Consider the following 144,179-nt stretch of genomic DNA (forward strand, 5'->3'; position numbering starts at 1 on the left):
ATTCTTCTTTGAACTTCTTTACTCCAATTCTCCAGGGGGCTTAGGAGAGGGAAGGTAAATAAATATTTGCATTTATTCAAAGGACCGGGGGGAAGGGAAGGTTTTACATACTACAGCTCACAAATATACACAACTGAGGGTGTAAGGCACAAATTTACATGTGGAAGAAAACAGGCTATTCACAGATGTATTCCCAAGAAAAACCCGTGTGATAAGACCATAATTTATGCATGGTAACAGCCGGCATATTAATTAGTTCACACTGTTTGTGGATTTTGTTTGCCGTCTCACATGCAAGGTGAAATGAGATGGCACATCACAAGCTGGTGCCTTCACAGAAAGTATTAACGACTGACAAAGCCATGTTGACAGCAATGGTGCACAAATGTGCAGTTTTTAAAGAGTTTCTTTTGCAGTTGCTTTAGGAGTTATAAATTCGGGGGATTTTGTTTGTTGCCTGTCATAGATCAGAGGCCCAGCAAGCAAATTAACTAACAGGTTTAAATAAATATTCCCCTTTTTTCAGCTAGAGATCAAACAGTCCAAACACAAAGTTCAGAATTCCAGCTCCAACTTATTTAACTCAGTGAATTTATTGGAAAAATAAAAGAGTTTTAATCACTCCAGTTAATGGGTTTCACGTTAAATAGGTATAATTTTCAATGTATTTCTGAAGAGCTGCTCATAGGATGATATGCAGAAGTCATTTCCTTAGGAAAAACAAAAGATGAACAATAAATAATAGGAGTTATTTGCGTTAACAGTCACATGTTATTCATTAAAAGAGAAGAGTAGCAGAAACCTATGACATAGTTTTGCCCAACGTGGCATTTATCTGCTATAACCAAACGGCTGTAACACTGATGGGCATTTCACAGTACCTGCACATAGTAAACTTCTGCCATTGTTAAGTCAGAGTTAGCTTTATCAATGAATTTTTTATTTTGTATTTATTTTTATTTTTTTTTAAGTTCTTTTATTTGCTTTGCTTTTCAGAGCATTCTTTCCCAGTTCAGGAATGCACTGTGCAATTGGGGGTGAAATGTCACAGTCATCATTCACCTGTGTGCTTTTGGCTCAACGTTTGTGATGTTAAGTTAGTGTTTTGAGTAAAGAACTGTCAGGTAGTGGGGGTGAGTCCTGCAGTTTGAAACCTTCACCATGGATCAGACGGCTCGGTTTAAAAAATATTCCACTTTTCCCAGAGAGCAGGATCAACACATCCTCCGCTTAACAACAGCCTTCTTGTCAATTGGAACTAGTGATGCAGTTGCAGAACACTGGCTTTGAAGGGCAAACTCTGTTTAATTGCTGTCTTCCCTCCCCCCCCCCCACTGTGATTATGTACACGCATCATTGGGCTTCATGGATGTTGAAAGTGGGGTAAAGGAAGGTTTGGGGGGTACATCCGGTTTTAGCGAAGGTGTACGTTTCAACCCGGACCTCGTCAGCGAGTTGTATGCAGAGAGACTAGGCTGCCTCGATACAGTCCCAGCTGGTGCTTGAGCAGCATGGACTTGTATAGAGTCCACTCTCTGGGGGGCAGGCGGAGGGTTGTCTCCCCTGCTGAAGCTCTGATTTCGAGAGAGGTGGGAGGAATTAGAGGAGTTAGTATTGTTTCTTTTGAGAGTTGATGTCTGATGATTTCTCGTGAGTGAGTTCGTAGGGTAGTTTCTCTTGTAGTCCACATTATAAGCAGAAGAATGCATTTCTAATCGCTTGCCCAGACCACTCTGAGCCAGAGAGGAGCCAGGAGGCCCCAACGAGGCTTCCCTCTGGGGTACTTTTGGTGGCATGCTATCCAGATTTTCCACCAGATTAACCCCATGGTTGGGACTTTTGCTGCTGAGATGCTCCTTTATGGTTTTGTACTCGAGTGTGGCATTCTGGTCCTCCATAGCCATCTGTGCCATGTCGCTCATTTTTGGCTGATCAACATACTCATGCTGATAGCCTTGCTGAGAGATTGGCAAGACTACAACGCTTGGGATGTGGCTGGGAGAAGCCCTGAGAGGCAAGTCAGTTGGAATCACAGGCGATGCCATTGGGGGGATATCTTTTGTGCAGGCGTTGATAAGGTTCTGGTTTCTTTCCCATTCCCTGCTGCCACGGCTGGGCTTCCTCTTTTGTTGCAGGGTTGGGGTGGACTCGGGGGTTGGCAGAGCAGCCAAGTCCAGATGGTGCTGGTCAGCTTTGATTAACATTTTGGCAGTGCTGCCCGGGGTAGTGAGTTTGCCATTGTGCATCAAAGGTGTGAGGATAGCTTCTGGTTTTGGCTCCTTGGACTGTGTGTCTCCAAAGAGACCGCTGAGCTTGGTAACACTACTCATGGAGCCGCGGCGGGAGTGGGCCAGCTCCTTCTCCTTCCTCTGGACAACGGCCACATCTCTGCGGCGATGGTCACAGATGCAGTAAACTATGATTCCCGAGAAGACAGCTCCCATGACAAAAGCAAGAATGACTGCAATGGCCAGGAGGGTGACCGGCACCAGCTGATCGTGGCCTTTGAGATAGCTCTCACGAATCACTCCTGCAACAAACATCATACAGTGGTAAGCAAAAATCTAACAGGAAAAGCTTCTTAACGTATCAAGTCCATTCAAAGGCATTAACTGTGGATTTTATTTATTCTCAGCTTTTCATTAACTATCCCAAGTTCACATCCATACTGTACCTGCTGGCTGGAACTCACTTTGAGCAAAGTTAAGCTCAAGATGTTGAATTAAGATCCAGGGGTGGGTGTTCAGGGTGTCAGTTCATTCTTTATAAAGACAGGGCCCATTTGCAGAATTTGGATCTGTCTCAGAGATCAGCTTTCAAAATACCCCGAAATTCCAGGGTATTTAGATCAGCAAGTGACATTCTGGCCCTACTGAAGTCAATTGCAAAATTCCCAGTGACCTGGAATTTCACCCAGGGTTTTTAGTTAGGACTGTCTCTCAGGCTGAGAAATAGCATGTATTTCTTCACCCATTCCTCAACTCCATCTCTCCTCCCGCCTAATGTTATCTCACATTTTATTTCTGTAAATCACGGACACTGAAAAAGCTGAGGAGTCAGAAGCTTTATGTATGTTACATAAATGAATCTCACATCCTTTCAAGCTTTCTCCCCTGCTATTTCTTTGTTGTCTCTGTCACAAAGTTTGGAAGCCAGTGTCATACGTTTGGGCTGCAGCAGGGATGTTATAGAGTATTTATATCCTGAGTAACTATGAGAGAGAGAGAGCGCCCAACACTGAAATACATTGAGACAGAACAGGTTTAAAAATACCCTCCAGATTTCAAGTGTCACTGCTAATTTTTAAAAAAGTTCTAGATAAGTAAATATGCTGGATTCTCTTTGCTGCTTCAGCTAAAAGCACACACAGTGAGAAGCCTATTTTGTGGCATTGCACTGTGCTTAGAGATGCTGCCAGGTCTTATTATTGCTCCTAAGGCTTGCTGTCATAGTAGGCTTCTTCAGTAGAGTTAATATTCTCAACTTAATAAAAGTGATGTGAAGGCACCAGTCAATAATCCTACAGAACATTAACCAAGATATTGCATATATAAAGAACATTGCTTTTCCTTTCCCTACTTAGTTGTGCACCAAGCCAGCACACGCTAATCAAATGCAAGTGTGGAGCCTGTTGGGCTCTTTTAATGCTAAGTGAGAAGGAATCGCAACTGTCGGATCATAAGTGCCTGACAAAGTAGTTAAAAAAACACAAGTCAAATACCCCATTCCCTTCTCTGGAGAGTGTGCAAATGCAAGTGCATTAAAAGCATACTCTGAGGAAATATAAACAATGTTCTTATTATGAGAGATAGTGAGAGAGAAAATGTACCTCGAAGGGCCTCACAAGACTTTGTGAAGATACCAATCTTTCATGTCATAAATCAGCGGTGTCAGGAATCCTGTCTTTTATGTATTTGGTGGGCAGATAGCTGTGGTCCAGAATTAGAACCAAGTGCTAAAAGTCCCAGCAAACGTTTCCAAAATAACATTGAAATACTGCTGTTGCCTCATGACAAGCATTGATAAGCATTCTGTCTAGATTCAGTTCTACTTCTGTAGCATACTTGTCCCCATTTTAATTACAGTGTGTAAGTGGACAAATCAGGAATTTTAAAAGCTGAACTGCTCTTGAAATCATAATATCCTGCTTGTGACATCACAGTTGGTTGCCATGGAAATTACTTGTGTTGTGACAGAGGATTGTGATTTCAAGTGCAGAACAAAATAGCAGGAGTAGCTGATCCCTTAAGAAACAAAGATGCTGAATTCATGTAAATGTCCTTAGTAATAAAAGAACAAGGGAAGTAAAATAACGCCCAAAGGGAAAACAATGTGTCACTAGAAACAATCTTCAAATTAAATGCTTTTCGGACTCTTCCAAGAAGCCCCAAAAGATTGTTAAGGGTCAGATTTTGCCACCCTTTTACCACAAGGAATACTTAATGTGAATATATATGGTAGAATCTGGCCGTATAGTTGAGCTTAGACCAACAATAGCATGAAAGTTCACAGTTTCAAAGTTTCAGCCAAAATGCAAATCCTTTTGTGCCTTACTGACAGGAAGCATGGTCTAGTGATTAAGGCATGGGATGTGAAATGAGGACACCTGGATTCTATTCCTTGCTCTGCTACACTCTTCCTGTTGTGACCCTGGAGAAGTCACTTAAACTCTCTGGGCCTCAGTTTCCTCAACTGTAAAACAGGGATATTTACTTACCCCAGAAGGATGTTTCAGACCAAACTCATGTATATTTGTAAAGTGCATTGACATCCTCAGAGGGAGGCTCAGAAATAGAAAGTATTTTATATGCAAAATATTACTTTGGTGTTGCAAGGATGCTCAGAAATGGGTTAGGTCATATCCACATATATACTGTTAGGCACAATTGGGTGAGCTAAGGCCAGCTTCAGCCCTCAGGATCCAGTTTCACAGGTGCCTCATGTAGATCAGACCATTGGAACTTACTGCACAAAGCAGCTACAGAACTGGGCCTATAATTTACATTTCCTTTTGTCAGCTAAAGTTAAAACTTTGATATTCTCAAAAAGAAAAGGAGTACTCGTGGCACCTTAGAGACTAACCAATTTATTTGAGCATAAGCTTTCGTGAGCTACAGCTCACTGCATCCGATGAAGTGAGCTGTAGCTCACGAAAGCTTATGCTCAAATAAATTGGTTAGTCTCTAAGGTGCCACAAGTCCTCCTTTTCTTTTTGCGAATACAGACTAACACGGCTGCTACTCTGAAACTTTGATATTGAGTTACTGGGCTTCTTATTTCACTTGAGTTTGCTCAAAAATATTTTTAAAAGAGGATAAGAAAATGGAATAAACAGATTAAATAAAAATGAAACAATTATGTTTCAAATTCTTCCACTGATCTAACAGTTTTGCTGCTGTTTGGATTGGTAGCACCTCTGGATACTGTGTGATATAGTGAGCCCTTGCTATTGTATCCAAAAACTGTATGAGACCCTGCTATCACTATCATATTACAAATGGATTCTGAAGCATTATAACTCGTGTTACAAAACCACCCCACAATTCGGAATGAGTGGCCATGTGAATTCCAGAGAGCTGTGTGGAATAATAATGGTGCTGGAGGTCAGTTTTTCTTCACTGGCAGAATTTCATGAGGAAGCTTGACTTGAGCCAGTGCCATTTGAGCCTCGCTTTCATGAGTTCTAAATTCTGCCCAAACCTTCATAAACTCTAAGAGAGCTTTGTCATAACAGACTCAAAGGTCAGTTTCTGTGGCTTTGCTCTAGGTGTAGCTGAGTAGCTCTTCACTGATTATACCTTTCTAAATATGAACATTAATTGCTTATTTTATTTGATATGGTTATAAGTGTATTAGAAGGGTTTTCTTTTGTTTTAAACTCAACCTTATCTTTACATAAACTTGAAAGATCTTCCTACAAACATGTTCATATTATTTCCAGATAGCATGTGCAGTTTGATCTCCATAAATGACAACAAACCATTCCCTGGACAGGTTTATGTTATTTACAGAATACATTCAAATAAATCATGAAAGCGAAGCATGTTGGATAACTGTGGTAGTAAACCTCAAAAGCGTCCGAGGTCATAGGCTTGAAGATATGAGTGCTCAGCACCTCTAGGAATCAGGCCCTACATGTAGTTAAGGATCTAATCATATTGATACTTAACAAAACCTCTTGGGGTCCTCGACCCAGCCTAGCACTCTCCCTCCCGAATACATCCCTTTTCCCATATAGGCTATGCTATCCTCTTGAGAGACCGAGGGACAGTTTAGTCATCTGATGCCCTCACTTTTTTGGTGGGTGTTCCTCTTCATGGAGACAGTAATCAACCTGATCTCTTCCTTTTGCTGTTCAAGGGAACCGCTTCCACTGAACCAATGCAATTGTGTCTGGTATTCATTTTCCTGGGCCTGTTGATCTTACCAATTTAAAATATGAAAATAATTCTGTGTGTCCTCAGAATTTATGCCCAGTACTTTCTGAGACTGTAAAATCCTGGAGCATGCAAGATCATCTCTTCCTACTTTTCCATCAAAGCTGCTCATCCAATGAAAGGGGAGTGATTTCACATCCTCTGGGATTTATCATTCTACTGTATATACAGTCATGCATAAATTGTGAGGAAACCCCAGAATGCCATTTAAATGTAAAGGGATGAGATTTAGAGGTCTAGAAGAAGGATAACTTGGTTCTGTCACTCCACACCATGATAGCAAGTTGCATTCAGGAGAGGAGACCCAGTGTTGGAGGACAGAAACAGGCATCATGGCCCATCTTCACCCCCCAAGAGAACATGCTATTAAGGTAGTGAGTGGGTGGTTGGTTTTTGATGGGGACCTAAGAAAAATGTTTCATAAACTTCAAAATGTTTCAGCTCTGACATGAGGGATGGACAAAGTTCAGATGAATTCTTATTTATCTGCACTGGTTCATTACTGGCCTGGTAATAATTATCCATAGGTTTAATGTCTTCAACACTAAAATGCAGTTGTACTGTGTGACCTTGGTCTCTGAAAACTGTCTTCTGAAGCCCAACTAACCATTCCTACATTATATAAAAGAACATATAAGTTACCTTAGCTAAGCTGTGTTTAAAGGGCTTGATCCCACCGAAGTCAACAGAAACACCTCTTAAGAAACAATCAATGTCATATATCAGACTGTTCAAGTATGATGTATTAAGAACCAAAGCAAAATACCAGAGAGGGAGAGGAATTATTTAAGCTCAGTACCAATGTGGACACAAGAACAAATGGATATAAACTGGTCATTGGGAAGTTTAGACTTGAAATTAGACAAAGGTTTCTAACCATCAGAGGAGTAAAGTTTTGGAATAGCCTTCCAAGGGAAGCAGTGGGGGCAAAAGACCTATCTGGCTTTAAGATTAAACTCGATAAGTTTCTGGAGGAGATGGTATGATGGGATAACATGATTTTGGTAATTAATTGATCTTTAAATATTCATGGTAAATAGGCCCAATGGTCTGTGATGGGATGTTAGATGGGGTGGGATCTGAGTTACTACAGAAAATTCTTTCCTGGGTATCTGGCTGGTGAATCTTGCCCATATGCTCAGGGTTTAGCTGATCGCCATATTTGGGGTCAGGAAGGAATTTTCCTTCAGGGCAGATTGGAAGAGGTCCTAGAGGTTTTTCGCCTTCCTCTGTAGCATGGGGCACGAGTCACTTGCTGGAGGATTCTCTGCTCCTTGAAGTCTTTAAACCACGATTTGAGGATTTCAATAGCTCAGACATAGGTGAGAGGTTTTTCGCAGGAGTGGGTGGGTGAGATTCTGTGGCCTGCATTTTGCAGGAGGTCAGACTACATGATCATAATGGTCCCTTCTGACCTTAGTATCTATGAAAATCATAACTTTGAACAAGGAAAGCCCAAGTCATAATATAAAATGTGGTGGTTCTTCCGTTTTTTTGTCTTCCTATCAGTTCACCAGCTTTCTTGTTTCTAGGCTGTTATGATATGATGGATGTGTCTGTCTCCATAGTGAAGTGATTAATAGGCATCTGTGGAGAGCAGACCCAGTGACCACAGATCCAACAAAAACTCTCTGTATTCTTTTTGTTACATGCAGTCAAAAAAAGTCTCCCATGTACAAGCCTGAGTTTGTTTGTCTTGTCTGTGATCACAGATAGAGATAGCAAAACATCAAGAAAAGCCCTAGAGTCAGAGTCCTCTGAAAATAGATTCTGGAGTTTGCTTTATGGTGAAGGCAAGTCTGATATTTCAGTGAACTCATCACAACTGCTTTGGTGAATGAAAACGAACTAGCTCAGTTTTCTGGTTTGAATAGCTTATTGAAAAGACATTCCAGAAATACAAGGGGCTGAATTCTGACCTCATCTCCTCACATACAACGCCACTGAAGTCAATGGAGGTCACACATGTAACTGAAAGCAGAATCTGCTCCCGTCACTAGAACACATGAATCAGCTAGCTACCTGTCACCACAAACAATGCATTTTCATTTCAGTACTGTTGTTAGCTGTAGTCTGTATTAAAAGACATCTCTATACTCTGAGCTGCACCCAGGACAAACAGGATGACCACACCAAAAGTGAAATGAGAGTGCTATGTGGTTATCTCAGCAAGAAGCTGTCGTCTTCTTGTTTTCCAGTATAATGTGAACCAGATGGTGAAGTACTAAACCTAACCGCTGGCAATGGCATACACGGAAATGGAACTTAGAGATGGTAAATGATATATGATATTTTGGCAGGGATAAAGGGAAACTACTAATTGGGTATAAAGTTTCAATGACTAAATACATCATGGCAAGGAGGCAGCCGAGGAGTTGTACACGTTGTAGCTATTTTGAGCTTCACATCTTGACATGATACAGTCAGTGGTTGAATGGGATTCAGGCCACTTCCATTCCCCCCCACCTTTTGAATCACTTAAGGTTTAATTGGGAGCTAGGCATACATGCACATTGGGCAAGGTGAGCCTGAATAAAGAGGAAGACCTGCTGTTCGCATTTTTTGTTTAGTACCAGCTTTTTGTTTGTTGTTTGTGTACCTCTCTCTCTGCATTAGACTTAATTAGCACGACAAAGGGTGGTGGTATTGGCTCAATATGAATGTTTGTGTTTATGGACTTTAAAATATAATTTCTGGATGCAAAAGAATGGGTTTTCAATATGTGTATTCAAGTGTTAGTGCTGTATTTACATACATTCACATACTGATAAAGTCTATTTCAGGTCTGGAAAGCCCCTCAAGGTATTTTTAAGCTTTTTTTCGCTTCCCTAAACACATGGGGGGAGGGATAGCTCAGTGGTTTGAGCATTGGCCTGCTAAACCCAGGGTTGGGAGTTCAATCCTTGAGGGGGCCATTTAGGGATCTGGGACAAAAATTGGGGATTGGTCCTGCTTTGACCAGGGGGTTGGACTAGATGACCTCCTGAGGTCCCTTCCAACCCTGATATTCTATGAGTCTATGTGTCACAAAATAATCAGCTGAAGTTAAACCACACATCCAGATCTGAGTTGACAGCAGGTATGGGAATACCCATGGTCTCCAATTTTTTTTTTTTTTTTTGCTTTTTGATATAATTACTTTGCTTGAAGGAACACTTTCAAGGTCAGGAAGCCCACAATCTCACCCACAACACCAATCATCTGGTATCTCCTACTCTGCTGGGAGCTCCTCATCATGGAGACAAGTAAGCAACCTGCTTCCCCCCTCCTTCTACTCCTTCTGTTCCACTGGCCCAGTGCAGTTTTACTCAGTATCCCTTCTGCTGGACCTGCCAATCTCACCATTTAAAAATATAAAAAGTACTATTTGCCAACAGTTAAACACTCCTGTTAAAACCGCTGGTAAAGGATAAATTTTTAATGGGGACCATTGCCCTGTTGTTTTCATACAGCTCTACAAATACAAGTTTCATGTGATTGATTGCATTTCTCTCGCTCTGAACAATCTATACCAGCAGCCCAGCATTTCTGAGGAAATTCTGCAATATCAAAACAGTGTGCACATATGCTAGAGGGAAGAATGAGGTTAGTTTGCAGTTGTAAAGTTTCATATATATTTCATAGCTTTGTAGATTTCAAGGCCAGAAGGGACTGCAAAACTATGAAAAAAATCCTGTGACTATGTGTCTTTAATAACATGCAGTGCAACCTGAAAAGCATTGGAGTTTCTCATCAAGCATAAAGGAGAGACAGTGATTACTGGTCCCTAATCTCAATAGTGGTCCCTCCAAGGAGGGCTTGTCTACTGGTTTTTTAAGGTATTTTTTCCCTTCTTCCAATTGATCCAAATTAAATTACCCCTGCCCCTCCTGATGAATGACTTTCAGCCTAACTCTCTCCATAAAAAAAAAAAAAAAGTGATTGTGTCCTACAAGAGGAGAAGATGTACATGCATGGCTTTGCTTATAATGAGAAGGAAAAAAAATCTAATGAATGATAGTCTTAAATGCAAGGGTCAAATGTAAAAAAATTCCTCTCCACCATGAGTGTTCTAAAGGTTCCAGGTCAAAGAGCTGGCATGGTGACCTAAAAAAACTTCTTTAGGAACGATGTACAGTCTTTAGTTCAATGGGAGGCAGGCAATCCATTTTTAGTGTGCATTATAGCAGCCACAGAAATCCTAATGCATGGGTTGGCTCTATTGACTGTACAATACTGAAGATCTAGCATTAAGGAGAAATATTTTTATAAATAATTTCTCTCTTAAAAAGCTTGTAATGTAGTTATGAATTAAAGGCCCAATGCTGAAATTCTTATTCAAGCAAACCTTCCACTGAAATCAAAGGGATGTGTGTCTGAGTAAAGATTGGAGGCCTGGCCTGTCTGATGTTTTTATAATCTGTTTTGTGAGTGGTACCTCCACAAATGAACTAATTTACTGAATTTTTAAAACATGACATTAGGTTCAAAGTACATATGCCACTGGATCTATTATTTATGAGAGAGAACTACAGCTCTGAAATCTGCACACTTTAATTTGTCCCAAAGGTTAGACATAAGGTAAGCCCTTACAGTTAAAATTGCCTGACACCATTTCCCCCAATGACTAATGGTATTCAATGGCTGTTCATTGTGAACTTTACTGATTTTAGTACTGTACGTACTTCTCCCCTTTCACCCTTCACAATGAGCAAAGGTAATTTTGGATGCGTGTGTGTGATAAAGCATAACAATTGTGTTTCCTATGGAAAAAAAAATATGGGCGCTTGCAAAAGATAAAACAAAATGTACAATAAAATCCAAATCCCCAGGAAAATTAATTCCTTTGTAGCTTTTTCTTTGAAGAGAGAAACTTTATGCTGCCTTGCATCTTAAAATTTCTTCTGATGTAAAAGAATCTCTGAGCACATTTTAGGATCTTTCTACAGTGCTTGGGATAAGCTTAAAGATATTTAGCTGATCTTTATTAGTTTACTTCAGGGGATCGTCTCACAGCTGTATTGAACTAGATTTACATATGCTCCTGTGAATATGTATGATTTCAGGGGTCCAGAGTAATTGTTGTAGCATGCAACATGCATCGCTCATCTTAGCTGTTCCCATTTCCCTGCATGTTAACTCCTCTCAGGGAACAGAACAAATTGAGCTTTTTTCCTATATGAAGGCAGCAGTAGGCATTATGTATTCAGGGCGGCCTTGTGTCGCTCCCAAGGCAGTTCTTATATGCAGTGTCAAGAAAAGAGAAGCCGTCATTGAGAAATTCTCTGGCACTGCTTCTCTTTCCACACAGCCGATTCTGATCTATGACCTCTCTGCCCAGGGGGAAAACTCAAGTTTGCTGAATGTCAGCATAAGCAGCTGTGCATAGCTCTATGAAACTGCAAGCTTCTCTGACTAGCAGACTTGAGGAAGAATTGGGGTTAATTTTTCATCATTATGTGTGTGACCCAAAATCATAAATTGGATTTCTCATCCACTCCAATCCTTTTTTCAAGACAAAACATGAAAGTAACATTTTTAAGGGAAGGTACTAGTCCAAATCAAGAGGGCACAGCTGAACTAATTAATGAAGTATCTATTGAGTACCCAGATGTATGTTTAATAAGATTGTGCCCTGTATATCATATCCTCTGAGGTCCATCAAGAGTGCTATTAAGCTGTCAAAAAACTAAAGGACTGATCCTGCAACCTTTTCTAGTGCAAGTGGTCCTTAGTTCATGGGGATGGTCCTTGTGCCTTCAACTGGACCGTGTCTGTGTGTAAGGGTTGCAGAATCACGCCTTAAGTTAGCTCTGCTCTTGCACAAAGAAAGGGCGAAAGGGAAAACTGTTTGAAAATCTGTGAGACTTCTGTGAATCCTTCATATAATTAAAATCACAATATTTATTGTGTATTTTGTGATAAAAAGCAAATATGGTTGTTGACATTTTAGTTGCTTCTACACTAATGGTAAAGGACCTGACCTCAAAGCTTTACTCTAACATCTTGAATGTGTGAATCAAAATATATTTTCCTATTTATTGTTCAGTAAAAGGAAAGATTGGATGACTGTGTCTTAGAAATAATCAGAGGACAGAAGCAAGCAGGTGGAGAGGAGAAAATAGTTGGTACATAGGTGATATCATGCTTGTTATTTTTCTCTCCTTATCGCACTCCCTATGACCTTGAATAAATTCAGTGAGTGTTCGATCATTTTGAATTTGAGGCAATGCCCACACTACAGAAACCCCTCTTTATATCTACACTTCCATTCCCACCTCAAAATAGAAGACCAGGAGCTGAATTCTACGCTTAGTTACACCAGTTCAAATCTGGAGTAACTCCAGACAATGGAGTAACAGAAATCATTACAGGTATGCTCTCTCTCGCACTTGAGTGGCACAGATACACTATTGAACATTTTCTCTGTTAGACATCCTGTCATGGTACTACTCCCATCTATCTCACACTTTGTTCTCCAACTGGGCTGGTGGTTCCATCTGCATACTGAAACCCTTCCACCTATAGAACTCCATTAAGTCAAATTCTTGGTCCTCTGCATTTTTCTACCTTCACCCTCTCATTCATATTATTGCTACCTTTAAAATTGTCCACCATATTTACCCTGATGATACTTGCTTATGCCTCTCTTTTAACACTTTCAGAGATCCTACACTCTCTACCCTGTCTTGATCAGGTAAGCTTTTGCCTTTGATCTCAAATACAGCAATATTTCTGTTGGGTAAGAGGCCCAAACAGAAGCACAACTTGATGGCCTTGATCTTATGCCATGATTCAGACTTGTTTTTTCCCTCTATTGCTTATAATGTTGATTCTTGACTCTATTTTCCTAGATCTCCCATGTCTGCAAATCTGTTTTCACCACTGTACGTCATGGCTTAACTGCTTTGTCTGTACCTCTAATGAAATTCTCATCTATGCCTTTCACTCCTCTCACCTTAACTCTTGCACTTCCCTTCTCTATGGCTTCCTGCCCAGTCCTAGGTCTCCAGACTCTATTATGTGCCGTATGCTCCCAACATTCATCCTCAAACAACTTCCCTGGCTTCCCATTCATTTCAGGATCCAGCTCAAATTTTCCTCTTTGGATTTGTTGTTGTTTTTGTAAAGTTTCTGTTTCTGTTCATTTTTTAAAATCAACATCTTCCTGTCCGGGAAGAAAACCTGGCAGTCTGCATGCCATGGAAGTCAATGAGAATTATGGTGTTATACCAAGGTACCTGATAGGATTCTTGCATATTTGTAGAATGTTCCTTAGGACAGGATGTTGTCTGATCTACTATAGAATTGTCCCCGGACAGGATTTTTTTTTGTCTTTGGAGCTTCAACAAGCTGCTTATTGGTCTCCTTCCATGCCATATAAAATTGCTGCAGATTCTGTTTAGGTCTTTTTAATGCCATGTAGGTGGAAGTATGGGGTGGACATGTAGGCAATACCTCACTTGGGGACAGGCATTCATTTTTATCAAGTTCTCTCAGCCAAACATAGATAATGCTAAGTTATTTCATCTTTAAAGGTCTTGATGTCAGATATTTACAAAGGGTTGCAGATTTAGCAATATTATCTTAGTTAAACTATAGATCTGTACCTTGTGGCATATGAATCCCTCAGAGGACCTCTGGCATGGAAAATTAATTAGTATCTTGTTGAATGGGTGCCTTAGTGCATCACCTTTGACTTGGCCATATTTAGCAAAAAATATACAGAGTGCTGCAGGCTTTCAAGCCTTATTTAAGGCACTGAATGGAGACTAGTGTTTTGTGATGATAAAGCAGGATGTCATCTGCAAAAACAGCTATGTTCTTTATTATGGATTCTGATTCCCTAAATCTCTGCAGAGCATCTGTAGTGCTTGCAAGCGGCTCAATGGTGAGAGCATACCAAATAAGTCACAGAGGCCACACTTGCTTTGTGCCCCTCTTGAGAGAGTCTGATTGGGTGCCAGTCATGAAGAACTGTAGAACATGATGGAGGCTGTAAAATGATGTTAGAAATTAGATTTCTCCAGTACTACAAACAGATGGGTTCTGTGGGACTATGTAATATTAGAGCATCTAATGTGACAAGGCCACTTTTGTTAGTTTAATGTGATGAATGATGTTTATTGTTTACCAAATATTATGATTTTTGGCCGTCCCTGGACTATAGTCAGATTGGTCAGTTTGAATTAATAGTGGTAGGACTAGACAGCGCCTTTAAAAAAAAAAGACTCTTTACCAGTACTTTATTATTAAATTAATTGATGGGAATGATAATATTCTGAATTTTTATCTTCTTCCTCCCACCCTTCCAGGAGTGCAATTATACTGGCTTCCAAACCGGAACTGGGTAAGATTCCCTGGTCTGGAGAGGGATAGACCAACTGTAGCATTTGACAGTTGACGCTCCAGAACGGACTTACAGAACTTGTCACTGAAGCTGTTGGACTTGGGACAGTTGCCATGTGTGAGGTCCCTTACACTTTCTTATGCACATTGATAGCACTACTTCAAATGATACCGCTTGCTCTTCAGTAATGGCAGGATTTTACGACATCTTTGTCTTTTTGTAGGAGTATATGGGAGAGAATAACATAGGATTGGGGGGGTAATAGAATTTTAAAAATGCGCCATTTGTTTTCTGCTGTCACAATTGTAAGTATCATAGACAAATCATTAGTGGGATGGCATATTTTTGGAAGCATTCAAGGGTCTTTACATTCAAAAAATGATTGTTGGGCATACAAAAGAATCGTCTGGGCCCTAGATGTGATAATGTTGTCAAGCTGCATTTCCAGTTGAGCTTTTGTTTCATGGAAAATACCAATCCTCAGTTGTCCTTAAAAGGAGTACAGTTTCTTATCCAGGCTTGACTGTTATGCTAAAATAGCTGTGCCGTATATGAAACAGTAATCCCACCAAGGTATGCTTTAAATACATCTCAAAATCTCATGAGGAGACTGCTGTCACCTGCCAATTATTTTAAAATATAGCTCCATATGACAATTTACACCAGCAGAGGATCTGCTCTGATATACTGGTGAAAAAATACTTTATTTTTTAAATATGTGTAAAGAGGAGTCTCCATTTGTATTTCTGGTCGTTGGGATCCTACGCTTCTAGAAAGGTATATATTGGTGTGTTAGTTGAGATGAGTATTACACTTATCTTAGAAGCTAAATACTTCATATTTATTTTAGATGAGGAATTGTGGTCTTTGGAATGGGAAGAAAAGTCTTTACAATTTGTGCTTAGCAGCCTGTAGACATTGCTAAGGTCTTCTTTAAGGCCTTTCCTAAGGATAATATTGAAGATTTTAGATTTTTTTTTTTGTTTATCTGGAAGTTGGGGAGGGATTTAACTTTAATACAGCATTAAAATCCTCAGCTGGTGTAAACTGCAATGTAAATCAGCTGAGGATCTGCCCCATTATGTTTAGAGACATTTTGATGTATAGCCTCAATTTAGAGTGCAGAGAACGTACTTACATTTTATTAGGTGGTTAATGCCTTTAATAGTCCAAATACAGAATTTTAGCAACTGCAGAAGAGTTGTGGTGGGAGGTTGTATTTTGTTTCATGGCTGTAGCAAAGGAATTCTTGTAATCGCCACTATGTACAATGTTGCTTCCATAGGTGAGCTAGCGGATGGTTAATCTATTGTAAACTTATTAAATTACATGTCTAAATTTAACAATATTCTTAAACATAATTACTATCATAGTGCATTTGCACAAGATGGCTGAATGAAACTGCACAGGATCCCCATCCCTCTGCATTTCAGTCAGGCTGCTGCTGCTTCTTTCTCCTCCATGGGAGGGATGGTGGGGGGAGGGGAAGGGGCATTGAGATCACAGGAGAGATTATCTCAGAAGTGCTATCCAGTGCCACAGCGCCTGATACCCACCAGGAGCAACTGCAGGGAAAATCCTGTTCAGGCCCTGCAGCCTGAAGTACTTTGCTGAATCAAGGACATTTGTAGGAGAGATTGCTTATCAGGTGCAATGCAATTGACTTACTGTGTTTAATATTAAATAAAATAAACCTTGACAAAATCTGAATTATGCTACTTAAACTTTCGTAATTAAGTGTGTTAGTTATTAATCAGTAAACTAAGCTACATCCTTGAGTGAAAGAAGACATCTCAATTTATCTCTTTTTTCATAATCCTAAGCAAGTGTAATGATCAATATATGCTCGGAATATCAGCAGAGAAAGGATATTGAAAATGGTCAGGGGAAGTTTATCGACATAAAAAGTGGTATTTCATATAGGATCATGCAATTAGTAAATCATCTGTAAGGCTACATGGAAAGTGTAGGCTGCTCTCAATCAACACTTGGGTTGTCACAAAATTATTACAGAAGATGTTCCCTATTAATTAATATAATCACTGAATCTAAGCACATACCATATAACTAATAAGAAAAATGAATTATTCAAATAGCTTTAATTTAACAGAGTATTGCCATTTTAATTATATGCTGGCATTAATTTAACACAAAAAGGTGCTTTAAGACTCTTTTTAGAGTTATGTTACTTGCTCTAAAGTGTCTTTGACTTTCAGAGGCTTTTCAGTTGGAAAGGCCAGATTCTCTCCTGGAGACCTGACCTCTTTATGCTGCCTGATAACCCTCCAATTAGCATAAAGCCACTATAATTATCATAGAGCTGGTGTAGCCAGCACTTACATCATTGCCTCCAACTGTTCTCTGGCTATTTTCTGATATTGTGATGACTGTGTGGGGCCAAAGCCTGGCTAATGTACTTTACAGCCGTTCCCCATCTGAAAATATTTCAGGATTAGTGTAGAACTGGCCCCAGAATCAGAAAGTCAAATCCTTTGTGCTTCACCATGCAGCTGCCCGGATAGGAGTGTGCAGCTGTGAACGTAGTCCTTGAGGAAATATATCTGATACCCTGATTCTTGCTGAATGGGATGCAGCATCTTTTGCTGCAAAGATGGAGAAAAGTCCTGTGGCAATTGCAGTTTTTCCCTGTTGGAGGGACATCTTTCTTTCTTGCTATCTGAAAGAGGGGAAAACTCTAATTCAAAGAGCTTTTTTTTGAATGGACCCCCCCCCCCGCCCAAGCTACTAGATCTACAAGTAAAAAGGCAAAACATTAAAAATAGAGCTTGTCAGTTGTCAAATGTGGCTATGATGGATTGCAGGCTTTTAAAGTTATGTAAGTGGATAATTACAGGTTGGGGGTGAACTCGTCTCCTGAAGCCACTTTTGACACCTGATGAGCTCCGTTTTTAATGTATTCCCTTTTTACTTGTAGATCCAGTAGTTTGGATGTTCTTTCAGATAAAAAGCTCTTTGGATCAGGGTTTTCTACGCTTCCAGGGAGACCCAGAAGTCATATGTTAAGTTGGCAGCTTCTGTTTTCAGTATCTTCATCTTTATCCTTGGAGTAGGCTGACAGGTTTCTGTTGCTATTTGAGTTGATTCATACATTGCTACTGATGGTTCCTCAGCTGTTAGCTAATTATGAAATCCATCTACCCTTCCAGCTAGTTGGTCTAAGAAAGATTGTAGAGCTGTTTTGATTTAAAATTAATTACTGTGGTCAAATGTAAGGCAATCCCGTGTGTGATCTTGGTTACCAGACTCAGCATTTTGCAGAAAGCATGGTTCTCTCCTCTCGACTGTCTTCCTGATCTTCTCCCATCTTTTAGTGCTGCGAGTTTTGCTTTCTTTCTTACAACTCCAAAAGGAGTCCACATATTGTTTAGAAAGCTTTGTGATTGTATCAGTTGGGGAGTCAATTATTTTGTGATTCAAATGAAGATCTAAAAGAGATTCAGCCAGGAGCTAATAGAGATGCTACTAAATTGTTATTCTGCATTACATGACCTCCTCTCTCTTTGTTTTAAAACTTATTCATGGACCTCCTATCTCTTATCTCCTCTGCTTGCCTTGCAGTAGTTGCTTCTCTTTCCCTTCACCATCTGTCAGCTACAGTCTTGAGAACGTTTCACTGAAATAAAGTCTTAAAACAGTCTATTGTCTGGAACAGCCTTTCTTCATCTCTCTCTTGCATCAGTTCCCATCTCATTTCCACTTTCAGCTGAAAATGTTTCTTTACCTCTCTCACCCATACCCCTTAATTTCTGTCTCTTGCTATTAATTATCACCTTTCTGTGACTACTGTTATTCTACCATGTTTTGGTCTAGAGTTGCGATGAAATATGCAATAGGCAAAAAAGTTGTATTGTATAGTTCTGGAGACACAGCAGAAGTGTCATCAGTAAAAGCCTCTTCGCAACGCTCTGCTAATGTGCCTAAATCTGAACTGCAGGGGCCACTTCTCAAGGTGTCAGAATAATTCTGCTTCCAACTCCATTTAGCTGTGAACCTTTCTGCTGAGGCTGCCAGTTATGATGGTAGCTTTTGCAATGAGGACACCTGTCCATTAGGAACTGCACTGAGATCACTAACTCCATTTCTATGGCGATGATATTGTTCGTACTGACCTGGTCTGCAATCAGACTGGAGTCCTAGAGTTGAAAAGCTCTGAATCCCATTGCCAAATCCCCAAGCCATCCAATTCCCCAAGAGAAGCCACTTATTAGGACTATTCCAGACAAGCATTTGATTATTTTAAAAGAAAATTTCTTACAGCTCCAGTGAAGACCCATTATGTGACAAACATGTAAACATCCATGTTATAAAAGGAACAGTATTCAACAATTTGATGATAATTCACCTAAGAACATTTTAAAGAAAAAAAAACCTATTGGGTTTTGTTAGGAATGGTTCATCTAAACAACCTCTACTTAAATTAATCTACATAGAGATACATAAAAGATTTAAACAGACTAAATCCTGTGCCGTCTCAAGTCACTTTACTGAAATCCCAGTATGAAATAGAATATTACTTGGATTATAACTAACTTCACTTCAAATCTGTCTCCACGAACTGCTGAGAGATGCTAGAGAAGCAATGGAGATACAGATAGTCAGGGTTGATTGTCCACTCTGTCACGTTTTTTATATCTCTGTTTTAATAGGATTGCCCTCTAGGAATAGAGTTCCACCAGCAGAGTAACAAATCAAAGGGGCAGCCCTGACTGTCTCCAGCATCTAGGTTCTGTTCTTAGTAGTTAGAAATGTTGTGAAACTGAAGTAGCTGACCATGCACTTCATACTGTATGGACAAGGGTTTGATTTTGATCAGGGATACTGAAAACAGGTATCTAGAGCAACAGGTGTAATTGTAGTGCTTACTTCAGTCATGTACATCTTGGGTACAAGTCTCCTTCCTGGCCTCCTAACAATGGAATTGATTGTGCATGCAGCTACTTCATTGATTAAAGTGACAATTTTTGGCAAGGGTCAGTCCCTTCTGATATCCCATAACTATGACTGGCTAAGGAATATTTGCTGACCTTGGAAATTGAAAAGATAACACTGAACTCAAAGGATGATCTGGACAAATTCTGTGCTACACAGAATCCGCTTCTGAGTTATTACAAAATGGCAGCAGGATAATAAGGAATTCCCCTACTGCTCTTCTGTAAACATGCTTGGAATCCTTCCATACCTTGAAAAAATCAAAATAAATTCATGTAAAAATAGAGCAAATTTAAATGTACTCTCTGGTCCAAATTCACCCATGCCGCAATTTATACAAAATGAAGCTGAGCCTCCATCTTTACTGTAGGTTCTTATTGTTTTCATTTCAGTTCAAGGTGAACAGGATTTCAGTAAATAACCATTAAAACTCCAGCTGAATTTCTACCTTCTCAATCCCCTCTATCATGATAGTACTGGAAATCTCACATAATTTTGGCTCTTTGGCTTTATTTTTGTGAATTCCCCATGCTAGGTATAGTGTTAACATTCAGCAAATCATTCAAATAGTAGTCGTAATAATAATAATAACAACACTACCTTATTCCTGCAAAAGGAAATGTTTTATTTTAGACAGACTCCTGAAATGTAAAATCTTTGCCCGCCCTGTGTCTATTAGTTGACTACTTCGTAATGGTGCACAGAAGATTGTGTGACAGAGACAGGTTTGCAAATATTGTTAAGAGAAGCTGAAAAAAGGAGGTTCCAACATATATAATATTTACATTTGCATCCATGACATTCTAATTAATGTACTGGCTACTCTTGTCATTTGTACACCTCACCTCTTATTTTGAATCAGCGTTGTACCATTATTGTGTTGTAGACACTGAACAAAAAGTTTGTTCAGAGAGAAAGGGTGTCAGGGTCACCTAACCATGCAAGAGACAAATATTAAAACTGCTAAAAATAACCCCTAGACTTTAATCCGTCAGTGGAATAAGCAGCCAACCTCTCTATTGCTTGAATTAGACAGAATAAAAACTGGCAAAACCAAGAAAGTGGAAGCCACGGCTGCTGCATCTAATTTATCAATGTGATTAAAGGGCAGGCTCCAGCCATCTAGCGAGTGAGAGAGAAAAGAGTGGTTGCTGTGTTTGTGTTAATGAATCTAGGACTTGAAAGATATTTCTAAAGAAAGGCAGCAAGGACAGAAGACAGCAGACAAGGGCCAGGAGGGTAATGAAGGGCAAGGTCAGTTATGGTTGAAGAAAATTACTTCATTTATACCCTCTAGTAGATTTATGTAGCTACTCCCCATTTTGTTAGTAGGACCATACATAGATACAACACTGTCATACTATTCAAAGTGTACAGGGTAAAGCCTTGGAATATCCCACACAAGGAGCTTGGTTTTATGACTTGAGGGAGGGAGACTAAGTACAATGGCAGCAGAAGGGAAGGTTAGACTGCAAGGTGAGGAGCTACTGTTTTGACAAAGGTGAGAAACACAAAGAATTAAATTAAAACACAGCAAGAAAAAACAAACAAAAGCACACTCTGGAAATGTGTTCTTTTTGGAGAGGGCTGGGAGAAGAAAAAATGGTGGCGTTTGCCAATCGCAATTAATTTTTCATTCTGCAATATCAATGACAGATTATTCAGTGGCCAAAATGAAAAGGCCAATGGAATGGCAACAAACAGCTCCTACTCTATGAAGTGCGCTACACATTTTCATTTTGGCAAGAAATGTGAGGTATCTCAGAAACAACAATTCCAGAGTATATTTAGCTACGGAAGCTGTGGCACACGAATGTCACATTCCCATGAGTCAACCCATTTACAGAAGCCCCTCTTTGCACCCCCGCAGATATTCCCCAAGATGCCTGTGCTGAATTAAAAGCTGAACATATGGATGTGACATCATCAAGGCACCAGTGTCAGAGAAAATAAAGTAGCAAGTGGTTTCAGTAGAATTAGAGTGAAGTCGTTTGTGAGTGCAGGAAAAGAAAGAAAACACCCTCCAAAGGAATAAACACAACCACTAAAGAACACCACACAGCACTTTGCAAAACAAAAGGAAAATGTTAAAAACATAAAAGAGATTTTGGTTTTTTGTAAACATGTGAAGGGAAAAAAATACACAGCGAAAGTGAAAACAAAAAACTTTATAAACGAATATTAAACATAACCTTGTTTGGTTTAATTTTGCATAACAACTCATTCCTTTGCCCTTTAAAATATTGGGTCAATAGTAATTTTGGCACCAACTGGGGTCTGAGTGGGCAAGGCAAGGAGTAACAGCACACAAGTACACGGTAATGGTAAACAACCATGCAGTCACCTCTGCCACCATTGTCTGTGTGTAGACTACTTCCAGCTTTGTCAATATTCATAATTAAGCCCCAACGAATGCATGATATTTAAATGACCCTGTCAAGTGCTAATAAGACTCTTTGGTAACTGTCACTCCCTGGGGAGGTAACTATACAGTGCAAGCTACCTCATCAGTCAGTGACTAGAAGCAAAAAGGCTTACAACCCAGCAGCTATACATTTATTAATATTTTCACTGTGTGCTCTTCTCAAAGCTGCTCCTGGCATTCAAGATGCTTTTAAGAAGTAGCCTTCTATCCATTAAGAGAACTGCTGTGCAATTAACAGTTGTGACGCATGGAACCACACATAACAAATGCCATTAAAATTCACATACACCTCTGCATTCTTCCCTGCCACATTAACGACCAGATTCTCCACTGGTGTAATTCATCATATCTCCATAGCTATCAATGGAGCTATACCAATGACTACCAGCTGAGGAGCTGGCTAGCCCCCAGGCGTTATCCTTTCCCCATTACAGATACAGACCTAGTTAAGGGTAAACACATCTGTCTAAGTGGATGGGAGGAGGCCAATGCCTCTATCTTGGGGATAGTGCAGTGGAGAAGGAACAGAAGCACTTGCTCAAAATGGTGTGTATTATCAAGAGAGATGAACAAAAACAAGCCAATTACTTATCTGCCATTTGCAGTGTAGCAGATTTATTGACCAGCGGAATTAAGGATTCCAGGTAAATCACGCATTATCATTTTGAGTCATTTTGTTTTGCTTTCTTTAAGTACATGACAGACAGAAAAGCAAACATTTCTGCAGCTGTTACCATAGTAAGAGCTAATTGCTTTTACAATAAAGGCCCACAAAGGCATGGTGGCTCAGCAGCAAAGTAGGAGAAACCTGAAGGCTCAAGAAGGATTACTACTGTCACTTGTCAAGGGTTTCACTTCAGAATAATCCCACATGCTGAAGTTCTGACTGATGTTTGCTACCATAATATTGGAGTGAGAAGAGATGGGCCAATCACAGAACTAAGACAAAGAAATGAATGTGAAGATGGGGTCTGCAGGAACCAGCAATTACTTATTGGAGGAAGCATGCTCTTATATTTAAGGCACAGGATGAGGAATCAGAAGTCCCAGAGTTATATTTCATTCTGCAGTCTTCTTGCATGATGGGCAAGTTCCTTAGGTTTAGATTTGTAAAGGTATTTAGGGGCCTAAAGATGCAGACAGGCCCTAGTGGGGTTTTAAAAAGCATTGCTTTCAGGGGGTATTAAGCACCAAGAGCTAGATTTACAAAGGGACTTATATATCTTACTGCCATTTTAGGTGCTAAAGTCAAACATTTAGCAGCCACTGAGATTATCAAAACCTCCACTCAGCTGCTGCCTAATCCTGCAGGTGCCTATGTTTCTGTCAGTAATGCTTCCTCAACACCTAAGTTCCCACTAGTTCATGAGCAAAATTGCCCAAGTCCTGATGCCAACTAGATGCCCGGTGCCCTTGCTCATGCCTGAGCCATGGTGGGATGCGCAAGTGAGGCATTCCCTATCTCTCTCAACTGCAGGGCATTCTCAGAGTATGCTTATCTGATCAGGCCTCATATAGAAGACAGCTGGGGATTACCCAATCAAGACTGTTTGGGGCAGGCTGGCTGGTGTGAGTGTTCTAGAATACCAAGGCACTCACCTGTGACTTAGAAGACTTGTTTTCAAATTCCCACTCTGCCTGATTTGAAAAAGGGACTTGGACTCAGGTCTTGGTGAGTGCTCTAATCACTGGGCTATTGGTATAAAGGTGTGGGGATCTTTCTCTCTGGTTTTTCATGAGAAAATGGCGAGCCTGGCTTAGGTTCCTAACTTCAAGAGAGGGTTTATCTGGAATCCCAAATGGAGATAGGTGCTTCTCTTTGGCCCAGCATTAGATGCCTAACTAACTTTGAGCGGCAGGGCCTAAATTGCACCCCCCTTCTCACCATTTCCTATTGGCTAGCATAGGCAGCTCTCCACTCAGCTTGCTGGCTTCTGAGAATATTTTAGGTGCCTAACGCTCCCTATGCATTGTATAAGAAGCCTGGGCACCTAACTCAGAACTGAGAATTCCACTAAGTAGCAAAGCACCTAATGCCTAAGTCCCTTTATGGATCTAGTTCTAGGTGATTTTGAAAATCTGACCAGGCACCTCTCTGCATCTTTTGGAGCATACATACATTTACAAACATGGCCACTAAAAAAAATCTCCACATGCCTCAGTTTCCCTATCTAATTTACAGGGAGATGAGGCTAAATTAATTACAGTATGCTGAGTCGTTTTCAAGCCTTCAATGGAAGGCACCAAAGACGTGTTAATGATAATATAAAGCAGTGGAAGTGGCTCATCATTAACTCATGAAGATCAAGCTTAAACAGGGTTAAATCCACACTTCTCCAGTCTCACTCATATTTGTTTTGTGTGGTTTCCTTAGTCAGTGAATATCAAGAACTAAGTCTAAAATTGGTTATTTTGTTTCTGCCTTTCCAATAAGCTTTTAATTACAGTGCAGGAGTTTGGTTACAGGCTACCATGATCCAGCTGGAAGCAGTTACACTGTAGTCACCCCTGCCCCCCCCCCCCCCCCCGATTCATTTCCAAGGCCTTACCCTTCTTGTCTTGGTGATTATGGGATGAGACTGCCGCATATGGATCTGTGTTTTCAGATGAGCCAACCGGATCCTTCCAATCCAGCATACGTCCCCTAGTATCATAACCCTCTTGAGCTGGAGAGTCAGAAGTGGTGGTGCTTGGAACTAGTGAACTGGAGTGGCCTGTGTTTACATTACAAATACAGTTAGGGAAGACACCACACATTAGTCACTCACCATGCTAGCTCACGCTCAGGAGCATAAAATAAGCATTGCTTTTTGTGAATGCTGGAAGGATTTCTTGAGACCAAGCAATGTTTCAAAAGCCTTTTACAACATTGCCCAAAGGAAATGTAGCATCTGAATCTTTTGGAGCTGTGAGAAAAACTACATTCTGAGTAGTCAGAGTGGGCATGTGTGCACCTGTGTCAGTGGGAGTCATGGGCCTTGGCTATAGGCAAAGCTTCACTGGTTTACCTAAAAGTTTTAGTTGACTGATTGAGTTGAACTGGTGCCAAACATGCTGTGGGTACTCTTTCTACTATTTCGGTCCAGTTAGCTTAATTCAGTAAGGTGTTGAGCTAAATCAATATGAGCCTGGTTTACACTGAATTAAGCGTGTCCACACTGTTTTGCACTGGTTTAAGTTAACTGATTTTGTAAACCAACTTAAAGTGAAACTGGTGAATCTTTACTATAGACAAGGCTGCTGTTCTTAAGGAGAATGACAGATTAATTGTGGCAGGGATAGGTCAGCTGATCCCTGCCTTGTGCTCTCAGGGGCAGGACAGAGTGTCCAGGGCCTGACCATCTTCTCACGATGGCATCAATTTTCTGAAAAGCCATAAACTCTGTGATTTGCTAACACTACTTTAATGCTCTGGAGTGGTCTCTGCCTGAATGGATACATTAGTGTGATCAAAAGGGGTCCCTGTAATGGGAGTAGGAGTGCTGGCAAAAAGAAGGATTATTAGGTCCTGGCTCCACTCATCTGATCTAGATCAGGAACACAAGTGTCAATACCCCCATCTCATGACCATGATCTACTGACTCTAGAGGCCCCTGCAGCAGTCTCCAGGTGAGATTTACCCACCAATCCCCTTAGGATAAATCACGATTTTAAAAAAATCAGTCCAGGCTCCTTCAAACCTTAATTTGTTCCTGCTTAAGAAAAGCTTTTTTCAGGCTATTTATTTGGCTCCAAACCACTTTGTGTTTTCTATGCAGGCTATTGCAATTTAATGCGCACTACAGGAGACATAATCTTAAAGCTTATAGTTCTGTTCCATGGAGTTTTATAATGATTCTGCGATTGTTATTGATGTTTTTAACTATACAGGTTGTGGCAATCAACTTTGACATGGTTCAGATTAACAAATGTTTTCATGAGACATGGCCAGCCAGGCACAAAGCAATTTTCACATGAAGTGGGATTTAGCTGGGATATGGTGGAGAACTGATCTGTGTGGGTTAAATAGTCCTTTAACCACCTCACAAGGTTGAGTTGTAAATGAATTCAGTGAAAAGGCAGCAGCTTCTATTAAGTTGCTGCTATGATTTAAAGGTGCTCTACTTAATATTAATTATTGCGGAGAGACAGAAAATGTCTCTGTGCCTATATTTTTGAGGAGGTCCTTTGAGTCATCACATAGGGTTACACACAGCAGCACTTTGAACAATATTTAACACAAGACATGCATGTAACTAACGCCTGTATTTAACTGATACAATTTGCAGGAAAGGAGGTCAGCTCCAGTGTTTTTACCATGGATCCAGTCTTGAGATGCTACAGCTAATCATTAACAAGATGAATTTAGCAGTGTTCCCCAGGCTGAAGGATGATACTGACAAGGGCACTGTATTATTCTTTAATCTATCATGACAGGAAGTCTGGTTCCACTATCAGTCTTTCTAAAATACTGCAAATTAGAGGCTTCATTTTGTTTAAATAGAGCGTTTTTTAATTTTGCTTAAATAAAAAAAGAGAAGCCAAGTGGTCATCCACTTCTAAAGATTTCTGTAAAGCCAAGAGCACTGCTGGAAATATTGGTAACAGTTACGTGGATGGATTCTGAACCAAATTTGCTGCCTTATCTCCAAGAATTCCAAACAGCTGCCTCTGTCCAAAGGGACTAGTACAGAGCCAGCTACTGAAAACTTGTGCCTTCTTAAACTAGGAATATGCTGGAACTGTAAGGCTTTTCTACCATACCATTTTATGCCTATAGCACTCATCCCAAAGAAATAACAGAAGCAACAGGACAGAAACAACCTAGAAAGTGGAAGTTATGAGATTCCATGCCTTCTTGTCTCTAAATACAAAACCATAGTGCCAGTATTCATGGGGTTCCAGGCCTCAAGTTGACACCCCATTCAACCACTGCAATACTGTACAATATTTGATCAGCCCTACAAATAATGCTGCACTCAACATAAGAAAACAGTTAGTCCTAGCTTGATAAGGAATTAGGAGAAAGCACTGCCAAATAGCAGTCATAATTTATACCTGTATTTGATATGCATTTTGTGCCCCCATCTCCATGCAGACACTTTCAATTTAGCTGTGTTCAAGGGGCAATTTTATGGTAATGCAATAAGTAGAGTTAAAGAAAAAACATTTCTTAATACGGTAATCTAGGGGAAAGATATGCCTAAGGGACACATTCTTTACAAAAAGTGTTCCTGAACCATATGCTACAAATACATGGAGAACTCCTTGGTAATGGAAAGCTATAGCTATATGATGATATTAATGTGTACCAGATGGCAGTTAGGTAGAGAAATGTTTCACACAAATGCAAGAAATCAGTCTACTCACTCTGTTACTAAAATGGTAGTATAGTACGCATTGAGAAATGATTTTCTACATGTAGCTGAGATACAGTTGCTTCCATCTGAGCGAGGGGCAGCAGCAGATTAGAATATAATAACTTTTCCAACTTGGGTTCAGACTGGATCCTGCAAACACTTACTGCTGGGCACAGAGGTTGCTCCCCTGAGTAGTGTCATTGTGCCCCGTGAGTGTTGACACAATCATTCCTTTGTGAAATTCAAATTTATGATGGCGCACTGCATAGGCGTATGTGTTACTTGAGCACTGAAAGTAAGGGTTAAAAGTGCTGCATAGGCTTAGTGCTGCCCCTCTGTGCAGAGGTGACTCACTCATAGTGATGACTGTTCCTCAGCAGTGACTGTCACATGTAATGTAATATGTCTTTTTCTCAAGTACACTAAGACTACTTTATACCACACTGCCTGCATAAAGTGGCCTTTAAGTTATATTTACACTCACTTTAAAGTCCTTTTTACACAACTACAGCAATGCAAAGTGGCTTTAGCATAAATGGGGACCAGGCCCAATAGCTCTATTTTAACATGGCTTACATTTAAAAAATGTCTACAGTTATTTCCTCATTAAGATTATGCTACTGTTTTAAACTACCCCCATCTGAACAACTGCAGATTTATGGTGCTCCTCAAGCACTGACTTCGAAAGCAGAAGTTTAAGGACACATACTCTTTGAAAAAAAGTGACTTTGTGATTAATTTGTAAAGCTTTTTGTTTGCAAGTATGTAATCACAATAATACAGCAAGAACAAGAAATCAGATGTAACTAGAGCAGTGCATATTGAGGAATTTGGAAGCTGTAACATGGTTAGTGTCTGTGAGCACTGATGATGCGTCAGAAGAACTGTATTTCTGTAACTACTACTCTAACCATGTTTTTATGAAACAAAGAGATGTGATAGTTTTTTTTAGCTTTAACACAAAGTCAGGGATGCAATATGGATGTGATAGTTGATCTAATATGCACAAGGTGATAAGACTCCAGAGATTAAGATGCTCCACACACTATCCTATTAACAACTATAGCAACCTAATTAGACAATTAGAGGGAAAGGCTAAATCAATACTACAGAGGGAGAAAGGAATGTGGCTAGGGGGTAAAATAAGGGCCCAATTCACTAAAAATTGATGTTTCCAAAAGTAATTAAGTTGCATACAATTTTGCACAGGGGAAAGCTTGCTTTAAGTGAAGAGTCTTAGCCTTTTGTCTAAATATGTGTTTTTTGTTCCATATGTATCTGACCTTCATTGAGTGGCCTTCTGCATGGGTGTGGAAAAATGAATGTGCATGAACAGTCATCGATGCGGGCTTTGCACTTCATCACTGGTTTATAGATGATCATGCGAGGCTGCCCTATCTGCCAAATACAGGAGGATGCTAATGCCAAGAATACAAAGATTAAGGGCTTGACTCTCTTCTCAATTACAGTGGCATAAACTAGGAGTAACTCCAGTAACGTCAGTGGAGTAACAGTGGTGTAAAACAAGTATCAGAAGAAGCAGCCGTAAGCCTTCTTGTGAATCTGGAGACAGATATATATCCTACAAGCTCCAAATGCATCCTGAGCATTCATTTGATTGGCATGCTGATATATACCAGCATTCTAAGGTTCTAGCCATAATGAAATGCCATTTAATTTTACATTTAATTATGTTCAATAACAGTAAAATGCACTGTTTATATAATTTTAGTTAAAGTAAGTATACTTTTCGTCTCATGCTAAAATGACTTCTTTGCATCAGTTAAAATACTAAACATTAGTGTGTCTATACAGTGAATTGTTAACATGAGGCTGTTTTTTACTGTATGTTGTGGAGAGATTGTGAGTTTTCTCTCTTCATGTACGAGATTTTTGTAACTCCCTTTTCTTTGGTAGGTTGTCTGAGCGCAAAGCAGGAGGGAAGGAGGACTGTCAACTGCATCATAATGTCACCTCTTGTATTTTAACTACGACAACAATAAAAGAAATTCACTGATCTAATGACTGCATATCCGAATTTGCCTCAGGCATGTCATTAGTATTAGATGACAGATAGGGTGTGATTAAGACTTAAAGTTAGCACTGGGTAGCATTTCTCCATAGTACCAGATAAATAAGATCCTTTTTTGAAATGTTAATGCAATAAATCAGTTTGGGAGAGGGAGATACAGACATTAGCGTGTTTTTTTTTTTTTTTATACACACACCCTTTGGGGCTGTGATGTTTCTCACTGAGGGCCATCTTCATGACTCTTTGGTCAGGTGAAAAAAGCAACCTCCACCGAAGTCCGTAACCAATAAGGTGTCTCTCCACAGCCCTGCTGTAAAGCTGTGTTTCATATGAGTGGGAGTACCAATGCACTTGGCAATCAAAACCTTTTTGAACATCAGTGCTATCTACAGGGCAATTTTCTTTTCTTCAGACTCAGAAACATTACTTTTAATCAATTACTGCTATATGCTTTGGAAGAATAACACTGAAAACACTCTACACTTGCAGATGTTGAGCATGTGCTAATTTTGTCCCAATTCTGATCTACTTTGTTAGTCCAGGGCTTGTTAGTCCCATGCTGCCTGACAGGAGTCTGATCACTAAGCCCCAACCCTGCCCCACTGAAGTCAATGGTAATATGCCATTGCCTTAACCAGGAGTAATACCATATGTCACGCATAGCCTATGGATATCGGCCATTGGAAGAAGATCTGTTGTGGAAGCAATGACTAACTCTTTGGCTCTGGAAGTTAGAACTTTCTGGTATGAAGCCCTTTGTTTTCAGATGGATTGCTGGGATCTGGCAACACCAGGAAGTTAGGGTGTTACATAGAGCATGGAAGCACCACCAGGAATAAGGCAGCCCAAAAGTTTGGAAGCAATTGAAACCTTCGTGTTTTAGGGCATGAGCCAACCTCTAACTAATGAGGCTTGCAAAAAAATTTTCCTTAGGGATAGGTTATTCCATAACTGCCTGAGGCAGGGTTTCTTGTTTCTTTCCCTACAGCATCTGGTACTGGCTGATGTCAGAGACAGGATACTTGGTTAGATGGACCTATTTTCCTACCTTCTTTTCCGCAGTGAAAAGACAAAATGTATTCATTGTACCATGTACACTTGCTAGATGCTCTGGTGAAGCATGCTTGGGTCAGCTTGGTTAAAAGTTCTGAATTTGGAGTGCCATTAAGACTGGCCATAAATTGTTTTAGCTCAATTAAGTAGTTTTGGTGCAAGATGGAAAACTGTATGTCAAAAAGGACAAATAATCCTAAGATTAGTGAATCAGGCCCCAATAAAACAAAACAAAAAAGACAATTTCTATTGGGGAATGGGATCTACCAGCTAACACAAGGACCTGGGGGAGAATTTTTAAAAATATCAATAAACTGACCATACACTGTGTTGTACGACATTTCATGAGCTGGTGAAGCAGTTGAAATGGCTATGAAAAAAATAAATTAGGAAAAACATTATAGAAAAATCAAAGCATTACAATATTTAAAAGGTTAGTAAGATGATCCCTCCAAAATTGAGCAGCACAGATAGGAAATGATGTGACTAAGAGCGTCCTTACCATTCAGTGCTACAAAGGAATCTGAAACAAAAACAAAAACGAGAGGTAAAATTCATTATTTCTCCCACAGTTCTAAGTTCTTGCTACTAACAAAACCTTTTATGCTTCTGTTGTTATTTAATTGTACTGTGAGTCAGTGCCCAAGTGCCCCAATCAAAATCGGCATGTCAATGTGCTAGATGCTACACAAACATAGAAGAAGACCACAGTGTCTGCCCCAAACAGCTTACAAGCTAAAGCCTCACTCCTTCAAAGACAACAGTGCAAGCAGATCCTAGCCACCACATAGCTCTCTTTGCAGGATCAAGTCCCAAGGAGTGAATTTCACCCAATGTGCACAGATTGATTCTGAATCATTTCTCACCCTTCTTTGATAGTTAAGTGATGTCAGATATCCCCCACTGCCATTCAACCTGGCCAACTGTTATTTGGCCAATTTCTTGTAACCATTGCAGCAGAAATGGGTCTTGAGGAGGGACAGTAAGAGGGCAGTTGCCTCACAGACCATTAGTTATCAGACATTTAAATAGTTAAAGCCTCAACTTATTCTTACATTCAAAATCTGCAAGTGCTGATTGTCTGATTGTGGTCAAGTCATTAAGTGTTTGCTTAAGGAGAAATTTGGAGAAATCCCCACACTAATTTTTCCACTGCTCAAGCTGAGTTGTGGCGGTATTTGGTATTATGGGGAGGACCAAATCTACAGCGAGATCATTCTTGGTGTCTCTGTGTATATGGCACTGGTATGCAGTGAAGGGTACCATGGAATTCTCTGCTTCAAATATGGAACTCTTTACAGAGTAAATATAAAAACAGGCTTTATCCTGCTGCCATTGTAGTTAATGACAAAAATCACATGGACTTTAAGAAAAGTGGGACTGAACTCATACAGAATAAGGGCCATTTAGATATTGTCCTGAGATAGGTGCCATGTCATCCCATGAGGAAGCACTGCAGGGACTGTGCATATATCTCTAAACAACCCAGAGTACAGGCTACCCTATCCTCCTAGCCCATGAAGCAGACTGACGTGGAAGTAGGAGGGGTGCATATGTAACCTACACATCTCCAGGGTGTGGTGTTCTGTCCCTTCTAGTGGCACTGAGACCACTTAGAGATTAATGAATCTGCTACAGCCCTTAGCTAAGGACCATGTGGCTTTTAGCTCATGCAGTAGAGGCTCATAGGCTAAGCTCCAGAAGTCCCAGGTTTGATTAGGTTCAGTCGGTGTTACACATACATAAGAACGGCCATATTGGGTCAGACCAAAGGTCCATCTAGCCCAGTATCCTGTCGTCTGACAGTGGCTGATACCAGGTGCTCCAGAAGAAATAAACAGAACAGGTAATCATCAAGTGATCCATCCCCTGTCGTCCATTCCTAGCTTCTGGCAAACGGAGGCTAGGGACACCATCCCTGCCCATCCTGGCTAACAGCCATTGATGGACCTATCCTCCATGAACTTATCTAGTTCTTTTCTGAACTCTGTTATAGTCTTGGCCTGTACAAGATCCTCTGACAAAGAGTTCCACAGGTTGGCTGGGCGAAGAAATACTTCCTTTTGTTTGTTTTAAACCTGCTGCCTATTAATTACATTTGGTGACCCCTAGTTCTTATGTTATGAGAAGAAGTAAATACTTTCTTATTTACTTTTTCCACACTAGTCATGATTTTATAGACCTCTATCACAGTCCCCCTAAATTGTCTTTATTCCAAGCTGAAAAGTCCCACTCTTTTTAATCTCTCCTCATATGGGAACTGTTCCATACCCCTAGTCACTTTTGTTGACCTTTTCCAATATATCTTTTTTGAGATGGGGAGACCACATCTGCATGCAGTATTCAAGATGTTGGCATACCATGGATTTATATAGGGGCAATATGAAATTTTCGGTCTTATTATCTATCCCTTTCTTAACGATTCCCAACATTCTGTTTGCTTTTTTGACTGCTGCTGCACATTGAGTGGATGTTTTCAGAGAACTAGCCACAATGACTCCAAGATCTCTTTCTTGAGTGGTAACAGCCAATTTAGACCCCATCATTTTATATGCATAGTTAGGATTATGTTTTCTAATGTGCATTACTTTGCATTTATCAACATTGAATTTCATCTGCCATTTTCTTGCCCACTCACCCAGTTTTGTGAGATCACTTTGTAGCTCTATCTTGAATAGTTTTGTACCATCTACAAATTTTTCCACCTCACTGTTTACCCCTTTTTCCAGATCATTTATGAATATGTTATATCGTACTCATTCCAGTACAGACTCCTTGGGGGACACTACTATTTACCTCTCTCCTTTCTGAAAACTGACCATTTATTCCTACCCTTGTTTCCTATCTTTTAACCAATTACCAATCCATGAGAGGCCCTACCCTCCTATGCCATGACAGCTTACATTGCTTAAGAGCCTTTGGTGAGGAACCTTGTCAACGGCTTTCTGAAAATCTAAGTACATCTGATACAAAAGATTAAATCCTTGAGCTCTCCCAAGCAGAGGGACTGCAATAAGAAATGGCTATGTCAGGAGTGGGAGGCTTCTGGCATTCTCCCCAGCAGTGCATCTGTGCAGGAGCCAGGCACACTCTGGCCTTCAGTCTACATGCTCCATTACTCTATATTCCATAAGTGTTGGCTCACTGTACATTAACTCCTCAGCTTCAGCGGTTTTATTGTGCCCACAGGCAGCGGAAATTGTTTTATGAAGAATTGGGTTCTTGGTTGCATGGGTTTAAAGTAATGTCCAGGTTCTGAATTAAACCGACATAGGCAAGAACATTAAGAACGATGGCTATCTTGAACGCAGCCCTAGGTATTTCTGGGGTCTCCAATCAGCACATAAGGTTTCACTGTATGCGACATGTGCTGCAGTCCCTTGGCACCAGGCACTGTAAAGACTGAGTGACAGCTTTCACTCTGAATTTCTGAGGTATAAAGAGGCATATTATCCAAAGTTTTATACAGGGATTAAGCTGCAGGATTCCACTGCTGGTAACGATGGGGTGAAATCGGCACTCTGCCGCACGAGAAATTTACCTTGTAAAGTTACATGTGGTATTTTGTATTAAATCTCTCTCCAATTAAAAATGCTGAGGCTCTTTAAGTATATTAAGGTACGTTAAAGTATGTCAAATGCAGCTCAACATAACCGTAAGCACTGCTGAACAAATTTTGACATAGATCTTTTGCGTAAAGCCATGCCATGGGAGTGATTATTAAAAGGATTTTTGGCATGTGTTTTCTAAATGCTTCCCATGGAGTTAGCACAGATAGGCAGCATTAAAGGGTCATTAAAAAAAACCAACAACTCTTCATATGTACAGCCCACAAGTTTGAAGGTTAAATGTTTGGCCATATAACGTGTGTCATTTCTTTCACCCCAAAGGCCATATTCTCCTAACCTTGTTCATCATGTTGTCTAGTACCTTATTTGACCAGAGTGCCCTGGACTTCAAAGTGAACACTCTAGGCCCTGCTCATGATAACTCAGATTATCAGAATTTGGTCCCAAGTGATTAGTCTGCATTCCAAACTCTTTGTCTACATTGTCCCAGTTAGTAAATGTACATAATTCAAGGAAATCAGAAAAAAATCCATAACATAAACAGCCCAATTCTGTAGGCAACAAGGATGAAATCCTGACACCATTACTGACAAGGGCAAAACTCCCACTGACTTATGTGGGGCCTGGATTTCACCCCCTAGGGTTTTGGATGCACAAAGAAATAAAAGATTAGGCTTATTATGCACACACTTGTATTTTTCCTAAAGTCTAAATTTAAATATGCTTAATCTGAAAGAGCTATATTTTGGCACACAACACAGTTCATAAAAGGGGTGATGGGTAGCTGCACTGCCTCAGGAGCATCCCAAGTCCGCAACTGCCTCTCAGGGAGTCACACTTCCCTCCATGCTGCCCCTTACTCCTGAGGGGTTACTGCTGGTCACACCAGTTGCAAATTACTACCTCCCACAACATGCTGGCACAGCTGTGCTGACCAGTGAGTAGGGAGTGGAGACAAGGCTATGCACACTCCTCATCCCTCAAGTCACTGCTGCCCATCTGTTCCAGAGAGGGACTAAGGGTAGCCTTGCTTACCCTTGCGGGCCGCGACTCAAGGTCTGAGTAAAGGGAACAGAGGGGCTCTCATGTACGGGTACATAGACCAAGTCACGATTTCACCCAATATTTGTAAAGCAACAAATGTTCATTTTGCACTGCGCAGCTGAGACCTTGCATGCAAGATCACACACATAATCCAACCCACCCAGTCACCCACCCTTGAGTTTACAATGGCAACGAAGATACAGTGTATACAGCTGCTATAATTAATATCCTTCAGAGCTGGATTTGTCCCACAACACAATTGCCATTAAAACAAGTGCCATTGTTTGTATAAACCAAAATTATATGTTTTCTTTAAACAGGCACACAAATGCTTTTCTTGTACTGGTTACTTAAAGTGTGGTTGCTGTTATTATGTTTTTCATTGCTAACAACAGAGCTCTGGGCAGGTAATGGTGATTCTGGGCAGTCAAAAAGTTTCTCTGACACAAGATAAACAGGGAGTAAAAGCTTTGCTTACTTTGGCAGTCACCCAGGCCATCTGTATTGCCATGCTCTATATCCTGCTCAAATGCCAGCCTAAATAACAAAAAGAAACATAATGGTGTAAGTAACAACATTCACAGACATCACCGGAAAGAAATCATACCATCTAAAAATGAAATAAACATACAGAGAGAAATTGGTCGTTTCTTTAATACACCACTGGGAAACTTGCAAAATGCAAACATAGACAAATTGAGTTATTTTCACCTCTTAATGGTTCTTTTGGAAGATGATGCTTTGACATATTTTTCTGCAAAATTTTTCTACTACGTCTTGTATTGTTAAATCAGGCAAACAGATACATATCTTTACGAAAAATGGGAGAACATCTGTGAATAAAGTGATAAGTCTAAAACAAACAATGAAGTTATCAGAAAGCAATTATGATTCTATCTGAACTTGCTTGTACTCTGCAGAAGGTGCATTGGTATTTTGACAAGAAAAATACATCAAACCAATATGTAGGTACTGAGCCTAGGAACTATGATAATAAACACTTCAGAAATGCTCATAGATGCAGAAATAGATGTCAATGCTATATGCTTTAATTCTCTTCTACCTCTACCAAATGGCCCATCTGAGGCACGGTCCACTTTGCTGTAATGAAGAGAATGCAACAGGGCACTTACAGTTAACAAAGATCTACAGTGAATCTTTAAAAAAAACATTCTAAAGTAACAGAGAGAATAAAATGGCTGATCTAGGAATAATAATGATAATGCAGCTGTTATATATTTATTGAGGACCTGTAAGGAAGCAGGGGGCTTCCTGTCAGCAGGAATACAGAGGTTATCTGATGTTAACAATACACCTGTACCAAGACTCGGAAGTACAGCCAAGGCGTAAAGTGAGTGAGCTTGGGCTGTGTCAGACCTGGCCAAAATATGAGACCTTTCAGGTGGATCTGTTGCCTGCAAGGAGGCATTTATAAATGCATTTAAAAAAAGCTTTCAGAGTCCTAAAATGTTGTTATGAAGTACTGATATTCCACTGTTAAGCAATTAGAGATCCAACAAATCTTTCGGTGTACTTTAGTGATCTGTGATTCATCTCAGTAATACACAGAGGGCTGGTTTTGTTTGTTTGTTTGTTTGTCAAACTGCTTCAGTAATCTAATTTGGATTCTATTGCCTCTTTTAATCTGCTTTCATGGCACCAGTGCCAGACTTGCTCATACAGTTCTCCCTCTTTGAGCAATGCATGGGACTTAATGTGTATCTATCTTCTTTTCTTTTTCCTAAGGGTAAATAATCAGTGGAGAGTTTGCATCAAATCATACTCTGGAATTCCAGAGAATGCAAATGAGATGAAAGCAAACATTTTGCACATTCTTTTCCCAAGAGCTCCTTCTGGGCTTTTTCAAACAGTTCTGTCCAAAATTATATCTGATTGGCATCACTGCTAAAGCCCCTAATTTTTTTACTCTGTCTATCCAGTACCAATGGTTACTTACTTTATACCAGGTAACAGCTGTGTGCATACCCCACCTTCCTTCACCCAGCCACAGTATGGGTCTCTGGAGGCTATGCAGGCCCTTAAGAAAGAAGAAGATCATAAAGCTTTCTGGAATTTTTTCTTCTTCAGTTCTCTAATGCTCAGTATGGCTTGCAAAAGGGTTTGTAAATGTGGAGAGAAACCGTGACACAAAACACCTACTTTTTGCACTTGCCATGACGCTCACATCGTCCCAGGGGAATCTTTATCACACAGGTAGAGAATGCTACGTATAGAGAACTGCTGTGTTTGTCAAGCTGCATTCCCATAATCCTCTTGTCTTCTACCCCATCATAGCTGCACCTGATTTGACAGAGCAGGATAATGTTATAAATGGGTGTTCTTGGCAAATTTAATTATAACATAATGATTTCTTAATCTGAGAGCATTCCAGAGAGGAGAAATTATCAAGCCAGGGGAAAAGAATACATGAGCTCCATTAAAATAATTGTTACTAAGGTATATGAACAACTGTTAAAAAAGATATATACAAGCGGGGAGCTGCCAGTAGGGAAGACTCCATGTGGCTCCTTGACTTTCAAATTCATTCCCCTCCTTAACCTTTATGGTATGCTGCAAAACTAATCTATTTACATTTGAGGAGGGTTGAAGGTCAGGAGGTCTTATCTTGGGGGTGGGTTTTTGAGGGGAATCAGTATTTTGAGGGTGGGGGAGTTCATTTTTGTGGGCAAGTTGTCGGTTAGCTACTGCTGTTTTTGTCTTTGTTGGATTGCATTGTCAGGGGTGCGTAAGAGCTGACTGTGATGGGCAATTGTCTATACGTGTTGAAATTAAAATACATAAAATAAAACGTAGAAACAGAGGGAAGCAAACACAAAAGAAACATTCAAAATTACTCTAAAACTCTGAATTCTGTGGCCATTCCCTTTTCATGGGACTACCTGCACCATGGAAATTCAGACGTGTCAATGCTGTCCCGTAAATGAGTACAAAGAACCAGATACGCACTTTTCGGGATTGTAAACATTCATCTCCTCCAGGAAAAGGCTATCATTTAGGAAACCGCTGTTTCCTGTCCGGGCCAAGAATTTCAATATGATTCCCTTCTCTGATCCCAGGAAAACCACCGTGTGATTCTGATGTGGTCCAGCAGCAGTGTCTACTGCAATTTTGGTCAGACGATATCTAGCATGACAACATCGCATTTGTCATTATTTGAGTTAGTCTATCATTTATTTTCTCACTTTTCAAATAATAGTTGATAGCTTTCTAGTAATCATATAAGAAACACAAGCTATTTCTTTCAGTTGAACTGACCGCATAAGTTCATACAGAGAGTAGTAGTTGGGCACCAAACTGATGCTGTTTTGTGTGTGCATATGTATGTTATACAGCTAGCAAAAGTGTTTGCAGCAGCAAAGCTCAAGCAGCCGGCTGAAGAGGTGCATAAGTGTCTGAAACCACTTAGCAATTACCCTTCTAATCAGAAGCAATGATGACTGATGACTTCTATGAGCAGGGAAAGCAAATGAGTGCGAGGAAATGTTTAAAATGTCATATTCTGTCATAGAAAGCAATAGTGATGGCATATCCGTATTCATCCTTTTGGTAGTAAAAGCTGTGTAAGCACAATACTGAAAAGCTAAAAGCTAAATCAGCTGAACTTATACTTCACCACATATGACCATAGTACTACCACCAAGATAGCTCAGGGATTGGACAACATCAGCTCATGATGAAGAACAGCTTTGTTGAAGCTGAACCTGAGCAAGACGAAGGTGATGCTAGTGGGCAGAAGAAAATATTAGATGAGTTTGCAGCCATGGTGTGGTCTCCTGTCATTGAAGGCACACACCCACAATAGTTCAATTTGGTTCATAGTTTAGGAGTGCGCCTTGATTCCTTGCTGATTCTAAGTTCTCACATAGCAGCTTTCTGTCTTCCCTGGTGGGCTGGGAAATGCCAATAACTCTAGTCCTTTGTTATTCCTTACACATACTTTCATCACCTTCATCTGGACAATAGCACTGGGCACGAAGCACCCGTCCCTTAGGAAACTCCACCTAAAACAACCATGTTGCAGCACATCTTCTCAACAACATGGGCTACCAAGAGAACCCATTTATAACATTAAATACATTACATCTGTCCTCCCCTCTCTACACTGGCTTCCAATAGAATACTGACTCAAGTTCCGGCTCTCGATCTTTATCTTCAAAGCTGTCAATGGCCTGGGCCCACGGTATCTAAAGACCACCTAAAGCTCCCACGGTTGACACTTCTGCTCCTCTAGCACAATGGAATTTTCTACAATAAGGATAAAGCTCATCTATGTGGGAGACAAAACTTTCTTGAGGCCAGTCTGAGACTGTGGAATGAACTTTCACAGACCACAACAAAACTCATCACTTCTCCAAGTGCTAGGTGCATTTGTTTGAGCTTGTCTTCTCCAACACAAACACATAAAACCTGTACATTAAAAAAAACCTCCAAAACAAAACGCAACCCAAACTAAACACTACACTGCACACACAATTCTCCCCCTGGGTAGAGAATGAGCGCAAGAGAATAAACTACATGAGGCAGATGTTAGTCACTTCGCTTAATGCGCTACTGGAGGGTGCTTAGATATTATCATGATGAAAGCAGCGTTAGAACCTTTACAGAATAGAATAAAAATGTGTTTCCCAATGTGTGGTGGTGACATTCTGAGGATTGTTGATTTATGTGTCTTTGTACAAATCTCTGTATTATTATTTCTTTTCTCATTGTCATAGACCAGATGGGGGTTATGTGATTATTTCTGTTTGTACACTTGTGCAAACACTGAAACAAACCAGCACATATCCTGACAGACATCTTTGTATCCTGTGAACATATCCTGACAGGCATCTTTATTTCCTGTGGACGTACCCCCTGGCTATCTGTAGAACTTTACCCAAAGTTTTCTACAGAGCTGTTTCAAATACTGACCCATAAGCTAATATGCAGGGCAATGTTCCCTGCTCCACATTCCCTCTGAAATCTGGTTTCAGTGCAGCATGGTTGGAAAAGACTGAAATCATTTCCAGTCTTGAAAGCTGCTCTGGGTGTTCTGTGGCCTCTACTCAGTACTGTCATAATTCATAGCTGGATTCATGCCCAGCACAGCAGAAATGGTTATTAGAATTTCAAAGTATTCTAAGCATAGTTCATTAACACATCCTGACAGCATGTTAAGAGGGTTAGGAAAGTTAGTTATTTACCTGACCATTGTCCTCAGGAACCAGGGCCTGCTGACAATTGAAGGAACAGCCTCATCCATGAGAGGATGTGTTTTGATGAAATTTAGAGTATCGTCTGGGAACTCATTGGAGGTTATGTACTTTTCTAATGACACAGAGCCAGCACAGCAACCTGGCCTAAATAAAAAAAGGGGGGAAAGTACTTATTTAGTGCCTGAGGGCAAATTTTCTAAGTGAATTGCTTTTCTAAGCATCTGGCACTAGGCAAGAATGTGCCAAAGATTCTGTGTTGAACAATTCAGAATGCCACCAAATGAAGTACTGTTAGATTTCCTTTGGGCCTGCTGAGACCTTAGTGGGAGTCCAGGACTCTGTTCTGCCTATCTTAGGAATACTTTGATTTATTGCCATCCAAAAAAGAAGATCATGAAGTTTTAAATAGATTCATAGATACTAAGGTCAGAAGGGACCATTAAGATCATCTAGTCTGACCTCCTGCACAACGTAAGCCACAGAATTTCACACGAGTCTGCAGTCCATCCACCCACATGGAGTCTAATAAATGTACAGACTTATTTGGCAAGATACTGTTCATGGATAAGGCACTCTCCCGGTTTTAACTGGCCCCAATACTGTGGCACTTCCTCATGGAATAAGTGCACTCTATTTAATTTACCAAGGGGATAGTTGGTTTTTTACAGTGTGAAATAAAATGTTCAAAATACAGCCCAGTGGGCGTGGGGGAACCCAGCATCAGTGTGAACACCTTACTGTGGTTTCACTTTGTTTCTGACAAGCATGAGAACTCCAGTGTGGCAGAATGACAGTATTCTGCAATATCCTAAACAAACCTCACTGAATAAAGATAAACTTTACTGAATTAAGTTAAACCTTTTCGAAGTAGATTTAATATCTTTGGGGTCCATTGTATTACAATTGCAACTGTTTACATGTTACTGTGGGATTGTATGTAACTTTTCTAGGGACTTGACTAATGTAAATGTTAGGAACTTCAAATAACTGTTTGGGAGAATATGTGTGAAGTTGCATCCGATGAAGTGAGCTGTAGCTCACGAAAGCTTATGCTCAAATAAATTGGTTAGTCTCTAAGGTGCCACAAGTACTCCTTTTCTTTTTGCGAATACAGACTAACACAGCTGTTACTCTGAAACATGTGTGAAGTGGGTTTCCTAATAGGTAGTTGGGAGAACATTGGCAGCTATGGAGAAAGACCCATTGTCTCCTAATTAGCTACTCCTGCAAACCCCAGATCAAAGACCTCTGTATAAAGGACTGACTAAACTTTTCATGACTATGCTTGTTCTGAGCTGAAGCTGTAATCAACTTAAGCATAAGAACGGCCGTACTGGGTCAGACCAAATGTCCATCTAGCCCAGCATCCTGTCTTCTGACCGGGACTAATGCCAGGTGCTTCAGAAACAATAAACAGAACAGGTAATCATCAAGTGATACATCCCCTGTCGTTCATTCCCAGCTTCTGGCAAACAGAGGCTAGGACACCATCCCTGCCCATCCTGGCTAATAGCCATTGATGGACCTATCCTCCATGAATTTATCTAGCTCTTTTTTGAACCCTGTTATAGTCTTGGCCTTTACAACATCTTCTGGCAAAGAGTTCCACAAACTGACTGTGCGTTGTGTGAAGAAATACTTCCTTTTGTTTGTTTTAAACCTGCTGCCTATTAATTACATTTGGTGACCTCTAGTTCTTGTGTTATGAGAAGGAGTAAATACTTCCTTATTTACTTTTTCCACACGAGCCATGATTTTATAGACCTCTATCATATCTCCCCTAAGTTGTCTCTTTTCCAAGCTGAAAAGTCCCAGTCTTATTAATCTCTCCTCATATGGAAGCCGTTCCATACCCCAGTCACTTTTGTTGCCCTTTTCTGAACCTTTTCCAAGGCCAATATATCTTTGTTGAGATGGGGCGACCACATCTGCAAGAAAACCTCAAGGAAACCTCTTGGGTGAAGATACGAAGGTTGGGGTGAACCATGGTAAGCTTACTAGCATGAGTCTAGATTCTTTTATGTTTTAACGTTTTCTCTGTAGTGCTTTTTCCTTACAAATAAAGTAAGCCTGCATAGGAAGTACTGGGTGATAACTGTTGGCAATTACATTGTGTGCTGTCTCCGAGAGGAGACACAAGCAGGCCTGTTTAGGCGGACTGTGTTTTGCTGGGAAAATCACAGTATAATCCTGGAACTGGGCAGCCTAGAAATACCCTGGTCAGGAGAGAGGGAGATACTTGGCTCCACCCAAGAGCGGTAACTTCTAGGGAGCTAGAAGCCTGAGACTGGGTGTCCTTGCTGTGCCATAGAGAGAAATACAGGTGTAGTTGCCCTGAACTGTGACACCCAGTACTGTAGGCATGAGTCAGGCTAAGATTTAGTCACGGGAATTTTTAATAAAAGTCATGGACAAGTCACGGTCATTAAACAAAAAATCCACACAAAAAAAGTCCACGACTTTTACTATATAAATACCCGACTAAAACTTAGCTCCTGGGGCTCTGGGCGCTGCTGCTCTGGGGGGATGGGGGGGGGCGCACAGGACACCGCTGCTGTTGGGGCCCGCCTGTGGCTAGCCCCTGCACTGGCCGCAGGGGCTGACTGCCCCCAGCCATCCCTGCTCCGAGATTCCAGGGGCCCTCCCGCTGCTCAGGGGTTCCCTGGGGCTGTCCCCAGGAGAGTAGACATAACATATACATGATGTTCCATGGGCATTTCAAAGTTCCTGTCCAGGGAACAACTTACAAATAAAGTTGAAGATAGATAACCTCAGGCCTAATGAAAGAATTGAACTGCTAGGTTCAGTAAGTCTCTAAAACATAATGGGCCAAATTCAGACTTGGTGTAACTGGGTGCAACCCCCATGGAAGTCTTTTGGACCAAATTAAATGATGGATTTGGAGCCAGATTCTACTAATGGTTACAGTGGTATAACTCTATTGACATAAATGGAATTATTCCAGATTTACACCAGTATACCATTAAGTGGAATCTGGCCCTGAGTGTGAGTGAGTCAACAAATGGATGTAGGTGGCAAGGTAGTGTAACTTGCACTGAACTGGTATTCAATGTGCATACAAAATGAGTGCAATGAACACGCCAAAAGGAGTGGAAAGGAAGTGGACTTAGGGGAAGCAAGTAATAGGTGGTATTAGATAAAGCAGATCCTCTTTTTTATCTTACTCCCTCTAGTTAGTTCCTTTTCCTTCTTCCCCCTTATTTCCTCCTACTTGGCACATCAGTTATATTTGTTATGTTACCCACTGAATGGCAAATTGGTGCCAGTCGTTTCCTGACAATGTGTAATTTATACCGTCTTAAGCAACCCCCGATTTCAATCTAATGGGTATGATCCTGATCTGACTTATCCTGTATTAAAGGTGATTTCAATGGACTACTCCTGATTTACACCACAACAACTTAGATTAGAATCAGGCTGAATTCTTATTTCAGTTAAAATATGGATTTCCCATTACATCTGTACCTCACATTGCTGCTCAAATTGTCAAACAGATTGTGTTGCGTACACGAAGACACAAACCATTACTACACAGCATATGAACGCATACCTGGGTTTGGGCACTCGCTCATCAGGAACTGGTGTCCATGTAGAATCTGGAGACTTTTGTTCTTTGAATCTCCCAGTAAATACATTGGCAATGTCAAGCATGTCATAGGCACAGACTGCAGAGCCAGGGATGCTGCAACGTGACATTTCCCAGAAATTGTTACTCATTATGCAGTTATGCATAACATTTTGACTGAAAAACATGCTGCATAGAAGTCTTCCTGTCACAGGCTACTCAGTCCTGAACTTTCTAACCTCCGGGTATTGACAGTAAAAGGCTGCCCCATGCAAAAGTTTGAAATGTACCAATGGGTAGTCAGTCCCTGTCAGCACAACTTTTTTCAAAAGTCCCTAAAGAAAGAACGAATTTCAGTAATCTTGCAGAGGGAAAAGAATCTGGAAAACTCTGCTTGCCACTGGTGATATATGAAGAGTAACAGGCGATTCATTTAGTGCCCAGTACTTGGAAATTCAATTTCCTGTAATTCATAATACACTCTCAGTACTGATTCTCACAGCCCCTGCTGTGCCCCAAAAATACAATCTAGAGATAATTCAGAAGTTGGAGCTGATGCATCTCTTTGCTGAAGGATCCCATTAAGACTAAGAGTTGAACAGTATCACACCAGCCTTTCAGGTTCAGATCTCCATCAGGTTTTCCCGTACATTTCTAACTGACTTCCGATACACAGTTAACTCAATCAACTGTAAAGAGTTTGCAGAAACAAACACAGTGTTGCTTACAGCCACTAAAAATTTCAATTAGGACGTTGATTATTTGCATGTAACCGGATAGTAACCATGTCTAAATATAATTACATTCTTATATAAACACTATTGGAAGGGCTTAGAGGTTTCCCTTGGTCCGTGACTTTAAGTTATGAATTATTCATTTATCTACCTTTATTGTTTACACATGAACTCTTGCATTTGTGTCTGACTTCCGCTGCTTGATTTTGATCAGAGCACCAGCTGGCCAAGATTTGTAATCAGGCTTTTGGCTAGTGGACTTTGGCCTTCGAAAGTGGGAACAAAACTATGGGAGGGATACAACAAGACTTAGAAGGGAACGTAAATTGTTATAAAATAGTTTTATAAATATTAATGAGAGTTTGTCATTTTAATTTCAAAATGCAACATCCAGAGGGCAAGCAAATGAAACAGAAACAGGGAAACCTCACTAGCCCTGTTTGAAACAAAGGGAGGTAGGTGGTTAGCTCTCCAAAGGGTGGGCTGTCTCCTGGAAGGAGATCTAGTGAAAGGTTGCTAATGTGAGTCTACGGTCTGAAATGTTTTAAAGAGAGAGAGAGAGCCAAGTTCATCTTGTTGTAGCTTTGATGTAGCTACACCAGGGTGAATCTGGTCCTGAGAGTCTAACTGAGGGTGTCCTGAGTATCTAGGGCTCAATCCTGAAAGATGAAGAGCAATTCCTGCATGTGCTGAGCATCTTCAAGTCCCAGTGAAGTCCCATTGGAGATGGAGGAATTCAGCACTTTAAAGGATTAAGCCCCTAATGAAGGGCCAAAAGCAATTTAACAGTGGGAGGTTTGGTATGGAGAACAAAAGCACGGGCAGAGTTCAACTCCACACTCCCGGCATACTGAAGAGATCCCTGTGGAGGCAGATATGGGCAGGCCAAAGGTCTGGCTATTGAGGATCGCAGCAGGTGCATCCACTTAGCCACCTACTAGCACAGTGGGGGAATAGCAAGCCATATCCAATATTCCCCATAACCCAGTAACAGCTGGACCCAGACCCATTCCCTACTTCTCGCAGGGAGTGAGGACTCCCTTCCTACTAGCCCCTTCTAGTTCCTGTGAACAAAGATATTTACAAGGCCCTGCTCACTGGATAAGAAATTAGCTTTAGCCACTCCATGCATCGACCTGATGTTGCAGTGTCTCCAGCTGCAATGTACATCCTCCCATCCCCTGCAAAAAAGACTTTGCCCACAGGAATAATACTTCACATATTATATGATGGTTTCCAAGTATTATACTCTCATAGATTATTTTCCAGAACCCACCAAACCTCCCCAACATGCTATAAAATCTCCAGGGCCCAGTGGAGGGGAGGGGCTTTGGACTCTGGCCTTCAGCTGCGGGGCTGGTGGGGAAGGGGCGTTTCAGGGCTTTTGCCCTGCAGCAGGGTAGTGGGGCTAGGGCAGAGGTGGACAAACTACGGCCCACAGGCCGTAGGGACCGTCCTGCCTGGCCCTGGAGCTCCTGGCTGGGGAGGCTAGCCCCCCGGCCCCTCCCCAACAGCTTCTGTGCAGCGGTGTGGCTGGCTCCGGCCAGGAGGTGGGGTTGTGAGCTCCTGCTGCTCTGAGCGACATGGTAAGGGGGCGGGGAGGGTTGGATAAGGGGCAGGAGGTCCCGGGGGGCAGTCAGGGGACAGGGAGCAGGGGGGGTTGATTAGGGGTGGGGGGTCCTGGGAGGGGGCAGTCAGGGAACAAGGAGCAGGAGGGGTTGGATGGGTCAGGGGATGGGGCAGGGCGGTCATGGGACAGGGAATGGGTGGGGGGGTTGGAGAGGCGTGGGAGTCCCAGGGGCCTGTTAGGGGGTTGATAGGGTTGGGGCAGTCAGGAGGCAGGGAGCAGGCGGAGGTTGGATGGGGGTGGGGTCCTGGGGGGCAGTTGGTGGGGGTCTCGGGAGGGGGCAGTCAGGGGACAAGGAGGAGCGGGGGTTGGATGGTTCTGAGGTTCTGAGGGCGGCAGTCGGGGTCGGGAAGTGCAAGGGGGTAGAAAGGGGGTGGGGGCCAGGGTGTTTGGGGAGGCACAACCTGACCTTCCATACAGTTTCACAACCCCGATGTGGCCCTCGGGCCAAAAAGTTTGCCTACTGGGCGAGGGGCGTCTGCTCTGCAGGGTGGCAGGGCTCTGTTCTTCAGCTGCGAGGAAGTGAGTTTCAGGGCTGACGGTTGCAGTAGTAGATACCTTAATGATTACTAACAGCACAACATGGAAAACACTGGAAAACTTTCAGTTTAGAGACAATTCTGATGATACAGCCCACTTACTGGTGCACGCTTTTGATTTTTTATTATTATTTTATTTAGGTGATTGGCATGGAAACAAAATCACCTGCTTCTGTTGCTTAGTTTTTATTTGAAGTCATGTCATTCCACAGCAGCTACTCTAATTTTGTTGTCAGAAGTAGTAATTATACACTGGAGGCCTGATCTTGCTCCCATTTGAAATCAGTGGGAGTTTTGTCATTGACCTAAGAGGGGTCACCCTTTTACTCTAGGTGGGAAATGTACGGCAAGAGCAGATAAACTCCAGCAATAAAGTTAATGTTGCAGCCCCAGTGTCTCTTGTCATATAGAACAGGGAAAAAGAAACAGATCCTCTGGGGCCCTGCAGGAATTTTTCTTTAATTAGAACATTTTTTAACTTTTCCTGAGACCTCAGTAATTAGATGCAGTTACATGTTTTAATAACTCACCGAGCAGCATGTTATAATATACGCTGGTAGCAAATTCTAAACAGATGCCATGGAAAGCCTTTATATGCTGAACTATAAAATGCAGGTGTTAGAACAACGGTCCCGTTATTATTTATTGTTTGTGTTGTGACAGTGCCATTACCAAGAACAGGCCTCTATTGTGCTAGGTTCTGTACAAACACACAGGAAGACATGTCTATGCACAGAGGCGATCCTGCACCCATGAAATGGGAGAGTTCCTCTCACTTGGCATACCCGGTGCTTTCCTCTCAGAATCCCCTTTAATGGAGCATCATGTGGTTACAGCTCCATTGGCTTAGAAGGGACAGGAAGGTGGCAAGCTGGATCTGGAGTTTTCCAGTTTCTCCCCTACAAACTCATGGTGAGAGCTACAGCAATTAACACAAGATGAGGCTCTGTTAACTTCCACTACTATCCTGTCCACACTTTGGAGCCCTTTTCTGTGAGTGTATGGACAGCCAGGTGGAGACCTTAAGAGAACAGCTGTTCCAGAAGACAGACTGCCAGGGGCTAGCAGGAGTTGGTGGGGTATGGTGGCAGGGTGGAGGCAAGGGACATCTATATGGATCTTGAAGAACCCAGGGCTTCTTCTAGGGATCTGGGAGGGGCAAACCATACTCTGCCAATAGAAGAACGAGTAGGAAACTCTGCTAGTTGGACATTGCAGAGTTTCCTGTCCCCTATGTAAAATTATTCCAGCATAAAGGACAATGAGCTTAATGTATGTGCCCATGTAGCACATGATTTAAAACTTATCTCAAGCATCATATAATGTAATAAACAGTACTAATGTATTTAAAATTGGAAAAATGAGTGCCCATATGTGCATGCTAAATAAAAATTATATTTTAATAGCTACTGCTTCTTGTAGTTTTAAAGTGTAAGTAGAAACTGCAATGAAAAGGCAAAACACATGGTACATATTAAGCACAAGCCAAAAGACTGCTGCATTGGGGTTACCTGTTATAAGGGGTGGAGAAGGTTGCCAAGACAATATTATGGCCATTGATATGGATAACATCCGTAACTGCCTGCAGTATGTTAAAGTAGAAGTGTGAATCGCCAGGAACTGAGCAGTTCAGGCGAGCCTTGAGAAAGGAAGTCCACTGTTTTTCCAGAACTCTCTGAGATCCTCCCATGTCATTCTTGCAAACCTGAGCCACTCTTGGGAAAACTACCTGCAGCAAAGGAAAGAAAATAGAGAAAATGAAATATTTCTTTGATCAGAGAAATTTTATTGGAAGTCTGCCTTAAAAAAAAAAAAATGACACAGCGAGGTGCTTAATTTAATCCCATGTTTCCATAATCTGTGATAAATAACAAACAGAGGAAAATTCAGCTTTGGAAGAGTGTGCTATAAAAGATAAGGCTGTGGCATTTAATACCCAGCCATAAATCCTCCAGGAGATCAGTTCTCAGCCCATATAACCTCATTTCCATACAGACTGCTTAGCTTTCTATTTCCCCAAACAAAAGCACTTTATATGCACAATCCCTGCAACCCACGCTGCCAGCCTCTGGGTTTTGTATCTTCAGTATTCAAAACTATGCAAACCTCGCTGGGCTTGTATTCATACCCCGCACCTTTGTGACCCTGGTCAGCTTTTCTATCTGCTTAGTAGGAAGTCTATTGTGGAAATATCAAAAAATGTTAATCAGAAAGTGTTCAATTGTTCTTTACAATAAGGCAAAGAACAAAATTTCTGCCTTGTTTACTTAGTGCTCCTGACTCTCATCTCCTAAGTACAGCTGCCTCTTTCAAGTAAAAATTTTAACTATTACCTGATACAATGAATTAAATGAATTTGTCATTTACTTTGCAGAGTTAGGAAAATAAAAGAGCTTCCAGTATATATTGCCACCATCACGTTGTCTATCCAGACAGTGCAATGTTTCACTGCAACCAACCTTTTGGCTCGAGCAGCAGGATCCTCTCAAAACAATGACCTTGTCATTGTGATTTATGGTTCTCATTTCAAGGTCATTCCTAACAGCACTGGTCCGAGAGCAGTTTTTTCTGAATATTACAAAAGAATCCAAGGCAATTCTCTTACCTTTCCCATACTGTTGTACTCCACTGCTATTTCCCGAAAGAAGAAGTAGATGTAGTCACCATAATCTACTGCCTGGACAAAGTATGGCTCTGTAAACAGACAACACATTCTGTCTATGTGTACACCATATATAAAATAAAAATTAATCAAAGGCCCAGATAAGAGCAAAACATATCATTGCATACCCAAAGAGACAAATTTTTTTGGAGGGGAGGGCGGAGCTTAATTTTCAGCCCTTTCACCCAGACCATGGCTTATCAGATGGGAAACAATGCATGTTGGATGGCTGCAGTGGCTGAAGGCAACGCTGTGGAGAACCAATGCAAGGAAATTACACACTTGCATGCATGCCACTGAAATGATCCCCACTGTGGATTTCTGCAGGAGAATTAGGAAAGGTGAAGATAGCGACACTTTCAAATATGGGCATTGGTAGCTGGTACAAGGGTAGATCCTTATGGCCAAAACCTCACGCATGGAGAGAATAGCAAACCATGCAATTTGCTGTTCCCTAGACTTAGTGGTGACAGTAGCATATATAGACTAGCTCCATGGGTACCTGGTATTAACACACACACACACACTGGGCTAATGGTTTCTTCCCTCAACCCCATTATGTTTCAGCATTTTTGCATACAAGCCAAGCCCTTATACCTGAGCTTGGCTCACTGTCTCACTGCCATTCATGATGCATTTGTGAGGGTAAGCAGTAACTTTCTTAACAACGCAGGTATTTAGAAATTGCCTAATTCAGCAGCAAAGCAATACAGCACCTACAAACTACAAATTGAAGGCTTTGTGTAATATCCCCAGAATTTTATTTATATTGATGAATCATAATGTTGCAGAACAAATTCTCTGTATCTCATAAAACCCTGATTGTTACCTACCACACTCCTAGGAAAGGAGTTGTTTCAGGCACAGCCCAAGAACATTTGTCTCCTATCCCAATCCTGAAAATTACATCTTTTTTACACAATAGAAAGATTCAGGCTTGGAAAGTTGGATGTAATGTATTTGACTGTGGTGGTACTTGAAGTTTCTTTCAGCATCCAGTAACGGGGAGTGGGAAGGAGGAGGGGAGGGAAGAAGGGGAAGGAAGGTAAGTAAATTAGTGTAGGTAAAAGATGTAATTTAGTTTCTTCTCTCTGACAGAAAGCATTGCTGAAATGAAACTGCAGCGAGGTCTGTCAGCAATCCAAGACTCTCATCAGAGATGCAGCTCCCTTTTTTTTCGTTTGTGTACTCACCTTTTAACCATTTTGAGTCATGTTTGACTGTCCGCAGGGTTGGGCTGTCTCCAAGGCTCCGGTAAATGACTGCGTCAATTGCAAGGAAGTCAGTCACTGTGGCAGAATACAGCTTTCCCTCTTGGGGAGTGGGAAAGAAAAAAATGGGAGGGAGGAGAAATAATGTAATTATTTTCCTTTATCAATCAAATGAGATGGGACAAATGAAATCATCTCAATCTCTTTGGAATGAAAATTCTGAGTAACTGGAGTCACAGGCAAACTGAAATGTTCCTCATTTTAAAAATGAAATGGCAATTTCAGACAGATGCACTGGAAAAAGGGCATTCCTAGAAAATGTCCTCTGTTTTACTATATTAGATAAATTGGGACTAGAATGCCCGGCTTCATTGTGGACACCACTACCACAACACCACAGGTAATCTAATGTGACTGGAACAATGGCTGGAAAAGATGGGGTTTTTATCCACAGAACCCAGCAAAATAAATGGATATGAGGGAGACCAATAGAACTGCTGGTTTTTAAACAAGTTTGTCAAACTATGTACTTCTGGAGAGCATTGTTCCTTGATTTTGTTGTGTTAGCTAATTGACACTTAGTATTTCTTCCTTTTTGGTCTTTAATGTGCAAAAAGCTCCCCTCCTTTAAGAGCTCTAGTACAAAAATCATCAGCATATGGGATGGCAAAGCAAATATATAACTGTGAAGAGACTGATGAAGGTTCCCTATCCTTTTGGATATCTGATCTATGCTTAGGCACCTTTACCTCTTAAAGAGCATTAGAGGAGGAAAGTTAAGAATGTGCTGTAAACAAGGCACAGCAAGGACAAGAGAGTGAGGCAAAACATCACAAGTTAAAGGAAAGCACTGACAAAGTTTAATTTGATAGCAATTGCAAAATCTGGTCATTGTACCATAGGGCTATTTTATGTTATAAGAAATGTCTTTCACCCATGATAATTCACAGTAACACAAACAATAGAACATTATGCAGATCCAGTAACTCAAATCTCAGTTGTGTCTAAATGAAGTGGGTATGGGCTGCAACCCCACCTCACTGGGAGCTATAATGGGTATTAGCTTGGAACTTATCAACGCTGGATATATGATAAAGTGGGTGCCCCCTTGTTCAGAGGTTTCTGAACCCTTTTGGCCTACACCTTTGCTTATTTTTAGCTAACAGCAGACAGCATTTCATTTCCCTTCAAGGTTTAAAAACCAGATCAAATCTTTTCATTACCAGGGCAGTAATCTTACTTCTGCACCACGCAACCCCTATCAGATTTTGGCTGTTTAAAAATAGGTCTACCTTCTTAGGCGAAAATAAGTAAGTGTTTTAAAAGAAGACAGTAAAACCAATAAAAAGGTTGAACTTTTCATCTGTGGGTGTCAGAGCTCAACATTAATATAATCACTCTCCTTCCTGCCACATCCCAGTAGGTCTTGTGACCAATCACACTTCACACACACTAACTACAATAGCTGCAAGAAGGGTCATATACACATAAGAGCATCCTACAGATCAAAGTCAGCTGGGCTAGCTCCCTAAACTGCTGGCTACTACAAAAGCTTTTCCCAGGGGATCAGACTTTATAACCTATCAAACACAGAATGCTTTTACTAAAGCTGGGCGAATTTACTTGATCCATTCTGTAACAATTTATTTGACAAACTCTACCTCTTATACTGAAAGGTAATAGTCCTGATACACAGAACCTCATTATTCAACTGACTAATTTGTGATAACTTGCACTGTATCTTGCTCCTAGGAACATATCTAAAATGAGTGTACTGTAAGAATGTGTGATATGTGCCTATGGCATGGGAATGGTGCCTAATATACAGCAGCTGCTTATATAATACACTTATATTAGTGGAGGCTGTTTCTTTGAAACCCTCTTCCTCTGGAAGCATTTAACTTATTTTGGATTAAAAAAGAGAAGTCAGTAAAAAGAAGGTCACTCCCCAACATCCAGAAAAATCTCTCTAGATTTGTCCTTACTATAAGTAATGAACAATTCATTGGTATTTTTAAATTAGATGGCACCATTAATTTATACTATGCTGAGTGAGGGCACGCTGCATCCTGCTAGAGAATCTCTCCTTTGTAAAAGACAGCATGTCTGTTCAGACACTGTAGGTGGTACTATGTCTTTTTGGTTACAGCAATGATCTCCACTTAATAGCGCTGATCTGTTTATGAACCTCTACATTCTCAAGTGAATTTCTAACATGTTTTCTAAGAAATAGCTAGTCATTATTTTCTATGTAATAGCAAGATACCTGCTCAAAAAACAGCAGTAATGTTATCCTAGATTGCCAACACACTTTACCATCTACGTTACAGCCAAACCTGAGATGTGGTCACCAGAATTCAAAGTAACAGAAGTGCAAAAATGAAACAATATAATTAGAAATCTATAAAAGGTACCAAAATATCATTTTATAACGAATGGCCCAAATTAAAACCATTAATATGCACTCACTTTTTAAATTACTGTGACAAACAATAGTTAACTGTATTCTGTTACATGCAGCATAAATCATCATTAAAACGAGATTTCTCTCCTTCCTCTGCCACAGCTGGGAATGATCTGTCAAGATGTTTCTAGTTAAAAAAAACAAAAACCCAGCACTTCTGCTTTTCTTGTTGATGCAGAGAGGAGTGCACTCACAGATATTTTTAAACATCTCTGAACTGACCTTCATTATGAAGGGTACCTTAGTTTTAACCAAATATAGGACCATAGCCTGCTCCCGCTAAAGTCATGAGTTTTGTCCTTGGCTTTCACAGAAGCAGAATAGGGTCAGTATTTCTGTCTCACACTGATTTGGCATTATATTATCTCCCTTCTTTTACCATGAACCCAGTAAACATGAATCAGGAAACTGAGGCTTTAGACAATGTTGATTACGGTACCGACGTTAATATAGCAGCTTGTGAAGTTTCCTGCACTAATGATTCCGTGTGGCCCCTATTTGAAGTCATTATTCACTTACTGTGCCACATTTTAAATGAGACCTGAAGAAGAGCTCTGTGTAAGCTCGAAAGATTCTCTCTCACTAATAGAGGTTTGTCCAATAAAAGATATTACCTCACCCATCTTGTCTCTCACATTCTAAAAGTGTCATTTTGTGTGGGAGGCAAGCAGGACCTGGAAAAAGGGAAGGAATGCGTTACTTCACTTTTCCTTATTTACCTGCGAACAGTGCAACATTGGCATGTTTTGCATCATAAGGGCACCTGGCCATGCCACTGAACTCATCTCCTAGGAACTCCAGCGTCTCCATCTGAAAAAAAAAACAATGGAATCTCTTCACAATAAAAAATGAAACTTATTACCCAGGACAAAACCTATGACACTATTCATTTCAGGGCAGGGAAGAAATTCCTTTTTATAGCAGTGGTTCGGGCTGTGAGTTAAGAACAGTGCAACATTATAGCATTACATAAAATCAATCTATGAAAGAGTATCCAGTAAGTCAGACATCCTTTAAAGCTTCTCGTTCTTATCCCCACTACATTTTACAAAAGTCTTCAGCTGATAATTTCTCTGTACATGTGTTTCCTGTTGAACTGTAATGGGCTATGTGGTCTGTGGTTCTGGAAAATATTCAAATGTTATCCTCAAAATGATGCAACAGAAGTGCTATTATCCAGAGCAATAGGCTGCAACCCATACAAGTGAGAAGAAAAGCAGAAGGTAATTTTATATGTGTGCATTTTTCCCCTTCTTAAACTGGTGCACAATCTGGGGTAGTCAAAACTGTGCTATTCTCTTTTCTGATTTGCATGTTGGAAGGACCACTCTCCAGGTGTTCCTGCATACATTGAGCCTGTGTCATATAGCAACCCTCTTACCATCAAGCAAGAATTAATCTGTGTGGTAGTTCTAAAATCTTAGGCTTAAGTGTAACGCCTGGGAAATTAATTCACCACCAGGTACAGGTAATTATACAAATAACCAGTTCAACCTTATGCAGAAGTTCAAGGGGTTTTAGTAAACTACAGGAAAAGGTGCAGATCCCACATGTTTAAGACTCATATATTACAGCTGATAAGATTACTCAGCAGTGTAGCCCACAGAGCTAGCTTAGCCTTTTATTCTACTTTTCAGTAATGCAAGGAACCTACAGGCCTGTATTCTGTAAGACATTGGCATAAGTAAGTTAGAATAAGTAAAATAGGCCTATGACCCTTAGCATACATAAAATGGCCTGATAGTTACCCTAGATTCTGGGGAATAGCTTGCTCAAGAGAGGGAGTTGGTACATAATACCAGGCAACTGCAGGAACACTGAACTGATACTGGACCTGGATATTTTAGGATACAATTGTTGGCAGATGTCTAACCAACAACTTGCTTGAGCAATAGGTGATGTATATGATAAAGAGGTAAATGGCATTAATACGTTAACCTATAGGATAAATGCACCCCAGTATTATGAGGATGAGGAAGTTAGATTTGGACATGGAAGGCTGAGCATCAGAGTAAATACCTGTGTCGTACCCAGGTCCTATAACAGGCTAAGCCACCATGTAGTGGGGACTAGATTTCCATCCTTTAGCTCTTCATTGTTATCTACCACTGACCTTTGGGTGTTGAGGTTCTGGACCATCAGACTCAATTGGCATGCCAAGGACAGGGCTAGTCCTTTGTCTCTCACCCCCAGAACCCCAAGGAAGGGTTGAGTAAAGAATGTGAGCATATGCAGGGAATGACACCAAAGATATCCCTAATACTGTATTACAGCTATTTGTTTATGTGGTTTGGAGCTTTTTTGTCTTTACTGATTGTTTTAATAAAGCTAGCTAAGGCTTTGCTTTATCCTCAGTGTGTGTCTTTGCCATTCACCCTGAGGTTCCCTACAAGATATTGAACTTGTCAGTTTTAATTCTGTGGAGCCTGATTCTGGGACGTGAACACTATTACCTCCCCCCGCCAGCGCATTCATTAGTATTAATTGGCAATCAATACAATTATTATTAACCATTAAAAAGGATCAGGTTATATCAATAACTTGTATGTAGGGGTAAAATCCTTCTAACATGTTTAAATCACTTCAACAGTACATACTGTATAAATCAAATGCAGAGTTCTGAATCACAGACCATGAAAAATAATCCATCTAGCACCATCAGGCTACCCCAATCAACTTTAAGCTCATATGTTATGAAACCTAACTCATTCAGTGGATGATTTGTCATCATTTGTTTTCTGTCATGTATCTTTTCTGTTAAGACCTTCTGAAGGGAATCAGTTGTGTTTACTCTAGGATGGGAAAGCATTTAAAGTAATGGTGAAAGGAAATGAGCTATGCTCCAGAACTCCTTCCCTCTGCAAGGAGCACAACATTCCAGGGTCATCTGTATTTTCACTTTACAGTGCTGTGGGATGGCCTTATCTTCCACTTTGCATGTCTCAAGTGCCCTGGTGCCATCTGTAATCCCTGAAATACAGTCAGGGAAAGTCAGTGCAGGTGTCAGAGTGACCTTCTGTAGGCCCCAAGAGACATCACCATGCAGGCTCTCAGAGCATAGCAACAGCTGAGGGAATCAGCATGGGCCATATATCATGGGGAATGAAACATCTGCAGAAAGGATCCTCACATTAGGATGCCAAGAAAATCTGTATTAAAATATAGCTTTCCAGCAAAGGGACTCCTAAGAATTTGTTAGCAACATTAATTGTACTGAGCACTAAGCAATGACAAACAGAAAACTAAACTCAGGACTGGAAACAGGAAACCTGGCTATATGATGTGGATGGGAGGTTAGGGATAAGGGAAGGGAAAAAAAGAAACTATTTTTTTACTAGACCCATTGTTCTAATTTCAGTACTCCTTATATCAGGTAACTGCACTATATAATTAACTGGAAATGAGCTTGTCTCTGAAGGAGAAATTTCTTTCACAGAGCTATAGAGAAGACTGTGCTGTTGCTCTGCACCATGTGTTGATGTACCTTCCAGGCTAAAGCCACTGAAGGTGCTAAACCAGCATGACAGAGGAAGGATGGTGAGAAGTAGGGTAATATTGTGTATCACTGCTGTAGTTGCTTTCCTGACAGTTGAGATCTTCAGTTTGTTTTCAGGACACTTCTTACAATAATTCTGGACCTGATCCTGTACCTTGAAGTAATGGGAGGTTTGCCATTGACTACTAAATGAGCAAGGCTTTTTATCAGTAGTAACTGAATCCTCTTCCTCTCCAAAGAAAGGTTAGAGATGCACCTTGTGACAAAGGCAGATTCTAAAAGAGTGCACTGCTCTTAGGCTGAATACTAAGGCCCTGATCTAACTCCCATTAAAGAAATTGGAAAAACTCCTATTGATTTCAGTAGGGTCTGGATCAGGGCCTAAAACCTCCTCAGACAGTGGACAAAGGTTGAATAAATGGCTTTGCATGCATGCAGAAACACTGGCACAGAATTGGGCTGAGGGAAGGAATCTTCAGCTCCAACATGTGTTTTATTAGCAGGCTGATGGGTAGCTATTTAGTGCAGCCTGCTCCTAATCTCTATATGATGTTTTGACCTTGTAAATGCCCCATGTCAATCCAGGCAAATCACAGAAACCCAATCAAGATTCCACATGTAAAATGCTGAAGAAGTCAAACAAGTGAAGATAAACTCTGTAATGCTGAATGATACATTTTGTGCTGCCAACTACACAGTCAAAATAAATTGCTAAATTTCTCAGAGCACAGCTGCAATCTCCTAAACACAACACCTACCTTATAATTCCTGCAAGAAGGGTTGAAGGCATTTGTTCCACAGATAAATAAGGTATCATCATTTCGTTTCAGGAGGACTTTAATAAAATTATGACACTCATCCTGAAGAAAAATAATAAAAAGTATTTTACCCAATATATTACAAATGTTTGGCTTTATTCTTGTGCCATGATCTTTCATTGTCAGGGCTCAAATGAAGCTGGCTAGTAGCCACTGTGACATTCTGGGCTTTAGTTTCACAATTTTTTGACTGATAGTGAACAAGACAATGACTTTTCATTCTATTTGTTTCATCATAGTTGCTAGGAACTGAGGACATTTTATTTACATTACAGTTCAGATTTCATTATTGTTCATGAATTTTGTTTGAATTTTGTTGCTTTAATCAAGACTGAGGACCTTTCCGATATATTGCTGTAAGACAACAGTAACATTAATTAATTCAGTGCAGTGCACTAAAGTAAAACTGATGGAAATCAGGTCCAGAAACTCTGGGCCTGATTGTGAGCTGACTAATGTTAGTCAGTGTTTGCACTAGTGTAAAATTGGGGTGAGATCAGGATCAGTTCTTCTGCATCTACAAACACACACTTTGTATTATGGCTTTTTATGAGCTCTTCAGTAAATTCCCAGTGGAGAATGGACAACAGCGTTTAGCTATAGGAGGCCGCATTAAGCAATGTCAGTACACCTAGCACTGTGTCCATAATTCCCACTGCTTCTAAGTATTTCATGATGTTACTGCAGCTGCTGTCGTAATGTTTCATCACATTAAAAGTAAACTATTTTTGCAAATTAAAGACTTCAGTAAGTTGATGGAAAAAGCAATTACTAGCAAAGAAGTGAATGGCATGATCCATTCCACATCACAGAGAGCAGTCTGAGATAATAGTTAAGAAACTAAACTAAAGTGGCAGCTGCAGGAGAAATGAAAATTGCCTACCTTATGTTTTCCCTTCATTCTGCATGTGTCTACATCAGCCTGTCTAGATTTCCATGTCAGTTTCTGCAAGGATCAAGAAAGAAATCAATTAGAGCCCAGAGGTTGTTGCATTTGATTTCAGAAGTAAGAGTTCCCTAGGGGAGACTACCTGCTGAACATATATTTATTGAAAACTTTCGGCACCCTTTCTCCATGATTAATTCACCAGAACAATGAAAGATCAGTGATGTGGAACATTCACTTAATTTTCTGTTGCTATCTATTCATTAAACAAGAAACCCATCTCACCTTCTAAAGCCTGCAAAAATGTGAATTTAGCAATCTGCCAACTTTTTAAAATATATGCACTTTAAGAAAAGACTTTTCTTTTCTCATTATTTCTTTTAATTTGATGTTGTTTTGCAAAGCAAATTGTTGCAAATGGACTATAAACTCATTAGTTATCAAGCCAAATAATATGCATTGGCACAGTCCAGTTCAGATGAGCAAAGAAATCTAATTCAGGTTATTCTTCTTACTTCATATTAGCTAATAAGTTCAGAGATCCTCTAGCTATCAAAGCACTAAAGGTTTTATTTTCTAACATTGTTTCCCTGGAATGGTTATAGGTAAATCCCACATTGGATTTTCGTTCCTCTATGAATGGGAATCTAGATACACCACGTTACGAAGTTAGCAAATGTTAAACTTTCTAAGCAGCTGAGTTATAGAGTCATAGAGTTTAAGGCCAGAAGGGACCACCAAATCATTTAATCTGACTACCTGTATATCACAGGCCACCAATACCACCCAGCACCTGCACACTAACCCAACAACTGAAATTAAAGCAAAGTATTACAGCCCACAGGAGACTAGACTATTATGTGCCAGAGGCAGAGAATGGGGGATATGGGAGGTGCACCAATGCCTTAGGCCCCATGCCAGGGCAGGGAATTAAGTGTGATACACCTGGGTGATCTCTGCAGGTGACCCACACCTTACACTGCAGAGGAAGACAAAAAAACCCAAAGATCATGGACAAGCTGACCTGGGGTAAAATTTCTTCCCGACCCCACATACGGCCACCAGTTAGACCAGAGGTGGGCAAACTATGGCCCGTGGGCCACATCCAGCCCGTGGGACCGTCCTGCCCGGCCCCTGAGCTCCTGGCAAGGGAGGCTAGTCCCCGGCCCTCCCCTGCTGTTCCCCCTCCCACGCAGGCTTACCTTGCCACGCCGCCAGCGCAATGCTCTGGGCAGCGTGGCTGCAGAGCCCAGCCTGACCCGGTGCTCTGTGCTGCACGGTGTGGCTGCCTGTCCTGGTGCAGCCGCGCTGCCAGCCACCGGTGCTCCAGGCAGCACAGTAAGGGGGTAGGGAGCAGGGGAGTTCATGAGGGGGATGGTCAGGGGCAGGGGGTGTGGATAGGGGTCAGGGTGGTCAGAGGGTGGGGAACAAAGGGGTTAAATGGGGGCAGAGGTTCAAGGGGGGCAGTCAGGAAGGAGAGGACGGGTTGGATGGGGTGGCGGGGGGCAGTCAGGGGTGAGGGTTCTGGGGGAAGTCAGGGGACAGGGAGCCAGGGGGGTGGATGGGGCAGGGGTCCCGCGGGAGGGGGGCAGTCAGGAAGGAGGGGGGTTGCATGGGGCAGTGGGGGGAAGTTAGGGTTGGGGGGCAGTTAGGGGCAGAGGGTCCAGGGGCAGTCAGGGAGAAGAAGTGGTTGGATGGGTCAGGGGTCCCGGGGGGGGGGGCATTCAGGAAGGAGAGGTGGGGGCTGGATGGGGCGGCAGGGGTCCCCAAGGGGCTGCCAGGGAACAGGGGGCATTGGATGGTGCAGAAGTCTGGGGAGGGGCGTCAGGGGGCAAGAAGCAGTGGGGGGAGTCGGATACGGGGTGGGGGCCAGGTCACGTCTGGCTGTTTGGGGAGGCACAACCTCCCCTAACCGGCCCTCCATACAATTTCAGAAACCCGATGCGGCCCTCAGGCCAAAAAGTTTGCCCGCCCCGAGTTAGGCCTTGGACTGAGTGTATTAGATTTGAATAATTATAGTAAAATGTCATTAAAAAGTCCCTAGCTTAAAATACTAACACCCTTATAACAATAATAATGGCTTCAAGCCAACAACTCCATTTAATGAATTGAGTTAGTGCTCATTTATTAAACAGTCCTTCGCTAAAACATTTTTCATGGATGTAAGCATGAGCAGCGGGTATAATGGCTGGGGAAGGCTGTGCTTCCTGAAACAGCCCCACGTGGCCTTGTCCATGCTCCACCCTGAGGTTCCCTCCTTCTTGCCCTTCCCTCTTGGCCCCAGCCCAGCCCAAGGCTGGAGGCACTCAGGCGGCTCGGGCTTGGTAGGGGAGGCTGGTGGCCGCTGGCAGGAGCTCTGGGCTTCAGCAGGGGAAGGAGGGAGGGAGAGGTGGGGCCTCAGGCAGAAGGGGTGGGCCGGATCAGGGGCTAACATCCCGAGCCCGTGGTTCATCTACTGCCCATGGATGTAACACTAGTTTTTCTTTCCTTTGCTGCTCTGTGACCTCATTTTAGTGTGAGTATCATATCATAAGCTCATCTATGGCATCATTCATGGATTTAACATGCCCATTTTTCCTTTCCTGGGGTGAAATTCACCCCGGTGAACTATGAATACTATATATTGCATATAGGGTATGCCATGTGCCAATCAGTATGACGAAACTGGTGGGAGGTCATGTCTAGAAACATTCACACAATACAGAGGAGAGCAATTCAAGAAAAACTATTTCCTTTTTGGATATAATTTCCCATAAATGTAATGTGGTTTTTCTTACAACACTTTATAGCATGATGTTATAATAAGATTTTATTTACTGCATACTTGCTTGACTGACGAAATATTATGTACATGAAAATATATAAGTAGACTTTTCCTTTTATGATGAGAGTTTTACTATTCTTAATTGGTATAGTATAGCAATTATAAAAAGCTACATAATATCAATGAATAGATGTTTGATGGATTCCAGGGAGCTCAGTATATTTCGGTACTAGCTGCTTATCAAGCTAGCTAAATCGCTCATAAGAAATTCACAGAGGTCATGACTGCTATTCCAGCTTTCCCTATATATGACTAGCAATTCCACCTTACTTGATTAGTACAATTTTTACAGCAATGCTGGAAAGCTGTTTGAAACAATGCCCATTTCCTATTTATTCTCTGTTCTTCCTAGTTTCTTTAGTTTCAAGATGATAAAAAGCAACTTACTTTGCTAAAATAAATTTCTTCTGTATGTGATGTGTCCATATCAACAGTATAAATATGGTCCCTGTAAACAAAGGTAAATCAATGCAAAGTCAAAAGCACTAGTCAGTTTATTTTATATAATAAAAAAAAAAAGAACAGACACTATACAAGAGAACACTACTGATTGCTTGGTCTGCTTCTACTGAGAATGCACCACTGTACATAAACTGCTTTGCTTTTCAATAAGAAAGAAGAGAAATTCTAAAAACTAACTCAAGTTTCTTTCCAGTAACAGCTTATTTGTATGAATGAGATTTAAGAAAGGGGGCTAGTTCCACATCCTCTAGGGGCTGGTGGGCAGATGTTTTTGTGCATCTTTATATCAGCTGCAATCCTATTTAGGCAACCGTTACCAGCTTCCTGGGATGGTTTTCAGTATGCCATTCTTAGTCAGCCAGGGTTAAAAAAAGGTTAATGCGTTTTTTTTTTTTTAAATTATACATCCAACCTCAGCTGTAATGATTTGATTGACAATCTGGAAAGGAAAAAATTGACAGCAACAAAATTGTTTCCAGAAATTATTCTTCTCTTCACACACTGATGGCCAAATTAAACTCTAAAATTCACCCTCAAAAAAAGTTTACATCTCGCCTGTGCTCACCTTCCTATTTTGCTGAGAACCTGGTTTTCTCTACAATTAGCTACCAATCTTCCCTGCGCAAGGGGAAACAGACTCAGAAAGTCAGGTGGGGGGACATTTTTAAGCAGTCCCCTTCTGTGTGAGTGACGCACAGAGACATTATTGACTGGGGCACAGAATTAAAAAAGAAAACAAAACACCTGAAAGAGCCACACCAAATTGTGCAGGAGGGGTGAAAAACACCCAACATCTCATTTTTCCTTGAAATAACAATGACTTTTTCAAAAATGTGGGAAGTTTTGTGGCTAGAAAACGATTCATAGCTTTAAAAGGGGGCTATATAGGAGTCTGTTGAAAGTAGGATACAGACTGTTTCCATTTTAGAAGCCTCTGCTGTCAAGACTAGCTCCATTTTATCGAGTTTGAGGGAAACAATATTAGCTTCTAACTAAAGCAGACAGAAAACAGTCTTTGCTGTAAAATAAAATAAGAAACACTTCTCTCACATGGAGAAAAGGGGCAGCATTGTTAATAGAAACTGGCTTTAAAAAAAAATTTGTCTGCCACTGCAGTTGAGGCAGTTTGCTTTGTAAGATGCCAAACTGAGGAGGTTTTTTTTCTCCCTCAGTCTTCAATACAAACCAGAACTGTCATTTATTTTCAAGACGGGTTTAATGCCTTATTATTTGCTTGTCTTTACTGGCGGAGCTATGGTCAGGGTCAGTGGCAGAATAAAATTACATATTAGCATATCAGCTTTATAGACAGTGATGTTACTTCCTTTTTTATATATACATATTCAAAGTTTCAGTTGGTGAAAACCAAGAATCTGAATTGTAAATTGACTGATTATTATGCACTGGCAACACCTGAAAAAGTGTTCTGATTGGCCCCCTTCTGGCACAGCTCTTTACATTAATTATCATTTTAGTGTTGAGGATTTCTTTTTAAAAAGACAAACTAGCAACAACAAAAACCCAGTAAAAGTAAATGGGTGAAATTCAGAGAGAGGCTTGTGTCACTTAGCATCACTCACATCATGGCTCTTCTGAGCGACTTAAGTGACTAAGCAACTTACTTTCTGGCTTGCCAAAGTGTCCTAGGAGAATTCAGACACCAAGTTGTGGAATTATGTCAATGAAACCTGATTTCAGGATAACTAAAACCATTTCCACATGCTGTATCTAATGCACAGTTGCCCAGTGTTGGCAAAAATTAAAAGAACTGTCTATAGATACTATAGATACTAATGGACTGTTTTGCCCTCTCTTCCCCAATACTGCCTACTGGCTGTGGTATGTGTATAGTTCTCTGCTAATTAAATTATTCTAACACAAACTGACTTAATCCTACTGCTTCCGTTTTCCCACCTCCAGTCAGCAGAACTGAATTTTGTTGCCATGGTATAATCTTGTGGAGGAAGGGAATTTAAATAATGCTGCTGGCTGTGCATGACCCTTGGCCATGTCAGTGCAATGTCTGGAAATGTGTAAATGCACTCTGGTACTGCTGGGGCTCAATGAACCATTCTGTGCATACATATGGGAGGTGACAGATCATGGGAACAAAAGCAACCACCAAACAAGTCAGCAGGAAGAGATGACACAGTGAACTCCAGGAAAGGTGTGTGCAAACCTGTACCCTCTGAGGAAAGAAGAAAATGCTGCTATTCTGTTACATATCCAGAGGGACAGCTCAGGGGCAACATTTCAGAAAAACTCAGCTGGGGGTAAGAGATGGGAAAAGTTGTGACAGCATAGAACATAATTTATGATTGTATTGTACTCTGCAAAGTTGGGGGAGGGGCAAAAAGTGGAAGATATTCTGGAGCATATAGGCCTAGGAAAAGTCTGAGGGGAGCAAACTAAGGTCTGGATGGGCAACTGCCCCGCTTGTCCCATAGCAAATGATGCCCCTGGGACAGATGCTCAGCTGATGTAAATTGGTGTACTACTCTAGTCTCATTAACTTCAGTGAAGCTATGCTAATTTACATCAGCTGAATATCCAGCTCATAATTTGCACTGAAATCTTTCCAAACCCATAAAAAGTGTTTAATAATAGTTAGTACAAAATTCTTATATACATCCCCATATCTTATTTGACAAAATAGGCAACTGACAAACAGATTTTGTTCTATGCCAGACATGCAGTAATGAATTGTTAGCTGTCGCTGAAATCAGTTTGTCCTTTTTTCCAAGGAAATTAACTGCAAAACTAACAGTGAGCACTGGATTTTCTCAAAAACCTCAGTGTTTAATCATGTGTTTTGATTGCTTTTCAGATAATTGGGTACAAATGTAAACTTAGTATCACTATATTTAGACACCTACAAAACAACTTAAAAGAAGCATCTGATATGGTACTAAGGGATTTATGCTAAATACAGTTTCAATTAATCCTGTTATGAAGCTCTTTGATAAACACTTTTGACTGTGTTCACATTTGCTTCAGTCTCTCAGTTTATTGCCCCCATTAGTGTTACAGATATAAACTTTCACTCACACTAATTATGGAAAGATTACTCATTTTTGAAAGTTTCTCACTTGAAGATAAAAATGACCTTGTGAATTTTAACTTTTATCACATAGGCTTCTCAACCTAGCAGGGATTTTTTTCCAGTAATATTCTGAGGAGGAAAATAATCTACGTAACAGTTTTTCAGTTACTGGAGCAAAGAAAAGTTTAAGAAGATTTTTTGTGCTCGTGTAAGTAAAAATGGATTACATCTTTCTGTTCTTTTTGCAGGTCATTTGTCCCCAATAATGTCAAAGCATTTCTCTATTTGAATATAATATAATATTTTATCTATACACATTCACATACACTCAAACACAAATATGGTATATATTACACATACACAGATTAAGGAGCTAATTCATTTTTTAAAATGAGCTGTGATTTGTGAATGGTAATTTGCCATCATGAAAAGTTCAAATTCTTTTTCAAACTGTAGCATCAGAGTGCAGCGGAGGCATGTAGCTTGCTGATTACAAGTTAATATTTTCATCAACATTTTAGTTTGTGAATAATGTTTGGATATTTTAATCCACCAAGCAGATTTGCCTTAGTGCTTGTCAGTTCTAATTGTCACACTGCAAATAACCTGCCAATTTAAAAAAGAAAACAAACACACACAAAAAGAAAAAAAAATAAGGGAATTCCCCCATGAAAAATTACATTAAGGAGTAAATCCTGCCATCCCTCTGGCTCCCCCACATGCACATAACCACACAGGTACTATGTTTTCATGGGAAGGTGAAGAGTGGAGCATTCTCCCTGAGAGACTCTGCACAGTCTCTGTGTCATCGAGCCAAGTTCCACACTTCTCTGAAGAATAATCGAAGGTGAAGTTGTACGGTGGGAGGCATGGCCAGTGGGTGCATGGATAACATGGATCCTGTTGCCCAAAATACTACATAGGCAGCATAAAGCACATCCATTGCACCCACTGCAAAACATAGAGTAGAAACTGTCCCCTGTTTGGGCAGTGTACGAGGTGCTATAGCAATGCTATAGAGGCTGACGCTGAGGATTCTAGCCCTCTGCCTGGGCTGTACTACCATCTATTTATTTGGGCTGGGCACTCTTTCCCCGGATTTGTCCTCTAATGACAATTAAAGGCTGGCCTGGCTATCTAGTCCTTTATTGAGTGCAACAGGCTGTTATGCAGAATATCTGAGTTTGAGACTTAGTAATCTTTTAATGCCTTGTGGACAGGAATTTGGAATGTTACAGAAGCATGGCGTGCAATACTTCATAATAGGCTGGAGCACGCACGAGGAACAGCACAATGATGTATGGGAAGGGTCTGAGGAAAGGGTAAGGGGGAAAAAAGACAAAATGGTCTTGTTTTGAAAATATATGCTCTTAACTTAAAACACTACTTCCCATTTTGTCACAGCTCTAAGATTGTGCATCCTTTTCTAGGGACAGCTGGCCTTGGAGAGTACTTGCTGTGAAAAGGAAAGGAAAGAGCATAGGAAACCAGCAGAGAATTGGGGACTCAAAATCTCCAGGACATGTGAGAAATGCAAGCCTATATATGAAGAGTTTGTCAGAAACCGAGCTTTGCAATGAAATCTTAAGATTCCTCCAATGTCTAGGCATAATGAGAAGTGACTTGAAAGTGCAGTTATGGTGTAAAATGGCACCTCCTTACTTAACAATTCTGTTCCTTGGCATATCAATCGATCCATCAATCAATAACTCTAACCCATCTGCTCCCTGAATATATTCTTTCTGATGTGCCAATCAGCATGGTATTTAGGTAGCATTCTGTGACACTTATGTAATAATAATAAGTTTTGACCTCCTGTTAGCATTGGAAAGCCAAAAACTTATGGGAGAATGAGTATTTACTTATAATATGCACCAGATCTGCAGCTGTTAAAAATCAATGTAGTTCCACTGAAACTGCCAGAGCTATGCCAATTTACACCTACTAAGGAGCTGGCCTTATAAGCCTTCTCATATAAATGCATGTGTTTGTGTATATAAAAATATATCTGCAAAAAGATGCAGAAAAGACATTCAATTAACCTCATGGAATACATCAAAAGAAAAGCAGTAAACATATTTCTTCTGCTTTTTGTTGTTGTTTTACTATAAAATATGCCTAGAACAGCAACGTTAAAGTTTAATTACTCTTATTCAAATATGTACTTATGCACCCAGTGGCTCATTTGTGTTTGTTCTCCAAAATACGTAATTAATTGTGTGCGCAAACAAAATCACAAACTCCTTTAAGGAAATTATTATTCTGTCTCTATCCTCCAACTTCCATTGGCTTTAATGGGGGGCTGCAGATGCCCAGCACCCCCAGAAGTTGCTCAGCACCTTGACGGATTGAGCCCAAGATGACAAACTAATGTGGCTTTTAAGATGTATCACAGACAGACTATAAAGACCAATGTGTGTGATAAAATCCTAAAATAAATGTCTGGCAGAGATAAACTCAGAATATCAATTTTTTCTAGGAATAGCAAGAAGGGAATTAGGAAAACACTACAGACCTAGCAGCAATGTAGAGGGTTCTGTTCATTATCATGATCAGCTGGATGTCCAGCCTGTGCCTTTGTGTGGCGTTCCGTCCTGGCTTGTGCCCCACAAACACCGGATACTGTTTTGTATCTGTGAGAAGGGAAAAGGATTGGGAGAAAGAAAGCAAAAAGACAGAGAGACACTCACATTATGAAGTCATATTAACATGGAATATCCCATCACCAAACCCACTGCCAGTATCTATAGTTCCTGCTCTTGCTGTCTCTCCCCACAACACAGCCTGGGGTACTGAAGTAATAGCACAGTGGATTGCATAGCTCATCATGGTTATAATCTTTGTTTGCAATTGTCAAGGAGAAAGCCATTATGTTTTTAGAAATGAAGAACTGTGATTTCTGAGAGCAGAACTGGTATAAAACTGCTCTGAGAGCTCTTGGTATAAAGGTACTTAGCGCTTCCACACAGTTTTCCTTTCATCCCCTGCAGCGTTTTAAATGCTGTATGCTGCCTGCCAAAGTTTATCTTTCAGGACAAAGCTATTTTATGGTATAGTATGCAATTGTTTTCAATCTGTGGTCCCTGGACATCTGGAGGCCCGCAGACTATGTCTAAGGGGTCTGTGAAAGGTTGTCATTACCATAGTACAGTGGTTTCCAACATGTGATCCATGGACCCTGGGGGTCCGCAGACTATGTCTAAGATTTCCAAAGGGGGCGGCATCTCCATTTGAAATTTTTTAGGGGTCCGCAAATAAAAGAAGGTCAATTCCCCTATTTTATAGTAACCCATCTGTCACTGCAATGGCTATGCTGGCTAGTGGTTAGAGCAAAGGACTTGGCACTACTAGGTACAAAATTGCCAGCTTCACAGGTTTCCTACAGGATTGGGCTGCCAGTGCAGGGCAGCTGTATTTTTTGTACAAACTGTGGGTAGCCATTAATTGACCTTCATTTATTTATTTAACGTGACTGGTTTTGGTTGTATTTATTTATTTTTGGCAACCTGTCTGATACATCAGTTTTCCTGGCAGCCAGATGATAATGCTGATTGGAAGTCTGTACTGGTAGCCACTCAGCCTTTTCCCCAACTCTGACAGTCAGTGAGAACACTTATTCATTATATTCCAGAGCTCTTGTTGCTGGGAAGTCAACATGCACTGATGGGATCTACATACAATCTGTATGTAGATCCTATAATAGACACCCAGAAAACATTTCTGACAGAGTTTCTGTCTGTCTGATGCATTTGCAATGCATGTCTCTAGACGTAAGAGCCAGTCAACTAGCCAGCTCCCAGGAAGGCAATCAGAAAGACGCCCAGAAGACAGAAAGAAAAGGAGACTATGAGTAGGAGCAGCATCAGAAGGGAGAATTCCTGCACATTCACATAATGCAGTTAACTGGCATCCAATCAAGCATTAAGCCCTTTCTCCCCAAATCTGTTTGCTCCAAACAAACAGCGCTACCTTGGGGGGCTATTAGTGTAGATATTCTGCTTAATTTTCTCTGTGAACTCTCTCTAGGAGGATCTTCAGTGCTAATCTTGGTTGAGCTACTGACTCACTGTGCAGGCTTGGGCAAATCACTTTGTGTCGTCGTCAGCCCAGCTGTAAACTTGGGTACAAACAGGAACTTCCCTGCAAACCAGATGCTGCATCTGAGCGGAGCACTACTGGGTAAATAAATTAACCAAACTCACAGAGGATTGAAGTTCAGAAGGTTAATCTTCCTGACCAAGATTTACTTGAGAAGTACTAATTTTTAACATTCCAGCTTTCCTCTGTCCAACACTGGTTCCTTTGTAACTGATTGCCCTTGTGTGAATTGGGGCCTGTATGTTTGCAGCCATTTGACATTCATAACATAGAAATAGAAGTTTCCCATGTTTTCCTCTGCAGAGGGGTTAAGATTGCTGACTTGCCATTCCTTTCCACACTTTTACAAATGCAGGTGCCAATCCTGACAAGTGCTGAACACCAGGGCTAGAGTCACAAGGGGGATTTAGTTGTTGCAGTGTCTAACTTCGAGGTGCCCTGCCACCTCGTAGAATTCACAACCCCAAGTGAGGCGCCCAGGCTTCCTATACAATGTGTGGGGAGAGTTAGGCACCTAAAAATGGGATTCACAGAAGCCAGCAAGCTAAGCAGGCTGCCAGCTAAGCTAGCCAGTAGCAGGGGTGAAAGGAGGCCGGTACGGTGTACCGGTAAGATGTGGCTGCCGGTTCCAGCCCGTACGCAGCCAATGTTAAAGCACTATCGCGGCAGCGCTTTAACATCGCTGCCCCTTTTGTCCCCTACTCCCTCCCTGGCGGTCAGTGGGGCAAAAGGGGCAGCAGCCCCAGGCCTGGAGATTTAAAAGAGCCCGGGGCTCCTGGCCACCGCTGTGGCTACTGCGGCAACAGCCGAAGCCCCGGGTGGCGTGTGACAGGCAGTGTGGATGGGCTGGCTGGGGAAGGCTGACCCCCTCCAGCTCCACCCCTTCCACCCGAGGCCCCGCCTCTTCTGGGGACCCGGAGCCAGGCCCCCGTACTGGTAAGTGCTTAATGTTACTTTCAGCCCTGGCCAATAGGAAATGCTGAGGAAAGAGGCCTAAGCCCTGCCCCTCAAAAGGAGTTAGGTGCCTAAGTCTGGGCCAGAGGGAAATGCCTATCTCCCCTCAGGATTCATGGCTGTGAACCCTCTCATGACTTAGGTCAGCCCTTTCCCAAGAAAAACTGAGTTGCAGATGGTATCTCACCCTTTTATTCAATAGTCCAGAGGTTAGAGCATTCACCTTAGAGATGGGAGACATTTGTTCAAATCAGACAGAGGGGAATTTGAATACAGGTCTCACACCTTCCAGGAGAGTGCCCTAACCACTGAGTATTCTGGGGTGGGTCTCTCACAGTCTCTCCTGTTGATGCTGTTTCATTTTGTATAAAATAATTAAATACTCCTGGGCCAGAGTGGCAATGACTCCACAGCCTGGAAAGTACTCACCTGGGAAGGGGGAGACTCAAGTTCAAGTCTCTACACTAATGAATATTGAATTATTTATACAAAGTGGAATAGCTCCAACAGGAGAGAGAGCCCAGAAATTACAGCACTCACTTGCAAGGAGGAGCTCTGTGTTCAAATCCCTGTCGGGGCTATGTGTATACCTAATGGATCGGGCCACACAGGCGGGGAGGATGCCTACTTTGTAAACTCACTGGGGCACAGGTGTGAATTGGATGCCAAGCTGCTCGGCAGTGTAAGATTTCGTGGCATAAATTTATGCACCTCATACATTTCACAAGTGGAAACTTTGATGCCTAGGTACCTCCAGAGTTAAGAGGCAGCTGAGTGGGGATTGTGTGAATGCCAATGGCACCTGTTTGTTGCATTTCGGCTACTAAAGAGGCTGTGACATGCCTAAGTCTCCCTTGTGAATTTAGTCCTCGGAAGGCCTTTTTGGAAAAATTGTGATTGAACTGTGATAACCGTGATAAAGAGGAACTTAGTAATACTGAGGGGCTGAGCTAGGTGATCAAATGCAGTGCATGCTTTCCCACCTAGTCCAGCCAGTCCATCTTGATCCTGACTTGCAGCACCGTGTGCTAGCCTAGTCTCAGATAGACTCCCCATTAAAGCAGGTCAGAAAATGGAGAATATTTATTGCAAAAATGTTGGCTTTTCACCAAAATGTTTTTTGTCAAAATCTTACAAACAGTTTTACTGCCCAAAATGCCAAATGGTAAAGTGGGACAAAGATACATCAAAGGCTGAGCAAACAAATCTGGTTATTTGTATAGTTCTAGAAAATCATTTCAATGATATGTTCTCAACACAGCTACATTAGTGAGCTACACCTGATATATGGACTTGGTTGGTTCTCCAGAACTTTGCTTCTGGGGAGAAAGGTAAGAAACCCTCTGCTCATGAAAAACAAGCTTTCTTCATTTGTTGTTGGGTAGGATGGGAAACTGGACTGACTGCACTGCAGAAACTCCCGTTTGAAGAGTATTCTAGGTTATGGTTTTGGGGGAGCAAGCAGCTCATCAGTTCTGAAAACACAAATCAGGGCAAAAGTGCTCTGCTCTAGTTTTATCATCTGGGAATGTAATCTGGCTGATCTGAAGAGCTATCAAGAAATAAGAAACATTCAGTGATCAATACATTCCTTCTTGGAGCTTGGGGGAGAAAAAAAGCACCAGGCCTTTCATACTTACAGTTGCCATGCGAAATACTGATTGGCTCAGAATCTTCTGGGAAACCAGCCCCAGCAAAGTGTAGCAGTGTGAAATATAGCAGCAAGGCTTCTGACCTCATAGTAGTTCAGCGGGGAGATTTTACTTCTTCACTTCACCCTGTGGAAAACAAACAAGGGCATAAGAGCTTCCTGTCCATTCTATTTTAACTACTGCACACAGAAAGTAGGGCTTGAATGGTCAACAGACAACAAAGGGGATTCTCACTATAAAGTAACAAATAAGTGTAATTTTTAAAAGGGCCTGCCCTGCTGGGCCACTTTTCTTTCATTCCTCAAGCCTCACTTGCCCGTATCAGCTGCGCCTCAATTTGGCTTTGAACAGATTTAAATATGCTGTGAGCTACTTGTGAATTTTCTGTCTCAGCTGATTGGACCCAATAAAGAAACTTTGTCTTCTGAGTCAATCGATAGCTGACACGAGTTTTTAGGGAAATACTCCATCTGCTGTTTCTTTGGGTAGGTTTACAGAATTAGATGATGACACAGGGCATAAATAAAAACCATACTACATTATTTAAGTTAAAAAAAAGTGATTAAGGGTTATACTGGAAGACTGATTCATATCCTGCAGAGTTGTGAATCCAACACAGAAACATGGACAGTTTGATGGAGCACACTGAACATGTCATTGGGCTTTACCATAAAAATAGATACCCATAAATTTAAGTACCATAAAACCAACACTCCAACTTGAAATAAAATAAAGGTGACTAGAACTGTCTAACATTATGGTTTTTCCCCCTCACGTTTCACCAATGTATTCATTCATTAACATTTCATGTGCTAAATAAATAAATAAATAAATCCCCAAATCTTGGAGATAAAAAGAACAAAAGGTGCCTTTGCATACAGTGAAAGAAAACATCATAATACAGTAAATAGCTCATAATTCCCAGGCAAATTTCACAGAGGTGCTGATCTGCAGGGGAAATCAGTCTAAAAGTGGGTTTTTCTTTTCATCCCTTCCAGGGTTTCAAACCTTTAATGCTGCGTGCCAAAGATTATCTTTCTGAACAAAGCTATTTTACAGTAGTATGCCAATCATTCAAGATTTATGTGCATAAAGTCAAACTTTGTAACCTAGATAGTCTTTGAAAGTTACTTTGGCAAATAAAGTGCTAACTTGCCCTTTTGCAACACCATTTAATATTAGATACCTATGTCTCCTTTTTCCATGCCAAAAAAAGCATTAACAAGTTCTGAGTGTTGCATTTTTACTTGCAATTTCACAGACACAGCTGGTTCCCAATCATTTATTCAATTGGAAACGTCACACTAATTAATTTGCCTTTTCTGATATGTGCTTTGAAATAAAATCCCAGCTCCTATAACTGAACTTCAGATGGAAACTCTGTTGAAGGGCACTGTGATCCCTCAGGGCTATAACTAGATGATTTATTATACTCCATGTTTGCCTATTATTGTTCACACACACACTTGAAAACTTGGCTGCTTCTGTATTTTTATTAACCAAAGTTTGAACCCACAGAAAATAAACTCTGATGTGAGCCACTCTGTGATTAACTAACTGACTCCTCGACGGCCACACAGCATTAAAAGAATGGCAAAGGTACAACAGCAAGAGTAAGTAACACATAAAACAGAAACTGGCTGGCTATTATATTTTACGTGAGGAAACATATGGGGAGAGCATAATGCGCAGGAGTCTCGAGAGACTTGGTTAGGCTAGTGGCCACCTGTGACTACTGAGGCAACTGTGCCTCCCCATAGCTACCTTCTTTCCTCCCTTCCCACATTTGTCTCATTCATGACCTGTTTCCTAGTGTCTAGATTGTGAGCTCTCTGGGGCAGGGACTATATCCATGTTTGTATAGTGCCTAATATAATAATCCTTGTTTGAGGTCCTTAGGTGCTACCACAACAGAAATAACAAATAAGAAGGAGAATACTCAAAACCACAGATTCCTCAGGGTTTGCATTCAAGGCAGGAATTAAAAAGAAAAAAGAATTAAGGGGGTGATTTTTGTCCCTTTTGAAATACAGTTTTGCATTTACCTTTAAAGACTCATTTTTCATATTTGGTATGAAGTGCCTATTTTGTCTCGACAAGTGCATTAGAAGGTGACAAAACAAAGCATACTGCTTTACTATAACAACAAATTTCAATTCCTTCCTTCTTGCAAATGCTTTGGTCAAATGCAAAGCTCTTTTCTGAAATACAAGAGAGGAACAGTAATTTATCTAGAAGAAATTTAACCAGCAATTCAGTTTCTCAATTTAAACCCTTTTCACCCACAATATCAGTCTGCAGGCTGATAATTCAAACTTAACATGGCTTACAGTGGGACTGCAACAGAAGAATAGCTGCTTTATGTTACTCCCTATCAGCACATCATCAGCTAGCTAACAATATATGTATTATATGTGGAAAAGCATTAAGGCAGCATTGATAAATCTTGCCCATTCCACTTTAGAGCTTTAAAAACCCTTTTTTAGGAGAGGTTGTGATATATCACTCCCTTCTTCTCACTCAACCTTCTGAACCGTCCCATGTAAACATGTAGACAAGAGGGTCTCCAGTCAGACTAATTACCTCTGTTATATTACCCAGTCATTTTAAGTAGAGTTTAACTGACAGGATTTTTTCTTCACATGAACACAAAGAGAAGACTAAGGAGTTTTCAGTTCTGCCATCTAACAGCTTAATAGTGCAAAGCTGTTTCTACACACAAAGACCTGAGTCCACAGAAAAAAGTGAGGCGTTGTGATGCTCAGCATCACAACGCCTGACTTTTTTAGGTGTCTAGAGAATCACTGTGATTCACAAAGCCTCAGTTAGGCACCTAAGCTCCCATACAATGAATAGGCATCTTATACTATGATTCACAAAAGCCAGCATGCTACACAGGGAGCCACCTAAACTAGCCAATGGGAGATGCTAATGATAGGAATGTGTGCTAAGCCCCACTCATGTTTCAGAGATAAGTGCCTAAGTGCAGGCTGCAGGGAGGCCCTATCGCTCTTTGCAATGCCCATATGCAAACCCTCTCTTGGCATTAGGTGCCTACACCATTTTAGCAAGAAGCTGGAGAGGAGGAGGTGCTTCCCCCATAGTTTTAGCCTAGCGGTTAGGGATGTGGGAGACCCCCCGGTTCAATTCCCCCTCCCACTGAGGGGAGAAGGGATTTACCACCTCTCAGATGAGTGCTCTAACCATTGAGCTATAGGATATTTGGAAGTGGGAGCAGGGTCTCCCTCGGTCTCTCCCGTTGAAGCTGCTGCACTCTAGATAACTAATTAAAGAGTCATTGGAGCAGGGGGACCTGATTTTCCATCTCCCACCTCCCAGCTGCGTGCTCTAACCACTTAACCTAAGTTCCCTCTAAGCTGCACAGCAGGCTTGTCAAGGGCCGTGTAGACAGGAGAGGAGCCTCATCCCTGGCCCCAGCCCAAGAGCTGCCCCAGTGCCGGGCTGTTGTGGCGAGAGAGGACTGGGGAGAGTCCTCTCTCCCCGCTACAGCCACAGGGCAGCCTGCACCCCAAACCCCTCATCCCCGGCCCCACCTCAGAGCCTGCACCCCACAGCCAGAGACCTCCTCCCCCCGCCCTGAGCCCCCTTGCACACTCTGAATTCCTCGGCCCACCCCCCATCACACATCACCTCTATATTGGTGCACATAACAAAATTCATGGATGTACAAAATTAGAGGGAACATTGCACTTAGCTATAGAGTCATGTTCGCTTGCTTGCACTCTCTGCCCCGAAATGTCCCCTTAACGGAGAGCAAGAGCACAAGCATGTGAATGACTCTAGAGCTTTGAGCATTCAACTGAGAGGTGGGAAACCCAGGATCCAGTCTCCCTGCTCCAATGACTCTTTAATTATTTATGCACACACAGTGCAAAATTTTCAACAAGAGAAACTAAGGGAGCCCCACATCATGAGTGGTTAGAACACTCACCTAAGAGGGAGTGAATCCCTGTTCAAATCCCTTCTCCCCTCAGGTGAACTGCGGGACTCCCATATTCCAGGTGAGTTCCCTAATCGCTGAGCTAAATGCTATGAGGGAACACTTCCTCTTTCCCAGGTATTTTGTGAGAACTCATCTGAAGGGCCCAATCTAGTAAACATGCTCACAAGGCCCCTACCAGATTGGGCCCTGCACCCAACTTAGGCAGCTGAATGCCTGTGTTCCCTGGTTTGTGAATTGCTCTAGGGTTTCAGCGGGAGATAGCTGCTCGGGTGCCAGTTGGGAGGCAAAAGTGCACATGCTTGGAGGCTGAAACATAGGTGCCCACGGAACTTTACCACAAAAACGTAGGTGTCACATGAGTTTAGATGCCTACAGGGTTCAGCGGGAGTTTTGTGCATCGTAGTGGTTCCAAAACTGGAACTTCGGCACCTAACATCATTCTTAAAGATATTTTTATTTGTTTCTAATAAACATGGAGGCTGATTATGTACCACCCTACACTTTGTGTAGTCATTAGCATTAGTACAAAGTAAGTTGCTCCCATTCTGCTCTGTTAATACATTACATCCACTCTTCGCTGGGGTAAATGCTTACAGAGCAATGGAGAACTGGATCCAAGGTGAGTCTATCAGCCAATGTCAGCTTTTTCTGGAAGGTAATTATACTAATTTAATATGAATTTTGGCATCCTTTCTGCAGAGCAAGATTTTTGTCCAGTTTCAGTGAAATTTTAGAAAGATGCTTGTTAGAAATAGTTACATTCCTTTCTAGTATAAATTCCCTTTTCAGCAAGTTCTCTGTTCTAGTTGGGCTCCTTTGAATGATGCAAGTGTTTTGACTTACAAGTGTGATGGAACTACTTCCTAACCTTTGTCCTTCCATATGCAGCACGTGATGAAGCACAAGTAGCCAGATGGTGATGCCCAGAGAGTACAGGTACCATCTCCAAATAATGGCTTTGTAAACATCAAGGTTTAGATCCTCAGCTGGTGTAAATCAGTGTAGCTCCATTGACTTCAATAAAGCTATGCCCGTTTATATCAGCTGAGGTTCTGGCTCCAAGAACTTCCATTCTTCCTATTCAAAAGCGCACATAGCTCCAACAGAAAAAGTATTAATTTTGGTAAGTGGGTTTTTGTTTGCTTGGTTTTTTTACTTGTAAACTCCGGAGACACAGCATGATAAATGCTTTAAAGTACTTGAATGAAAAATTCTATATCAATTCACAGTATTATTAGTCATTGAGCTAGTGAGGTTTTACGAAAGGGTATGGCTTGCTTTTGAGTTCTGAAGAACACAAACAAGCAGTCTGTTTTCTTGGATTCCTAGGACTAATGCAAGTATACATTGATGCAAGAGTATCTTGCCTTGAACTGTGTTCTTGAAGTTAATGGAGTTGCACAGATATTAGTGAGACGAGGCTTTTCCTTAGTAAGTATATATTTCCCCCCCTCTTTGTTGTTGTAGTGATTAGGTATAAAGAAATCACATAATCTTTTGTCTTATATGCAAATCTGAGTCCCTTATGGGAGAAAACAGGGAAGTGTTGGGGGCAAGAGTTCAGCACAGCGTGGCACTGATCTTGATAAGGGCATTGAGGTGCTACTTCAATAAAAATAAATCAATAAAGTTTCTATATCTAATTTATACATTGGAAAAAAACAAATTACTGGCCTCACGGAGTATTTGAAGATAGGAGGTAATAGTGTCCCTGGCTCAATATGGCTTGTGATATAAGGAGAATGGTTTGATTTTTTGAGCCAAATGCAATACATAACTTCTAGAAACCATGACTCTCCGAGCCAAAGAGAAAGACACCAGCATGACATCAGCCTTCTGCTGTCTGATCTTTTTTAGTGTTTAGTGAGTGATGGTTCAAGGCAGAAATGCTTGCAGAATAACCCTTTGGCTAAGGAAATGAATATATTGCTACTGCCATAATATCCTATTACCTTGTTGTGAGTGTGTCTGCACTGTATAAGAAGGGTTTGCCTTACTCTGCCCATATTACAAGTAAAATGTAAAAATGAAGTGCCAATTTCTTGATAAATTCTGTGAAAAGGTCAGTTTGGATCCTGAGAACAGAGGGATAGTTTCTGTTAAATCAGTAGCAGCTGCAAATATAGCTTAGCCCTTAAGAGCTACAATCTTCCATGTCAGAGAAACTCTGATTTAACTTTTCCATTCAGCTATACCCTCAGTTAATCAGGTATAATTCCAAGTAAAGTCAGAAAGCAGAACAATACCACCAGGGTTTTAATGTGGGTCTCCAATCATTTAAATGAAGACAAGATGTCTTTCCAAAAGATATGCTGTAATTCAAACCACAAACTATTGGGCTCAATGCAGGGATTACTTGGTGAAATCCAGTGGCCTGTGTTAGGCAGGAAGTGAGACTGAATGACCTTAATGACCATAAAAATTCATGACTCTATTAATGAGAAGAATACATATATATTTAAACAAATTAAAGGCGACAAGCTACCATCCTGCAAACAAGACTTGGAGTGTGTGTGAAATAAAATGTGCTGAAGAATCTGTGAGTAAGAAATCTAAGAGTTCAAGTCATACCTTCCCTCCAGGGAAAAGAATTTGAACCACTATATGAGGAAAGGAGACAGGGCCAGTAAAACCAGCAGAATCCATGGATCAACAATCCAGGGGGATACCCATAAATATCTGGAGAACAGGCTCTCTCATCACATTCAGGGGCCCAGCAAACATGAAAAATAATGAAGGGATGGGAGGAGGAATTAGACAACTTAAAAACATCTAAAAAGTTCTAAAAGGCAGTTTCATCTAAATTTGTTTGTTCATCTCTAGCTATAAAATTTCAAAAAGTGACTTAGGAACCTAAGTCCCATTTTCAAAAGTGATTTAGACACTTGGGAGACTAACTCTCATTGAAAGGGAGGGGTGTGTGTGTGTGTGTGTGTGTGTGTGTGTATGTATACATGTCCCACTTGCTTTATATAAGGAGAATGCTTCCTAGTGGTAAAAGCAGGGTATGTGACTCAGTCACGTAGTCTGCATTCTATTCCCCACTCTACCACAGGCTTGCTATGTGTTGATGGGCAACTCACTTACGCCCCCCTGCCTCCAGTTGGAGAAACCTTTGGAAATCCTTTGAAAAGGCACTATTATAAATGCAGAGTATCATTATTATTATTGTTTACTACCTTCTAAATTCACAGTTCCTAGACAGAGAAAGACATGGCTCTATATAAGACAGAAAAGGAGGCTAGAAATAAAACAGCAATAACAGGAATGTAGCTTGCAAACCACAGTCCCTGTGAAAAGAGGAAAGCTAGGCAGGTGCAAGCAGCTAAGGAAGGTGTCCAGGAGAACATGCTATTGCTATATGTGATTTTTGGGTAGCAGTTCTGTTTTGTAAAAATTAGATCTCTATCACCCAGGTACCACTCTCAGGTGTGGTTGAGTGTGGCAGTGAAAAAGATCATACAAAGTGTCTTGATGCTCACTGGGGAATGGAATGGTGCCACAGGCAGCAGACAAAAAGGAATGAACAGAAGCCATGAAAGCTCAAGGGGTGCTTGCAGAGATCAACAAGCACTACAGTGCAGATGACACAGTGGTAATCATCAGGAAACTGCTTTGAATGCCGGACATTAGCACTGAACTGGCACACAGCAAGATGATGTCTGGGATAGCCAATTCTTTTTTCCTATGATGATAATCAGTCACCTGAGTGCAGGTGGCTGTAACTACTCATGCCAGGTTCCTCTTCCTCTATAGCTACTAACCATCAACATCTCTCTATGATCCACTGTGCATCCATCATTCATCTTTCCCTCTCTTGTCCTGCTCCTGTTGTCTCTACAGCTGCCCACCCGATTCCTGTGGCCAAACATGTCTCAAACACTCCAGGTATCTGGCCAGTAAAAGAGAACCACTGATGTGTATAAAGTATAGCAGCCACCTGGGATGCTTTAATTTGCACACTGATTAGGGCCTCTCCCACATGCACATTACTAGGGGGCAGAGAATGCCACATGGTCCAGGTTTGTGCAGAGAAGCCCATATCCCTCCCACTTTCCATTGAACATGCCCTCTATTAACTGTAAGCTCATTGGGGCAAGGTCTGACCATTTTGTAGGTGTTTATATAGTGCCTGGTACAATGGCCTCCTTGTCTATGACCTGGCTCCATAGGGGCTACCACAATCAATCAATCAATCAATCAATAAAATAAAATGTGCACATAAATTCTATGCACATCAGTTATACACTCCCCAAAGCACTCCTCACAAATTCGGGGGAATATATGGGCATCCTGTGATATATGTACTTTAGTACCATTTTAACTAGATTTAGCATTGCTTACTCACTTCCCTGCTGCAGGCTGCATCCCAGATATAACAATTGGACCTGGGGGATATACAGTGGTGGAACATAGGATATATTTTTCCTTATATAGCAAGTGACAGCATACACCTTTATTGACGAGAGTAATAAAAATCTACCTAACAAGTATGACCAGATACTACGTAATCATCTATTCAAGGATGTGTGCAACTTTCCAGTAAAGCTAGAGCAAACTTAAGGCTAAAATTGAGTTTCAAATCAAAATGCAAATATTTCTCAAAAACGTTTCAAGAGGATTTGGTTCTATTGTAGCATGCTGATGTTTGTGTAAATGTGAGTACTCATTTGCAGTGTTACACAGGCAATAAATCATATACTGCAATGTCAGCTCTGGGTGTTGTATCACTATCCCCCTGATTCAGCGACTGATAAGCTGAACAGATTTGCAAAACCCCCAGTCAGAACTGATAAACCTCTTCCTGAAGAAGGTGTCATGTCAGTAGGTAATGCTGGCTACCTATCTTGTAGAGATCATCATTACTGATCACCCCAGTATAGTACAAAAGGAAAATGTAAAGAACAAATGAAGGCTTTAATAGGAAGAACCTTCCTTTGACCTGAGTGACACAGTTCCAGTGATTACAGCTTTAATAGGATGCTGTTGTTCAGAGAGGGAACAGTCAGATGGAAGATGAACATCTCCCAGATGGAATTAGAAGTATCTCAGGCCTATCGATTCTGGTTGTAACCTTTACTGTAAACAATCTACAGGGACCTCATCAGCCACCTGTTCAGTGATATTTGCATTGAAATACGGAGCCAACACAAATGAGAAAATGGCCACAGTTCCTTGCTAAAGCATCTGCTCCTCTCTACTCCTCTGGTTATCTGCTTGTCAGGGTATAAGAGGTACATGTTTTAGTGGAATGGATAATGCAATGGCAATAACCTGCTCATACGGCAAAAGACACAATGAACATGTTGTTTGTCTTGATGCTGATGGTAGTATTATATCATGCAATATATCACTTTCTATAATTGCTCAGTTTTATACTGAAAACAGGCTTGCCAAAACTGGCAAGAAAGCCATTTGTGCTTGCAGAACTATTGCCAGAAACATTTTCAATTTTATTTTTGGGGCAATAGGCCTGCATTAAAGAACAAAGGCAGTTGCCAAATTATTCCTGTTCCTTACCACCAGAAATACATACAGCAACAGATCTAACTTTAGAACGGCTTGTTCAGTCATTACAATGATGTCTTTATTATTTTAAATACACCTCACTTGTTTAAGAGATAAAAATAGCTATATTGATTGTATGTGGGCTTCAATAAACCACCCTCAAGATTTGAATTGATGTAAGAGCTAAACGTAACACTGCCTTTTGACAAGAAAGAACACTATCTCTCATATATACTTTGCTGTTTAATCTCAGCAATCTTAATAGAAAACAGATACACTACCAGCAATACCATTAGTCTTCTCAACCCTAAATTTACTTGGGAAATATCAGTGCTAGTCAATACACGTTCTATTCTCTCTTTCGGTATATGGAATAAAAATTACACTGCAGCCTGTGATCCACAGGTATAGAGAGAGAATGAAATATGTTCTTCCTTTTTTTTATTATCGATAACAGCAAAGGTGAAACATGAAACCGTGCCTGTTTTCACAACAATATTGCCAATTGCCACTGATTAAAAATTGGACAAAGCCCTGCAGATGTCGTCTGAGCTGCTACATGTCTGCAGTAAACATAACTTCAGGATCAGGCAGTAATTTTAAAATAATCCCTCTAGTGCATTAAACTCTTCAGGCCAGATTCCCTCAGTTGCTCAGCATATGTCTCCTTTCATTATTGTGGGTGCATATTTAAATAGATTCCAGTCCTTTCTTCCATCTCCTCCCCTACCCAGGAAAACAAAAAAGTAATTTACAGTTGATATATGTCTGCACAACAGATCAAATCATATGAAAAGCATAGCATTATTCTAGACCAAAATTAGGATCCCACATAACAGAGCCATTGTGTGTTAGAGCGGCTGACTGCTGCTTAACATAATCATAAATAAATATTTTTTATTTTGCATATTTGTTTAAAGTTCAAAACAAATATTATCTTTTGATTTGTGGCATTTGACTGCTTTAAGAAACACACTGTATTTGTTTGAAATTAAAATGTCCACCTTTTAATTTCCCCAAACAGCAGAGAACACATTTAAGTCAACTGTTAAGTAATCAGAGCACGTCATCTAGCTTTTGTGCAATTACTGATATGTAATGTTGGTCACATTAATGCAATCTAATCAGAAAAAAAGAGTCACTAACCTGGTTTGATTTTCATTCAATAGAGTAACAACTTTCTACAGTATATGTTTCAAAAGGTACTAATCAACTTTAGCTCAAAAGTGACTGAAACTCCACAGTCCAAAAAATATGAATCAAATTTACTGTAACCATCCCACAATGCTAATCAATTTTAAAAATTTAAATCATGGCTCAATTAAACCAATCACTTGTGCCATGCCCCCATGAAAGTGCATTACTTCCACAGCAACAATGGCAACTTTAAGATAATCCAGTACCCATTACATACCAGAATAGTCTAGTCCTGTCAATAACAGGATTTAGGCCAAATTTCAAGATCATAGTCTATGAAAGGTTGCTCAGTGAAATACAGCAATATTCCACTCAGGCAAGAAGACTTTTATAAATGTACATCACAACTTCTGAAGGAGAATGAGAAGGTAAAGGTAAGACTTTCCCCCTGGAAAGCAACCAATTCATCATGATAATTTATGTATGTCCCTGACAGATAAAAACTGCAGGTAAGCAAAGAGTTCTTGAAGACTTGTGTTTATACATTTATTCCCTTATTTGTTTATGAAATCAATTTTCTCTGGTTTCTTTCCACCTTTCAGAATGGCAAGAGGGAGACTGCTGTAAAAATAAGTAATGGATGAAAAACAGATGGAATCCCTAAGACAAATTTTAAAAGCACCTTGTAGGTAAGCATAAGTCGATGGTGACAACAAAACTGAGAGCACTACAGCAAGAATGAGACTGGAATGTTGCCTCCATCATTCCACAAACACTTTATCTCAGGTGCTCACATATCAAGGTGATGGGCATGTAAAATTTAGATAGATTGTCTAGATCTTTATTTGTCTTTAATTATTCCTTTTTACTGGTAATTTGTGGAATCATATACTTTTCAGATCTTTTCATTAGTGTGTATGGCCATAAAGAAACAAACAAAAACCCTAAAGGACTCTGGACATCTATCTAGTTTTGCTTTTCCAAAATGGGATGATCTCCAGGCTTGCAGTTACCAATCATCCAGTTCCTGCAGTCTGCTGGTAATTGCTAGTTGCAAGTGGCAGTCTCTGAGCTCTACTCTGCCTGAATTTATGCCCAGAAAATTACCAAATTATACATCATCTATAATCTTAACAGCTTTATGGAGAGGTTGATACAAGAAATAATCCCATCCTTGAGAATTTTTTTGTGGAAAAAGGATCACTCATGTGACCACATGGCATATTTTTCATCCATAGCTTCATTTCACCTACTTTGGTAATATGAAAAAAGTCAATGAAAGGAGCCAATAGCTATATTAAATGATCCTACTTCCAGGATACTCTTAAGACAAACGCTTATTGTCTGCTATGCTGGACACAAGGTTAATTACTGTAATCTAATTTATCTTTGGAAAATGTTATATGCAGATATCACCAATTAACCCCTAAATATAAAATCACAATTTCTTTAATTAATAGAACACTGCACAGTCACTCTAATTACCAAGAGACCAGTATCAAGAGGAAATGTGAAATGATCTGATGTGAAGGGATTTGAAAAGCAGGCACAAAACTGGGATACTGATGGTCAGACAAAGAAAGGTGGTAATTCAGGAAGAGCTCAGACATTGCACTAAACAGGCACACTACATTTCTATGCAGGCATACATCAGCACTGGGCTACACTACAAACTTATGTCAGGATAACTACGTCGTTCACGGGTGTGGACCTAATCCCTGGTGTAGACAGCGTTATGATGATGGGAGGACTTCTCTCGTCGACATAACTACCGCCTCTCGGGAAGGCAGAGTATCTATGTTGATGAGAAAAGCTCTTCTGTAGGCATAGGTAGCGTCTTCACTAAGCGCTACAGTGGACAGCTGCACTGGTGCAGCTGCGTCGCTGCAGCACTGTTAATGTAGACATGCCCTCACCCATTTACTCTAGAGTACAAGCATCCATGTGCATTCATTCACACCTGTTTCTTGGGAGATTGAGAATAGTATAGAAAGGGAGCCAGAGCGACTCTGATAGCTGCTGAGAGTGCAAGTTATAGGAGTAATAACTCTGTTATTATGTACTTTACATCTTTGGAAAGGTTGAGGAAAAGATCCAGTCCAGCGCAGTGAGAGAAAAGGGGTCTACAGAGTATGAAAGCATGAACTGAAATGATGGGTTAGCTTTCTTGCCGGAAGGGGAAACCTCTAATCCAGTCTCTGGATAATTGGTAGAACAAAGCAAAGTCATTCTCCTCTCCTGCAGGAAATATTCTCTGCCCTTTCAATAACCTATACAGGGTCTTTGCAAAGGAAACAATGAATGTCACATGGATGAGTCAGCAGTCTGTTTCCAGGTAGCATGCTAGGACAGGCTAAACTATTCAGCCCGCCACTGTAACAACAAGACAAAAAGACTTCTGTATCATTGATGGTTTCTACAGTTATTTTAGGAATGACTGATTGCACTTGTGTTCCAACAAACAATAATGAGATATATTGGAAAGGAAAAAACTTCGACGGCTCAGACACACAATTAAGTCTGATGCTGAAAACATTATTACAAATATTCTAGCTAATTTTGTAGAGTTAAAAAAATGCATATAGCACCAGACATCAGCACTCTGACAAACTATGAAATTATACCCACCAACTCACTGCCAGGACAGGGTACTCACTAACTTTAGGGATTGATGTATGTTTGGATAATTTATTTGGTTTGTCTGTCATTGAAACTTAGTGCTTTTTCAGATGACTGAAGAGTTTTTCTCCTCCCCAGCCATAAACTTCACCCTTCGAAGCAGGCAAGGGGTGCCTGACAAGAAAAATTCATGAACATTTGTGAGCTCTCTGGCGTGGCTGTGTATTTTCTGGGCTTGCATGAATACTTCATGAATTGCCTGACAAAAGTATAATTCCTGTGTAGGAACAGGAACATTGTAGCTGCTGCTCTGTTGTTTCTCCCTCCTCACCTCTGCCGGTTATGTAATCTATATCAAGTAGGGCAGAGAGCGATTTCCTATGACTTTTGATGGGCCTCAACAACCTGGATGTTCAGTTGGTCAGTTGCCAGTGTTTGTTGATCTACAGCCAAGACAAGGATCTCTGCCAGCAGAGAGAGAACAGATTTTTTTTAAAAAGCACAAAAGGAATTAGATCAGATACTCAAATAGCTTTTTAATGAGACTGCAGGCTGTATGTTTTTACTGTGGTAACTTGAAAAGCCTGGAGAGATCTTTGCTGGCATGATGGTTTCATGTTCTTGCCACAGACTCGGTCCTCCAGCCCTTTCTCATGTGAATAATACCATTGGCATCTATAGGAATAAACACATGATAACGAGCTGAAGGACTGATGTTTTCTCATTACTTTAGAGCAATGATTCTTTGGCTTGCCAGAGAAATGCCAAATACCAGTTACAAATAAAGGGCCTGGACCTGCTTCTGTTGAAATCAGTGGAAATTTTGACATTGACGTCCATAGGATTAAGCATCCACAACTCCTACTTGCTTCAGCAGAAGTCGTAGGTGCTCAACAGCTCTGAGCATTTGTCTCATGGAATGGATGATTTTGCAACACCTCTTTCATAAATCCCGTAGGAATCAACTACCTTCTCCTGGCCTTGTACAGCTTTATTGACCAATGTCCTGACTCCCATTCTCTCTGCTGAAATGAGGAAAGGCACATATTGCCATTCAGCTGCCCATGAAATATAACAGAATTCTCCCTTCTAACCAGCCTTCAGAGAGTTTCTGATGTCCTGAACAACAGGATCAATATCACCTATGTGATGATATATGGTTGCTCAATTCAGAGGCTTTCAACTCTAATGCAGCACAGCCAACACATTATTCACAAGCGTTTAAGATTCACACTAAAAGAGGGATGTGTATGCATATGTACAAAATTCTAGGACACGGTATCCCCTCTAGAACAGATTTTCAGAGAACCTTTCTCTCAGATATGGGATTAAGATAGAGTGAAGGGCCGGCATTATTTTCTCTTTCCTGCAGTTTTTGTATGTGTGTTCACCAGTTCTGTTAGAAAAAATATTTTTAATTAAAAATCTTATTGTCTAAATCCTTTGTTCTGGAAGTATTGAGCATCTCTACTCCTGATCTCTACACTTTGCTCCTATCTCCTGACCCTCAGGACTGACTTTTCGTGGATATCCATCACAAAGCTGAATCAGTCAATGAAGCAGCTGCAGAATGACATAATACTCTTAAATCGGTGTGGAAAGCAAATTCTGAATTCAGTTTTGAAAACATTCCCACCAGGAACTTGATTGTAAGAGTCAGGTTCATCCCAGAAAGACCACCACTCGGCCAATCACAGCTAAGCAACACAGCTAAAAGAATCATCCACAGAATAAATGAAATTGCAAAAATGTTGATGAATTATTTTGAATAACAAATACATTTTTAAAAACTTGAATCTACAAATAGAAAAAAGGTTGAAATTCACCCAGTACTTCATTATCACCTCTGCTGAGGATCTGAGTACACCTCCAATCTCAGGATCCAAGTCCTCTGTTCCTCGTTCCAGCCCTAGAACTGAGCGTGTTTCCCGCAGCAAGCAAGTGTGCACCTTTTGCTAAGGTTCTGGGCAAGCTACCTCCTCCGATAGAAGCTGAGTACAGCGACTTGAATGGAATCTGGAGGGATGTGCAAGGGTTGCAGGAGAGAAGTATTTGGAAAAGGCTCCAGGAAGTCAGTTTGCACATAGTTAGGAAGACTAAGCTGCAAGTGGAGCAGCCATAAATTGCTTTAATAAATGGCCAGTTCAGTTTAATAAGAATGGGGAGTCCTCTAAAGTTATTACTGAGTACATGGTACAGGAAAACACTGAGCATGCTTTCTGTCCTAACCCCAAAAAGCTCCCCAGAGTCTCCTCTCCATCAGAAGAGCTAGATATAATGACTCCCTCACCTACAAAAGCTAAGGATGCTGCCTCCCTTACACCAGGAATTGAATAGCCCCCCACCTCACACCCAGACACCTCTTGAAGTTCCGAGCTCTTCCAACCTCTCCCAAGAACTGATATATCCAAATTGTCTTGTCTGCCCATTTAGACTGCAAGTTCTGAGGGACAGAGACAGTCTCTTTCCCTGCCATTCAGACACTGCCAAGTACACGGTCAGTGCTTCAAATAACTAGGATGCTCTGGATGGCCAGAAAATGGTCTTATTTTATTTCACAATGCTGGAAGGTACTTTTTGATTTGCATTTGTGTAAATCAGGATTGTAACATTCACTTAGGGGAAAACAATGGTAGGTTTTGCAGCAGAGGTGTGTTTTAAGGAGAGACTACAATGGAAAGATATGATTATCTTTTGCACTGAGGTGTATAGAAAGCTGCCTTCCCCTTTCTGGGAGCTGAGTGCACTTCCTCCCCTCACCTCTTTCTTCCCAAAGAATGAAGTTCACTGCCTGCTCCCCCATGGAAGTGGGTGACCTGCCTCCCCTTCCCCTTGGAGTGGAATGTGCTGCTTCTCTCCCCCTGGGAACAGCTGAGTAATATGAGCCCCCCCCCCCCCGCCGCTACAGGAGAGAGGGGCAGTACCCCAGCAGCATTCTGCCTGACTGAATATGCAAATGGTGACAAAAATCTAATTTGTAACATTTTCCACTTCAGTTTCTTCAAGTCACAATCTTTGTTTGATTGTTATGCATGTTTAGAAATGAACAGAATTAATCATATAAGAAAAAATGCTGGCCTAATATAAACTGCATAGTGTGGCTTAAAAAATGCAAACATTTGCCAGCATTCTCCTTCTCTCTGGATTTTTTTAAAACAGGATTTATTATAACTTTGAAAAAAAAATACATAGAGCCATATAAAACCTTTTATTTCTAATATGCTGCTTTCAAGGTATTTCTAATGTAAACACAGACAAAAGGTATGTTCTCCTTTATGACAGGCCTGAAATAAAGCAGCTCTAATTAGCAAAACCAGATGCTACTTAGAGTTAAGGCAGTGTGACTGCTGGGATAGGAAACCTATCCCCTCAGCTTACCAACAACAGCCTCCCCCATCCCTGGCTCATCCTCTCTCTTTGACTCTGGTGACCTGTACATTAGAAATTTGATTACTAATTTACTCCTAACCAACCGCACACCATAATCCAGGGGTTACCAGTGTCCTAAAAGGCTTTCGTGACACTGTGTCAGTTGAAGGAAAGATTGCAGTATGAGACCCTGTTCACACCAGTGCTTGTAACTGGGTTGGGAACCATTTTCACACATAAAGTGATGGTTGTAACCCAATTTGTGTCTACCATACATACAAATTACAAACCTTGTGCAACATCCCAGTGCCAGAACACTGCTGGGAATTAATCTGTGCCCTGGGATCAACCAGATTGCTTAACTGGAGAAAAAAATAAATAAATAGCCTTGGCCACACTGGACTAAACTATCCAGGATGTAACCCTTAATTGCTATTTATATATCTCCCGAAAGAGTGGTAGAGGTCTACAAATCATAAGAAAACAGGTTCCTGCCCTGTAAAGCTTACAATCCATATAAACAGACAAAGAGGAAAAGAGGGATAAGAGGTGAAATACAGGATTTTTTTTTTCATCAAAGCATGTTGAAAGTGGTCCTCACTTGCAATTCTGCCGGTTTAAACTGGGTAATTTTATTTAGTCATTTTGATTTTTAAATCACCAGTTTTAACCCTGAGCCATGCCTCGCCACCCAAGGCCAACACTCTGACAAATATATAAAACCACTGCTCCTCAGTCCTGTAACAAGGCCTTCAAAACCTTCAGCATGCACATGGAAATGTTCACTAAAACAGATGAGTTACTGCTAGCACAGTTTGTGTTCCAGCAGGGACATGGCTTGAAAGTACAGTTTCCAGTTCAAGAAGCACAAACGTGATGATTCATCTCTCTGGTAACAGTCAACTCATAATCATGTTTTTGTTTTGTGTTTTCCTCATTACTGAATGGTCACTCAGAGCTGCACTTTTTAGGTGCATTGACAAGAGCTACATAAATACCAAGAGGACTGCTGTGAGATCTTTATCCTGAAAAGTTGCCATCAAAAATAGAGCAACAATTGGATAAACAGTGAAATCATTATTAGAGAAGCTGGAACAGGTTTAGAAACCTTTGAAGATGGGTCAGATAGCTGAACCCCATCCTTGATCCAATCACAATGGAAGTGCTTTCCGGACATATTTTTAAATCCAACACAAGTGTTTTCATTTGTCATGTAAAATGAATAAGGTTTAATTGATTTTAATTAATGGTTTCTGGCACCTGTATTTAAGAAGGATATGCCAGTGATCACTACAAATTCACAGTTAAAAACAAAACTCAGAAACAACTCCTTTAGATAAGGTTAAGATTTAACATACGAACAATTACTAGCTGATCCAACTGATGGAATAAGGTTTCACTCAGGAGTCATTAATTTTTTAAGCCTCAGTTCTAGCAATGATGAAAAGAACGATACTAAATATTGTAATGATTTTTTTTAAAAGTCAGATTACAAAAAGATGGTGTGCTGATGACCAGGGAAAAGAAATAAACCATTGCAGCACATTACAGCTTTCTGTTAAAGTAACAGCTGGTTCTTGTATGATATAAATAGCAGCTACGACTCCCCTAGGATCTCATTGTTGTGTGAGTCTATATACAAACGTCACTGATGTCTCTCAGGGACCACGGGAGCTTTGAAGGTCTGTTTGAGCAAACTATTCTAACCCTCAGATCCCCTTCTCTGAAAACAACACTTACCTTCTTTTCTAATCTGAGGAGTGGCTAAAGCCTTCATGCATATCTTTCATTGAAGAACTTAGGCCAAGTCTACAATTTCAACTTTGGCAATTTCTTCCTTCTAAGTCAGTCCCCTGTAATGAGAAGTGACTAAAATTAAGCTTTTCAAAGCTTACTGGTACATATCTCTGGTTTCTAAATGCAATGGGGACTTATGAAAGACTAGAGGGTATCTGATTAAAAAAATACGTACATCCATAGGCCTTGCCTTGTGGCCTCCTCCTCCCCATCCCCTTATTTTCCTTGATAGGAAGACTTACACTACATGAAAATTTGATTCTTGGGTAAGCCGAGTCATGTAAATTAGCTTAATGAAAGAGATGACTTTGTGGACGTCCCTTTGATACTGATTAGGCTCAAGTATCCACTCAGCTAATGACGAGCGCAAGAGTATGATAGCACTTGTGGAAGTGTCACAGCTATACCATTTACAGCCATTTACTCATCACTGGCTCAGATCTTATATCCCCCTAGTCATAATCGTAAAAACAGGCAGGCTTCCAAAAGCAAACAGCAGCAGCTAACAGCCTAAGACATGATTGACACAACATAAAAAAATCTGTGGGTACTTTACTCACAGCCCAGAACTCAACATGTAAAGGAGATAAGCCTTTGTGTCCTCAGCTTTCAAAGCAGATAACCTGCTGGCACTGTGAATGTAATTATACCCACCCTAATAACGATCTGTTCAATGGCTGCCTACTGTGGTGCCCAGACAGGTTAATCACATTGCGTCCTACTGAAGAGAAAAACCTACCTTCCTTGTCACTTGAAACATGGGACATATTGTGCGAAGGGAAAGTCTCAATGAGCGTTCCCTCTATAGGCTGGACGACATTCTTCAAAGCTTGAAGGAAATTATAAAATTTGCCAATATAATGCATTGCTCTTGATTATACAAGGATGTTTAATCTACAAGAGCATCATTATTAAGGCTGCAATTTAGTCATGGAGGTCACGGAATATGTGACTTCCAAAGACCTCCGTGACTTCAGCCAGCATTGGCTGAGAGCTGCAGGGTCCCCTGCCTCCTGCCTGTGGCCCCAGGTGGTGGGAGCTGCCAGCAGAGGGGGACCCTGAAGTTCCCAGCCACCACCATGGGTGGTGGGGACCTCTGAAGCTCCCAGCCCACCGGCAGTTGCCAAGGCTCCCCATTTTGTTATGGATATTTTTAGTAAAAGTCACGGACATGTCACAGGCGTCTGTAAATTTTTCATTATTTGCCGTGACATGTCCGTGACTTTTACTAAAAATATCCACGACAAAAACTTAGCCTTATTCATTATTATTCCTATGTATCTGTTATTTACTGGGCCCCAGCTGTGTGCTCAGCACTGTACGAGGGGATGTAGACCCTGCTCCCAGTGAGTTTATTTCATCTAGAATAGCCCAGTTTGGCAGCCATTCCCCATGTGGAACTCCCACTGACTACACTGAGAATTCTCTGTGGGAAGCCGTTGCAAAAGCAAGCACTAAGTGATACAAACAATACAGTACAGACTCAGCTACATGGTGAAGTTAATTTGTTTTATGTATACGTAATACTATTAGGTGGGTTAATATTGTTAGGCCTCATGGAAACACCTGTAAAGAAGGGTATGAAAAAGTTGTAGTGGTGAACATATGTGTAGACCCAAGCGGATGTCACAATGCAAGAGTTCCAAAAAATCCTCTCTGCAGACTCTGGCTGCTCCTCTCTTCCATGCCATTGTTGCTAGGCTAGTCTGCTCCACAGCAATACAACTTCACATTGAACACAGTAACTCTTGGGATTTTGCAGGACAAACTAATAAAATAACAGGAACAGGAGAGCGGTCAAAGGGTCAAACAAAGGGAGCCTGATGGGGACACCGAACAGAGAACCGCAGACAGCGCCCACTGCTCCTCGAAGGCGTCAAGGGAGTTAGTGGATGCCACCCAGAGGAACTCTGCCCGGATGCGTGAACGGACGGAGGATCGGAAATAGGCCCCACAGTCACAGGAGTCTCCATCGGCCAACCTCCTCACCCTGGTTTTATAGATGGCCATTTTAGCCAGGGCCAGGAGGAGGTTGACCAGGAGGTCCCGTGGCTTTGTGGAGCCACGGATAGGGAGTGCATAGATAAGAAGGTGAGGGGAAAAGTGTAGCCATGCAAGGCAACAGCTGCTCATTCTGCCCCCTGCTGACTGGACAGTAGTCAGACTCCCTGCTTCCTAACAACAGGAAACAAAGGAGTGGGGTGTGCTAATGGAAAGCTCAAGATGATTCCTGCCCTGCTCTGGCAATCTTAGGCCCAGGAGTGAAATTCTGCCCTCAGACTTGTACAAGCATTTCCCATTGTAGTCAACAGACATTACATGGAAATATCTGAAGTGAAGAAATTTATTCTGAGGTGAGGGCAAAGAGAACCTGGAAAAGGAAGAGAGAAAAGAGAGACTGTGGTGGAGACAGGGAGGATAGCTGGAAAGTGGGTTGCGGGGGGGAGAAGGAGACAGGTCTGAGAATGGGAAACTGGGAAGGGAGGGGAGTATTGATAGCATTCCAGGGAATGAGGAAGGGAAGTGTTTGGGGGACATGATCTAGAGTGAAAAAGAAGGGAGGAACGGAAGTAGGATGAATGAGGGAATGAAAGCTAAATGGAAATCCCAAAAAGCAAATAGGTGGAAGAAGGATGATTCTGTGGGGTAGGAGGAGAATTGCAAAAAGGGCTAAAAGCGGACATGATTTTAGAAGGAAGGAAATGAGATCATGGGCAGAGGCAGAAGAAAAGGAAAAGATAAATGAGGGTTCTCTGCGAAAAAGAACAAGAGAAAAGTGACCCAGCAGGAAAAGAGGGTAATAAAAAAGGAACATAAGTAAAATCAGGAAAAAAACGCCTTCCCCACAACTTTAAAGTTACTACTGTATATTTTATTCATTTTCATTCCAAGCCTGTATTTGGAGGTTGGCTGTCATGGATGTGATATATTATTTTGCTTTTCAAATCTCACCAACCCTTTTAATCTTACACAGGTGTAAGGATAAAAGCAAAGTATTTTGTGTATATTGACACCGTGTGTATAATAGTGAGTGAATGAAGTTGATGCCTAGTGGCTGGCCTACAGAGAGGACACTGACCCTCTCTCTCTCTTGCTAGCAGAAGCAGAGGTTCTCAAACTGTAGCATGTAGACTGTAGCATGTAGGCTGAGGGGCACTTCCTTAACATTCTGTGGATATTTGGCTGGTCACTTGCTGCTGGCTCGTCCTCTCTTTTCCCGCTGCTAAATCACAAAAAAAGACAGCCAGAATACATTACATACTTCTTTACTCTCACATTTCCACATCAGCAATTACCCTCAGGGATGTTCCTCAGGGATGTATTTTGATTACATATGAGAGGAGAGGTAGCCTTCAGTTCATGAATGGTAAATGCGGGTGGTCCTTGAAACAATCACTGTATTCATATATGGGTTCAAACTGAAAATGTTTGAGAACTGCCATGCTTAAAGAATTCTCTAGCTGTGTGGTTTTAGAGGCGAAGGACTTGGATTCTAGTCCCAGCACCCTAGAGGGTTCATGTGTGCACATGGACTTGTTACAGAACCACCAAAAAAAATTCTTCCTTATGAACACAAGTACAAATAAAACAGTGCCTGGAAAGAAGAGGATTAAGCAATGGCCCACAAGGAGAGAGAAAGGCTTCCAAGTATCAGGGCAACATGGAAGAAGGAGGAAGATGATAGTGGGATAAGGATATAAATAAGAGTTTGGGGAGAAGCCTAAGGAGCAGGAGTGGAATCAGGAAGAAGAAATGAGAGAAAGCAGGAAGTTGCACACAAACCCTGACACACATTAGCTTAATTTTAATAGATTGTGGGAATCCTTGTTGTGAAATTTAAATAAAATGGACTTCCATTTTATACAGCTGAAAAGATAAACAGGCATCCCCATGTTTCTACCATAAATCCATTATGTTCAAGAGGTTTTAAAATTGTAAATCAGCTCTTCCAAATGCAATGGACAGCAGTCCCAGATATCAATTCAGTTAAGAAAAAACACCACAAAAAACAAAGAACCCAGAATCTATTAAACTCTTTTTTGGACTCCGATATTGTATTTTTAAAGGGGTTTAGACCCTTGGTACACAGATCCTAAGAAAAGGAAAGGACATTTTAATTTTAAAAAATAGAAACGCTTATAAACTTATAGGACCCAGTTCAACTTCACATTAGAGTCAATGGAAAGATTCTCATTGAATTTAGGAGCTAGATCAGTAATACACACAAAGTTTGGGCATTTTCTGAGGAAAAAAATTCAGACAAAACACAACTCTTTAAGTTTGAAAAATATCTCCTGAGCATGTAAAATAGTTCTTTGAACTTGGTTTACAGCACACACTAGAATCCATTAGTTCTCATGTTATGCAACACTGTCATGATTGTTAGAGTGAAGACATTGATTTTTCCACGGCTTTTTACTAAAATGCCATTTTATTTTATTGGGGTTGCTTTTACTGCACAAACTTTTAGCATTCTATGTAGTGAAAAGGTCAGGGCTTTAGATGCTACCACAGCATCAGTTGTACGTTGCCACACCTTCAAACGACTGGCCTAATCCTGCAAACCTGACATTGAATTTAATGAAGTGAATGGGAGGGTAGCCAGCTAGAGGATTGCAACATGAAGCCCTATGAAATCAGTATTCTGTACTAACTAGTTTGTGTCTTGTTATAGACTATATTGTGCACTGTGAATCATCATACACAAATTCAGCCCCGCACTATCCTGTGACAGGAAATGCTCCATTCATGTATGGGAAAAAGTTTCTGCTAAAAAAAATGTGGCTATTTGCATTAGTGAGACAAGAAGTATTTGGGCCACGGACTGCAGTGAGAATCCCCTCCCCCTCCCCGCCCCCACACCACCAAAAGTAGGATGTAGTCTATCAGCTATATGAGGCTGAAGTGATCTCTGTATTTCCTGCGTTCGTCGGTTTAAATCAGCCCCTCAGTGTTATTTTAACACAGTTGTTTGTATTTAATTTTAATTAGGAACAGTTGAATTTCCTGTTAACTTGTAAGCAAACAAAGAGACCTCTCCACAAGCACTGGGATTCCTGCTTGGCTGACTTTAAATAGATGTGACTGACCAGATATTGACTGTCGGTTTAGTGAAGAAAGGGACATTGTCCCAGGAATTCACACTCATGGGAACTCAGTCAACACAATGATATATTGCAAACTCTGAGTGGACTATGACCAATCAAAATCTCACTGTAAGGTTTGGTGAGGTGGGTTTAAAACTCAAACTGTGACTGCCAACGGGAAGACGTCACTGTGAAAAAATCTTGGCGCAAATGCTGGCAAACAAGCAAAAAAGTGTAACTTATTTCCAAAGATTTTAGGGTGGTGAAAAAAAGAAAAGAAAAAGCCTGAACCTTCCAGAGAGTGAACTGGCAGAATCCCAATCCCAGCTCCTCCTGAAAAGCTCAGTGTGCGAGTGTTTCCTTCAGGTACGACATTGTCGACAGCAAGATGTTCTCAGCGGTAAAATAACAGCTTCACAATACTAGCAGCAACTGAATGGTTGAACAGTTTTTTTTATACAGGCATAGTGTGATAAAATCCTGGTGTTCTTTTGTGCATCACAAAGCCTGTACTTTGCTGACTCCAAGTTCAAATCTCACGGGCTATTAGAAGAAGGAAGAAGGACAATGCATTAACATGCGTGAGAAAAAGGAATATGCTTTATTCTGGAAGCCAGACCTTTGCTAAGAGCAGCGTTACATCCTAAATACCAAGCCAGGAGCAGCTTTTATGTCAATTGTAAGGCAGTTATTTTGGCATACAGTGATCAAACACTCTATCACAGTGCCACTCATGCCCATTGCACACAGTGAGGTAAAAATGGAGCATTTTCCTCTGAATGGTTATGTTTTCCAGCAGAGGTAAGAATAAAGGACACAACGCTGTCATTATATGTTAGCCCTGTGGCAGATGAAAAAAAGGTTGGATTCCTCCTCCCCACAAAAAACCTAGTTCCTTCCCCCCCAAAATAAATCATAGTCATAGAAATTAGAGATGGAAAATTCCTTTTAGATCACTGAGTCCATCCCTCTGCTGATGCTGATTAGAGGGTATTAATTACTGACATAAATTCACCAAACTGTAAATATTTATTACGGGCTCCTGATTATCTGATTTTAACTGAAATAATAATACGAGAAACAGCATAAGAAGACATCAAGAAGACAATGTGCCAAAAGGCAGGGCAGGGCCGTTGATAGTGGCAACCTAAATGGAACAAATTCTAAGGAACTGAAATACATGAGTTCCTGATTTTACCTTTTCTCAAGTATCTCTGCCTTCATTTCCCCATCTGTTCTTAATGCACTTTTTTTTTTGTTTTCTCTTAAGTGTTTCAAGTCTATGTATTCCTGGTGAAAGATGTCCAGTAGTCCTACAGATTGAGCCTTCTTTTCCTCCAAACACCAGTACAGTATGGATAGTTTGTTTATCATTTTCACTCCATTGTCTTCTAGGAAAAGTGTACACTAGCCACTCCTTGCTCCCCTTCCCAGCTCTTCCACTGGCTTTCTTTATGACCTTGTGCCTCAGTTTATCCAGCTGCAAAATTTGTATAGTGATAGCTACCTCACAGTGGTGTTAGGGGCTTAATTAATGTCTGTAATGCACTTTAAGATCCTCAAATAAAAGACGCAATATGGTACATGATAATATTATTCCTTGGCAGTTCCCCCTTTTCCAGTTGGCACAGTTCCCTCTTTTCCCTGGTTTATTTTTAATCTCTCTCAGTCCTAGGGCTACATCTTATTGCTTTGTCTCTAAATTCAGGCCAGAAACCCTTGGCAAATATAATTTCCACTAGCAAAGTTAAGTCAATGTCAGAGTTTTCTGTGTAAACTATAGGAATTAAAACAAGTCATACTGACAGTGACATATAATTTAGTTCTCTTATCCCTGATGCAGTGGTTCTTTATAGAGATCTCTAAAAGAAGGCAAAGTAGCTGAAGGTCAACAACTGGATTTGTTCCCTACATACTCGAGGCTGAATATCCTTATGAACATTTATGCACATTATTCTGGGAGAGAAAAAGTCCAGTCTTTGTTGAATGCTTGAATTACATGCTGGCTTTGCTGAGGCAAACTGCTAACTGGCAATAATCAATTCGTAGTCTAAAAATTCTGATTTTGTAGAAATGAAATTAATGCCACAATTGTTCTTTCCATTAGTTTTTGGAAACTAAAATTATTAATTTAAGGAAGAAAAGAAAAGATACTTTTAAACTGTACAATGATTTCTCATCGCTAAAGGTGATGATGGTTCACAGACTTTGAATGGAAAATTATATAATAATAATATAATTGCACATAACTCTGCTAGAAACTCAGGAATACCATGGACAGAGCAAAGGATTAATTACTACATATTGCTGCTAATAGTCCACCCACACAACTGTTGTCTGTCGATATTGAGCTCACATTATTTTCATTATTGTTCAAATGCTAATTCCAGAGCACACATTAATAATTCCAGTGTGCTTAGTCGTATCTTACACATGAATGGATATTCAGGGCAGGAGCAAACCCTAAATTCTGCAAGCCTTAAAGAAAAATTGATCCATGAAGATGTGAAGTCTCATGTTCTAATATATTACATCTTAATTTGCATCTTTGCTTTCTTGCATTAATCTTCCCCTCTACATTAGTCCAGTCTTCTTTCAGTGAGTTATGTCACTGCAGCTAGGTCTTATAAAACACAGTTCTATTTAAAAAGGGAAATAACAATTAAAGATGCACAACTGGCTCTTCTTTAGACTCAGAGCACTACAGAACATGCTGAAGGAATGCTAATCAGAAATTCAGATGTACTGAAGACAATCTCCAGCTTCACAAACATTTGCTTTGTGGTGGTATTTGCTCTTAGTAGCCAACAAACCAAACTACTTGTCTTATTTACACCAACTTGAAGTTTATCATACTAGTACTGGTAAAGAATACCATACATGTAATGTTGAGGGTCTTACATGAAGTTTAGCAGATTGAGGTACGCTTTGCAGAAAAATTCCAGACAACGTTCAATTTAAAGAAAAGATTCTGATCTTAGTTACACCAGGTTTACTCGTACTCAATGACAGAATTGCTGATTGGCTTCAATGGAGTTACTCTTGATTTACAGCAGTGTCAGAGCAGAATGAGGCACAATATTCTTTTTACAAAAATGGAGTTGGTTGCTGCACAGATCATATAATACTCTAAGGCTATAATTAGAAATTACACACTGTTAGCCTTTGAAGTCTTTAATAATATGTTTGTCTAATTCAGAGGTGTGGGCCATTCTCACTGAAAAAGCTTCCAAAGAGTAATCAGCATTTGTCTTCCTGTCCATCGCATTTCTGCTTCTTTTCCATTTTTTCTTTTTAGATATAAGCATACACTGAAAAGCCCAGTTTATAAATGCCCAGGAAGGATGCGTAGTTTAAAATGTAAGACACTTTCTAAGAATCACAACATTAAAATAGGGGCATTTCCCCATTTTATGGAATTTCCAGAGTAGATGGATTTTCACTTTCATTCCTTTGTTTTTGATCTTTATACTATGCTACTTAAAAGGTTTATAGTAACCACAGACACAAGACACTCCACCCTTTTCTCTTCCACATTTGTTGTCTCTGCTTGTAATTAATGATCGGCATGTTAAAACAAGCTAATAAACATGAGCTTCCGTAAGTTAAGATGTGGTGAATGGAGATCAGTTTGTATGTAGGCAGCATTTCTTGTGGCTGAAGATCAAAAAAAGTTTTGTAGACAAAACAAGAGGGGAGACGTACTTCTCTATCTTTTACTGAAACGTCTTCTAAATTGTCCTCGTTCAAAGGCAACGGAGGTGATGACAGTTTTGACTAAGTGCCAGCTGCAACTAGAACACCTTTAAATGTAAAAGGAGCTGTGTTGGGTTTTGTTTTACTTGGCCAGAGCCCATCAACTGGTTCTCAGATTCATTCCTTCTTAATGTATAGAAAAAAGTCCAGTCTTTGGGGATATGGAATGAAACACCCATATAATCTGTAGAAAAACTGAACATGATACAAGAAAGGTGATCTCTCTTTTCCCATTTCTTTACCTCTTTTCTCCCCTTTTTTTCTTTCTCTCCTTTTTGAGAGACTACTTTCAATCAAAGGATTACACTTCCCCCTGGTTCTTAACTAAACTCAACAGGATACATTTCCAGCTATTTGCCCACTAAAGTCACTACAAAAATGTTATAACTATTATGCAGACTTTCCAACCTGACGACCACTACATAATGTCCTTGCAGATAAACACATCTAGTCTAGTCAATGTTATCTTTCCAGAATTCCAGCTTTCTGAAAAGAGAATCTGGAGTTAACTTGTGGCCCATGGAAGTTGATGGGAGTTTTGCCATTGACTTCAATGCAGCTAGGATTTCATCCCTGGACTCCGAGGGCCCTATTCTGCTCCTATTTAAATCAGCAGGGAAACTACCTTTTTTTTAAAGATGAACACTGTATTTAGATGCATTTGACAGATAATTTTTCCACCTCTTTTGGACACAGGTTCATTATCTGATAGTTGCAACTAAACAAAAAGGTTTTAAAAAATGATGATCAATGCAGTTATTCATGTACAGGACACACATCTGCGGTCCACTGATTCTCTATGATATCCATTCCAAAGCTCACTAAAACTAGCACTTTCCACAGCCCCAGTTACAGTAATGAATAAAAATGATTTAATTTTCACAAAGAGCTTTGATAGCAATGACTTGATTTGTATTAGCAGGGGATTCATGTTGATCAAGGTATTATCAACAATACATAAAAGCAGACTCGAGTCTCCTTTAATATAACACTAAATTGCTGAATGTACTTAGGGATGGCTGCATTTGTTTGGGGACAAATAACTACCAGCTGGAATCTCAGCCTATACATTGAATGAAATCTGAATCTTTCTAAAGATTTGGATAAATAATTTCTGATGTCATTTATGGACCCCTTGGTTACTAGGATAATATCAGTCTCTATCATATGGGACTCAGCAGGTATAGAAGTCTCTGCTGGGTTGACTGCTATCTCCAGATCACAGGTAATCCAGGGTTGCCTCAGGAATGCAGTGTGCGGTGCTGCTGGATGCCTATGAATTGGGAAAGCCCTGAAATGCAAGTGACTTGAAGACCAGACCTGCTGAGATGTTGCTAGGGATTTGGGACAATAATAAAGATAAGAAAATAAGACTGGGGACTAGGGATACAAAAAATGGAAGAAAGAAAGAAAAATATGGAAGAAAAGGCATAATCAGAATCAAGTTGTACGGCTGGGAGAATCATTAAGAGAGTTGATGCATACAAAAGGAGGGGAGGAGAAAGAATATGGATCTGGATAGTGTAATTTGGGAGAAAGGAAGGATCAGGTTGAGTTGGGAAGAATGTTAGGGACTTGTCTACATGAAGACACTCGGGAAAGTTGTCACATTATCTAAATATATGAATTTAAAGTATATTAGTTAAAGTACATTAAACTTCCAAAGTGAATTAAGCTAAAGCAAACTAAGGCCACTTTGCTTCTGAATAAGAGTGTCCACACAGGGCTTTAATGAGTTTTAAAAACTGCAATTGAAATTCACACCTTTAGTTAACTCTGCTTAACTTTCCTGAGCATTCCCTGATAGACATGTCCTAGGTTAAGATGTGGAGAAAGCTGGAAGGTTCAGATGACATTAAGATCTATGAGGATTTATGGTTTATAAAAGCTTGATCTTTCAGATTTGACCTTCACTATTTATAGCCAGTTTTTCCACAGCGGTATACCTAGGATTTAACGTTTAGAGTTGCTTGTGGGGTCTTAAATGATCCTCCTGAGTGCATAGCAAGGTATTACCCAACTCAGTCCCTCACAGAAATTTTCCATGTAAAGCACTACATGCAGTTTGATGCATTTAATCAGTTGAATACCCCATGCATTACTATTGGAAATACTGTAAGTAGAAATGTATTTCAAACAAAAGCACAGCATGTTCTGCCCTTGCTGCTCCTGTTATTTAATAATTATCAAGGCTGCAGCTAAGATAGCAGAACTTTGCCATGAACTGACCTATTCTTTCTCATGCAAACACGTTTCCCTATTCACCTTGTTGCTTGATCACGAAGGTGATTTACAGACTATTGTTTTACAGTCAGCCATATAATATGACACATCTACATACGCAAGCTGTTTGCTCCCCTTGTTCATTTCATACAAAGGCATTCTGTATTTGTCTTCAACTATAAACTACAGTCAGTCACTGAATAAATAAAATAAAGGCCCTTTCGCAAGTAAGTGTTGTTGAATACTGTGATAAGGATAAAACTATTCCAAACAACAGTCTAATCTAGGGTAATTCTTCCTAGCAAATCCAGTCAGTAAAATCTACAGTCTCTGTTTACCCTGATAGAATATGGCTCCAGTCATATCAGCTAAGAATTCTATCCTCTATAGTGCAGGTGTTGCATTCCATAAGGCATGCAAAATGTTGAGGTCTAGTTTAATTAGTTTTCTGACAAAGTTTGGCAGTTTTATATGTTTAAAGTATGACTAACAAAAATATAATCATGTTCTATAATTAAAAGGAGTTGCTAGGCTAAACAAAGAAACATTTCTAAGCCCCTCCTTGTTTTATGACAAAGAGCTGCAGTGTCATATTCTTTGTGTTTTCATTCTTTGTGGGTGTTTTTTGGACTTTGTAAATACCATAGTTTTTCAAACAAGTAACACGAAATGGTTTTTTGGCTCTCATTCTGCAGCATCTTATTTGCTCCATTCCCCCAGTGCAAAACTGACATAAGCCTATCAGATCCAACCACTTGAGGATGCCCTTTGGTAAGGGTGGGAGGGATAGCTTAGTGGTTTGAGCGTTGGCCTGCTAAACTGAGGGTTGTGAGTTCAATCCTTGAGGGGGCCATTTAGGGACCTGGGGCAAAAATTGTGTCCCCCTTTGTGCAGGGGGTTGGACTAGATGACCTTCTGAGGTCCCTGCCAACCCTGATATTCTATGAAGGGGATTTTCTGCTGGCATAGTTCTGATACAGCCATGCCTGCACTATTGCCCTCCAAGCCATCAACATAAGGGAAGTGGCCAGAAGAAAGAGAATATAACCAAAGTGCCTTTTTGCTCTGTTGATTTCCACCTACTGAGATGGCCCCTTGGATCACCAGGCACCTGACAGAACTTCCCCATGAGCTGTGCTCTACTATGTACTCTTCGTCATAGCCCAGAATAAGACACTCTATGTAAAAGTGATGACTAATCTATAGGCTCAGTACATAATGTGTATATGTCCTGAAATTATCACTTATTTTACAGACCATTAAAGTCAAGGGGAGCTTTTCTTGAATACAGAATATATGGTCAAGGTCTATGAATTTCTCTTTCAAAACATGAAAATTACAGTATTGTAGTTCCTCTAAAGCACAGAATTCCCGTGAGCAGAACATTAAAAATGTGGAAGAAGTAAGTGAATAATACTTTGTAACCTCCAGGAAATCCAACAGGAACTTCACTGCTACTAATTGATTTTATGTGGAAGGCGCTAAGATACTATAACAGGCAGAGTAGTCTAAAACTCCTTAGAACCTTCCAATGAATAATATTCAAGCACACAACGTTCACCTTAACATATAATTTCTCTTTCTGAATTAGTTTTATTTCTTTCACAAACTTTTTTATGCTGCTTATTGGTTCCCATCTGAATTGCAAATGGGGTTTTCTATCTATAAGTACTCGATAAATATTCTCTTGGTCTTTTGGCTAAGAACAAATGTCATGTCAATTTAACATCTGGTGTTTGCTCTGCCTGCAGACTATATCCTGTTTTTGTAGGGGATGTGCTCAATAATCTAGTATGTCTTCTTCATCCTTAACTTTCAGGAGTCTATTTGATTCATTTATCACTAGAGCTGAGCATATCCTGCAAAATATACCTATGAATTTTTAAATAAACCCTCTTACTGTTTTCATGTCCCTGTTTTGCTTGTTCCTGTAGATACTCCAATAAATTAGTTTATTGGCGGCAACTTTCAGCAGAAACAGTGAATATTAAATGCTATTGGAGAAATATTCCTGCCATGGGAAATTATGCAGGCTTCATGAATAATGCTGAAAGGGATGCTTGCTAAAGTAAATCATCATGTACCTTCTACTCTAGCTTTGGAACGACCACAAGTAGGGGGTTGAGAATGTTCTCCTTTTGTTTATCTTATCCTTCTGTAGCTGCTGTAACACAGAAGCTAGCTCCTGCAGCTACAGGTTATTTTTGCCAACTACAGAACCCAGATATCCAGCCATGGAATACATTTTTAACAGAGATATTGGACCTCTTCCCTGCTTTTTGGCACATTCCTCCATTGTGGGTGTAGCTGGTGACTATGAAACTGCACCTGGCCAATTTAGGATGACCTTGCCCACTTGAACGTTGGGATTTTTTTTTTTCTGTTTCAAGCCTTGATTAAAGGGATTTAATTCCTGTTTTTAAACAAAATTGGTGTGCCAATCCAATACCGATCATTAGATTCAGGTGCTGAAGCTTTGGGGGTTAATAAAATAGCTTTCACTGCACATGGCATTTTTTTTTTAATAAAATCTCACCGGTCATGAAAGGGTAAACTTTCTGTGTAAAGCTCAAGTTCAACATATTTGTGCATCATATTCACATACAATGCTGAACACCTATCCTGAGAATCACCTTTATCTGGATTTGTATCGCACACTAGACTGTTATTGATACAGTTCTAAAATTATTCTCATCTTTCTCTCATACAAAAATATATAAATTTTCAGCCTGTGAAAATTTAAGACTTAAATGCTATTTTTTTAACTGTACATATTAAGAATTATCTGTCTGCGTGGCTGTTTCTCCCACGCTAATGTTTCTTCTGCATTAATCACCATGTGCCAGATTCTGCCATATTTACTCATGCTGACTAGTCCCTTATTGTGTGAGAAATCCCGTTTAAACCATGTTGTATATCCAACAATTGAGTAACAAACAATCCATCCCCAAACCAATGCAATCCTGAAACCCACAGAAATAGCATTAGTTTCACAAACTGCTTTACTGTGGTGCATTATCTTGTTTACACTATGGTGACTGACAATGAGTGAATGATGTAACCACTTAGCAAACCTTCATTTCTTTATTACTCAACGTATCTTTTGTGCTGAAAGGTGACAAAAATAAATATTGTTTGCAAACAGAATGACCCAGAGGAACAATTGTCAGGAAATGCAATGTACCCATTTTACATTTTTTAAGCAATGTTTTTATAGTTCCATTGTTCCTAACTCTTGCCATTTTATTAGGAGTCACAAGATATTTGATGTTTCTCTTAAAGCTTCAGCTTCTGGAATCATGTAATTATATGAGAATATAAATCTCTTTAAAAAAAAAAACCTCCTATGTTCTAGCCTGTATAGTTAAGGAGAAAAGACTGAAAATGTGAATTTCAAAGACACAAAAAACAGAAGGCAATAAAAAGATCTCAACATTAAGTATTTTTAAAAATCTCATGATTTAGAAGTCAACCTCCTTACGGTTTTTGGAGTCTTGACTCATGATTTTTGAATAGACAATACTATATTTCTTTGGAATTCTGAGGAACTCAAAAAGCTAAGAACTTTCCTGAAAACTATTGTCTTGTTTTAATTTTAACCAGACATAGGTTATCCAGTGACACATTTTAGTGCCTCTTGTGAGACCTGCATTTGGGAATGGACTCTGCTAATGAAAACTTGGTGTGTTGCAATGTTATTCTTCATAATCTTTCTGGGAAAATGGCAAGGGGATCTGGTTGCTTTTGTTATGTACCTTCCATGTCAGCTAATCCATTAAGGGCCCAATCCTGAAGTTCTTATGCATGTGCGACACATACAGACGATGGTTCCAGAGTGGTAGCCGTGTTAGTCTGTATCAGCAAAAAGAACGAGGAGTACTTGTGGCACCTTAGAGACTAACAAATTTATTTGAGTATAAGCTTTTGTGGGCTAAAGCCCACTTCATCAGATGCATGCAATGGAAGATTTGAGATTTTGAGATGCATGTGAGATTTGCGTAAAAAGAACTGTGGGATCTGGCTCAAGTTGATACCAATGTTACTTACTTACCTGTGGGCTGAAAGTAAAGACCTAGTGACCTGATCTGCAGAGGGAGGGAGCCCCTGCAGCTGTCATTGCTGGGTATCCAGCAAGTCTGGAAGTCAGACTAAACAACTTTCTTAACAGCTGCAAAAAATGAATGAGGAAGATAAAACATGAAGCCAAAACTCTGGAGAGAAAAATCCCTTCATTTGTAATAAATGGAAAATTGTCATGTGAATTTGTAATAAGACATTCATTTTAATAATATTAGCCATTACTATTAAATAAATGAATAAACTGCACTTCTACAGCATCTTCCACAATCATTAATTAATTTAACATTGCAATACACCCGCCAGATAAATTTAACCTATCCCCATTTTACAGATGTGGGGAACTAAGAGAGAAAAAGGTTTAGTGACTTCCCCAAGGTCATATAAAAGTCTGAATCTGAGTGGGGATTAGAATGAAAATAGTTTAACTCCACAGCCTGTGTTTCGACTATGAGGCCATCCCCCTCCTTTCTCTCACATGCAGCATGTAAATAGGTCTCTGGTAATTAAGTCAAATACCTCTTCTATATAATCCATACAAAGAGAGATTATCTATCCATATTTCCATTTTACTTTACAAGGCCTGTACCAGTTCTGGTACATACTGAATGTTAATGAGCTACTGAGCAGTACTCTGAAAGATCATATTGTATAACACGCATCCATCCTTTATTAACACCTTTCTTGCATATATTTTCAGAGGCCTGCAGATTTCTGTCATCCGCTTAATGCAATCTACTCCCAATGCCAATTCCCTAAACCTGTGATTCTCTCATACAAGAGACAAAACCATAAGTAACACTTGTTTTCCATGGTGAGTGAAACTGAACTGCACTTTTAGACTGAAGGTCTGCTACAAATTTTACAATGTCAGCAATGTTTATATGGATTGCAAAAAAGGTTACAAAAAGAATTATCTCAAATGTTACTTGATACTGGCAGAGCTTCAGTGCTCCAGTTCTGGGGTTTGAAATCAGCACTGTGAAATAACCTAGCAAATTTGCTAATGCTAACAATATTTTGCTATACAGAAACTCTCTGATAGCGGTATTCTGTTACCAGGGTGGCTCCATAGTTCTCTCATCCTTTACCTCCACTGGTTGTGTGAGTCTGAGAAGTGCTGCAGAAAGCCGGAATATCATTTCTATCATTTGAATCAGCATTCAAAACCTCCTCTATTTCTTATTAAAAAATCTGTTCTACATAATATTTCAAAATAAGATAGTAGCAGCCAAAGGGTGTGGGACTATGGTGTGAAATGAAGGCTCTGTCCACGCTATTGTTGAAAACTGCGAGCAATAACAATGGTAAAGCACACTTAGCACTTGGAACTATTTTTGTATCCCTTCGTTAGCATCTGAGCCTACTGTTTCAGCTACTTAGCATCCAAGTTTACAGAAATCTGAAGGGGGAAAATTATGAACAAGACAACAATGGAAACCTCAGAATGACCCAAATTAGCCTTTCTCTACATCATAATGTCAACATTTTAAATTCCTGTACCTAAAAATGTCCCTAGAAGAAAGTGCCTTGTGGTTTGGTTGGCAGTATACAGATCTCCTTTTTCCAATAGTTTAGAGATATGGGGTTTGATACTCAGCGGTATGCTTCTCTAACCCTGAAGATAGGTCAGAAGATATCAACCCCTAAACCTCTCACTGTGGGCAGGACTGAATAATGTCCTTGATCTTGGGCAAAGTGTAGTTTCGGGCACATAATTCTTCATTTCCTGGGTAAAAGAGGGCAGCTGTTTGAAGATGCTTCTAAGTTTGGAATGTTGTAAGTAATCCCAGGAGGGATATATTCATGGGCAAAATGCCGGTGAGGTGGACAAAGGTACATAACAAGTGCTATTTAATGTGTGGTTCTGCCATTCATCACATGGACACCACATATAGGTGGCATATGTAGAAATTTTGAAAAATTTCAAACAAATATGTTTGTTTCCCTATTTTTATCTGTATCATAATGTTGATCTAACTGTATTTTTTACATTTTTAACTTTGCGGTGTCACAATGAATGAATCATTTAATAACGTTTTATATCAATGTTAACAAATGTTAAGACACACACAAAAAATGCTTATCAAAACTCTTTCCCCAAGACCACCCTGAAACTCCAAACAAGACCAAAAAGCTACACTAAGAATAAGTATCAGAGACACTGCCATCTTTGTCTCTTCATCTCATTAGTATACAAGATCATTAGTATACAAATGATATAGTACATGGTGCCTGTATTCCCTGATAATATTAGGGACCAAATTTTCAGAGAAGTAGATTACAATCACACTTGCAGAAAACAGTACAGTACTGTCAGCTGTAGCAATAAATGGGAAAAATGGAGACATAGGGAAGCCTGTTGTCCTAATGAAGTGAAAATTCTACAACACATTGTGCTATAAAATGAGATTTGGCTTCTTACTGGAAGAATAAAACAATGGATTCAATAGCACACAGCACTACCGATTGAGTATGTTCTGGCTCCTTTAATCAGGGCTACTTCCCATGCAGGGGGGGGGGGAGGGGGGGGATGGGTAGGAGGGAGGGAAGACAATCAAGGTCCTTACATTCTGAATGCTGTCACGTTCCATGGAGCAATGCACCATGAATAAACCAATTCAAACATGGGTCATAAACAAATACTACCATGAGAAAATATGTTTGGTATACATATATGTGTAACTTAATTTATAATGTAGCTATGACAGGTTTCTGGTGAGTTCAAACAGTTTGGCACAAAATAGCATCATTTATAATAAAGCCAGGTTTTAGCACTTGTTCTCAAAACACACAGGCAACCAATACTAAAAACATTCACAAAGCGCTCCAGGAACTGAAAAGACAGTTTGTCTGTTTGAACCAAAGACAGTTAATTGCAGCCTATCCAAGTAGGAGCAAGTCCATCTAATTATTAATGGGACATTGTCAAGCACGTTTAGCTTTGAAAAGCTCAGTATAAAATAATTTAGGACTTTTTCAAATCTGTCCTTTTAAAAAAAACCCAAAATATTTGAAAAAAATCACAGCTGTTACTAATGAATTACATTCAAAAGAATAACACGAACAAGCTCCTCTAGCGAGGTTCATAATCAAGGCAGGCATTAATCATTTTTATAAAGCACTCATTTGAAAAGTCCAGTACTTCTGTATTTTGAATTGGTCAGGGAAAATTTCCATTGCAGTTTGGGTTTTGGAAATTCACTGCAATATATTCTTTACAATAAGCAGGTTCTTTAAGCCTTATGAAAAATGCCAGCTTGATAGTCCCCAGCCCATCACAGAAGAAGTAGAGCATGGACTACAGCAATGCAAGCCCTGCCAAATGCTGCAACCTTGGTCTGACCATCCATGGATGAGTGGGTAGTTCAGCAAGGATCAACATGTTTTTTTTGTTATAACTGCTTCAGGATCAAAGCTTGGAAAAGCCTCCTTCCACCTACTGTAGATTTAAGGTTAAGAGTTTCCATTAGAGGCCCCAAATTGATCCCTTTCCATAAAATCCATTAAAAGGGTCTGAAAAGCAGTGCTTGATAGATTAGGGATGAGGTCAAAGCAGAAATTTTCTATCAAGATCCAAAGCTTGAAGTGAATTGGCTTCCTAATTTTGGACACCCTAAAAATAGAGGTGTTCACCAGAATACAAAATGTCTTCTAATTTTTTTTGCCACTTTGTTACAAAGCAAACAAGCAAGCAGGAGAGCAATAAAACTTACCTTACTGCCCTTTAGCTGTTCAGAACAAGAATTTCAATTCTAATTTAAAAACCTATTTGCTTTGAATCAAGAGTGTAAGCGTTGGCTTTGGTGAATCTCAGATGGAATGTCAAATGACTGTTGGAGGGCAAAGCTTCTCCTTTCTCTACAAGTAAGTATCAAGCTCTTGTTCTTGACAGCTAGACCTCCAGTCCTAACCCAATCACTTGTTAATGGTGAAAAGATAATTTTTCCACCAAAGACTTCCAAGAGGGGTCAGCCAGTCTCCTAAGACTTTGTAGGAAAGAGAAGTCAGGTGGGGGACTTCTATTTTTTCCCCAACTACAAATCTCAGGAGTTCTATGGGAAGATGATCTCCTGTTCCCTAAACCTTCTGTTTTCTCTGACTGTCCCCCTCCCCACCCTCAACACACACTATGGATCTCCTGAGGTACTTTGATGGAAGGGTTCATCAGAAAGAAATCTTTTTGGTGCAAACCACAGATTTGTAAGGTGAAGAAGACAGGAACAGTGCTACTGCTTCCTCCCCACTTCGGCTCCTGAACCTCTTAGCTTCCCGCCAGTACACACCCTCCCCACCTCAAGTCCTGGAAGTCCCCCTGTGTCCCACCCAGAGACCTGTTCCTCCCAGCTCCCTATAACCCCTCTCCCTCAAATGTTCCCTGAATGTCTCCTGTTACAACTTGTACCCTTTTATAAGGTTAAGATATATTTTGTACAAAATATGCCTTGTGAAATATCATTTGAAAGGTCATAATCTGCTGAACATTATTGTACTGATAAAATATGTGTGGCAGCATTGTATATAAAGTTACAACACTCCACTGTATAATATTGTTATAATATACTCCAAGGTTAAGGACAGCATGCCCAAACCAGTTTTACAGAGATAAAGACAAATGGACACCTCAGCCAGGTGCTAAAAGGCTATTAACTACTTAAGAGCCATTCTCCAGCAGAGGGGAAGGGGTAAACAAGAAATCTGCATTCCATCACAGGGATGGTTCAAACCTCACAGCCAAAAGAGTCTGTTTTGTCACCATTACTCAGCAAGGATGTTTCTAGTACAAGAGATTGAATTATAAAGAAGGGAGGAAAATGCTTGACTTCACTCATCTTGCTCCCATCTCTGCTCATGACATCAATGAATATCTGAAGGACCCTGAACTAAGGGGGAAGGGTCCCAGGCTGGAAAGAGACCCAGCCTGTGAAATTTACTGCAGAGTGTGGTAAGAGAAATGCCTTTGCTTTGAATTCTGTTAGTTTGTTAAGTTAGCCATCAGTTCGCATTTTATCTTGTATTTCTTTGCTAACTAATCCTGACTTTTATGCCTCATTGCTTGTAGTCACTTAAAATCTTTCTTATCTTTCTGCACTTAATAAACTTTTTAAACTGTTTTATCTTAACCAGTGTGTTTGGATTAAAGTGTGTGGGAAGCTCCATTTGAGATAACAAGGTTGGTGCATATCATTTTCCATTGATGAAATGACAGACTTTACATGAGCTTGCATTATTCACAGTATGGTAGACAGTGCAAGATGCACATTTCTGGGGTAAAGTCTGGGACTAGAGAGCTTGCTGGTGTTGTTCTGTGGTTTAATTCATGAATGGCTAGCTAGGGTTATGCAATACTGGGAGCAAGTTACACGCTGGACACTGTGTGTTAACTGGCCAGGAGTGACTGTTCTCACAGTAAAGCAGTGTAAGAGGTACCCTAGGCTGGAGAACTAGGGAGACACAGCTGTTCAACAGTCCAGACTGTACCATGGGTAATGTCAGACTCTCACTCCCCTGGATGTCTATATTCTCACTCCACCAGCGTCCCAAGAGTTAGGATGGCAGGGCACCTGCCAAGAACCGATGGCTACCATCACTGCAACTGCCTATCCTTTTAGAGAACGTCTAGTGAGCTTGACTTTAAGTCTGAATTTACTGGGTTTCAACTTTATTTAATTTATTTATTTTTACTCTTGAAAGGTAATATACATGCAAACCACTGATGTGTTCTTGCAGTCTTCATTTCAGCTTAATGAAGGGTTTTTTGTGCGGGAGATTTACAATCAATACAATACCGTCCATTTAATTCAAATGGGGTGAAGCTCCATCCAAAGAAAATGTAGATGAGGTAGATAATCTGATACCTTGTACTGGACCGCCTTAGAAGTTCTGCTGTGAAAAGGCTATCTGGAATGATTTTTTTTCAGCTTGGAAACTTTTGTACTGAACATACACAGTAGTTATCAGCTTGTCATATAAACTATTTTTCAAACATTATTTACTTTCCAAAGATGTCTGTAAAACCTCTCTTGAGAGACTGACAAGTGTTACCCGTAGGTAACTAATGTATTATTTATTGCTCTAAGATGTATGCTGAACCAGGAGGACACATCTCCCTATAGCTCCTTAAGCCAACGGAGGGTTAACGGAACTAAAAATGTGTATTAGAGACAAAATACTTGATTAAAGAATGTTAAGGATTTCATTTCAGTCAAGGAAAGCAAAGAAAATGTAGTTAAAGGAGCCATTTCATCCTTAACTTTCCATTTAGTACTACAGGCTTCCAGAACCATGTTTGATCTTTTACATTGTGTACTGTAGAAGCAAAATAGAGTGAGTTTAAACCACAGAGTGACAGTCTTAACTTTGAATATTCTTGCTTTTGTTAGATTAAATTAAAGCTGTAGCCAAAAATACTGCTCTTGTTTTGCATGCTGAACCCCCACTGACGTTAATGGAAGTACTGTGCACAGTTCTAGGAAATCATACGTTCTACAACTGTGTTTTAACACAATTTTTTCTGTGTTAGAGGTAGTAGGCTACTCCAGGCCTTTGAGCTTGTCCACTATTTTGTGGTTCCTACCTCCAACTGAAAGCCAGTTCAGACATTATCCTCAGTGTGGTCCTCCCCTTTATTAAACAGATGTTCTTCTTCCTAGCCACACCCATCATAATCTAGGCATCATCACAGAGACAACCTCTCTTATTGTTTGACTCTGTGTCAGTTGCACAAAGGAGCTAGAGTTAACATCTTGGTTTAAGAGATGGGATTGGAAAGTGGGTGTTCTCAGTGAGAGGTCTTTGCCTTTGGAACTCCTTTCCCCCAACCCCCATCTTTGTCAGCCAGACTGCATCTTTGGTGACCTTCAGGATGTACTGCAAGGCCCACTTATTTTCCCACGCTCTTTAATGGGCAGAGCGATGTTGATTAGGGTTTTAGAATAGATGGCTGGAGAGTCTTTAGTTGACACTGAGATAAGTTATAGACAGTTTAATTATTGTTTTTAAATTTTTACGTATGCTAAAAGATTATCCAAATAAATAAATGGCTTGACCAGAAAGGTTGGTTTACTGGCAGGTAGGAGGCACCAGTGAAGCAATCAGGCATCATCCATCTTCTCATTCACACATCTGAGTGTAGGTAGCTCACTTCCATGACACACCCAGGGAGAGAAACACTTTAGATTTGCCATATTCCCTCATTTTATTCACATGTGAATTTTATGCAATATACATTGTTAGTCCCTCACCATTTGGGGCTGAAACATATTATAAACATTCACAAAAATGTAAACAAAAAAACAAGACCTAATTATTCCCGCTCAGATCGGAGTGCTGAGGGAATCCTTTGTGCATCGCTCCTCTCCTTTTCCCAGGGAAAAAGAGGTTAACTGCCTCCCGAAAGGACTTGTGTAAGGCTATAGATCTGTGACCGAGGAGTGGGCAGAGAAGAGGTGAAGGGTATGGGCCTGCGGCAAAAGCAAGAGAGCTGAGAATTCTTTCTGAGAATCCACACAAATATCAATGCAGCCTACGGTCACATTAACTTTTCTACCACTCCTCTCCTAAATGGGTAACCCCCTCCACAGAGTGGTCCAGGGACAAGTACTAGATGAATATGCCCTGGCAGGAGGGACTCTATGGTGACACACTGCCCTGAGGCAAAAGAGGGTTAGGAAGCCCCTGTCACAGGGCCTCTGAGGCGATGGCCTTGCTCTTCTCCACATTTCTTGGGATCTTCATGGATCTCAAAGGGTCTGCATGGCCCTTCATTCACTCCATGCACATAAACCTCATCCCCAAGCAGAATGATATGGAGAAAAGTCTGATGTCAGTAGGACTTGAGCACACTCAGAATTAGGCCCTAAATGCTGATAATCAGGCAGTGGTTAAAAAAAACACTACAAAATTATCTTTTGCCTGTTCCAGGTCTAAAAGTTGATAAGTTTTAAAGGAAAAAAATGTGTAAAGGCTGACAGCTTTTGTGCCCTGTTTCAACACAATGCAAATTAAATGTTATAAACCCACTGAGTTTTGCAATGGACCTGAACCAAAATCCTAGATCCAAATACACACCAAGCTTTGAGGAAGTCAGATCTGGATGCTGAGGCTTGGGATCCATCAGGATCCGGATATGTACGGGAGGCCCACCACCAGTTGAACTATGAACACGGTTTATAATAAAAACAGCAACTGACCTTAATTTTCTTTTTGCTGCGGAGTACTCGCTAAATACAGAACTGTGGCAGCCTCTTTTTCTGCATCCTCCAAAAACTTTTTTACATTTCAAAATGCTTATATTTCTTTAAAGGATAAAATTGGGGCTAAATACTCCTGTGAGAAGGAAAAATATACTTCATCTGAGTAAGGGGGATGGTTGGGACTATTGCCAGAAACTATCTAATAATTTGGAGCAATTTTTACTCTCTTGTTTCACCGGGGGGGGGAGACTGCTTAAAGGCCGTGAAATCTTTCTTGCTTGCTTCCTTCCTCTCTTTGTAGGAAAATCCAACTAATTTGTTTGAACTTAATCTGCCATTTTAGGAATCCCCTTTGCATGGATAATCAGAAAACCAAATAATTTAGAGCTAAAGCTAGACCACACTATTTTAATATTAACCTGAGATGGAGTATTGCCAAAATGAACAGCCATGGCCTCGATGCAGGAAAAATTGTATTATTTCATATCTAAGTTGTTAACACTTGCATATCCTGACATTCCTATTTATCCCAGAGTGTTAGGGCAAGACCGTGCTACCCCTAAAATTAAACAGGAATTTTACACCAGTCCTTTCATTAGAAGCAGGATTGGGCCCTAAACGTGTATGTTAATCCTAGCGGCAGTTCTCAGGGCAGGCAGTGAATCTCATTTGAACCAGACACATTACGGCTTTTACCCACTGCTGTAAATTGGCTCTGAGTGCATGTCTGTGAGTCAGTTTCACTAATCCACTTTGAGATATCACCAGTCTCCACTGCAAAAAGCTATCAACTGCATTGCTTCTTATATTACTTATAAACAGCAAGACAACACATGAACATAGAAGCTACAAGACATTTCAAAAGCGCTGCTTGGGTCTGTCTTTTCCTATTTCTCTTCAGTGTTTTCATTATCGTTACTAAAATCTGGCTGACAAGAGTGTCTGCACTGAGATTTATAAACACAAGAGGGCAGACTATATGTAACATGAAAGGAAACACAAAAAGAAAGAAATGCATATTTTCCTATTAGTTTTCACAATTTAAATAGCTGAGGTGAAAAAAATCAACACTTAAGACAAATATTTTTCATTTTCAAAGCAAAAATATCTATCTAAGCCCTTCACTTAGGCACTTTATTGTTAGTGGTAGTTTTACAGAAGACTTGATTTTAAAACTAGCTTTGTGATAAAGTGACAAGTTTTTTCTCTTGAAATTTCAGGCATTTTCTGAAGCTACTATATAACACTACGGAAAGCTGCTTGTTTTGTGCCAATTTTTGCTGTCCCAACTAATGAAAATGCAACATATACTCTCCAAGTAAATTCTACCTGCAGAACTCTCTAGAAAGACACAGTCTTAGGGTGTACGTGTATTTCACTCATCTTTGCAGAATTCTTTGTTTATGTGCTAAGGAATTCATACAGCAGCTCATTTTTCGCTATTTACTCCAGAAGAAGTAAACAAAATTGTGACTTGGAAGTGAGGTTCAGTCTTGCTACACTAAATAACAAGATTTTCCAGGTTTAACTTTTGGAAAAAGTTCACTTCTAAACTCCTTCAACCACATGGACTCTAAAAGGTATTATTTCTTCAATACAACTACTAACTCAGACTCACACCTTTATATACGTAGAGAAATAAAGCACTTCTTCGTGAATTGAATGTCACAGAATTTTCTCATTTGTTTCTTTAGAGAGTTGAAAATCTCCCAGATTGAGGACTCAGTTCACCTCCCATTGAAAAGTGTGGGAGTCCTTCCACTGATTTGAGTGGGAATCAGATTGGGCCCTTATAGACCGATGCGTTTAAATAAATAGGGATTTTGCCATTTGGAGTAGGATTGGCCCTTAGTTTTGTCAATTAGGTGTAAGTAGATTGAGCGTTAGATCCTCCTAACCCTTACTCTTGTGAGTAGTCTCAAAAACTTCATGAGTAGTCATTCAACTCGTTCTTACTCACATGAGCAGTCTAATTGGCTTTGATTAGATGATTCACATAGGTAAAGACTACTTGCCCAAAAAAGATTTGCAGGATTGGGCCCCAAGAGTTGCATCCTGGAATTCAGCATGAATCAGGACTGCAGAATTAGGCCCTGTTTTCAGAAAATACTTCAGGGAAGATTTAGATACAGAAAAGTTCTTAAGATTCTTGGATTGCAATGACAATAAAGTGTTTCCATCTGCTTTAAACTAACACTGATTACCTACCATTTTTGAAAAATGTCTAAAAGAATTGATTTGCTATTCAAGGTGAATCAATGCATGTATTCTTACAGATCCCTTTTTTGACATTAACAATCATTACACATTCTACATTTTCCTTCCCTCCTCAGAACATCAGCAGCACTTACTTGCAGCATAACGTTACAAACAACACTTGCTAGCTGCTATTTATGATTTTACAAGTGATGTCACCTCCAGCATTTCAGTTACACAAGATATCTGAAGACATAAACACAGATAAATATAACTATTGCATAAACATATATCTGTTAAAAATGTAAAGCACTTGCTACAAAGGAAATAGAATACCTGTGTCTGAGAACATGGTCTAATTATTACATAGACTATATTTTTATTTTTAAAGTTTTTCCAATTATAGTCAAACTTTTATTATAAACATATTTGAATTATATACTGTACTGGGAAACATATCTTGTCAATGAAAGAACTGTGTTATTCCAGTGATCAGTCATCCATCAATCCACCTTCTATCCCACATTTTCAGACTATTAGCTCCAGGTTGGCTAACTGTCCCTTTGGACTGTTAAACAAGAACAGCACCTTTTTTTTTCTTCCTTGGGAAAGGAAATGCTCTGGCAAGATCTCTGGGTCTTATGTTCAGAACAGGATAAAAGGCGAAAAAAGACGACACCACCCTACGGTATATGCTTCTGGTAAGGAAGTTAATCAGTATTTGAACACAGTGAACTTCCCTTCCTGAGAACTAAAAGGAAACACCTTGAAGATCATTTCAAAAGTGTAATAGCTTATGCAAAAGTCTGTCCCATTCCCAGAATATCTCTTTAAGGGCCAGATTCTGCAGGTCTTACTCAGGAAAAACTCCCCTGGAATGCAGAGATTTTTTGTGTGTCCCTGAACTACAGTATTGGGACTCAGAGAAGCCACTAAAAATGGTCTTATTATTTGTTTGCAAAAAATGAAATTACTTTCCTCTCTCTGCTCTAGTTACTGCCCCAAGAAAAAATCCATACAAATCTATTGCGTGAATTTATTTCTATTAGAGGAAATCTTGTTAGATGGATACAGTTCTGAAAAGTTGTTATGTAATCACTTTCCTAGAACACGTTACAGCAAATATTAAAAACTAATTTAATTTAGGTCCTTTCTCAGTAAGATGGCTAAAGATCTGTAAGTCATAAATGCAAAAACTGAGCATTTATAATTAATGAGTACAAATTATTCTAAAATTGATGGGTCGAATGCTACTAGAAGTTTATGTAAGCTACAAATTTATTGTTCACGTGCAGAAATTTAATTTAAAACTCTAATGCATTATACCTTATGTTCAGTAGAAAGCTATTCTTAGAAGCTAAGTACTATGAAAGATAACTGGGCTTTAATGAGCTGATTCATCAACCGGGCTTGAAGATTGTAATGAATAGGTTGAGGTCTGCTCTGAGATACCTGATAATGAAAAAGAATGTTTCAAAACAAATACTGGGCCAGATTTTGCCATGCTGACGTTGGGTAGTACCTCACTCAATGGAGAGGCTCCTGGGACTAGATCATTACTTTGGAACAAGACTTGTGTATGGAGTGACATATAGCTGTATCCCAGGAGTAGTACAGAGAATGAATCGTGCCTCTTGGCAGCACAAATCCCACCTTGCTTCCCCACTCCTCTGGCATGTGTCTATGGAAGGTAGTACTTTGCTGCTGGCCTGTTCCAGCACCACCTTACAACATTGCCCACAATGGCTCAGTTGTATCAGAGCCCTGGGGAAGCAGAGCCAAGGATCCAACTACTCTCCCCATCACTTCTCTCCATCCCCCTTTTCTAGGAGGGAAGCAGTTGGTGCATAGCACACATTTACGGATGCTGCCTAGACCTAAGGTCCAGGGAATCAGTCATGAGATAATAGGGAAGGACCTTTCATGGATCAGTAACTGGTTAAGAGATGGGAAACAAAGAGTAGGAATAAATGGTCAGTTGTCAGAATGGAGAGTGGTGTCCCGCAGAGGTCTATACTGGGACTAGTGCTGTACAGCATATTCATAAATGATCTGGGAAAAGGGGTAAACAGTGAGATGGCAAAATTTGCAGATGATGCAAAATTACTCAAGATAGATAAGTCCAAAGCAGACTGCAAAGAGTTACAAAGGGATCTAACAAAACAAGGTGCCTGGGCAACAAAATGGCAGATGAAATTCAATGTTGATAAATGCAAAACAATACACATTGAAAAACAAAATCCTGATTATATATACAAAATGATGGGGTCTAAATTAGTCGTTACCACTCAAGAAATAGATCTTGGAGTCATTGGGGATAGTTCTCTGAAAACATCCACTCAATGTGCAGTGGCAGTCAAAAAAGCTAAGAGAATGTTTGGAACCATTAGGAAAGGGATACATAATAAGACAGAAAATATCATAATGCCTCTAGATAAATCCATAGTGCGTGTACATCTTGAATACTGTGTGCAGATCTGGTCGACCCATCTCAAAAAAGATCTATTGGAACTGGAAAAGGTACAGAGAAGGGCAACAAAAATGATTAGGAGAATGGATCAGCTTTCATATGAGAGATTAAAAAGACTGGGACTTTTCAGCTTGGAAAGGATATGATAGAGGATGGTTGTGAAGAAACTGAATAAGGAAATGATATGTACTCTTTCAAATAACACAAGAATTAGGGGTCATCCAATGAAATTAATAGGCAGCAGGTCTCACACAAACAAAAGGAGGTATATTTTTTCACACAACAAACAGTCAACCCGTGGAACTCTTTGCCAAGGGATGTAGTGATGGTCAAAACTATAATGGGGTTCAAAAAAGAACTACATAAGTTCATGGAGGATAGGTCCATCAATGGCTATTAGCCAGGATGGGCCGAGATGCAACATCATGCTCTGAGTGTCCCTTGCCTGTTTGCCAGAAGCTGGGAGTGGACGACAGGATGGATCACTTGATGATTGCCTGTTCTGTTCATTCCCCCGAAGCACCTGGCATTGACCACGGCCAGAAGACAGGATACTGGATTAGATGGATCAATGGTCTGACCCAGTGTGGCTGTTCTTATGTAGTTGTGGGGAAGAAGTAGGGAGAAGTTACTTCTTCTTAAGCCTCTGCACAGGGCCACAGTCCAAATCAGAATTTAGCCCATTAGGACTACTCACGGAGTAAGAGACTACTCAATATGAATAAGAGTGGCAGAACATGCTGCATAAAGTTTTGAAACCCAGCACATATTAGGAAATATTACACTTTAATTCTCTTCATGCAGTGTGTTTTCTTTGCTTGATGAGATCCACAGATTCAATGTTACAATATTACAATTTCGCTACAAAGAGATGTGTACACATTCTTCAGTTGCCCAACCTCAAATCAACCATATGTTTTATTAAATTGAAAATATACTCAGGGACCAATCCTGGGGAGTTTTGCCTGACTTCAGTAGGAACAGTATTGGGCACAATGTACATACAATTTTAGTTAACTTGCTGCTTAAAAGAATGCTTTGAAGTAACATAACTGCAGATATGACTATGCCTTGGAGGCACAAAAATATGTAATCAAAAATAGTTAATTAAGGTTAATTAAACTCCACATTATATATGACTATCATCCCCACAAAAGAGCTGCTTTCTTTTCTTAAAGCTACATGAGCAATACCTTGTCTAACCTGAGCCTAATTGGAATACTACAAGTTCTGGTGCCAGAAAGCACAACTAGTGCAAACTGTGTTTACTGCCTTTGATCTGAAGTATTTTTTCATTAATATCAGTTTGCTTTTGAAACCACCTACTCCCATCCATAAGGGAACTGTAAAGTGACCAGGGCATATCCGTTTACAGTGTTAGATCATCAAGCTACCACAATGCTGGATACACTAACACATTTTCTCTGGTTAACGGAAAAGATTTGGGGGGCTAATTTCAGCATAGGGGAAAGTCACACCACAGGATCAAAAACTTCTGTCACTTGAAAGTACAAAACTTCACTATATGGATTTCTGAGCCCAGAAATCTGTGGAAGCTAACAGCAATTAAAGCCTTGTTATCCCCTCTAATTTACTTTAAATTGTTGGACTTTGAAATCAGTCATTTGGGATAATTCATGAAGGAGGGTTACGTACAGTAGGCACATGTACTAAAACTATTTGTTGATCTTTTTGGAAAACTGATAAACTGGTGTAGTGAAATGCCAAACTGAAGCTCTGAAGCCCATCCTTGAACGAAAGCTGGCCGTTTTACAGTAAAAAGGGGCTAATTTTTCAGATTAGTTCCATTTATAATGAAGTCAAGCTTTCTTTAATCTCACTGCACAGCTTTTAGTATGATGCTTTGCTTGATATGAATTTTACAGGTTTCTTTCTTGAAAGGAAAATACTGGTCAAGTTTATCTATATGGGAATCAAATTGCATTATTAAAACTGGAGGGAAGCACTTGATCCCTATTTAAGAAACTGGAAATCAAATGTAACAGAAATGGGATTTAAGAATCTGCTAAAAACAAATGGTTCATTCCTTCTCATGCTGAAGTCAATGGAAATTTTGCTTCAATGGGAAGAGAGGCAGATCCATAATTTTCTTACCAAAAGAAAGCTGTGTAGTATTTTACATCATATATGACAGACACAAATAATTAAATAGAGTGAGAAATGCATATTGTGCTATAGTTAATGTGTTTCTTACTATACCAGTTTACCAGTCTACCACTTTTCCCTCCTACTTTCCAACAAGAAACCATTTTATAGGTGAGCTACTAGTATCTGCTTCTAGTTCTGCCTGTACAAAGCTACAAATGTTTTAATATTATAATTAAAAACAGATATTACAACCTTAAAGAAAAGTAAATGTTTGTTCTCATATAGTGCTGAAAGAGCACTAGTTCTGAATGCCAAAAGTTTACTTCCTTTTTTCCCTGCTGAATAACTCAAATGGCCACTGTAGCCAGTAAAATGTTCCTCACTGTGGACAGAGACCTCCCTCCCCAAAAAGGAAAGGTTAAATTAAGCTAATAATGGAAACTAAACAAATGTTTACTCTGTCAAAAACATGATGTCAGGTACCTAGGCCCAAGAGATTCTAAAAATTACCTGGACTGCTTAGTAAGCCCTAAATGCCCTAATTTACCCAACCATTTATCAACAGTCCTAATGAAAAGCCTTTCCTGCTCTTACAATAGATAAAAGTAGCCATTAGTCTCTGAACTGTAAATTTTTAGCAGCAAGACTTAGCAAGAAGCAAATCTTGGAAGTAAAAAATCAGCTGGATGTTCACATAACAAGGTCCAGAGAGACATATCTAGGAGTTGCCTCTTTTAATCCAACACTGAATTATGTTGGAAGCTGTTTTCTATTCTTTTAGAGCTCTACTACTGCCAAAATAACTGCAAGGTTTGCAAGTCCGAGTATATCTCAAGCCTTTCCCAAGGCACCCCAACACTATCTGAGACATTGAAACTATGGCAACCGAATAAGAAAGCAGCTTCCATGATTAATAGATGAAGATCCCAGCGACAGTGTCTAGGTAGGCCATAATTCAAGAATGCAGGAGAAATTAGCATAGAATCCATCTCAAACTACCAATAAAAAGTAGATTTTGATAGGCATCAACAAAACTGGGCTTTTGTTCTCCTAAGTCCAAAGTGCTGAACATTGTTTAGATACTTATTTATTTCACACTGAAAAGATGGGTGTCTCCCATACAAGTGACAGATAAAAATCCACCAGAATGATGAAGGGAACAATACAGCCAATTTCCTACCTGGACATTTCAAAGCCAAATGCAAACATATCTAATACTGGAATCATCAAACTGAGGCTGCATAGCTGGGTATAAAGATATGGGGGCAATGTTTGCTGGTGTCGGGAATATGTTGGGATACAGGTTTCCCCATTGTGTTTGGGATTCAGAAGAGGTACATTCCTTTTCATCAGCAGCATCAGGACACGCTCATTTTCACTGCTGGATGCCAGTGGTCACTACAACATTGATGAAAGGCCTGGAACACTTATAAAAATGCATAATCAAGAAGTAAGTCAGAATTCCACTATCCCCTCCAGGAAAACTTCTGATACATACCCTCTATTCATTGGTCTCAGGCTACCCTAAAAGCCCCATAACAAAAAACACTCTTCACTTCCTTCTGCTTCCATAAACATTTGGTTTCCACTGAAGGCAATTAGATATAGAAACCACAGATGTATTGGAACATACTTTCTTTTTAACCTACCACTAAGGGCCCAATTTTGCAATCCTTCACGCAGGCAAAACTCCTATTAATTTCAATATGGCATGAACATTTAACAAATATTTTTGCAGAAATCCTCTGAGTAGCAGATTTGTTTGATAACCACAGAAAAGAAATAGGAGAAGGCAGCATATTAAACATGAATTCCAAGTATCTGCTCTATCTGTATATAGAAATAGCTATTACTGTACTAACAATACTTTTTTAAAAAAAGGTCATCATGAATGCAGTGAATTACCATATGTCTTCACTCTTGAGATACAGCAACTGGCAGTTCTGTTAATAGCTAGTTTATCTACTTCATTTTACATCTCTGTTTCAACCACTACAGATTTGGGAACTGAAAAAAATCCTTTCATACAAGAAAATCTCTGTATTTCACACACAGCATTACCTACCCCTCTTTTAGCTGATAAATAACTATAATTCCGAACTGTGGAAGGCTCCTGGAAGACTGAACTTTCATGGGGTTTCACAGTTGAATTATGGGATAATGTGGTTGTGGTTCTTTTCTCCTTGTTCCTGCTTTTTAAAAGTTGTTTTCATAAAGTGGTATCTATTTCAAATTGTAAAATTATACCTTGAGTCAAACTCTAAATTTCAAAAGCCATTAGGTTAGCAGCCTTATTTCTGTTCATTTGGTGCACAAAAGCCAAAAATTTGCTGTTTTTCTGTGGGGGGGAGGAAGTGGGATATTTCCTATGTGTCTCTTCCCTTCTCTATTTCCTGTGGCCCCTTCATTAACCATTAGCTTTTCTGCTTTTGAAATGTTAAAAATAATGAGTCTTTCTACGGATATATTTTTAAAATAAACTATGACTTTCTGAACAATTGATTTCTTAGCTGTACGTCTTTCCTTTTAAAGTTATTTTCATTTCCCCTGTTGCTTTGACCCCTTTCAGAGCTCACTATTGCTAAAAAGCGACAGGCAAGATCAGTTTGTGGTTTTGAGATCTTCAGAAGAAATTTAGGATCTGCAATAAATGGCAATTTAATAAGGGCACTCTTCCCTCCAAGTACTATATCAATACCCCAGTTTTGTGCTTGGAGGCACTAAACATCTACCAGTGTCATTCTTTAATGAGCCCTAAGCAAAGTTCTTGACCACTTTTGATAATTAAAGATCCCAAATAACTATAAATTTTAGTGCTCAATTATTTCCACCAGTTGGAATATTGATTTAGTTGATAAAAAATAGATTTGTGCATCATAAGAAAAGGAGAGATGTTAATTCTCATGCCAGACCAAATTCCAACTCGAAATTAAGTTCTGCTTGCCCAATGCTGCAAGTACCATGGGGTAATCAATTATTTGTTGTCAAGGTCCAAATTTCTTGGTCAAGGTATAGTCAAGATCCAGACTCCAGAGAAAGTAATACAAAAATAATAACAATGATGATAATAGTAAGTAAATACTTTAAAAAGATTTTGTGATCTATTCAAAAGTGTCTGGTGGTCCGGATTTGGCCCCGGTTCTGCCTATTGACTGCCGAGTGACTTTACTCGTATGAGTGGCCCCACTGAGATCAAGTAAAGTTACTCACCAGCTTAAGAGTTCACAGATCAGGACCCAATTTTCTCTGCTTCCTATCCTAACAGTTGTGTACTGCTGCTGTGTGCTATTGAACAACAATTCCATTCTGTACCAGAGGTAGCCACATTTCACTGTCAAAGTGATCTCCATATATCCCTTACCCACCTCATTGTAATACTATGGGGGATAACTGGTTAATGGTTGTAAAATGCTTTAAGAATCACCAGGTGTGCTGGTAGGTGTAAGAGGGAATTGAAAGACATGGAGTTCAGCACAATTTATTACGGACCTGACTCTGACATCACTCATAGAAGACCACTGATACAGAACTCTAGGGCCAAATTTGCATTAAGGGTTTCATACTGCAAGGATGTGCTCAGCACCTCACTATATCAGTCCCTGACTATGGACCATTTCTTACCATAGGATAGAATTTCCAGTGTAGGGACTTAATCCTGCAAACTCTTGCTCACCAGAGTAATTCCTGTTTACATGATCCCATTTTACTTTAATGAAACTACTCAGAGGAGTAAGGATTATTCATGTGAGTGAGCTTTTGAAGATCCGGCTCTGGAATTGACATTACTAGTAAGGTCACATGGAAAAAAACAAAGGAAAAAGAGAAGCAGCATCTGTACCTATTTAGGAATATAAGATTTCTATTTTAGTACCATTAGCCTTTCTTCCTACATATGGTTTGCCAAAATATATAAAAAATATATCAGAATGAATATTACTTTCCAGATTTTACTCTGTAGTTTGTTTTAAGCATTTTATTATAATGTGGTAGCCATGTACTATACACAAAACATTTGTTTGGGTAGCATAACAATGTGTTCCTGCAAACAAGTAGGTTGCAACCCACCTGTTATCTCAGGCCAATTTAATCCTAAAACATTTTATGTCTTCCCTCTGTAAACCGTGTGAACTCCTTTCAGATGTATTTATGTATGGATCTTCTCGCTCTTCAAAACAAGATGACAAATTTCCCCTTTCCTTACAAAAACACACATACAAACAGGTTCACAATCGCCTATTTCCTTTTTAATGCAAACAGTTCTATTTTGGATTTATCACAGGTCATTAGTTTGCTCCTTTTTTAAAAATCAATGAAAGCAGCTCCTTGTCTATACTCCCTGCTACCTATTTCTTCTGACTCCAATTACAATAGCTGCCCTCCTCAAATTACAAACATTAAAAAAGGGGCCATAGCTACCATCTACTTTTATCTTCACGTAGTTAAGAGATGTTAAATACACATGTTCCTTGTAAATTTTAGTGCCCAATTATTCCCCCCCTCAGGAGTACTGGTTTAGCTGATAAAGAAGATTTTGCCATCATAAGAAAAATATACAGTTCTAATGTAAACTAATTGAGAGAATATGCAGAATATCTGTGACCATATGATTCTTTTCACTCAAACTATTCACTCATGTTTCATATATTCTTTGACTCCTATTATATGAAAAGCAAATGTAGCAAATATCTTGTATTGCATGAAATTAATTATTCATTAAAAAACATCAGTTTATCATTTATAGAGGTAAGGCTGGATCCTGCAGTCCCTTGACTAAACTTCTATTGAAGTCAGTGGAAGGTTTTCCTGAACAAGGAGTATAGAATTGCACCCATATTTTTTATATTTAGGATGTGTTTGGTTTTATACAAGAAGAATACTCCCTTTGTCTTTGGGTCTTTTATAACTGGTTACCAATATAAAAATGGTATGTTTCATATTCTAAAGAAAACTGTATAAACCAAGAAACACATTGGCACTGTAGGTGGTTTGGGGGGTTTATTTTATTACTCATGCCAGTAGTTCCATTCAGAGTCATGTGGGATTACTACTGTAAGGAAGGACTTGCTGGCAATGGTCCACTTTTCTTCAAAATATGCTGGCCAGCCCCATTAAACAAGAGAAGTTAACCAAAGCAAGGTCATTTGTCTTTTTCATTATTTATTCTGAAATCCACAAACCAATCTCTAAAAACAGTAATATCTGAGCACATCTTAAACCAGTCGAATAATCTGGGCAAGAGCTGCATAAAGGGCCTGATCCTGCAAGCCTTCCTTCTGCGAGTAATTTTTACTCATTGGAAGAGTCCTATTGAAGTCAATGAATTTACTCCTGTGAGTAAGGATTACTCGCATGAGGAATGATTGCAGGATGGGGCCCAAAGTAAATAAGAACATGTAAACCAAACTCACACAGTCATTGAAATAGTTTTTACAAAGATAGGATAATAGCTGGAGACACGATTTTGCCACTATATTTAAGGTTGGGTTAATAACTAACGTTAGTTATCGATTATATTAAATAGGAGTTATCAGGGTGTATTTCAAATAATACCATACTATATGTAGACCAGAGATAGAAAGTGTTTGGGATGATTTAACTCTCCTGTTATGTATTTACAGACCCAAACATGCCCCCCATTGGGAATTTGCATTTTTTATTTATAGCCAAGTTAATTAATGCCACTATTTCTGTATCTGCAATGAACTTCATGATCTTCATTCTGCATCAGTTTTAAAGAGGTCTGAAATGCATAAACATTGGCATAAGTATGTAGGTTTACAAACATACTTAAATTATCTTAGGAAAGAAAAAAGAGAAGAACAAATTCCTTCTAAACAAGCGGTCAAGCAGACACGTCGGAAAACCCCAATAATTACTATATTACAACTAGCCATTAAATAGTCACTCATGAGAAATTCTTTGACTATGGTTAAAAAAAGCCCTACTGCCTCAACTTTGTCAAAGCTGCTGGGAACCTAGCTTCAAAGGAACAGGAAAAGCTGTGGTTTTTACATTTAACCCTTCCTCTGGATGTCAGTCAACAGCACCAGTTTCCCCTCCTCTCATCACAAGCAAAACTAGTTGGAAGCAAAGCAAAAATCTTTGGCACAGAGCGCTCCGTGCAGCCCAAACCAGATGTCTTTTCACACTTTCAAACTTTCACTAACATTTCCCGGGCCACGAGAAAGCCCCAAATGGCTTCACTGGCCCCGGAACCAACAATACCCTGACCCAGGCTGATTTATCTAATAATTGTTACTTCTGTAATTGCTTGTAGGAGGCCAGCAGCCGCCAGCTCTCAACCCTCCCCTTTGCCCCAGGCTGTCTCAGTTCTGCTCCACTTTTCCAGTACACCAGCAGGCAGGAAAACAACTCCTGGGGATTTGCAGGCTCAGGCTCCCACTTTCGCTCATGCAAATTCACAGCCAGAGCACTTAATGCACATTACTCTCAACTGAGAGCTTTTCATGCTTCTGCACACACACACAAAAATCCCTCCCACCAGCAGCATCCTCCCTGCCACCATCATCCCCCTCCGCCCCCTGCTGCTGGCTGGGATTTAGGTGGTGAGAGTGGCGGAAAGCCCTCTGGCCCCTTCAGATCTAACACCCTCTGTAGGAAGCAGTCCGGAGGGCGAGGGGGCTTACCGCCATCCCAGGACGGTTCCTTCCCTTCTTACTCCCTACGGCAGGGAGTCCCCCTCGCCTCCCCTCCTCCCTTGTATTTTTCACCCAGGCAGCACTTTTAGGAGGCAGCTCGGAACAAACCCTCCATTGTGCGATCCAGCCCTGTTATTTCCTTTTAGACAAACTTTGCCCTGGGGTTGCCTGGTTCCCCGCGGTCTGAAGGGCCGGGGCGGGGAGAAGCAGCAGGGCAAGGGCGCTCAGGGAAGGGAAAGGGCGAGGAGTTTCCTTTCCTAAAGGACCTTTGTCGCTCCTTCAGGATCGGGCCAGCGCGGACAGTTAGCAAGAGGGGGTCAGCCCAGTGGCCCCTCCAGTGCGAGTGGCAGGACCATGGGGGAGGGATCGCCTGAGCCGCCCCCACCCCAGTGCCAGAGAGAGGAGCTGACAGCAGCAGCTAGAGGGGGCGGGGACCCGTCCTCCCCGAGAGCCACCCTTCGCTCGGAGCCGACTGGCGCTACGGGGAGTCAGCCCGTGGTGGCCCCCGACACATACACACACCCCAGCTAGGAGTGGGGGGAAGGGGGCAGCGCCAGAGCCTCCCCCTCGCCCTGCTGCAAAGCAATGACAGGAGCCCGCGGCTGGGAGGGGGAGATCAGCCCAGAGCGCCAGCCCCATGCTAGCGAACAAAGCCAGCCAGGCAGCAGCGCACATCAACACCCAGGGACCGGCATGGGCACGGGGGGCGCGGGGCAGAGCGCGCGGGGCTCCCAGCCGGCTCCTTTGTTCCACACCCAGCGCCCCTGTCAATAACAACAGCGTCAATACCCGGGTTAAAGAGCAGCGCCCAGGGATTACGCACGTGCAAGGCGCCCACATTGTCCCCATAACAAAGACGCCCCAGCTCCCTCCGGGACGCTCTGCAGCCCCGGGATGAGCAGCTAAAGGCGCAGGTGGGAGCCCCGCATCGCAGGCAGCGCGCACGCCCAGCGGCCGGGGCAAAGCAGCCCGGCTCCGCGCCCGCTGCGAACAAGCGGGCTGAGTGAGGTGCAAGGACCAACGCGTTCAGCCCCGCTAGCGCCCGAGCCCGGGAGGGACGCCCCTGTTTGCCAGCGGGCTGAGCAGCCAGACTGATTAAAAAAAGGCAGCCCAAGCCGCAAGCTGCCCGGGCAGGGGCAGCCGCACAACGTGTGCGAGGGCAGGCGGCTCTCCCCCGCCTTCCCGAAGCGCTGCAAACGCTGCCGAGCTAGAAACCAGCAGGCAACCTTAACCGCACACCGAACACGCTCCTCCCGGACCCGCCAGTGCAAGCTAGGAGGAGCCTTCCTTTGCAAGCAACCCAAAGGATTAGATATAGATATGGAGAGGGGAGTACTGTACCTTTTCGGTGCATGTATCTAGGCAGCTAGAGGACAAGAACTAGCTGATGTAGTGTCCCATTTAGTAATCCATTTAAGGGGATCTCTCTGGGAAACTGGATCCACTCTCTCCTTTGCAATCCTTTGTCAGTACTACATGTGTGCTTCTTTGGGGGATGGGATGTTTAATATTGCTACTTTCTGGAATGCAAATGCAATTTGCTCATTTCCAATGACGGGAGAGAAAAGGGGGAAGAGGAAAAAAGGTTTAGCAACTCCTCTCCAAACCCAAATTCCACTAGGATCCTACTCCAGGAAGTCCCCTTCAGTCGAATCTTAGGAGATAAGTCATTTCAGGGTCTTGTCCTGCTCCCTTTCTACCAAAAGTGCGCCAGGTGTAGAGGCTGCTTCAGGAAAACTCCTAGGCAGGCGGCACTCTGTACGCCGCGGCAGGAAAGCGTGGTTGCTTTAGCCCAAAGCTCCTGGTCATTGAACTGTGTTTGTAGAGGAGTTCAGAGTAACCTCTCTCTCTGTGCCCTGCTAGTCTCCGAGTCCCAACTCCTCTGTCAAAGGAAGGCTGCTACGCTGCGGGTGGAGTCAAATCCCGGACTGGATCTCTCCAGATGGACTCACTTGATTCCACCCACCCTTCCTTTCCAGTCCCTTGCTATAACGAACAAGGATGAGCATGTGCAATGGGTAGGGGATAGGGTGAGAGCATGGCAAGTTTCCAAGTGGATATTCCCCCTCCCCCTCCTCCCCGCCCCCCGACATGTACAAACAAGGCGATAACGAAAGTGAAGAGCTGAAAAAGCCCTTACCCCATATACAGTATTGATGTACAGTGCTGTGTTTGTAATCAGGACGGGGGGTGAAGCAGCGATGAGAGAAGTATTACTGATTGTTGACGCAAAAAGAAAAAAAAAAAAGGCAAGGAAGAAGTGCTCCAGGAGAGGAGATACAAGACAGAATTTGCTCATCGATTTTCTTAAATGGAAGTTTTAAAGGATATGGGTAAGTGAATTGTTAAGACTTTCTAATTCTGAGAACTGTTCCGGTGCTCACATCCTAGAGCAATGAACATCCTACACACAAAGCGAGTTGCCTATAAGATACGTAAAATAACTGTTCAGTACATAGTATTCTTGTAAAAATATGTAGATATAACAGCTCTTGAAAGAAAATATATGCCAAGAATAAACAATAAACTAACAGAACTGCTATGATAGTCTGAATATTGTGCTTGAACTTTTGTATTTACATGCAGTGAGAATTTTTTTAATTTAAATTCTTAACAAAGTGAATGCAGTGCCAAAAAAAAAAATCCCCAATAAAAAATCCTACACACGCACATTTTAAATATTTGATTTATTTTATACAGGTGCATGAAGAGAGGGAAAGGGATAACCTTCCTTCTAAAAACATCAAATTGCCAAGACACAGCCTCCATCCATCGCCCATGTTAAAAAAGACTTTTTTAAGGGGAAACTTGCCAAAGGCCAATAGATCCTCACTTCTCTCCCTTCCCAAGGCATATCCTTCTTTCTATTCCACATGTATATGTTTATGTTTACCTCAGATTTGTACTGAGTGAGGCAACCAGAAATGCTGGCAATCGAAATTTTCCACCATCGCGATTGCTCCGGGTCCACTAAAACTATTTCCAGTAGCAATGTTTCGTTTTAAGAGACAGAACCAGCAAAATAGCAGGGAGCTACACTTGTGTATCAAGATCTGCAGAAGGAAAGAGCTGAAAAGATGGCAATGAAAAAGCGCCCGGAGACAAAAACAAATCAGAAGCCTCAGGTGGTCTAACTTGTACCTCTGAAACCGAAGTGCCACTGCGTGTGTACACAAGGGACCCAGCCTATGCCTATATATAAGTACAGTCTGTGTGTGCATCTCAGATGAGATGATTAAGAACATGCACGCACACCATAGCTCTACCTAGCTTAGAGGGGTTTAGCCTTGGGAGAAAGACGTCTCAGAGCTGTCCCTCGCTGTTTTCCCTGTGTGCCAGAAGGGGCCGCTGCACTGATTCGCCAGGGCAAACAATGCGAGGATTGATTACATTTGCAAAGTTGCTGCCTGATCCGGCTTCCTCCGAAGGCGACGGCAACCCCCCCACTAACTTCAGTGGCAGCAGGCTCGGACGCCCGAGTTGCGCACGGCTTAGCAGGGCGGGAGCTCCCCTGCCTCCTGTCACGCTAGTAGGGCACCGTGGCGCATTTCTCGGCGGCGCGGTCCGCCGAGACGCAGACACAGCTCCTCCCGCTCCAGGCTCCGCTCTGTACAGCCAGACCCAGGCTACGTACAGCTCTCGCTACCTCTCTAGGTTGCCGAACGCATGTTGTGTGGAGGAGTATCGCAGTCTATTGTGTAAGCCCCCATCGCGTTTTACTGACATTACCCATTCGCCGAGGGCCCTAAGCTGAAGTACCATGATGCCACCCCGTCCGATGGCCCTCCAGGGAAACAGGGCTGGGCCCGGGCGGCAGATCAGGTCGCAGCTGTCTCCCCCACCCCACCGATCCCAGTTTGCGAGCGGCTGGCTGGGTTAATCCGTCCGTGTCTCAGAGCCAGCGAGGCGCAAGAACACAGCTAATAAATTAATCCGCCGGCTTCCCACCCGCCGAGCGGGAGCCCCGCCGCCGCTCAACGCCGCCGCTCCGGCGAGTGGCAGCAGGAGCGCCCCCCAGGCTCAGGTGCGGCGGAGGAAGAGCGCAGCCTGTCTTTCGCGCTTGCCTCCAGCAGCAGCCCCAGCCCCACACTCCGCGGCTGATTTACATGTTAATTGTGCCTGGGAAAACTTCTGTAATTGCCGGAATTAGGCAGAGCAAACGGATTGTTTCACAGGCTGAACCAAATTAATTCCAGGTTTAGCTCCTTCCCTTAGAGAAACAAACAATTAAGCTGTCTTGTTTGCTTTATGGATATCGTTGAAATGGGAGACACGTTGCTTTTCTAGAGGGGGCGGGGCGGGGTTTTCTTTCGCAGGATTGTTATTGTTATTTTGTATATATATATATATATCGTACGATATATATATATCGTATTGTTATTTTGAATATTAATGTTTATTTACTTATTTTATTTCACAGAGTCGCTAAATGGAGAGGATATTTCTATTGACTTTTTTTGCACAATCCGATCAGTAACACACTGATTTATAATTGCTTACCTTTTCATAGCATATCACTAAAGAAAGCTGCGTCCCTCCTCTCTGATTTTCCAAATCCGCTGCATTACGATCCAGTTAGACAGCTATCATTTCAAACCGTTTGGATTTCGATTATGAGATGAAACCGCAGTGGAAGCCACGTGTAAATCCGCTCGCTTGGAGCTCTAAGACTCTTTTACCAGTGCCTTTGTGACAGCAAGCGAAGGAGCAGGGGGAATAAAAGCAAAAGATCCCCCATCCCCCTTTTGCTGATTTCAGCCTGTTCCTTCTCTGACTGCTGCAGCTAAAACCTAGGGGCTATATGGTCAAAACCTGACGCTCACAGACAGGACTGACGTTCAGAGTGCTCAATCCCACTTCAATCAGTTGGTCTCCAGTTTGAAACAAAGCACTGCTTGGGACGTGGGAGGGATGCAAACCACAGTGGATTCTCTTTACAGTGAATGAAGTGCAATTCAGTGCAGCACATGGAGACTTCTCAACGATCTTAAATCTGGATATAAAACATAACCTTTAAAGTCCTGGGAAGGAGCTAAACTATAACCTGAATTCATTTGGGGGATGCAAGACCTCCTCTTGTCTTGATCTAACTAGTGTGCAAATGTTTCCTAACAGTACTTTTACTGTATCTGCCACATGAATAGATCCACAGGGCTGCTGTCCTTTCCCTTTCAACAATAATTCTACTGTACTGCATTGAATCTTTAGCTCCATTCACTTTTTATATTAAATTATTGTTTGGGAAATTAAAAAAGATACTGGAGCAGAATAAGATAAAAATATCAAAGATTAAACAACCTAGATCTGTAACTTAAAAAAAAAGCAATAAAAAATTGCATATTTTCTCGAGGTCTTCAATTGTGTGGTATGGACCTTAATGTCTTCAATAGTAATTTCCATCTTCCAGGTCTCAACTGACCCATGTTACAATAACAGCCTCAAGTAATACATTTTAGAACCAGATAAGTGAAATGATGGAGTGCAGTCTACAGCTAGGGGATTTACTAGTTGGCCATAAGAAGCATGACATTAAAATAATTACTTGTTTATGACAACTGTGTTTCTGCCTTTTACTTTTAGATAATGAAAGGACTGCTAGAAATTGGCTTTCCTGCGGTATTTGTTTTAGGATCTAAAGTTACACACAAATACATTCAATTTCTAGCGGTTAGATTACAAGGAAAAAGACTTTTCTGGTATCAAGCAAATTCCCCCACCCCCAGCCCTTGACAGTTTAAACGGAATATGTACTTAGAGTAATTTTCTAACCAAAGGAACAGAGACGTTATATATTTTCTTTCTTTTCACTGGAAATTTAAAACAAGACAGCTCTGCACCAAGCAGAATAATTACTGAGGATGGATACATGTTAACTAAACAATGTTACCCTAAGTCTGAAATTAGAGCAACTGAACTGAACTAGTACAGTACCCATTATTTGGGTACCAAATCCAGTGTCAGGGATGAAGCCAGATGAATGGGATTTGATTTAACAAGAGCCCTTGCCCCACACCCCTAAAGTGGCACCATACTGATATTATGCTTCTTTTATAACTCACCAGAAATAGAAACACTGAAAGAATCTCTCCCCCACAGACTGAGGCCATCTTTTCAACAATATGCAACATTTACATTAGATTCTGTATTGCTTGGGAACCCAAAATTCTATTGACTTTCCTGGAAATTTGAAGGGGAAGCAAAACAAGATCCAGGCTAGACCGTTCACTTCATATTCTACCAAAATTTCAGAAATACTCTCACACTTGTTCTCCTCTGTTCAGAGTAAAAAAGACTCTCAAATGGATGGTTTTTTTTTTAAACTTAGGTTCTCATGAATATAGACCAGATTTTTATATTTCAAAGGGCTTTGCAAGAAGAGGCAGCTGAGAAAACCTATTTCCTTATTTACCAAACAACATTATTAGTAGTGAGAAATTATATTGTTTGAGCCTTTTTCAAAGCTCTTTTTCTGTTTCCTATCCAACGGCTTTCTATCTGTTCCTTTCTGCACTGATTCATTTCTCCTCTTCAAATCTCACATTCGAAACTTCCTTTCTGCTTCAGTCTCTGAAACTCACTTTTCCTTTCTCCCCTTACTGCACCCTTCCATTCTCAGCTGACTAGAACCAGTCTGCAAAATTATCCATTTGCATCTTCACGGCTTCAAACATTGTAGCTCTTTCCGTTTACTTAACTCCATCTCTACTTCATTTTCACTTTCTCTCGGTATCCAACTCAGTGAAGTGTTCTTTCTCCTTTTCTCTTCTACCTCCCTCTGCAAAGTATTTTGTGCTATTTTTAATAGTGTTGTAACATCAGCCTTCACACTATCTTTATTTTGTGGTGGGGTCTGATCTTCTGAAAACTGAGCAACAAATCCTGCTCACCTTAATACAGGAACTTGCTGGGCCTATGCATGTGAATATGACGAGGAGGATTTGGCCCCATTAGCCTACTTTTTATTCAGGGCCAGCTCCAGGCACCAGCGTTCCAAGCAGGTGCTTGGGGCGGCAGTTCGGAAGGGGCGGCAGTTCCTCCGGCCCCCGCGGCAATTCGGCGGCAGCTTCTTCCTTTTGCCATCCGGGGCGACAGTTTTTTTCAGTGCTTGGGGCGGCAAAAACTGTAGAGCAGGCCCTGTTTTTATTGTAGGGTAAAGGTACTGGCTAAATTCTTAAATGCCTAACTGCCACTTCACATGCCTAAATCCCAGAATCAGGCCACTAAGAGTCACCAAACCCCAGCTCTGTTGCCCCAGAACCCTGTAGGTGCCTAAACTTGCTCAGAACCTACATTTTTGCAGTAAAAGTTCCCTAGGTGCGTATGTTACTGCCTCTGAGCATAAGCGGTCTGCGAGGCATCCGGACACTTAAGACCCAGAGTGATGTGTAAACTGGGGGAAGATAGATATTCCTCTATGTAAATTGCCTGCAGGACCTAATCCTGTAAGTGTACTCAGACCTTGCCTACTGGATCAGACCTCTATAGGTGAGCTTTGCACAAAATGAGGAGAGGAGGAGCTCCTTCCTAACTTTTAGCCCAGTGGTTAGGGTACTCACCTGAGATGTGGGAGATGCCCAGGTCAAGTACCGCCTCCACCTGAGGAGATGGGATTGTAAACTAGGCTCTACCACCTCTCAGGTGTGTACCCAAACCACTGGGCTATGGGATATTCTGATGTGGGGGCACCCTAAATCTCTCCTGTTGAAATTGTTGCACTGTGGCTAACAAAAAGAGTCACGGGAGCAGGGGGACTGGATCCTGGGTCTCCCACCTCCCAGTTCAGGCTAAAGAGTCAGCATCATTCTCATCCTCTCTCTGTCACTCTCTCACCCAATAACTTGAGGTGGCTAGAGTACTGAGTTAGGAGACTCAGGATCCAGTCCCTCTGTTCCAATAACTTTTTGTATTTATTATCCACAGTACAACAGCTTCAACAGGAGAGTGTGAGGGAGCCCTACATCAGAACATCCATAGCCCAACTGTTAGGGCATTCAACTGCAAGATGGCAGATCCCTGTTCAAATCCCTTCTCCCTCTTAGATGGAGGGGGAACTTGAACATGGGGTTCTCCCACATCCCAGGTAAGTGCCCTAACCACTGGGCCAAAAGGGAGCTCCTAAATACCAAGGCCAAAAGGGACCATTGTGATCATCTAATCTTCTGTATAACACAGGTCATGGAACTTCCCCAAAATAATTCCTCCAGCAGATCTTTTAGAAAAACATTCAATCTTGATTTTAAAATTGTAAGTGATGGAGATTCCACCATGATCCTGGTAAATTGCTCCAACGGTTAATTACCCTCAGTGTCAAAAATGTACACCTTATTTCCAGTCTGAATTTGTTTAGCTTCAACTTCCAGCCATTGGATCGTGTTATACCTTTCTCTGCTGCACTGAAGAGCCCATTATGAAATATTTTTTCTCCATGTAGATGTTTACAGAGTGTAATCAAGTCACCCCTTAAGCTTCTCTTTGTTAAGCTAAATCGGGGTAGGCAAACTACGGCCTGGAGGCCGCATCCGGCCCTTCAGATGTTTTAAGCTGGCCCTCGAGCTCCTGCCAGGGAGCGGGGTCTAGGGCTTGCACCGCTCCATGCATGCCGTGGCTCTGCACAGCTCCCAGAAGCAGCAGCATGTCCCCTCTCTGGCTCCTTCATGTAGAGGCAGCCAGGGGGCTCTGCACGCTGCCCCCACCCCAAGTGCCGCCCTGCAGCTCCCATTGGCCGGGAACCAAAGCCAATGGGAGCTGCAGATGTGGCGCCTGTGGATGGGGCGGTGTCTGTGAATTGTGCAGGATGCAGAGCTCCCTGGCCATGCCTCCACATAGGAGCCAGAGCGGGGACATGCTGCTGCTTTCGGGAGCTGCTTGAGGTAAGCGCCATCTGGAGCTGGTGCCCCTGACCCCCTCCAGTGCCCCAACCCTCTGCCCCAGTCCTGATCCCACTCCTGCCCTCCGAACCCCTCAGTCTCACCCTCCAGCACCCCAGAGTCCACCCTGCTAGCTGCAGCCCTCACTCCCCCACCCACATGCCAACCCCCTGCCCCAGCCTGGAGCCCCCTCCCTCACCCTGAACTCCTCATTTCTGACCCCACCCCAGAGCCCGCACCCCCAGCTGGAACCCTCACCCCCCTCCCACACCCCAACCCCCAATTTCGTGAGTATTCATGGCCTGCCATAAAATTTCCATACCCAGATGTGTCCCTAGGGCCAAAAAGTTTGCCCACTCCTGAGCTAAATAGATTGAGCTCTTTTGGTATGTCTACACAGCAATTAGTGCCAGCTGACTCTGACTTACAGGGCTCAGGGACTGTTTAATTGTGGTGTAGACATTCAGGTTTGGCTAGAACTCAGGCTCTAGGACCCTGCAAGATAGGAGGGTTCCAGAGCCTAAGCTCTAGCAAAGCCTAAACATCTACACTGCAATTAAACAGATCCTTAGTCCGAGCCCCATGAGCCTGATTCAGCTGCTCTAGGCCAGCCGCAGGTGCCTAATTGTAGTGTAGATATACCCTTTGAGTCTATCACTACAGACATGTTTTCTAAGGCATGTTTTCTAATACTTTAAGCATTCTTGTGGCTCTTCTCTGAATCCTCTCTAAGTTATTGACATTCTTCTTGTGGGGACCAGAACTGGACCTAATATTCCAGCAGCAGTTGCACCAGAGCCAAATACAGAGATAAAATAACCTCTCTACTTATGATCCCCCAGTCTATGCATTCCAGGGTCACGTTAATTCTTTTGGCCACAGCCTTACACTGGGAGCTCATGTTCAGCTGGTTATCTACCCTGACCCCCAAATCTTTTTCACGGTCACTGTTTCCCAGAACAGAGTCCCCCATATCATAAGTATGGCCTACATTCTTTGTTCCTAGGTGTATACATTTACACTGAGCCATATTAAAATGCATAATGTTTGCTTGTGCCTTCTTTACCAAGTGAACCAGATCACTCTGAATTACCACTCCCCCAGGCTTGTGTCATCTGCAAAGTGATGATTTTATGTTTTCTTCCAGGTCACTGAAAAAAATTGTTAAATAGGGCCAAGAATCAATCCCTGTGGAACCCCACTAGAAACAAACCTGCCTGATGAGGTTTCTTCATTTACAATTACAATTAGTGTTTATGAAAAATAATTGAAAAATCAGTGAAAACATTAACTTTACATTTTCCTGGATAAATATCGGGGGATGCGAGGACAAAAGAAAAGCAACAAATAGAGAAAAGTAAGAATATTTGAGATCTATTTGTTAGCCAGTTGTTCATCCATTTTAATATGTGTATGTTAATTTTATATTGCTCCTTCTTCTTCCAAAAATGGCATAGGCGCCTAGCTCCAAAGAGGATTCCTGGCTGTGAATTGCTAGCAGAGGTAGGTGCCTATCTCCCTGATAAGTGTGGGGCTTAACACACACCTCTGTGGTTGGCATCTCCAAGTGGCTAGTTTAGGAGGGTCCCTGCCTAGCATGCTAGCTTTTGTTAACTGTAGTCTAAGGCACCTGTCTCTCCCCATTCATTTTACAGATGCTTAGGCGCCTAACTCCGGCAGTATGAATTGCAGTGATTTTCCAGGTGCCATTCTTTTGTGCATCCAAGCCAAGATGATGTTACAGTTGGGAGATACATCTGTGTTAAAATGAAAGAATAGAGCACGGATTAAAAAAAATCTTAATATAGATATGTTTTTGTTCCTTTTCTTAATCTTACTGCAACAAGGAAAACCCAAACTGTAAATATGATTTCTGTCAAGACAACATTGTTGAATGCCTAGCAAAGTAATTACTCCTACACAGAGAAGATAAGATCCTTCTGTTAATCACAGCCGAGGAATTCTCAAAATTCAGATGTATTTCAAGTATGTTGAAAAGCAGTTTGACATTAGATCAGCAGATAACCATTCCTGATCTTACCACTGCTGGCCGGAAGAAGAAGCTGGGTAAATAGTTAACTTATGGGGGCCCAATCTTGAACTCATTACTTGGGCAAGGAGTCAATGGACATTTTGCCCGAATAAGGGCTATAGAATGAAGCCCGTGATTTAGGAGTTGTAAGCTTTCAACATATTTCAGCTATATTACAAGTGAACTGAAATCAGGGTAAGAGCAGGATGACCCTGTGCGATGTGCTCAAGGGAGAAATGTGGTTAGAAAGGCCACATAATCCACGCTAGGGAGAGCAGTGGCTCCACAGCATGAGATGTCCCTCCCTGGGAGCCCACAGAGAACCTCTCTGTGCCAACACCATGCAACAGGGTCTGCACAGCTGTGGGGAATGACGGAAGGGAAACAGGGCCAGGGAGCAGCTGTTTTATGCAAGATGCTGCCCTGGTCAGCCAATTGTATATCTGCCAGAAAAATCAGCAGAAATTCATGCTATTGTAGGAGCAACAATTACTTCTCATCTGTGTCATTGGCTTCCCATAGAGGGGGAGTGGTGCACAGGCCTGGCCAAAGTAGGTAGTGGCAGCAGAGGTCCTGAGAAAGTCATGGATGGGGTCAGAGAACAGAGTGACTTGTCCTCTATACAGAGACTCCAGGTATGAGGAGCACAATATGGAAAAGAACTGTAGAATTTAATAGATGTTAAACCAATAGAGTTCTATAGCCATTTAATAGGGTTCTGCTATGAAATAACTCTAAAATATGTGGGTCAGATCCTCATTTGATATAAAGTGGCATCATATTGACATCAGTGCAGCTTCCAAAACGACAGCCTTCACATGGTACTCCTGTTACATGTTATCCCGGTCCTTCCTTTTCAGTTTTTATTTTGTTTCAATTTTCTCAGGAATTTATTAGTGTTTATGAAAAATAATTGAAAAATCAGTGAAAACATTAACTTTACATTTTCCTGGATAAATATCGGGGGATGCGAGGACAAAAGAAAAGCAACAAATAGAGAAAAGTAAGAATATTGAAAGTAAAAACAGGTTAATGCTGGGCTGCTGCCCATGCATCTCTCCTTCCAGGGAAGGGGGCGTTCCGGCTCGTCTTTTTTTAGGACTTGAGCACTGATTGTACACATCTGCATATGTATGCTTGTATGTGTGTGTGTGTCTTCTACACAATGAATGTAATCAAATTTTAGTTATGTGAAATGTGTTAAAGTCCTTTTCTGGGGCAGCGCAGAAGAATTGTAGGACCAGTTCTATGTGTCTGGCAACTTAACTTAGAAGGTCTGTCACATGTCAGGTGTGAGTGTCTTTAAAGAGTTCTCAAAGTGCGTAAAACTGATGTTGTAGCTCTATAAGAAAGTCATGCTGCAAAGAATGAGCAAGCTGCAAGATACTAAATTCAGGGCTATGATCTAATTGCCACTGTGAATTATGGAAGGTATGGCCTTGCCAGGTACACCAGGCATGGTCTTATAGACGTCTCAGTCCTGGGGGAATCTAAGACTACAGGAATCTCTGCAATAATAATAATTGCTGCAATAAGAATCAGACAATTGACCATAATGAATGTTTACAAACATCCAAATATTGAATGGCCAAAGCCCGCATTACCATCTTTTCTCCATCCTGCCATGTACTTTGGTGACCTTAATAGCCCCCACTCACAACAGGATTATAGCAGAAATGATGCAGCTAGTGAGAAACTCACAGACTGGGCCTCATTTTTGACCCCAAACAATCAGCGAGTTTTCGCTTGGCCAGATGGAACACGGAACACAATTCAGACTTGTGTTTTCTGATGAAAGACAATAGTGGTGTTCCTCTGTAAGCTTCACAAACAGTACTGGAAAACTTCCTTTATGGAGCACACCACATTCTGCATTTTGGCTTTGGAATTTTCCTGATTGAATCAACACCAAAACCGCACTGGAATTTCCACAAAGTGAATTGGGTTGCATATACTACTGGTATTGAAAACAGGATACTGTACCAAGTTGATCCCAGAAAACTAAGACCACTCGTCCCCTAAAGCCCCTACTCTACTTGCGCTACATTGATGACATCTTCATCATCTGGACCCATGGAAAAGAAGCCCTTGAAGAATTCCACCATGATTTCAACAATTTCCATCCCACCACCAACCTCAGCCTGGTCCAGTCCACACAAGAGATCCACTTCCTGGACACTACAGTGCTAATAAACAATGGTCACATAAACACCACCCTATACCGGAAACCTACTGACCGCTATTCCTACCTGCATGCCTCCAGCTTTCACCCTGACCACACCACACGATCCATCGTCTACAGCCAAGCTCTGCGATACAACCGCATTTGCTCCAACCCCTCAGACAGAGACAAACACCTACAAGATCTCTGTCAAGCTTTCTTACAACTACAATACCCACCTGCGGAAGTAAAGAAACAGATTGATAGAGCCAGAAGAGTTCCCAGAAGTTACCTACTACAGGACAGGCCTAACAAAGAAAATAACAGAACTCCACTAGCCGTCACCCTCAGCCCCCAACTAAAACCCCTCCAACGCATTATTAAGGATCTACAACCTATCCTAAAGGATGACCCAACACTCTCAGAAATCTTGGGAGACAGGCCAGTCCTTGCCTACAGACAGCCCCGCAACCTGAAGCAAATACTCACCAACAACCACATACCACACAACAGAACCACTAACCCAGGAACTTATCCTTGCAACAAAGCCCGTTGCCAATTGTGCCCACATATCTATTCAGGGGACACCATCACAGGGCCTAATAACATCAGCCACACTATCAGAGGCTCGTTCACCTGCACATCCACCAATGTGATTTATGCCATCATGTGCCAGCAATGCCCCTCTGCCATGTACATTGGTCAAACTGGACAGTCTCTACGTAAAAGAATAAATGGACACAAATCAGATGTCAAGAATTATAACATTCATAAACCAGTCGGAGAACACTTCAATCTCTCTGGTCACGCAATCACAGACATGAAGGTCGCTATCTTAAAACAAAGAAACTTCAAATCCAGACTCCAGCGAGAAACTGCTGAATTGGAATTCATTTGCAAATTGGATACTATTAATTTAGGCTTAAATAGAGACTGGGAGTGGCTAAGTCATTATGCAAGGTAGCCTATTTCCTCTTGTTTTTTCCTAACCCACCCCCCCCAGATGTTCTGGTTTAACTTGGTTTTAAACTTGGAGAGTGGTCAGTTTGGATGAGCTATTACCAGCAGGAGAGTGAGTCTGTGTGTGTATGGGGGTGGGTTTTTGGAGGGGGGTGAGGGAGTGAGAGAACCTGGATTTGTGCAGGAAATGGCCTAACTTCATTATCATGCACATTGTGTAAAGAGTTGTCACTTTGGATGGGCTGTCACCAGCAGGAGAGTGAATTTGTGTGGGGGGTGGAGGGTGAGAAAACCTGGATTTGTGCTGGAAATGGCCTAACCTGTTGCTCACTTTAGATAAGCTATTACCAGCAGGACAGTGGGGTGGGAGGAGGTATTGTTTCATATTCTCTGTGTATATATAAAGTCTGCTGCAGTTTCCACGGTATGCATCTGATGAAGTGAGCTGTAGCTCACAAAAGCTCATGCTCAAATAAATTGGTTAGTCTCTAAGGTGCCACAAGGACTCCTTTTCTTTTTAAGACCACTTTGTTCACCTTCTTATCAAAGTTGCCGTGAAACACATTCTCTGCAGCTATTGCAAGCCTTGCTGGCAGCCAGAGATAAGCACTCTTCCAACAGTATGAGAAGAGCAGTGATCCGGACACAGCAAAAGCACTAATAGAGTCATTGAACTCTGCCCTCCCAAAGAGATGGAATGAGACTGTGGAGGGTCTTGACTTCACTCTTTCCAATTGCAAAGCCTAGGCACTCCTCCATAAGCCGTAAGTCACTGACCCAGAAAAACCGCACCAACCAAAAGTGATGGCCAGTGCTGTTGCCTCACACCTTCTCTGTCACTCAAAGACCTAAATTAACAAAATGACTGGACACAAAGTTCAGAAAGAGTTCTTTCTATCTGACAAAGCACCACCACTTCACTGCCCTCATCTCTATATACTATAGAAGATAGGAACAAAGCCCTCATGGCCACTAAAAGTGGAAAAGCTGCTGGCAAGGATGGTATTGTAACCAATTATTTTAGTTTATTATTCATTTATTGTGTGATGCTATGATTAATTAACATGTCATGTTATATATAACATATATGCTAAATAGAATTAAGATGTAAGATTATAGAAATATAAGACTGATTAGTATTTAGAAAGAAATATTATGCATTAGCTATCTAAGAAAGGAAGGCTGAAACACAAAAATGCAGAAACAAATGAACTCCATGATATTGGATGGCCAGCGCACCCCATCTCAATCCATTGCCGTAATTACAGAACCATTGTCCTGGACATCAACTCTATACATAGAGTATAAAAGCCAGGAAGGAAGGGGACACTACGGACTCACAAGGACAGAGTGCATGATTCCAAGAGGCCCCATTCACAGTTGTAGCCCCTTTGGGAAGAGATGTAAATGGGAGACCCACAGCATCAGCAATGGTGAGGGGACACCATTTTTGATTTATTATTGATACTGGGACATCAATTAGCATAATCAATTATAAAAATCCAGAATTATCCTCTTTATCATCAGGACAACCTAGGGTGCTAGCAACATTTGGAAGTAACCAGGCCATAATAATCACTCTGGATCATAATATGCACTGTGGCTGATCTAAAAGAGTGGTGATACAAATAGGAGACATGAATATTTGCTCTTACGAATCTGAAGGAACCCTACAATTTACTGGGAGTAGATTTTTTGCGAAAACATGGGTACATTATAGATTTGACCAATTGCTCACTATGTGTAACTACAGCACAGACATTAGACAATCAGCCTGCTGTCATTCCCATATGTGACATTATTTCAACAATAACAAAACCAGGCATGTGTACCCTAGAAAACATTGCAGAAGGGAGAGCTGATATACAGGCATTAGTGGCTAAACATGTTGATGCTTTTGCTAAACACAAGCATGAGTGTGAAAGGATGGAAGTATCTGTTGAAATTTCAGGAGGCGATTTCCCCCCACAGAAGCAGTATCCTTTTCCAGATCAGGTAAGACCTCATATTGCTAAGACCATTGAATCTTTGCTGCAACAAGGAATCATTCATAAGTGTACTTCAGTATGCAATTCTCCAGTTTGGCCAGTACAAAAACCAGATAGGTCATGGCGTCTTACTATTGATTATTGAAAATTAAATCGAGTGATTCCAGTTTGTGCAGCTGTTGTAGCCAAAATGCCTGACCTAAATAAATCTAAATCCCAAAGCAAAATGGTTTTCTACCATTGATATTGCCAATGGCTACTGGTCAGCACCTGTTTTAAGGAAAGTCAACACCATCTGGCTTTCATGGTGGAAGGGGTTCAGTACCCTTTCCAAGTCTTACACCAAGGATTCTGTAACAGTCCATCTATCTTTCATGGACAAATAAAGCAAATTCTGCCTAGGTTTTCCAAATCATCTGTTTTATTTCAGTATGTAGATGACATTTGTTTCACAACGGAGACTCAAGAGGAACATCTGGAGTGCCTGGGTGAGCTTTTACAAATCATCAAGGAAGCAGGACTGAAGTGTAACCCAACAAAGGTACAACTAGTAGTCCCAAAAGTGGTTTGTTTGTTTTTTTGTTTTTGTTTTTAGGTCTCACATTGTCTCAAGGAGGTCGAACAGCAGCCCAACAGAAGGTGGATGCAATTCACGAATTGCCTATGCCCACTGACAAACTTCTTTATCCTCTTTTCTATGTGCACAGAATGTAGGTATAGGCAGAATCCCCTTTAAAAAAAAAGGTGCCCCGAGTGGGAAAATTGAGCTTCCTATGGGAAAACTCCAGCAGGAGCCATCCGTCTGCTGATAATCAATCCAGGAGTGACCCATCAGACCCTAACACTATCTAGGAGGATGTGGGTATGTCTATAATTATAACTGGTGCATGGCTCCATCTAGGAGTTATATATGCTGTAACATTCATAACTTTGTTGGTAACTTTAATAAAATTGGTAAGAGATAGTGGACCTTGTTCTTGTGATTGTATGTGTTACTTGCCTATGGTTTCATGTTTTCCTATGAGCTCTAGATCTAAACCAGGCAGACATAACTGTTGAACTTGAAACTGTAACTGCCAAAGCCGAACCCTCCATGGTGTAATAGAACATCATTAAAATTAACTTTAAATAAAAATAAAGGCTATAGCATGTATTCCAAATTCCTTAAGAGTTTAGCCAAAGGGACAAGCATGGTTGGCCGACCTATTTATTTGCGGGGAATATCCTACAAATCTGGTGTGAGGAGGAAGTCACTGTCCTTCTCAAACATGGGAAACCACATACTGATGTCACTAGCTAATGCCCAATATCACTCCTCTCCACAACTCTCACGTCAATGAAGATGGCCTGCTACACCCCTATCTTTGAGGCCATCCTCAAAGAACAGGCCAATTTTAGACTGGTATGAAGCTGCTGCAACCAGATACTCACTATTACTAATCTCAGTGAGGCGAGCTTCCAGCAGAATCTAAAATCCAGAACAGCACTTATAAATTTATTTGCCAACTACAACACAGTATGGGGATATGAACTATTGTTCAAGGCACGAAGGGCA

General features: G+C 41.0%; 1 protein-coding gene across 4 annotated transcripts; it reads right to left on the reverse strand.

The window, feature by feature from the left end:
• Positions 1-1,075: 1,075 nt before the first annotated feature.
• On the reverse strand, positions 1,076-71,538 carry SEMA6A (semaphorin 6A). 4 transcript variants are annotated; one of them, XM_077816350.1, is made up of 19 exons: positions 71,439-71,538; positions 67,262-67,379; positions 61,629-61,689; positions 58,415-58,477; positions 57,472-57,573; positions 53,937-54,027; positions 50,736-50,855; positions 49,486-49,574; positions 48,392-48,609; positions 43,966-44,097; positions 40,383-40,538; positions 38,146-38,322; positions 37,339-37,479; positions 37,136-37,216; positions 35,657-35,715; positions 31,068-31,088; positions 30,885-30,935; positions 24,691-24,855; positions 1,076-2,530 (listed from the first exon to the last, which is right to left on the reverse strand). In XM_077816350.1, exons 1-19 carry the CDS (start codon positions 71,536-71,538, stop codon positions 1,341-1,343), a joined length of 3,135 nt encoding a protein of 1,044 aa, XP_077672476.1. In that variant the 3' UTR covers positions 1,076-1,340. The 4 variants fall into 4 exon arrangements, with proteins under 4 accessions (XP_077672476.1, XP_077672477.1, XP_077672478.1 ...); XM_077816351.1 differs by lacking the exon at positions 30,885-30,935; XM_077816352.1 differs by lacking the exon at positions 24,691-24,855.
• Between the last annotated feature and the right edge of the window lie 72,641 nt (positions 71,539-144,179).

This window comes from Eretmochelys imbricata, chromosome 5, assembly GCF_965152235.1.
Source record: "Eretmochelys imbricata isolate rEreImb1 chromosome 5, rEreImb1.hap1, whole genome shotgun sequence".
NCBI classification, from domain to species: domain Eukaryota; kingdom Metazoa; phylum Chordata; order Testudines; family Cheloniidae; genus Eretmochelys; species Eretmochelys imbricata.

Coding starts and splice junctions, on each gene's coding strand:
- SEMA6A (XM_077816350.1), bottom strand. CDS start 71,538: ATGAGGTCAGAAGCCTTGCTGCTATATTTCACACTGCTACACTTTGCT. Junction 50,856..53,936: donor CAATGTTGCACTGTTCGCAG/GTAAATAAGGAA, acceptor CCACTCCCCAAG/AGGGAAAGCTGTATTCTGCC. Junction 38,323..40,382: donor TTCCTGAGGACAATGGTCAG/GTAAATAACTAA, acceptor TTGTCATGCTAG/ATATCGTCTGACCAAAATTG.